The following is a 143280-nucleotide window of genomic DNA, read 5'->3' as shown; positions in this document are numbered from 1 at the left end:
AAAAAAAAAAAAAAAAAAAAAAAAAGACAATCAGGCAGAGGATTTTGAAGATTGTTGTTTTTGTTTGTTTTTGAATAAAAGTTAAAGTAAAAATTTTTGGAATTGTTTACATTCATGTGCATGTAAGTATTGGGTTTAATTGAATTGGAATTATCTTTGAAACTTTGGTTTTGATTAAATCAGACGAAATGTGTTCCAATATTTAGAGTTTTTTGTATATGTTTTATTGTAGCTTAAACTTGGTATTTGAAGTGTTAATTCACAATTTCATTGTTCATCTATTAATTATGAGTAATAGTATTATTATTTGTGATCAATATGAACTTTCAAACCTACTCACAAGTGAATCGATTCACTTATGAGAAGGTTTGAAAGTTCATATTGGCTTAGTAAATAACCTCAACCATCACCAGACAGCGTTTTAATGTCGTTTGTACAAATTGGGAGAATCGAAGTTGCCTTGAAAGTTCAAATTGTTGCTTTTATAGTTGTGCATAAAATTATAAAAAGAAATCGAGCCCCATTTTTTCCCTTAATTTTTTTATAGATGAAGTTTTCATAGACTAGAGCTCACCCTCACCACTTTGATAGAAATAATAATATTTAAGGACAGTCATGGATCGGGTATGCCGAACTCAACCCGAAAATTTTATCTATTGATATTTGGATTTCAATACCCTTTAAGTATAGTAACCATCTCCTACTTGAAACTTTATCTACCGATACTCATACTCGACCCGAGCCCTATTTTATTGGGTAATTTGGATTTTTTTTTTTATTTAAAAAAAAAAGTTAAAAATGTGATTATAGATGAAATTCAACACATCCTGGCCCAGCAATAGACAACCTTCCGTGATAGATCTATCTTTCTCTCTCTCTCTTTTTGTTTTTTTGCCAAGCAAGTAATTCAATATGAACATTAATTTCTTCTTCTTCTTTTTTCCTTTCTATGTTCAAATAAGACGAATGATGCTACGTTGATGTTTGTTTGGCCATTAATTTTGTCAATTATAAACACTTATGCAGTTAAGAAATACTATTTTTTTGAGCACATCTATTTACTCAAAAAAAAAAAAAAATCTTAGAGAGGAAAGATTCCTTATTATAGAAAGCAGTCTTACACAATAAAGAAATATTTAGAGAGGAAGAAATAGAATTTGGGTTGCTTACAAAAAGCAATAGATACTTAATAAGAAGAAGAGGAAGAATTAAAATAAAATAAAATAAAAAGATAAAATTTGGATTTGACCAAGGAAATCTTGACGTTTGGAAATTGGGATCCAACTTGAATTAGTTTATTGAAAATAGCTACAGCCATTTATAACCAACAAAACAAACGTTCAAATGTTAAATTTAAGGAACATACTGGGAGTGGGATGTTGGACACGAGACTCCAATCTTATATACCATAGAGCATCACCATCAAGTGTGCCAAATGTCAAATATTTTAAGGAACATACTGGGAGTGGGATGTTGGACACGAGACTCCAATCTTATATACCATAGAGCATCACCATCAAGTGTGCCAAATGTCAAATATTTGGCATTTGGCACACCAAACACCAAAAATAGAGCATCATAAGGTGTGTTAAATATGTCAAAATTTTAAAACATGCTACAGTATCGTCTCAACTTTGGCACGGTACAGAACAAAATGGCATATGGTTTTATTATTATTTTTTTCTCTTTTCTCTCTCCTCTCTCACTACTTTATTCCTTTTTTTTTTTCCTCTCCTCTCTCATTCTACCTCAGACATTCGGACTGGACCTATCAACCCATCTCTTCTTTCACTCTTTTTTCTTCTCATTGTTGTTGTTTTTCTCTCTTTTGTTCAGCCTCGCTGCGCCACCTAATGCCGATCAGTGTTGCTGTGGGTTTTTTTTTTTTTTTTGCAGTAATTTGATGGGTGGGTTTGGCAGTGGGTGTGTTCAGATGGTGATGGGCAAATCGATTGGGTTCTAGGTGCGAATTAGGTGGTGGGTGGGCTGGCCTGTGGATGGGTTGACAGTGGGTGGGTGCAAATTTGGTTGTGTTTGTTGTTTTTGTTTTTGTTTTTCTGTGGTGGTGGTTTTGATGTTCTGTTGTGGTGGTTCTGGTGTGAGATGGTGGTGGGGTGGGATGTGGGGTGTTGATGGGTGGGTGGGTTGGCGGCGGGTGGGTTAGCGGCGGCAGTGGGTGGGTTGGCCTTGCTGTGGAGTTCAGCTCTTTTCTCTCATTTCTCTTTGTATATTGCCAGCTAATGGATTTTTGTTGGTGGTGGCGGGTTGTACCTATGGGTGGTGTTGGCGGGCTATGCTTGGGTATGGTGGTGGTGGCGGGCTATGCTGTGTATGGTAGTGGGTTTGTTATTGGTTGTGTTTATGTATGTAGGGGGTTTTTATTTTGTATTTTTATATTTATGGTTTTTTTAATGTTATTTTAATAGTGGTATATGTTATTTTAATGAATAGAATTGAAGAATAGAAGATGTAATAAATGGTGTGTTAAAATAATAAAGTAGGTTTTTGGTGTGTCAAAATAGTTTTTTTTTTTTTTTTAAACAGCTGATGGTGATGCTCTTATAAGAGCATCCACATTGGTGGAGCTATTTTTTTAGCTGTTTGGCACAACAAAAAGTTACTTTATCTATTTTACCTACTCACTTTACAAAAAATCCAGCATCAGTGGATCTATTTTAGCTTTCAACACAATAAAATAATATAAATATCACAATAAAATAATATATCTACTACAATAAATAACTATTACTAAAAATAAAATAAAAAAACACCACACAAGCCAATCAATGACACAAGCAACAACCACTGCCAACTAGGAACAACCACCCACAACCACTACCAAAAATCCAAATTAGCCAAAACCACCACACAAATCACCACCAACACAGCCACACCACCACTGACCCACGAAACCCAGCCACAACGAAACTAAAAAAAAACCCACCAAACCCAGCCAAATCACCACCAAACCCACTCTTCTTCTTCAAGCCACCAAACTCACTACCCCAAATCAATTACCACCACCATCATGGCACCACCAAACCACAACCACCATCACGGCAGCCTCAAGCTCAACCAAAAAACCAACAACCAACAGGGGGGAAAAAAAACCAGCAGAAAAAATCAACCCACGAATTGGAACAATGGTACAATTGAAACAATCTACAACCCAATCAACAACCCACCACCACCAACACCCACTGCCACCCACAAACCCCACCACCAACACAGCCACGCAGAGAATCCCACGTCAAGAAACCCATGCCGCCTTGTCGAGAAACCCACGCTGCTACACTGAGAAATCCACTCTAAGTTACCTAGCAACCCACGCCGGCATTGGGTAAGGGTAGGGGCTTGGGTCGGCAAGAGTGAGGAAGAGAGGAAAAAAAAAATGGAAATGGGAGAGGGTGAGACTGAATTGAAAGAGAGAGAGCAACGAGAAAAAAAAAAAAAAAAGAAGGCTGTGCACTGAAGCTAAGAAGCTAAATTTTTTAGCTATACCTCCACTATTGCAGCCTCACTTTTGTGATTGATGGTGCTAAAAATAATAATATAGCATTTTAGCACCTTCAATGCTAGTGCTCTAATATAGTAATGAAGTTTTCCCTGCTAGCTGAACCAGCTGAAGGCCTGAAACTTTTTCTATTTCTTTGTTTTTGTTTTTAAGCACAGGTCGGATTCACGCAAAATCCAATCCAATTATCTTCTACCCATGATGAACAAGGTAATACCTAGAACTTTCAGGTTTGGTTGAATATCCATTACTTAATGGGTTTGAACAATATCTTCTGAAAGGAAAAAAGATTTCAAAGAACCTTTTCTTGGATCCAAAAGAGAGTATTTAGGCTCAACCCGAACAAAGGAATCTCTTAGATATGTATTATATTCTAAATGGGCTAAATAAAATAAATAATACCATTTTGGGGACTCACAAAAATACCTCGGACTCAAATGATATTACAATCTTTTTTACGTACAATGCCTTGTGGAGGTAGAAAGCCTACGGGTTGTGAACTTCTTTATATGCATTATTCATTTAGGGTCTTGTTAACTAGTGCTTTTAGGACATTTATTAATAGATAATTTAAGGAAAATTTTGATATCACTGTCATTGGAAATATACAAAACTATAAAAAATAAAAATAAAAATAAAAGTCGATTACCTTTTTTCTTTTTTCATAAAAAAATTTTTAAAATATTCTTTAAATTAATGACTTGAGAACATCCGTTAACTTTTCTTATCCTTTTTACCAAATAGAAATTTAGGGGTTGACATTCTTAATTCATATTTGTCATTGTGCAAACCAATCATTTTGCCTCATAAATTTAATATGTAAACTGATTTGTCAAATGAGTGAGTATTGCAACTTGTGGTTCTCTATGCGTAAACATCTTAAGATATCAATCCGTCCGTCTAGTATAGTTATGTGGTGGAGGTTAAAGTTCATAAGAGAGCTTGGGGATTAAGGGTAAAATACTACCAACTAAAGACAATCTTCAACAAAGCTTGGGGATAGGTAAAATCAGGGGCGGTGCCACCTTTAGGCCTCCAAAACGCTTGGGCCAGCCCTGTGTGCGTGAGATATTGCTCTGTACTCTTCTCTTACTACCAGTCCTATAGAAAGATCATGGCCAATTGGTGGAGTCATGTTACAATGAATGGCTCATAACTACCTGTCCTATACAAAGATTAAGGGACCATTTTACTGATTATTTTTTTGACTTTATTTAACTGAACTAACTTTATACTATATATTGGTGAAGGAGTAGGTATTACATGTGCACGTTGTGGAATCCACTTGTCAATGAGATAAAGGTTTTATGCGTTTGTGGAATCTACTTGTCAGTGAGATAAAGGTTTTATGCATTCGACGTATACAAGAGTTTTGCATGAATGAAGAGAGACAAAACATAAAAAGTGGCCAGGGACGGTGAATTATCATGTGAAAGCTCAAATCACAATTTACAGTTTTGTTTTTTTTTACCGCAGAAAAAAAAAAATTTGTTTATATATTTTATAACGTGTATGGTTATGAGCCATAAATTGTGGGCTCTCGATGAAAAAATAAAAATAAAAAGTTGAAAAAGTGGGGATGGTGATTAATTGGTAAATTGCTTATATATTTTATGACGTGTATGATTATGAACTGAAGACACTTGCCTTTTTTATTTAAATTTTAAATGTTACTTTGCCTACCCATATACTGATATATATATAGTTGCGTTTTAATTTGAACTTCTTTTATGATTAGTCCTTTTTTTTCCCATTAATTTATAATTGTTCATGTAAGGATAGCCTATAAGCTTTTGGGAGGAGAGTTTGATTAGATTTTTTTTTTTTTTTCCAACTAAATTATAGGATTTTCTATATATATATATATATATATATATATATAAAACTTAAAAGATTTCATCTTTAAATTTTTTTCATTTATTTGTGAAAAAATAAAGAACCTTTTAACTAAGATTTGATTGGCGTTACATATATATGTTTAAATTTAGAGATCTAGTGCAATCAGCATTTGTTGTGAGATGCAAAAGTTAAATACGGCAAAAAAGTAAGATATTAGTTTTTTTTTTTTTTTTTTTTTTTTAACTTTTATAGCTTACAACTAAATGGTAATTGATGGTGCTTATTCAAAATATATGAATAAATAAATGGATGGGTTTACATACCTAGTCCTTGTTTAAAAAATAAACTTTATAACTTGCAAACAAGAGTTACCATACCTAAATGAGTAAATGACCAATATCAATTTTATTTAAAAACATTGACATGTTTAAAATTTTTATGAATTAGTAATTGAAACTTCTTGTTATAGTTTATTTTACAGGAATGTACATATCCTTTTTTTTTTTTTTTTAATTAAGTAGAAACAAGCTCAAAAAATTAGTTTTTTTAATTAACTAGAAACAAGCTCAAAAATTAGAAGTGTCTTGAATGTAAAAAGTTAACCGTCAAGGTTGATGGCTGAATGCATCAACAAATAATTCTAGTTATGTGGTGATCCTGGTAAAGGGAGATTGAGGACTCACAGATTAATAGTTGTTAAGCAGTAATGAAGCACGATATTGGCAGAGGAAGATTAACCCTCACCAGGCTCTGAAAAAACGAAACTTTGAGGATAATGAGTCTGTTTAGAAAACGTGCGTTAAAAGTAAGTGTATTTAAAAAAAAAAAAATAGCATTTTTAAAACGTGCGCTTTTAAAACACAAATTTTAAAACTACAAATAAGTATTTGATAAAAATATATAAAAAAAAGTGTGTTTTCTATTTTTAAAGTCACAATAAGTGTTTTGATAACGTTAATATAAAATATAGCTGTATTGGGTGTAAATTTCCAAAAATGACTTAACTATTCCTTCTCTGGTTATCATCTTTCAGTCTGTTCTTTTCAAGTCCCTGATGACGATGGCGCTACTCCATGTTGAAGTTTTGCTTCTTTCATTCCAATTTTTTACTGTGCCCACAACTTTTAGGTCATGAAAAAGGTGAGGATAGTGACAAGGAAACAACAAGCTAGAGAGGAGAGACGAAAACTAGAGAGAAGATAGACAACAACAAGGCATGGTGACAAGACAATTCAATTGTAAGAGAATATTTTAAGAATTTCACAGCTAAATGAAACTTTCATCTGGAAACGCAGTTTGGGTTTTACACCAGTGTTTTCTATGGAACTACTTGTTATTGCATTTTGAAACCGTGCCTTTTTGCCGTTTCAAAAACATGATTTTTAGTAAAACACAAAGCCAAACACATGGCTTCTAGTGTTTTCTTCCAATAACGCGCCTTTTAATTTAGAAAACAAGGGGCCAATTGAGAGTGAACAATTGCAAAAAAAAAAAAATCCAAAATCATGAGAGAAAAATGAGCTTTTATCTTTTTAAAATATGGGTAAACTTGTTTGACAAGCAAGTTAACCCTAAACCAAGCCACTTTTTAATGGTTGGATTATGACAAGTTAACATATTTGGGTCAATTTTTTCTAGTTGTACTAGTGATTCATTTACATTAATCCATAATGGATAGCCTTGTTGTAACTTGGTTGTCCAAGCTTTCTTTAACTTGCTATACCTTTGAAGTTTCCAAAAATTATCAGGATAATATGTCACATGTAGATGGTTTATCTCTTAGTTCGAACTATCCTTCTTAGTGTTTTTAATGGGGACGTCTTGTATTTGAATTCTCTCTCCACTTAAAACATATAAAAGGTCACTATGATGACATATAAAGATATCTTGAAATCTCCTGAAATATCTAAGCATTCAAATCCCTCTACTCTTAATTGTCATATTAATGTAAAATTTTTTTTAAATAATTATAAAAGAAAAACCGAAAAAGGGTCAAAGTTCTAGAAAAATTGGTGGCCACAAAGGCAAAACGCTCATTGAATGAAAGCCGTGAGTTGCACACCTACCCTTGGGAATTCATGGGACATTCACCTACTCGTGTGGTGCCCATCATATTTAATTTTATCTATGAAAAGCAAAGAAATTTTACCCTGAGACCCACTATTAATATCCTTTTTTTAATTTAAATAAAAGTTAAAATTATTACAAATTTTACTACATAAAAGGTTTATAAAATACAAATTGACATGACAATTAATGTAATTGGTAGATTTCAAAATATAATAAATGAACGTTTGAATTATTTTTTATGGTTAATGACACATTAATTGGTAATATTCCTAACATCATTGTATAAAGTACGGTTTTAAAAAAAAAAAAAAATTTATTTTAACTTAAAATATGAGAGATTTCTAATTTGTTATAGGGGCAAAAATTTTCTAATATAATAGAGCATTATGAGGTCCAACCAAAGTCTGTCTTTATAATCAAACGTAACACAGTACTTGTGTGTCTATATATATATATATATATATATATATTGAGAAATAATTACAACATGCTGCTAATCCTGCAGTTCGAACTTTTTCCCCACTAGACCCCCAAGCACTTTGTGCATGCGGAGGTTCCAATTCAGTTACAAGGCTCGGAGACACTACCCCACAAAGTGAGCCCTAACGAGGACGTTTGGGATTTAAGTGGGGGAAATTGTGATGCCCCAATTTGATTGATTGTGTGATGTGTGTGGGTGTGTGATGAGTTCCACATCGGGTATTTACTAGGTTGAACTGGGCTTTATTAAATACTGTAAGGAGCCTCAATTGTGACTAGTCCTTTTGAGGTATAGCGCAGATGTGACTAGCGCTTTTCCTTAGGTCGTTACATATGGCTCTGATACCATATGTAACGACCCAAGGAAAAGCGCTAGCCACATCTGCGCTATACCTCCAAAGTACTAGTCACAATTGAGGCTCCTTGCAGTATTTAATAAAACCCAATTCAACCCAGTAAATACTCGATGTGGGACTCATCACACATCCACACACATCATACAATCAATCAAATTGGGGCATCACAATACCAATCCCAAAAATCCCTTATTTTCAAATCTCCACACTTGGACCCAAATATAAAATCCCATTTTTTAATCTCCAAAGCCACAAATAAAATTTAAAAAAAAAAAGGAGGGACCTACCCAGTAAATACCCGATGTGGGACTCATCACACATCCACACACATCACACAATCAATCAAATTGGGGCATCACAATACCAATCCCAAAAATCCCTTATTTTCAAATCTCCACACTTGGACCCAAATATAAAATCCCATTTTTCAATCTACAAAGCCACAAATAAATAAATAAATAAATAAAAAAGGAGGGACCTTTGAGTAGAAAAAAAAGAGAGAAGAAAATAAGATAAGAAAAATAAAGAGAGACGAAGAGGTTGGAGCTTGTGTGGTAGCTTACTAGTGAAGACTAAGGGATGTGAAGACAGAAACCTAAGAAAAAATTTAGGAAGAAAATTACCTGAGAAAACACAAAATCCTTTCTCCACACGATCTGGAATTGAGGGAGAGACCGAATTCAATGTTTTCAATTTTGGGTAATTTTAGTCTTAGGGTTTTTTCGGACTAGCTCTGGGACTGAGGCTAGAAACTAATCTAGGACAGAGTAAGCGAGAGAAGGAAAGGAACAAAATATTATACATGAGGGGAGCAAGAAAGCTTCCAGCATAAGATGGTTTTGCTAGAAAAGGAAGATTTGGAGGTTTTCTGACGGTACAAAGGCCGGTCTCGTTGGAACTTGTAATGTTCGGCAGTGTTGTGCCGCCAAAGACACTGCAACTGTGAAGTGGCTATCAGGGTTTGGGGTTAAGAGAGAGCAGGGGCTATGGTGGCGTGGGGACTGGGAAGAGAGAGGGATTTGATTTTGAAAAGAAGAAAAGTAATTGGTTTTTGGTTTTGCAAAGAGAGTGAATGGTGGGTGTTTGAAATTTTTTTAGGGCCAATTTAGTCATTCTATTTTAAATACCTCAATACACTGTGTCTTTTTTAGGCTAGGTGTCAATTTCTTATTGGTCTTAGAAACACCACATGTGTGCTGAGTTAGAGTTTCTGAAACACTATATACTCTCTCTCTCTCTCTCTCTCTCTCTCTCCTCCTCCTCCATTCCTCCTCCACCATTGTTCCACCTCCACAGGTTGTCAGCAAAAAAAAAAAAAAATCTGTTTCTATTTTTGTGAGTACTCTGTTTAAAATTTAAAATTATTATTATGACCATATTAGTCTAATCTTGTATAGACGCCATTGTATTCATGTGCTCTTTTACCTAGTCTATTTGCAATCTTTGATTCTAACTTAGTCGGATTCATTTCTGACCTGAACTCTGTCTTCTCTTTTACCAATGTCTCTGTAGACTTGATTCTAACGTAGTATAGACGTCTAGAATTCATGTCTGACTTGAACTTGCCCTCTTTTATAAGGGTATTAGTAGTTTTTGTTTCTTGAGGGCTATAATTTCCTTCATGTTCATTCACCTGTTCTTGGCACTTGGTAACCAAAGAATCTGAATTTACTGAAATAATGAGTACTAGCCTGGAAAAATAATAATAATAATTAGAAGTAAGAAAATTTAGATTTATCCTTTTTTTCAACTGGTTTATTTTTTAGAAATAAAAAATAAAAAATAGAAGTTCTCCTCGATTTGGATGCATGATCCAAAGTTAACAAATATGGATCATTTTGTATGCATAGAAACAATGTTCAGCTTGGTTTTTTTTTTTTTTTTTTCCCTGCCGGCAACTTATGGAGGTGGAACAATGGTGGAGGAGCAATGGAGGAGGAGAGAGAGAGAGAGAGAGTCAGACGTCAAATTTATTGGGTTTAGAGATAGGTGTAGAATGTAATAAATGAGGGTAATTAATGAGATTCTAATAAAAATATTTGTAATAATAAGGGTCTTTATTTAACTGTTGGATCTACTTAAATCCAATAGTTTTAAAAAATGTGTAACTCTTTAGAGTTACACCAGGTATAACTCGAACTCATCTATATATATATATATATATATATGTGGGTTGGGTTCAAGTTATACTAGGTGTAACTTTAAGTAATGTTACACCACCCAATAACTTGTTATTGAATTCATATTTTGAAAATCCAACTGTTGAATTATACATTCTATATGTTCTTAACATGTGTACCAATTTACCATTTGATCCATAAACTTATATTTTATAGATTATTTTAAACTACAAAAACTTGAATTTAAACAATTGATTGATAAAACGGCTATTGATCTTTGATCATCTTTAAATTTTGTTAGCATTGAGAATATACGAAGAAAATGTAATCTAGTAGTGGATTTATCAAAATTCTCATCTAATTAAAAAAATATTAGGTGGTGTAACATTACTTAAAGTTACATTAGGTGTAACTTGAACCCAACTATATATATATATATATATATATATATCTAAAAGTTGAAGCGTAGCACTTATTGTTACTACGCTTTTATTGAGCAAAATCAGTGACCACGTCATTATTTCCATTAATAAAAAAATATTTTATTTTCATTATTTTTCTATTAGTGCTTTAAAAATTTCCACTTCCCATAACACACATGACTCTAAATCTCCACTGTTTTCAACTTCCCTTGTAACTTCTTTAATGTCTGAGACTCTCCATCTCCCCCTTTCTTGCCTCTTCCTCTCCTCATTGAACCCAACCAGTTTATACATGTTCAGTTGCCACTGTCCCTATAAAATTCCTCACAGATTAGTCTTGCAAGGAGCTCTGCAGTTAAAGCTCTTGAAAGGACAAAACTGCTATGCCTCAGGTAGTCCAAGATGGTCTAAATGATGGGCTTCACAAGTTCATGTCTTCACTGGAGAATCCAAAATTCAACCATTTCTTCTTCAAAAGAAATTTGCAAACAAATGCAATCAGTTACTCTTCCCATCTACATATGGATAGCAATGAATCACAACTGGTTGTAAGCAATTAGATTTGACCAACTCCTTTCTCATGAATATGTATCCTTCATTACTCATTACTTTAGGCTTCTATTGTTGTGGCAAGCTAGATGATATTGTCGGTGATCATGATAAAATTAGTTGGTGTTTGAAATTTCTATTAAGAAAAATAGGACTTATGAATTAATTAATGAATTAGCTTTTAATTTTTTTTTTTTTTTAAAAAGGATTATCTAGGTATAGTCTCTTTTCAAAATGTTGTTTGGCTTGGTTTATTTAAAAAGTCTCTTGTATTCTAAATGTCCTCAGAAAGTTACATTCTGACTTCAAATGTCAAATTGCTGCTGCTCGATTATCCCTAATTAGCCTGCCAATTTTTGTGTTGTTTTGTGAACCACTCATGTCGAATAGGACTGATTCTCCCTCTAGGCCATTTAGTCAGTTGCCTAATGCTCCAAGTGGATGGTCCCATGATTTTGCATTAGCTAGATAACTTCATGTCCAATCACATTACACCACCTAGCTAATAATATCCTACTTTCATTTCAATTTTACACCCTCTTATCTCTCGCTGAGGCTTAACTTTTATTTTATGGTGATCTATGGTTTTGAGGTTTTTAAGTTGTGACCTACAAAGGTAAACTTTTTCTTCTTGGTCTCTTTGGTGCTTTTTGGGTGGTTTTGTGAGGTTTTCTCATGTGGGTTTTTAGAATTAGGTTTATTTATAAGGTATGTGTATGTGGGTTTGTTTCAAAGTTGTGCTTTTTATTGTGATTTTGTGGCTGCGATCTCCTTTTGCACCATGTAATATTTGAAATTTTAAGGTTTTGTTATGTGGGTATTTGAACTTTGACCTCTACATGAGATATTTATAAATGGGTGCCCTTCAAAAACTTCAAGAGCTATTTTTTTTTTTATTCTAGATTGTTGGACTACTTTGGTTTTGAGGATTTTTTGTTCTCTAAAAAAGGAAATATCAAATGAATTGTTGTATATTGTAGTTGGTACATAACGAATGAATGGTTGTTCATTGTAAGATCATATGATTTCTGCCCAGTTCTTAAGAAGATATTAATTGTAGAGAAAATCAAATTTTCATGATATAATTTGAGAATTCAAACTTCTATTATACCTAAAAAATTTAAGTTGGTTAGACTCATTAGCGGAAGTCATCAAACATTTTTGTTTGATAAACCAAAAACGCATTGACCCCTTACGATAAATTAGTCAATTGATTTAGCCAAGTTAATTAATTAATTCAATTAACATCCAAAACGCGTGATAGCACAAACAAATCACCAACTATGTAAATATGCTGTGGAAATTAAAGTTGACACGGTGATTTATATACGAATGGAGAAAACCAACACTGCAAAAACCCCCACGGGTGATTTTAAGGTCACAATTCCTTAGAATTCACTATTATCACAACAAGTAGTTACAAGTAAAAGAATCTCAGTACCTTATACCAACCTACAGTTGAACCCTTACCCCAATACCCAATTAGACTTGTTCTGTAGTGAAAATCTTTCCTTTTAATGCACTGCTTACAATACATGACTAACCAATCAATGAGCGGATCCCAGTCAAGGAAGTCAATACCGTACCGGTTTGGTCAATGGTACAATATATTTCGGATACCGGTCAATATCGGTGTACCGTTTCAGATTTATCGCTATTTTATATATTTAATATATATTATTTGTATATTTATAAATTTAATTATTTGGTAAAAGTTAATTTGTTAAGTAGTTAAACTATTTAAGCTTATAAGTTTATTAAAAAAAATACGACTAAAAAATAGAAAATCAACAAAAAGGTTTGGATGAGATAAATAGATAATAAGTGGGATGGGTTTGGTAGAATCAAATAAAATAATTAGAAAAATTTGTTGGTGATAAAGCCAAAGAAGTCAGTGATAAAGACAAAGCCAAATTTGTTGGTGATAAAGCTAACGTGAGTTTTTATACTTTTCAGTTTTCACATTTTCCAAGTATCTTTTGTCAGTTTTTTACTCCACCACACACGTTAACTTCTGATCACTTCACTTCAACTTCTCATTTCATTTCACGCAGTCTAAACCTCTAGGCCTCTCTCTAGTCTCATACAGTTTTTCACTTTTTACTCCACCACATGTATCTGTTCCCATCAATCAACACACATTTTCAGATTTCATCTCTCTCTCCCTCTCTCGCAGATTAAGCATTCAACATGTTTTGCAGCCTCAATGAATCCTAGTGGTGCCGTTCATTACCAGCCAGCTTCGTTGTCACCACTGTGAGGCCAAGATGAAGATAACGTTGTCACTGCTAGCCAGCTTCTAGACCTCGCTCTCTAGTCTCACACACGAGAACGTTGATCGACAGCGTTTTTAGGTCACTATAGGCGTTAAGATCAACAGCTTTTTGTTCGGCCGATATCCATTTATCGGCCAAAACAGCCGAATTTCATCGGTACACGTCCGGTACGACCGGTATTTTTTCTGGTACGAAACAGAGGTGTACCTGTACCGGCGCACTGGTCGGTACGGTATATTCCGGTCATACCGGCCGGTACGGTACGGTATTGACATCCTTGATCCCAGTACGCGGCTTACTCACCAACTTGAGAAAGATGTTGAGTGCAAAGTTCTTCAGTTCATCATACGATGAAGATCACAAAACTCCTTGATTACAAAACCCTACAGTGTACAAACACAGCAGCTTCTTCAAGAGAAAAATGAACTAGGACAAATTCTGTCTCCAATCACAATTTGCATAAACAAAACTTTACTTCACACTCATGCAACCTTTTACAGCCCTTAAAATAATTTTTATATATATTTAGAGTTGTGAGAAAAGAAAGCCCAAATATATACACATGGATTGGATAAAAATCAGAGTTGAAAATATGTTTTTCATAAACCTCGATAGATAACTTATCTATCAAGATAGCTGTTGAGCATCAGGCTATTCAGCAGTTTTTAAACCTCGATAGATACTAACTGTCGAGATTTAAAATCTAGCACATCTTTACTTGTTTCTTGGATAGACTTGCATGGCTTTAACACTTTAACTTAAACCTTATTTCTTGAAGTATTAAATACATCCTAGATCTACTCAAATATAAGTAAAGTGCGTTTTATCAAAGAATTAACTAATTACATAAAATATTGACATAAGTTCCTAACATGATTCACATATGTCCTAACATTGTTGATACATTGTTTGCAGTACTTATGTAGGAGACTACTTATAAATAAGTACAATTGAAAGGAACTATGATGATGATGATCCTTGTTGTTGCGTGGTTCTACTCATTTGCTGTTTGGTTTTGTGTGGTAGCAGTTTTGAATATGTGTGTGACCATTTAGTTTCTTAGAACGTCTAAGGGAATAGGAAGAAATTCAGTATATTTCCTTTAGTTTTATTATAACTTAGAAGTGGAGAGGAGGAAAACAAATCAATTTGCATATTGGTTTTTTTGAAACTTGGGTTTTGGAAATCAATGCGTTATAGAAACTTAGGTTTAGAATATGTTTTGCCTTCGCTAAGTTCTCTGAAGTATCTTATGTGAAATAGGAAAAATGTCTTGTATAGAAAATATTGTTAATGTTCAATTCAATTTTTTCCCATTCTTGGTGCATTGTTTCCAACAATTCAGGTGTGTTCTTTTTGTAATTATCTGCGCTTACTACTCTTTTGCAAAATTTATAGTAGCATATTTATTTTCATTATCCACATCATATTTGAATAAAATATCTAAATATTTTTTACTCTAATGCTTTATAATAATAATAATAATAATAATAATAATAATAATAATAATAATAATAATCAAAGTCTTTTCTAAAATGGTTCATTGAATATAGAAGTCATCGAACATTATAAAAATGACTATTTGTTTGCTTGGTTAATAATACAAATGTATGACCATTGCACACCCTTGGTGTGATAGTCACTCCATAAATATAAGTGTTCGTAAGGTGTGAGGGGTAAGGGTCCGGGTTCAAGTTTCCAGAAGGGAGATTCACACACATATACACTTAGATTATGCTAGAATAGAATTTCTATCTTGTATAAAAAAAAAAAAAAAAAAAAAAAAATACAAATGTATGACTATATGAGTATATTTGTGGGGCTCGAAATCTGAGGCTCCAGCCCACTTTATGTTAAAAGCCCAAAAGCCCAGGCCGAGGAGCCCTATTGCTAAGAACGCGCAATGAAAACTCCTTGAAGGTCCAAGGATGTGGCCGAGGACGACTTTATGCCCAAAAAGCCTGAGGAAAAGGACAAAATCAGTACAAGAGCAGTATAAGGGAGAAGGCTGCCGACACCTTAATGTGGAGCCCACTGCCTGACAAACCTATACTCATACCATGCTGTCCAACTTTTCCCAACCACTCTGATGTGAGGATTGACAAGACAAGTAATCACCCAGAACAAGGAGAAACAGACACGTAGGTGAAGAACGGGAAGGAAATACTAGTATAAAAGGGAAGCTTGCTGCATTAACAAAGAGAGGCCCAGAAGTGAGAGAAAAAGGGAGAAGAACGAACTCATAAAAAAGAAGGGTGGCTAGGACGAGACTCTCCTCAGACTAATTCCGAGGAGATAGATCTTCACGCCACACCCGTGTAAGGCTCAGTCATTCAGGCCAAATTCACCTTCGTATGGGCTCCCATGAAAAACCATGACTAAACCGCTGCCCGACGACCAAGGTCCAGCCTTTCTAAGCCCACTCTCTACAAATCGTATTGTTTGGACCCCTTTACATACGAGCCCATCCCTGGGTCGTTAGAAATTGTGTCCTTACAATTGGTGCTGTCTGTGGGAAGGCTTGCGCGTTGGCGCGGGTGGCGGTGGAGTCGACTCTCTAGCAAGCAGAGGTTCGTGAGGTTTCCTACGTCTCCGGCAACACACAGCTGTTGCTCCGACATAAACTTCTGCTAGGGGCTACGCCTTGCGGTGCCAACGGCGCGGGCAGCTCTAGGGGCTTTTGGCCATAAACCAGCTCTCCCCGCCCTGGTCTAGGGGCTTACATTCGAAACATAAACGGATGTAAAAAGAAAAAATCACAAGTTTTGGACAGAACCAAGGTCTTGCATGGTCCTCGGACTCAAGCCTATGGGGAAACCAAGTACAAAAAAGAAATATCACAAGTTTTGGACAGAACCAAGGCCTTGCATGGTCCTCGGACTCAAGCCTATGGAGAAACCAAGTACGAAAAAGAAATATCACAAGTTTTGGACAGAACCAAGGCCTTGTATGGTCCTCGAACTCAAGCCTATGGGGAAACCAAGTACAAAAAAGAAATATCACAAGTTTTGGACAGAACCAAGGCCTTGCATGGTCCTCGGACTCAAGCCTATGGGGAAACCAAGTACGAAAAAGAAATATCACAAGTTTTGGACAGAACCAAAGCCTTGCATGGTCCTCGGATTCAAGCCTATGGGGAAACCAAGTACAAAAAAGAAATATCACAAGTTTTGGACAAAACCAAGGCCTTGCATGGTCCTCGGACTCAAGCCTATGGGGAAACCAAGTATGAAAAAGAAATATCACAAGTTTTGGACAGAACCAAGGCCTTGCATGATCCTCGGACTCAAGCCTATGGGGAAACCAAGTACAAAAAAGAAATATCACAAGTTTTGGACAGAACCAAGGCCTTGCATGGTCCTCGGACTCAAGCCTATGGGGAAACTAAGTACAAAAAAGAAATATCACAAGTTTTGGACAGAACCAAGGCCTTGCATGGTCCTCGGACTCAAGCCTATGGGGAAACCAAGTACGAAAAAGAAATATCACAAGTTTTGGACAGAACCAAGGCCTTGCATGGTCCTCGGACTCAAGCCTATGGGGAAACCAAGTACAAAAAAGAAATATCACAAGTTTTGGACAGAAACAAGGCCTTGCATGGTCCTCGGACTCAAGCCTATGGGGAAACCAAGTACAAAAAAGAAATATCACAAGTTTTGAACAGAACCAAGGCCTTGCATGGTCCTCGGACTCAAGCCTATGGGGAAACCAAGTACGAAAAAGAAATATCACAAGTTTTGGACAGAACCAAGGCCTTGCATGGTCCTCGGACTCAAGCCTATGGGGAAACCAAGTACAAAATAAGTTTTGGACAGAACCAAGGCCTTGCATGGTCCTCGGACTCAAGCCTATGGGGAAACCAAGTACAAAATAAGTTTTGGACAGAACCAAGGCCTTGCATGGTCCTCGGACTCAAGCCTATGGGGAAACCAAGTACAAAATAAGTTTTGGACAGAACCAAGGCCTTGCATGGTCCTCGGACTCAAGCCTATGGGGAAACCAAGTACAAAATAAGTTTTGGACAGAACCAAGGTCTTGCATGGTCCTTGGACTCAAGCCTATGGGGAAACTAAGTAAAAAAAAAAGAAGAGAAAAATCACAAGTTTTGGACAGAACCAAGGCCTTGCATGGTCCTCGGACTCAAGCCTATGGGAAAACCAAGTACAAAAAAGAAATCTCACAAGTTTTGGACAGAACCAAGGCCTTGCATGGTCCTCGGATTCAAGCTCATGTGGAAATCAATTACTTAAAAGCAAAATTACGTTACATGAACCTTAGAATCTATCCGGGAACTACCCATTAACAATTGGGTAAATCCCCATACTGAATGGATTCCCCAGTCTACCCTCGGATCCTCAATACCAAAGGGATTGATGCAACATAGAGCAATATGCTACCAAAAACACGATTGAGGTCCCTCACTGCTCGACTATACTCTCGGATGAATTATTTAGAAGTTTATCGTTTTCGGACATTCGTCTAGCATGCATCGCACAGCGCTCGGCCATTATCCCGGTTAGTTCCAAGAGTTTAATTTATTGAGAATTACCATTGTTTAGTTTATTAAGAATTACCATTGTTATGCTTGATAATGTCAGTAAGTTTAAGCTAGTAGGAATTTGTTTTAAGGCATTTTTTCTGCTCCAAGTATCATTAAAGGCAAACGTGTATTCAACATTCAGTCACAAAGTTATTGCTGCTAAAAGGAAAAATATTTAGAAGGAAATAAACACATCTTTTATTAAGACAAAAGAACAGCACAGTGTACAATAAAAAGCTGAAACAAGCTTACATTAGAGTTAACTGCGTAAGTAAAAGAAAAGTACAAAAGAGTGAAGATAAAGCTGAGGAGATAGCTCAGAGGAGAGATTGGCTACTGTTCCAAGATGCCGTCTAAGGGAACTATTCCTCGACGCTTCTACATGCCCATAACTCAGGCAGCCAAAGAACCTGACCTCAGGCTAACACCATCTACAGAAAAGGTGCAGGGAGCCGGAAGTTGGGAAGCCCCCGCAAAAATTTGCCTGCTACAAGGCAGACGGCGCTGATGGCGGAAATTCCTTCTTCGGACATACCAAAAATCTGGCATGACCAGAACCTGTTTCGGATTTTGACTAAAAGAGGAAGGAACCCCATCTTCCTCCTGTCAAAACGGAGGACTGGCTCGAATCTGTGCCATCCTTGTCCAAACCGTATCACCTTGAGGATTCGGTGCCTCTGAAGCGCGCGGAGACCTTCCACCCCCATCCACGCCTCAAACATCTTGCTTTAAGGCAGTGGCACTAGAAAGAGAGATCGCGGATATGGAAGAAATATGGTTCCGAAGAGAACAGGAGAGTTCATGTGCAAGTGAAGTGATCCCCTATCCTATTTATACCCAGAAGTGAACCGGTGGCATTTAATTCATGCAAATTTCCAAGGAATGCTACGGACAAAGCAGACTCGGCTCAATTTCCAACCTCATCCTCAGCCATAGGATCTGAAGATCCTCGTGAAGGGGCGCCTCGAGTACCGAAATGTCAAAGGACCCCGCGTGAACGAAAGATAAAGGAGTGTCCCTTATTTTGACACGACTCCCATGTAAATGGAAAAACGTAAATAATAATAGAGTACAGGATGTGAGCAAGTCACGAGGTGGGCTCAGCATCACCAAAACCCTCCTTCCCAACTAAAAAGTCGGGAAGCAGGATTTTGAGGGGCTATTGTGGGGCCTGAAATTTGGAATCCCGGCCCGTTTCACATTAAGGGCCCAAAGCTCAAGCCGAGGAGCCCTATTGTCAGGGACACAGTAAAAGCTCCTTGAAGGCCCAAGGATGTGGCCGAGGACGACTTTACGCCCGACATCTCATAAAACGCCCCAGGAAAAGGACAGATTCGGTACAGGAACAACGCAAGGGAGAAGACTGCCAGCACCTTAATGTGGAGCCCATTGCCTGACAAACCCATACTCATATCATGCTATCCAGCTCTTCCCAACCACTCTGATGTGAGGATTGACAAGACAAGTAACCACCCCGACCAAGGAGAGACGGACACGTAGGTGAAGAATGGGAAGGAAATACTAGTATAAAAGGGAAGCTCGTGGCATTTACAAAGGGATTCATCCCACCTCCAAAAGAAAGAGAAACTACATGGGTGAGAACACCTCAACAACACCGGAGATCACAGAAAAAACCCATCGTCGGGTAACCGGGGTAAGACCTTAATGGTCCTCGGATCAAGTCCAAGGAGACCCATCCCATGGGATGCGACGCCGTAGGGCTTAAATGTTCAAGCCCAAATCCTTTTTCTACACGAATCCCTCCAAAACCAGGACCGGGCACCGCCCCGTGACCAACGGCTAGCTTTTCAAGCCCACTCTCTACAAATCATATTGTGAGGGATCTTTCATGCGCGAGCCCAACATCCTTCTTGGGCCGCCAGAGAATTGTGTCCTTACAGCTACTATTTCAAATTTGAACCCACCATTAAAATTGCGCATCAATAACAACTAGTAACAACTAACAACCTATTACTTAAATTTTGTTGTTAAAAATTTTATAAAAATATTGCTAGTGACCTTGTTAGGAATGCTATAAGCACATGGATAATAATTGTTCCATGGGGATTTAGTTAGTTAGTTATAATTCCAAGCATATTAATCACATTTAACACACGTTAGAATCATTAATGCACATGAGGAATAATAAGACCATTAGAAAATGCCTTATGAAGTTGTGGTGTGCCTTTATATTAGAACCTCTTTTCCTCTCCCTTGTGTGTATGTGTGTGTTCGTTTCTCAAAAAAGAAAGAAAAAAAGGATAAGGTCTTGTGGGCCAATAGAATATTTTTATGGTTTTGTAAATACTTACTTATAATCATGTTTCTATCATTGAAGAATAAACTAACTCATTACTTAATGCATTAGTACATTTCTTTCTTAATCTATTTATTTCTCTATGGAGAGTGACTACCTCAAATTAAGTAAATTTTCCTATAGTTCTCCTATAATTTCTAAATTTCTATCAACCCTCGTCAAGAACCACCAGTTTCGGGGTTCCTAATAAACCCAATACTAAAACCCTTTTATCTACCTGTTTCTCCAAAAAAAAAAAATTAAATAAATAAATAAAACCTTTTAATCATTGAAAACAAAAATTTAAAACCTGACCCCCACGGTCCCACCCAAAAAACAACCAAAAAACAAATTATATTGGACTGGAGCCACAAATGTTGGTCGAACTAGGAATCCAATGCGTTGAATGTGAAGTTGTGAACGCATCGTGCAACCTGAGTGTCCATTCTCCATTATTTGGAGGGTAAAAATGTGAAAGCATAGAAAATGAGGAAGTTATGAAAAATAGAGAGATATAAGATATTTTAGTTTTCTCTTATTTTGCTTAGTTAAAGGAGTAAAAAAATGGAGGAATAAAAAACTCACTTATTTAGTTGAAGAAAAAAAAAAAAAAAAAGATGGAAAATATAGTTTGTATGAATTTACTCTCATGCATCAATTACATAGTATATAAAAAAATAATTAGATACATTATTAAAGTGACACAATACAATAATTACTTTATTTTAACTTATTTTTTCTATTTATTTTTATATATTTTATTTAAAGAATGTGATTAGTTAAATTGGTTCAAATAAAATATTAAAAAATGAAGGGAAAAAAAATCCCAAATATTAAAAATGTCGGTATTGTTTCTCTAAAATAAAAATTAAAAAAACATTGGTATTTGCTCACGTAAATTTTGGATAAAGATAAAATCTCTCATTTCTTTTCCATTTAAACAATAAAAAAAAATCAAAAAAAAATTTTCCACCCTCCCTCAAATCACTCCAATTAAACGAGCTCTAAAGGAATTTTCTCCTTTTGGCACCCCATGACTGAGGGTATCTATCAAACCAACCAACCCAACAAAATTAACCCATACAAATTCAACTTGGCCAGCCTAAGCCAACTCAACACCTTGGGTTAGTGAATTAATTTGGATTGTAATTTTATTTTAAGGCTCAAGTTAAGCTAAGTTTGAATTGATCATTTTTCCAACCCATCTGACACAACCTAATCCACCATATATATTAGTTTCTTTTATTATCCTTAAATTAATTTTTTTTTAAAATTTATTTGGGTATTTTTTAGAATTAATTTTGATGAATTTGAAATATAATTTAGGCATGTCATGTAAGTTATTATGATTTGTTGAAAAACAAACACTTAAATAATTTATGAAAATCCAAAATTTATTATAATACATGAAAATTTTAACTACAAGTGCACAACCCATCGACCCAACCCTTAAGGTTGGATTCAGTTGATTTCTATACCTGTAATGAGTTGGATTGAGTTGAGTTAGGAATTTTTCAATCAAAGAAGGACGGATTGGGTTGAAAAACACCAACCCAACCCATGCACTCCCCTGCCCACAGTCCACCATCAAGTTAAGTGACTGTTCTCATCTGTTCTGCTTGGAATAATAATATTTATACTTGATGCAGACACGTTTTCTTCGCTTGGCCAGAAGTCCAAACATAATTGGAAATTTTTTTTTAAAAAGTCCAAACATTGTTTTTGCAATAACAATATAGCAGAGCGTTCTTATCTAAAATGGTCCTTGATTTTACTTATCCTTGGTTCGTCTAAAAAAAGATTTCAACACATCATGAACAATGTGTGAACACTAGATGCCTGAATGAAAGACTGCCATTGAAAACTGGATGTGCTCCGAGAAAAAAAAATCAAATATTCATGAGAACATAAAATCAAACTATTCTATCAACAACATTTAGATAGGCTAAAATGAGCTTACTTTACCTATTTAACAATACTTACAAGACAAACTGATACTTCTTCCACCATCACCCTTGACAAGAATGATCATAAGCACTCCCACAAGTAGTATGTTAAGTACGTTGACCAAAATTTTAACTTATGGAATTCAGGGTGAACACCTTTTGAATGAATTCCAAGAAGCACTGCGAGTAGAATGTAAAATTTTAACTTATGGAATTCGGGGGGAACACCTTTTGAATGAATTCCAGGAAGCGCTGCGAGTAGAATGTAGGGTCTACGGCAGAGATGGACAAGGAATCAAACTGAAGAGATTTATATGCATGTTCAATCTTCTTACTCATGTTGTAATCTTGCAAAATATCAATGATACCAAGGTACAGAACAACATCATATGCTTCATGAAACATTTGGGTTTCCTCTTTTCCTGGAATCAGCTCTGCCCTTGCTGGCATGTTCACACCAAGCTGGATTTGGAGCCTGTTGAAAAAGTTGGAAAGAAAATTAGAACTCCAATGCTTCAGACATACAGTAGTAGATTGTACAAAAAAGCCTTCTCTCATTCTCCTATGTACTTGAGATGCCTAAATCTTTAAATTAAAGACATTCTAAAATGGATCATCTTTCTTGTGATAGCATGGATCAAGCTTGCAAATATTATACAAAATCAACCGTCTAGAGCTCTAGGGCATTCCTAATTTTCTTCAAGGGTACGTTTTATATAACTTATATGAGTTCCTCTACAATACTGGCCAAACAGCAAAGAAAGATTTGCATATGACATATTGGTCACTTGCCCAAAAATAAAAGACCCATTGGCTGCGACGACAACATGCTTTAGGTGTTCCACGAAATCATACCTTGCTGTACCAGGTAAAAGAAGATCAACTTCCTCATCACCAGCAGCTGATGCTCGTAATCGGCTACCCCTGATGTGAGGCCCCACAACAACACTATTATCATCTGTTCCACGGGGGACCAAAACAAGGCTTTGTGGGTAATTGGAGATCTCATTCTCTAGAGGGTCTGAATTGAAACATAACCACCATATTAGTCTTCTGTATTAATGAACAGTGCAGCTATGCAAGTTATAGACGAGTGATGATGACCAGGTTAAATCAGAATTAGTGGGTGCTACAAGTCTAATGGGTGTGGTTCATGTAAAACGTGCAAAATATACAGTTCAAATCCTCACTGGAAAAAGACGTTAAAGTTAAATATACATCAAAAGAGAAAAAAAAAAACCATTATGTCAACACACACAAAAATAACCAAGAAGGACAAAAACCAATTCGCTGTCAATGTTAAATAAGGAGGGTCCTAAGTTTTCAAATTGGAACTTGGCCTATTTACTTGGGTGTTATGTAGCCTTCAACAAATAAACTGCCAATCCCATGAGAAATATGAAAAATGGGACTTCATAAAATACCACTATCACTGGATTACATGGACTAAATTAAGACCATAAAACAATACTCAAATGTGTTGGTTTATTTTCAGTTCAAAATAGCTCAAAGAAAACCTTTCTCATTACTTATTACTTAACTGCATATACATCACACTACTTACTAACTAACCCCAGACACCACTTACCAAAAAGGTTAACTGCTGACACTAGCTTCTGTCATAAATTTCCTACATACTCTCATGTTTTTACACATTTTGTTTCCAATTAATCTTCTAACCATAAAAAGACACCAGACAACTGAATCAATGTTCTTCCTAAAATTTCATGAACAGATTATGGTGGAGCACCAATTTTGAAAATAAGCCGCACCTTCTTCTGCAAGCATTTCCAATCCATCTGCCGTTATACCTTGGTAGAACATAAGAGAGCGCAGGTGTTGAGGGGCTCGATAATGCACACCTAACAAAAGGCTGTAATCCATAATGTGCTGTGCTTCCAAAAACTTACTGTCAATCTCAATCTGGCTGCATACAAAAAAAGTCACATAAATAGGAAAGTGCTGTCAATATCTGTTGGAACAATAAGAAATACAGCCAGCATGAGATGAATGCCACAATTCAAATCCTGTCATTTAAAACAACAAAATTAGGGGTAAAATCAGCAGTTGGATATGAACTTTACATTTGAAGCTTGATACTTGTGTGCCAGCTAAAACCAACTTTTACTTGTTATTAGGCAAGAGATTATACAATTTGGAACTTCAAAAATTTTCACACAATTATGGCATCCACACAAATTATTACAGTCAACTTGTTATGGATAAAGAAATTATTCACTTGGGAACTTCATATATTCATTAACCACATCGGGTAAAGATTACCAATTCACAACCTTTGATATGTTAACTCCCAAGTAGGAAAGGAAATTACATGGCAGCTATGAAAGTACAACTTACTTCAATAAAGCCTCTCGCCAAGAGGGTTCCAAATAATATTGATAGTTTAGATCCAAATCTTTGAGTATTGTGTTCTCATCAATTTCAACCTTGTCTGCTGAACGTCCAAGGGACGAACCTTTCAAATCATATCTTCGATGGATCCTCAACTCTGTGCAGAACATATTTCCCATTACTACAAAGCGAAACTGCAAGGTAGGAAATAAACTACAAATATTAGCTTCTTGTGAACAGAAGGCATCTCACATTCTTGCAGAAGGCTTAATGAACCAAAGCATGATACAAATCATAGCACCACCAGATCTAAAACACAGTACTATGGGCCCATGGCTCAGAAAATTTCAATGAAGTTCAAACCTGTATCATAAATATTAAGAAGTAACAAATAAATGGCTATGACAATGTAAAACGTTGAAAAATACCTCTAGAACAGATGAATGCTTCGTTGTGCTGCTTACCTTTTGACCACTAGAAGGTATGATTCTGTGAAGGCCAAAAAATTTTGTAATAAGCGTGTTTTCATATGTCCTCACATGATAATGATAATCTGGAAGCATTCTTAGAAGAACCTACACATCAAAGCTCCAGTCAGTAGAACTTAGAGGTATATGATGAGAAAGAGAACATATATAAAACTTCAATTATAGCAGACGTATCATGGTTCAGACTCTTCAGAACTACATTCCTGGTTGAGTATGGAGTTCTTTTACATGATTCACAAGCACACTAAAATAGGTCCTATAAGCACTTGAAATTTAAAGTTGTATTAATTACTCAAGCTTAGTCTTTTAGTATATTGGAACCATGTTAATCATTTTTTTTTTCTTTTTTTTGATAACGTATGGAAACTTTCTAAAGAAGAGACTTTTGGACTCGCCTCAAGCCCTTTGGAACCATGTCAATCATGTATTGGAAATATCAACCCGTGCTAATTTTTTCTAAGAACTGTTACAATAAAGTACAAAAGAGAAAATATATGTCCCAAGGTAACTTATTTATGTATGAATAACAAAGAAATACTAAAAATCCCAGAGGTTTCCTTTTCAGACATCTTTGTTATTCATACATAAATAAGCTTGGTTCCCCCCGCTCTTCTCAAATGATTAGTACGATTGTTGGAAAGCACTAAAGGTTGCACAATCCATCTACACAGGAAATACATACATATATATATAAAATAAAACTAGGAGGCAACTAGTGCTAACTCTTAACACTTCCAAAATAATAAAGAGACACAAGGTCAAACAAAAAAATGGAGCGACCATCCAAACAGCTAAAGAGACTAAAATGTAGAATTTATGAAGTGAATGGGCCATTCAGTCCCTCCAAAACTCAATTTTGATTTCATGCAAATCTATACTCCAGTAGCATCTGCAGCGTCACTGGTTACAATAAACCCACAACAAGGAGGGCTACAAAAGTGAATGATGGATGCCATGAAATTTGAGGGTTGCATTGCACTTCCTCCATCGAATATGATCCCTTGGTCCAGCACAAATAAATGCTGTGATTTGTAAGCTAATATATGAAATTCTGTAAATGAAAAGAATTTTAATGAAGCAAAATGATTGTCTTTGTAAAATGGTTAATAAGATCAAGTGACACATGTGAATGTTGAGTATTTCCAAAAAACTGTTAGGTTTATTTTGACTCATCAAAACATGATCATTTAGCAAATTTTCATCTACTGTGGAACATCAGGAGCAACATGTGCAAATGTGTTACCAATATAATTCAAATTGATGGAGCAATTTCATTAAAGGCATAAAAATTACTCCCATGTTCAAAATTTAGTCCTTGTAATCAATAAGCAAACCATTATTGACCACATCCATCAGCAGTTAAGGAAAAATGGCATAAATTGATGTCCTTTATGCTGATAAATAGAATCAAATTTCCTTAATTCATGCTCCTAAGTTTCACAGATATCCCTAAGCCTATGATATAGGTTTCTGATCAAAGACATTATATAAAAGAAAGAACTATGAATATTTTTGGTAAAAGAAGGAAACAATAATATGTTGGAAATGAAAGTTTATGGCAATCAAGATATCACAAATCATTTACCAAGAAATAAAATTCATATCTTACCAAGAAATATGCATCATAGATAAATGACTATCACGAAATCAAAAATCCAGAAATTGCAAAACAAGAAGTTAATTCCCTTAATGTTTTATCTGAGGAATGGACAAACCTTTACTTCAGATTTCCTCAAAGTCTTAATCATGAATCGATCATCTTGGGACAGGAAAAAAACACTCCCACTTTTCCCAGGAGAAGAAAGTTCCCTCAGAGCATCATTCCCACAAATGGACATCATGTAATCAGCAGCATCAATCTTGAACAATTCCCTTAAATTCCTACATTGAATTTTCAGAAGGACATGCATATCAACATCATTTTTTTTTTTCCTTTTCTTTTTCCACTGATGAATATCAACAGCATGAAAAGATAAAAAGAGGCTCCCCTGCTGGGGGGAGGCAGTTTAAGATCAACACAGACATCAAAAGGAATTAGTTACCAGCAATTATATTTACAAGGAAGGGGCTTTCCAATTTTTTATTTTATCCAAAGAATAAGGTCGCATGATAATGATCTGCATATACATTTTTACCAACTCATTGACTTAAAAAATCATAGGTAAATGTAGAGTAACCTCCAAAATAATGATGATAAGCACAGAGTCAAGAATTCAAATATTCCCAGATTAATAATGACAAAATTCGGATGTACAATCTGGATGGTGTGTCAGCATCCTATAAAAGTGCTCATAGAGTTGAAACAAAAGCATCATAGTTGCCTTCATGCTACAATTCATTCACGTTTGAGCCTTGGGACTTTCAAAAGAAAAAAGAAAAGTGTTGAGACTTGACACAAGGACAGTATCAACTTTAGCACATTAGGTCAGCCAGGATTTAGCAATTAGCATTCAGGGACACAGGTGTTTCAGAATATATTATATTAAGACTGAAGTCACATGGAGGCTTAAGTATTATGTTTCAGAATTGGCACTATGTATGTATAAGGAAAGAAATAGGACATACTATATAAATCAAGATTATCCATGTTTGAATGAAAAGAATTTGGATGACATAAGCACTCCACCTATACGAAACAACCATGCAATACAGCTTTATCAAAAAAAATAAGAGGAACACTGTATCAACAAATTTTCTAAATCATATACTTTAGCCTGGCTATGATCCTAATTGAAACATAGCAGCTTACCAAACACTAGGATTAACCATCACAAGCATGCCTCATAAACACATCATACAAAAAAATAAGCTGCATAGAAGATTAACCTAAGTAGCAATAACAGGAAGGCCAACTACCAACCTGAAAACCATTGGGCAATAATCTTTCCACTTGAAATCCTCTGATTGATGAGATGGTGTCAATTGGGACCCTTCTTTAGGAAAATTCATCCAAAAGCTAGCACGGGGACCAAAATCTGATGTCCGAACTTCTCGCCTCTGTATGGGAGTAATTTTCCCTACAGTATATCTGTCCATAATTGAATTCATGGTCAACATTAACCTCCTAACCACAATGTAATGGAATATGAGACAGAAAATTTTGGATTTCTGCAATAATAAGTGGACCATGCCTGTCCCAGGAAAGGCAATATTTACCTTCTGTCTAGACTGGGAAAACTCAAGACACACACATGTGAACCAAACTGAAGGAGAAACATGTTGAGACTCTTTGACCATTTTCATGAAGTCCTACATTTGTCTATATATCTGTTTGTAATGATTTTATTTTTTCATTACAAATTTACAATGCAAGTTTTATTGTCTATACATTGTACGAGAAAATTAAAGATCACTGCACTTAACAATCAGATATTGATTTTTTTTAAAAAGGAATAAAAGTTTAAAGAATAATCTCATCAAGAAACCGCGTAGAGTATTTCCAATTAAAAAATGAAAATGATAGAGATATGTAATGAAGAGTCATGATTTTAGCATCCTAAGTGAGGGTGTATGAGTCAGAAATTTGAAAGTACCTGATTCCAAGCTGTAAACTGAGCATTAGGTCATAACTCCTATGACCTTTAATGATTGCTTCACCAGGCCTCTTAACCTCTTTTGCAAGTTTCTTTTGCAGTCGTTTTGCTCTTTTGGATGATGGTGCAAATCCATTTGCTCTTCTTGATGATGATGCAAAACCATTGTTCAATACAAGTTCACTGATTAATACCCCTTGCATGTATTCTCGTTCCAGGATTGGAATGTTGAACTCATCATCCTTTTCACTACCTTCTTGCAAAAAGTCCGTTAACCCTAGTGATGAATCATGTCCAATCACTTTCTCAATAGATACCTCTAGACTCCAACGCCTTTCCAGGGAAACATTTCTGTTGCGAGACTGCTCTAAATTTAACAGGCTTCCCTTGGAAAGCTTTTGGTCAGATGAAGCACGACGAGATCTCTGGTTCCCACCAACCTTGACATTTCCCATATCCACAGAAGCAGCATGATGAATATGTGCAGGGTTCTGCTTTCTCAAATCAGGTAATAGCCCTCTTTTCCTCAAAGCATTGAGGTAAAATTCTTGTACAGCAGGGAGTCGGCTACCTTTTGGATAAAATGATCCTTTTCCATCCTTCAAACCCCGTGTCCAAGTTCCCACGTAGCAGCCTCCATCACTCCATGTATATGCTCCAAATCCATGCATCATGCCATTTAACCAGTTTCCTTCAAATGAGTCTCCATTCATCCAAGTAAGGGTTCCTTTTCCTGACATTTTCCCACCTTTCATATTCCCTACATAAACATTTCCATTAGCCCAGGTGTACTTACCTGGCCCTTCTGGTGAACCTTGAATCCATGAACCTTCAAAGATGTCTCCATTAGGATAATTTTGATATCCCAATCCATGTTTGACATTCAACCGCCATCGTCCCTTATATGTCAAATTATCCGATCCTATATATGTCCCTGTACCATGCATATAACCACCTGAAAACTCACCCTCATAAACTGCTCCAGAAGGCCATAGTTGTTTTCCCTTCCCGTGTTTCATCCCCCGTCTCCACTCACCCTCATATATGCAACCATCCAACCACACATACTTCCCCATACCCTCAGGGACGTCCCCGAGCAACGACCCGGAATATGATTCCCCATTGGCAAGTAAGAGCTCACCAACTCTAAAGCCAGCAGTTTCAGAACTATGACCAACTTCACCATTAGGTATTATGGGCGTGCAATCTTTATCGATAATGGCATCAAGAGATTTTGTTCTATCTGCACAAGAAAGTGCTCCTACCACGTTATCAACAATGGCCACAGGGCCAGACATGCATAATGCCCAGAAGGAAACAGTTCCTTACAATATTACAAGAATCTCAAAAGTTCTCATAAGCTACAAGACAAGATGTGGTGTCACAACAGGATCTTACTGTGGAACTGTATCTATACCCGCTCAAACTCCTTGTCCTTTGACCTATTAGCAAAATAAAGTTTTTTCAATAGCCTCAGATAGCATATTGGAGCAGCAATGGAAACACAGAATGGGAAAAGAATTCACACGAGACTCAAGAGTCCTGTTTCTTATTGAATTTTCACAACTACAATACGACCTTCAATAAGAAAAGACTTGGGAAAAAGAACATAGGATAAAAATAAAAAAAAAAAAAAAAAAAAAAAAAAAAAAAAAAAAAAAAAAACAGAAACAAGATGCATAGACATAAATGAAGTAATTCAGAATAACAAAGGAGGCAAATAATTACGAAATTTCATTAACTGAGAATACGAAAAGCATGACATACATTTAATTTTCTAAAATGCATTTTGCAAATTACTTTTTATCTACTTAGAAAACTTCTTTTGAAAATGTCTCCATCCAATTATTCCGAGAATATATATATCGAAAAGCTATTCATGAAAGCTTTATCAAAATGGATCATTCTGAAAGGGCACAAACAAAAAGATTTAAAAAAAAAAAAAAAAAAATCCAAATTCAGAGCCAAACTTGTTCCCACATTGACTTGCAACAAAACACAGCTCAGAATCAAATAATTATAAATAACTAATCTTTCAAAAATTCAGTCAACTAAACCCCTACAAATTTTCACATAGTTTGATATTGTTTCGCGATTATGCTTTCTTATTTATTTATTTTTATGTTTTTTCTTTACCATAGAGAAAAACTAAACTTTCTTAAAGAGTTGAAATTAATTTAAAAGTGATCAAGGAAATTTTCTTTTTTGATATTGTTTCGCAATTATGCTTTCTTATTTATTTATTTTTATGTTTTTTCTTTACCATAGAGAAAAGCTAAACTTTCTTAAAGCGTTGAAATTAATTTAAAAGTGATCAAGAAAATTTTCTTTTCAGCTCTTATACAAATCAGACCGATTTTTCGAAAAACTACTACAACAAAAACATAATAACAAAGCTAAGTCCTCTATCAAATACACAATATTATTCTTACTCTATGGCTAGAATCACATATTTCAGCTAATCTCTGCAACAAAAAAATGGTCCCAAATTTTTAGCAGAAAATAAAAGCAAAACAAGTCCATTCCAGTACATACTTCACCAACAACAAACATCACAAATGAGAATCTAAACAAAAAATAATTTAAAGAAAATATTACCTTCAAAGGAGATAGAGAGAGAGAGAGAGAGAGAGAGAGGTAGTTGAAGAAGTGTAGCAGTTAAAAGAAGGTGAATATTGGTGAAGAGGCGGTGGTGGTGGTTTGGTTATTTAAGACTTTCAAAACTTTGAGGATTTTTAATTTTCTGTGTTTGGATTTTGGATTCAATGTTTTCGATTGTAACCAAAAAAAACCAAAAATGGAATCAAAATCTCTAGCTAAGAGAGAGTTAGTAAGTACCGAGTAAGCTCTCTTGGCCAGACATAAACATAACAGCCCCGAAATTAAAAAAATATAAAACCAAAATCTTACATTAAAATATTAAAAATATCAATTGCTTTTTTTTTATATATGGCCTGGTGTATTGACTTCGGAAAAGACTATTACACCCTGGTACAGATCTATTCAGACAGTTCCGACCAAATAAAGAAAGAAAGATAAGTGAGTTTTAATTAGTTTAATTGGTAAATTTTTTATGGTTAAATAAGAGGTTTGGAGTTCAATTCTTGTTTATACAAAAAATCGATTGGTGTCTTAATTTGATGATAAAAAACTATTATAAAAAACGGACGTCATAAAATGTAAAACTCTCAAAAAAAAGAAAAACCCGTTTGGTAGAGTTGTTAAACAACTTATTTTCAGTTTTTAAACAATATTACATATGTTTCCATATAATTTTTTCACTCATACGTATTTTCAAAAATTAGAAATAACATTATTCAAACTTTTCTATCAAACGGGGCTAATAATTCAGAGTTCATGCAGTTTTTTTTTAGTCTAAATTATGTGACTATTGAGATCCATTCTATTCCGTAATTAGGTAAAGGTGCCCCACTTATCAAAATAGCTCCAGTGAAAAACCCGAAATCTGATTTGTTGATTACCTTATATGGTAATTTAAATAGTTACTGTTACACCTAAAAGTTAATTAAACTAAAATTTTTGGTCATCACCGACTCCAAAAGATCCTTTGATTTGACAATTTTTTTAGTTTTTTTTTGGAAAAATATATGTGAGGATTAGGATTAGCGTGCCGACAATTGTTATACACTTTGTTTATTTAATTAATTGAGTTCTTAATAAGAAAGAGATAAAAATGTCGCTGTGCGAGTCCTGGCCGTGACCCACGGACGACGCTCCCGGTTTTTAGAGCAGTGGGGTTGGAGATTTACCTGCCGTTGACGGAAAGATGGGGGCCACATTGTAGTAGTAATAACTTAAAAAGGTTATTATCTTTTAGCTGGCTTTTAAAAGGTGCTACCGCCAATTATTGTTTCTCTCGCATTCGAATGCTTTGCTTTGTTATGCGTTCGATGCCTTTTCTAACGCCTTTTTGTGTGCGTTTGAATTTAAAGTTTTCGGTAAATATAAATGACTTTTGACTCTTTCCTTCTTCATTGTCGGTTTGTTACCTTAAAAAAAAAAAATGCAGGTAATACTTGACTCTAAAAAAAAAAAAAGGCTTGCGGATAACACTTGTACCATATAGTTTCTAAGTTATTGTACCTTTGAATTCTTCAATTCAATTCATTCATATAGTTCCTTTTCAGTTTCTAAAAAATATATATATATATGTTCTTTTCAAAAAAAAAAAAAAATATATAGTTAAATTAACCAATAGGGCAAACCACTCTTTGTTAGGTGAAATGGTACCACTCCGTAATCAAGTTGCATGAGGCTCAAAGAGGAGGGGTTGGAACTGCATGGTCAACAACAATAAAATATTTCTAACTATTTAAACCAAAAAAAAATGAGGGAAGGTTCATGGTTTTGTAGTGTTTCTAACGTATACGTATAATGTTTTCATTTCTCAACAATTTAATTATCTAAATATATAATAAAGAAAAAAAATAAGATTTGAACTTTAGATATTTCCATTAGAAACATTAAAAGGGACTAATTGAACTGCAAGAATCTTGACAATGAACCACATAATTGAAATTGTTTGATCTAATTATTAATTTATCATTGGAAAATATAACATTAGTTTGTTGCATATTTATTTATTTATTTTTTTAAGGTGAAAGAACTAGAAGAGCAAATTTTGTTTCGCAATGAATCTTTATTTAAAAAATTTCTCTCAATCCTTCTCCCCCAACACAATCACAAATTCACACGCTCATCACAACAATCCAACCTCAAATTCATCAAAATAGATGAACTATCTTCGATTGTCCAATGCTAAGTGCTGACATCAATGACCCATTCAAGCTCTTGTGGGCGTTTTGGTCGATGTCCCTTGTAGATTCAACACGCTTTTGCTCCACCATCAATGAAAGTGAAGAGTGGGTTTTCCTCCTTGTGCCAAGAGATCAATGTTAATTTCTTTACGCTAGCCGCCCGCGTGTTTGCTGGGGTCATCCATCAGCTCATTGGAGAGAGAGAGATCGATCTGATTATTATTTGCACCGTGGCTTTACTTACAAATTACAAAACCCAATCTTGAAAACACCCAATAGATGTTTTTCAGTTGGAGTTTCCACAGTAAAAAAAAAAAAATGAATAACTATTTTTAAGCATGCCTCTTTTTCTTTTTTTTGAAAAAATCGGGCCAATCAAAATTTTTTAGCAAGGTACGTCACTTTTTATTTCTATAACATGAAACTTGTTTTAAAATATTCAACCAAAGAGCCTCTAAAGAACAATACTTAAAGAATGTACTTATTATTATTATTATTATTTTAAAGAAAAATAGTACTAAATTTTTTTTAGATAGTTTCAACCTATGGTGTCCGTTCCTAATAATGATAGTTTTTTATCATCATACTAAAACACCAATCAATTTTTAGTGTAGGTGAAGATTGAATCATGAGTTTCTTATTTAACTATTAGAAACTTTACCAGTTGAGCTAACTGAAACCCACTAGTACTTAAATTTTAGACGTTGGTTTGATTGAATGATCATCGTTTGAAAGCTCTTATTGAGTTATTGTTATAATAAATTTTTTTAATGGTCTGCGGCGTTACTTAACAAAGATTAGTTTAGGAAATAGATAATGGAATGATGGGATCTATAACATCTTGTCCGTCTATTTCATGGAAAATATTGATTTTTTTTTAATACAAATTTCACTATAAAAATATTTGCTTATATGTTGAAATGATAATAATTATTTTTGATAAAGTTCACTGCACATAAGTTTGCAATGTTTATGAAGTAAAATGTGTAATATCCATATAATATTTAATCATTTGAGAGAGATTAATAATGTTCACGGTCTGTTTTAAAAAAATAAAATAAAATCTTTTGCAAAAGACAGAGGATGATATTCATAGAACATTTATTGGCATGAATTTCAAAGAGAGAGAGAGAGAACATATCATTTATTTTTTATTTTGTTAAACTTGCTTTACAAAATATATATAAATACTAAATATACTCCCACGGCCCTACCTCCCGGGTCTCATTTGGCTGGAAATATCCTCTTAGATTACATTGTGGAGTTTTGTATTCGGTGATATACTAAAAAATTCTTACATTTGTACAGATGAGCATGATTAGCCATTGATTGGTTATGGCTTAACTAATTAAATTTTTTTAAAAGTTAACCCCAGGATTACAGATCCCACCAAAATTCAAAAGGAAGTCCAAGTCTATAAAAAGGTGGAATAGATTCAATAGACACTACCAACCTGGAAATTATGAGTACTGAGTAGGATAAGAAAAGAAGAAGCATGTGGACCTTAGAAAATACTCACTTTAACTAATGGAATTATTCTTTATCGATGGACATTAATGGAATCATCGAATCTGCTTCTTTTTCTTTTATTTTTTAAGTAACAATGGTTAGAGCCTTTTAGTTTAATATCATTAATTAATTTGCTATTTGAAAATACAGTTTTGGACAATTAAAAAGGGAACAATATGAGACAAATTGAAAGTAAAAAAAAAAAAATATATATATATATATATATATATATATATTTGTAAGGAAAACTAAACTAGGTTCCCATAAAGTGTAAAGTGTAAATTCCTAGAGGACAAATTTTTAGGTTGTTAAAGTCTAAGTTCATCATCGTCCTAAAAAAAAAAAGTCAAGCTCATTACTAGGTTCTACTTATGAAAATAAAAGAAGACCATATAACCTATAAGAGCATTCACATCCACTGGAACTATTCTATTTTATCATTTTAAAAGTTATTTTATCAATTCTACCATACTATTTTATAACATACCCAACATTCCGACTTTTATTTATCTCATCTATTCATTAAAATATTAATTTCACCAACTCTTTCTCTCCCTTCCTCTTCATAAAAAATAATTAAAAATACCCACCCACCACCATAAAATACAATATAAACCTTTTACAAGTTGCTACAATACCATCATAAAAATAGGATGCATGGCATTGTAGCATAATTGCAAATTTTTTTGCAATTGCAAGACTTTGCAAGACCGGGTAATGCGAGGTTTTAGGGCTCTAATGCTAAATATTACCAACATATGGCAATTATAAGACCCAATGTGAATGCTTTATTCCAATGCCATCACTTAATTACTCCAATTTTATACTCAGGGTGCATATGTAGTTAATTATGTACTTGTTTCTTAAAAACAAAAAAAGTGCATGCATGTATATATATATGGGCCAAATTGGCTGGTGTTTGGATTCCATTCTCTACACTATAGTAAAGAAAAAGGTGATACCATTTGCTCTTTAGTCTTTGCTGTCCAAATTGAAAGTACGTGTATTTTTAATGCTTTTTGCATGGCTACCTTGGCCTACGAATATCTTTTTGTGACCAAAAGAGGGGGAAAAAACATGGTTTAAAGGGAGATTTTAGATTTAGTTTTAAACAAAAGGCTTTATTATAAAACATGTTTATACGTTAACGTAACAATCATGTCATACTTTATATTAAAAAAAAAAAAACCATACTTAATTTTATCAGGGAAAATCTTCTAAAAAAGAAGGAACCTTTTATAAGAGGACCTTTATATTGGATAGGTTTTCAAAAAATTTGCTTATCGAATGTCGGGTAAAATCATAGAAATGTAATACTTTTACAAGAGTAAAAAAATTTCACCACAAAAAAAAGGTCCTCTAAAAACGCGGCTATATGTCAAAAAAACGTGACTATAGCCTATAGCCGCGTTTTTTTAGGCTGCGGTTTTTAATGTAGCCTAAAACCCGTGACTATAGGATTGACGGTCCTATGATTGCATTTTTTAACCGCAGCTCAAGCTCAGGTCCTATAACCCCGTTTAAAACGCGGCCTAAGGGTGCAGTCTTAAAACGCGGCCTAATGTTGTGGTCTTGGGCCGCGTTTTAAATGCAGCCCAAGGTTGAACCTTAGGCCACATTTAAAATGCGGCCCAAGGCCAAAACATTAGGCCACATTTAAAAAGTGCGGCCATACCTCCCTAGAGCCGCATTTTAAAAATGCGGCCACAGTTAAGGAAAAAAAAAAAAAAAAGAGTTTGCCAAAAAATTAAATACGGAGGTCCTTAGGCCGCATTTTTAGCTAAAAAAATGCAGGCTCAGGACCATTCTATGGCCCCGCTTAAAAACGCGACTTTAAGGTTTTTTTAAGCCGTATTTTAAAAATGCGGCCACAGTTAAGGAAAAAAAAAAAGAGTTTGACAAAAAATTAAATACGGAGGTCCTTAGGCCGTGTTTTTAGCTCAAAAAAACGCAGCCTCAGGACCATTCTATGGCCCCGCTTAAAAAATGTGACTTTAAGGTTTTTTTAAGCTGCATTTTAAAAATGCGGCCACAGTTAAGGAAAAAAAAAAAAAAAAAGAGTTTGCCAAAAAATTAAATTAAATACGGAGGTCCTTAGGCCACGTTTTTAGCTCAAAAAAACGCAGCCTCAGGACCATTCTATAGCCGTGCTTAAAAAACGCGACTTTAAGGTTTTTTTAAGTCCCGTTTATCATCAATCGAATCACTGTTCGAGACCCAGGATTCTATTTGATCATCAATCCAATCACCGTTCACGTTTTTTCTTTTTCTTATCAATGAATAAATCTCTTTACTTGTATGACTTAGATGTCTCGTATTTCTCGAAAAAGCGATTCGATTGATGGGATTTGGTATGATACTCATGAGATCGATGAGATTGATATTCAAATATTTCTTCTTAGAACGTATTGATTTGACCCCATAAGCGGGCCCACTGCCCCATAGCATGTTGCCGCTGGAAGCATAACCCCGTATTTCTTTTATAGAATCTCCTAATTATTCCAGAGCAACTAGAAAGAGATTCTTTAACCAGAAAGAATTCAGCTCAGATGTAGGATACCTATCTAGAAGTTTTCGCAACTCAATCATGTATGATGGAATCATCAAAGATTTGACCTTTTCGAATTCTGTCTGTAACTCACTATAGGCTCGAGAAACAAAGAGAAGCGTTTTTTATAGCCACGGCTTAAAAAACGCGGCCCAAGACCCCCGCGTTTTGTAGTGATATATATATATATATATATATATATATATAAACAACACCAAGATCACACATGTTGACTACAGCCATAATTTCCAATTCCTTTTTCTAGGTCTCCCACTTAATTCTCACAAGAGTGTACTAGATATCAGTCATATCACCTCCCACTTAATTTTCCAATATGAGGTCTAGATATTAACCTTTTTTTTTTCACCTTTTGGTATATTAGTAGGTTATATCCCTAAGACGTATTGTCGATTTTGATGTTGTTACTTTCACTATTGCACGCTACTTAGAAACAGGCGCATGGGAATACATATAACCAATAAAATTTGGGCGGTAGAACATGACTAGGACAGCTGAGATATCGACCAATCCTCCTTAGCTCATGCCACGCAGTTTTACGAGTCATTATCTATATTTACCTCTTGTGATTACGAATTATGATGTACATTGATACGAGAGAGAGAGAAAGGTTATACTATAGTTGTTGCATCTTGTCACTTTCGAATTTTCCAATCTCCGTTTCCAACTTGATCACGTACTCTGCCGGCTACCCACAACCGACCATTCCCACCTCCGCATTATAATTAGTTTTTCTTCTTTCATTTTATACTACTTCTTGTATTTTTCTTAGTTTTTCATATCATTCTCTCTTTCTCTCTCTCTCTCTCCTCAGAATGTGGACAGTGATATGTGCACTATTAATTAAGCAAGTTTAGAGGAAATTATTGCAGTGTCAAATGATGACGATGATGGTTTTTGTATTATTCTGAAGACAACGGTATCTGTCAATTGGCCCACGTTTACAAAGGTTCTCTAAGAAGTGCCTTTTTGTTTGTTTCTTTCTCAGACCATTCGTGGGCTACCAACTTATTCTCTGCTGCCTCTCTTTCTATATGAGAGAGACTAGTGATATGTCGACTGGGCTTACTTTGTAAAGATATTATTAAAGTGTTTTTTTTTTTTTTTAACAAGGGGAAAGGGAAGAGTAGATAAGATTTCATAGGTGATTATTCATTTTTTTCATTGATTCCTCTTCATTCACCTCGTCCGCAAAATTACCCTTGGAAAGTGTTTTCTCACTGTTTTTTTTTACTACCATTAATTGTACACCTCCTCTCTCATGGTGCTCACTGCTCAATATGTAAGCATCTCTCGCTATCCGCCGGCCTACATTCTGAAAACGTTTTTGCTTTGGATATGATCAGCATATATAACCAAAAAGCGAAGCAGATTTTCCCTATATATAATCTATAAACTAGCTAGCGATATAGGATATCATTGGGTGTGTCTCTTTCTTTCTTTTTCTTATATCATTTTTGGTAAGACATTCTCTTGAACATGATATATATATATAATCTCAACAAGAAAATGAAAGGAAAAAAAATTATTTTCATGTGAAATGGGAGGACTATTCAACCCGTACTAATTAAAGTAGAGACCGGTGGAGATTGATTTGGTTACTTTATTAAATGCAAATTATTTTTAAACCCCCCTCCCAAAGGAGAAAATACATTATATGTTTTCGGTGCATCTTCCCTTTCACATGAGGGTGAACCTCACGTGCACTCCCAACAAAAAAACAAGTTTTGTTTAAAATAGATTATCTACAAGAGGTGAGGGATGTTTATCGAAAATTTTAACAGGGTATAAACTAATTATTAAAAGTCCATTTGTTTTTATATTCTCAAAAAAAGAAGAAGTTAATTTGTTTATAATTTTGATTTCTCTAAACATATTCGAGAGTTATTTAAAGAAAAAATTGGATCAATCACTTACAACTTATGTTAAAGTATCCGAGAAATTAAAAGAAGGGTTTTGATTCTCACAGAATCGCACATGTACATACACTATTTCACATCCACTTTTACATGTTGAAAAATTGAAATGTGGACATTTCTAGATTAGTTGTAGATATATCATATATGTGTGACATAGTAGATGTAAACAAGTGTGAAAGAATATTTAACCTTAAAATAAAGACAGTTAAAAATAATAAGACAATCGTGTTAAGATCAAGGAATGATCGAAAATACATCATAACAAGTATCCTAAAGGCTATACGTGTCTTTTCAACGCCACAAGCATGAATAAGGCTTTCACTTGAGAGAAAAATACCTTCAATCGATGACACAAAATCCTTCTTGTTTTTCCTTTTAATATCCTCTGAAATTTGAATTTAACCTCTATTGTAGCCTTTTCATCACGTTAATGTAAGTAAGCTTATTTCCAGTACTTTAGTTCTCTACTAAATTTAGTCTTGACTATACTTTTATTTTCATTAATTCTATTATTTTAAATACGCATTTAGTACGTTACATATATAAATATATTTGACAATCAAATTATGGGTAATTCACTAATCTTAAATCAAGTCTAATTATATTTAATAATCAAGAATTGGCTTAAGTCCTCTTTGTTGAGGGCCTTGAGGCAATAACATGCCCTCAATGACACTTTGTCCATTAAATTCAAGTTAAACAACGATCTCCAGTCAAAAATTTTCCACCAATCCAACAAGAGTATTTTGAGAGTTTGTTTTATCGTTTGCCAGCCAACATGTTGAAATAGAGAGCTTCTATGGGCTCTAAATAGAAGAAAGGGAAAGGTTGCTCTGGTTTTTTTTTTGTTAAATTGGCTTGATTGTCACAACTATTTTATTTGGATTGATAGGGTTGCTACGATGCAGCTATCAAGGATGAAGATATTGTATATAAGCGTATTGTTTTGCATATATAATTGTTAGAGAAATGAAAGCTTTATTCAAGAATATTGAAGATTCTTCATTGAATTGATATTTTGAGTGGTGTCATTTTTTTTCCTTGTTAGCATATTTGATGTTAGCTGATTATTCTCTCTCTGTCTCTCTCTAAAGTTTTTGTTGTAATTGCTTATAGTCTGTAGTCTCTGAAGTTGCTTTGTTGTTGACTTGTCTCTTTTATGCAGCTTCTGCTACTTGTGGTTTGTATTAAATCATTGTATTTGGAGTACAAACCATGTTTATTGGCCCAACACGTAGTGTAAATAATCTCCTATAAGCAGCATGGAATGAGTTGCCACGATATGGGTATTATAAGGTGGAATAAAGGGGTAGCGTGCATGTGAATAGTTCTTGTGAGTTGTAATTAGTTGAAGGGACTTGAGTGGCATTGAAAAGGTGAGGCTTTATTAATTTGAGAAAAGATTTTTAAAGTAGTGTCGAGTAGAGCATAAACATATGTGATTAGCTTAAACATGGGTGTGACTGGGATAAGACGCCTATTGGCAGTGCAGATGCTCTATTATATTAGTAGAGTATAAAATTGCAATGGTCACTTTTCACATTATTTGCTTTTTGCTTCTTAGAAGTAATGTTCTTTTTTTCTCCAAAAGAAAAGAAAAGAAAAGGAAAAAAAAAGATATATATATATATATATATATGTGGGGTCCAAGAATTTGTGACCCTGACCCATTTTTGCATTGGGGCCCAAGGCTCGAGCCGAGGAAGAGTATAGTCGAGGATAGGTAATAAAAGTCCAAATAGTCTTAAGACACAGCCGAAAATGATTCTATCCTCGGCATATTCGAGGTCCCCTTGGAAGGAAGGGCAAAAAAAGATATAGGAACAGTTCGGGAAAAAATCTAAAATATCTGTGTCAATAAAGAAAGAGACACTGGATAGTATAACGACCAAGGACAAAAGGAAAGTTGCCATTACTGCCATTCAATACTCTTCACCTGACAGAACCATGCTCTTCAACTTTTACAACCAACCCCAACCACTTTGGGTATGGGCTGATGGGACAAATATCAGTCCTGGAAAGTCGAACCTACACGTGGACGCTGGATGAGGGATACAGGCTAGTATAAAAGGAAAAGTAAGCGATCCAGAGCAGTGGCTGGGAAAAATGGCCAAAAACTAGAGCCTCCCAACCCGCCTCCAGGAGAAAGACTCCTAGAGTGAACACGATTTAATTATGTATGAATACCACGAAAAACTATCGTCCGGTGACCAAGGCTTAGCCTTTCAAACCCACGCTCTACAAATGATATTATTTGGACCTTTTCACGTGCGAACCTAATATCATTTTGGGTCATTACAAATTATGTCCTTACAATATATATTTGAAATAGTTACAATATGTTACTAATTTTGCAACTCGAACTCTTTTCACTTAAAATTTTAAAGACTTTATGTATGAATATTGGATAAGTGTCAATTCAACTATAAGATCCGACGAAAAAGAAAAAGAAAAAGATGTTATGTTAATTTGTAAGACTTGTAAATATATATATTTACGGTAATCATTCTTTAACATGTTTCATTATTGAATACGCAGATGGACATAAAAAAGTTTAGCTGATCATTCTTATCCTCAGAATGTGTTTCCACTAAAAACCCATACGATTCTACCATTTGTCTTCCAGTCATTCAATGTAGCAATTGGTTTCAAATGAATGATTTATTATTATTATTATTATCATTCGAAAAAGACTTTAATTAATTAAACACAGAATAGAATACTTACTGAAAGCAATTAAATAACTAATTTAAGGCAGGCCGTCGATACAAAATGAAGCAAATGGGTAGATTAGATAGATCGCAACCACTACTACCATATTTTCCCCCCCAAACTACGTACGCTACTCATTTGATTGTACTGAGAAAGAGCCCTACATGATCCAGAGGGGAATTAAAAAAAAAAAAAAAATTATATATATATATATATATATATATATGGAGCTGGCCAAAGTGCTTGAAGTCTTTACAGTTGTCGATCACCAACCATTTAGATCCAGAGGGGGAACAAAATGCTTAACTATCATGACCTGATGACCAATAATCCACCAAATTAAAACTTCAAGGTTGACATAATTTCTGCCCATCCACGATGCATGGGCCATGTCCGACCAGAAAATCTACAAAGTAAGAACCACGTGTTAAAGTAATTTTCTATTCACCACAAGTTCAGTGTGGGATTTGTCATTGCAAGGATGTAATTTCGTTCTCTTATCGTTTTGCATGATATTTGATAAGAGTTAAGCGATTTAAGTAGTAGCGCTTCAATAAATGTGTTGTGCACATGATAATAGTCTTATCAAAATCCTAGTGGTCCATGTGGTATTACTGTTATCATGTGTCGTGGGTTACATCAAGAAAGTCAATCTCGTATTAGAGGCTGTACAGATTTTACCAGTGGAACGATATATGTTGGTATCGGTTAATACTGGTGTATCGTTTCTAATTTATCGTTATTTTTTATATTTATAAAGTGTGTGTATATATATATTATAATAAATATAAAAGTTTACCATAAAGCATTACCTCAATTTAGAACAAATAATTCATGGTTTTAGACTTTAGCATCAATTAAAAGAAAAAAAAAGAAAACTTAATTGTTTATTGCATATTAAGAAAACAAATAATACTAATAAATTAATATAAATAAGTTGCCATTTTGCCCTTATAAAGTGTGTGTATATATATATATTAAGAAAACAAATAATACTAATAAGTTTTTTTTTTTTTTTGGTGTACTGGTCGATATTGTCTGAAATTAGCTGGAATGGCGGGTACATGACCGATACAGCTGATATTTAAACCTTAATGAAACGTTAGTGGTTCAATATCAATATACATACTTATATGGTACATATTGGCCGGTACAGCCAGTACCAATACCGTATTGACTAGATTGGGTTACACCAGTACGGTATCCATGTTTCTTAAGCTAGAACTCTGGAACGAGTGAGGTTCTAGGACAGACCATGGCATGAGAAACAACTTTCATCATTTCAGACCAGAAAGCTGTGTCACAAACTCACATGCATAATATATGTTGTGCATTAAACGAATCATGATGAGTCCTTTTCTTAGAAAAAGATGTCTCTGGAAGCACTTCTTTTTGTTTTTGGTGCAGCGTGGAACACGTAATAAGGGCCTTAACATAAATAATACCTATAGGCCCAGTCGTATGATAGTTATCGTAAATAGGTTGGGTTAGCTGAATACTTTTCTTAATTGTGTGAAAATCACAAAGGGTTAGTGATAACAACACCAAATTAAATTAGTATTATCCTCGATAAAGACCCTGCTGGATATACGTACGTAAGATATTATATAAATTTAATTGTTAACCTAACTAGTTGCTGACTTCTCAAAAGATTATTTCTGTCATTTTCTATTGTCTGTACCTCCATTCTTTTTGCTGGGTTTTACTTGTGAGGCAATTCTTCAGGTGGAGAATTCAACATTGCCCATTGATTTAGTGGAGAACCTATCGGTTATCCAATGTATAATATAATATCAATATATTGGAACTTCAACTAGGCATAAATGATAAAGATGTTTAATTAGTAAAATCATATAACTATCTTCTCAATATATATATATATATATAAAACTAATTAAAACGTATCAATGAATTGAACATTGGTGGTATCAAATTAATTTGACCTGATAATAACAAATCGTCAATGAGTTAGGTAAAGAAGTAGGGCTCTCCTCCAGAAGTGGAGGAACATAGGTAGATGCGAACTATTAAATTAACTAGTGCGCTGCAAAAATTATAACCATTAAGATTAAGATATAAGCTTCGCACCAATGAGTTTTTAGTCAGTCATGTTGTTGAACTAAATGTAACACGAGTTGTAAGAGCATTAGCATAGGGGACCATTGGCACATGCCAAACACAAATAGGCCACCATATAGAGGGCCTTGGCACTCAAAGTGACGTACTGAGGCAATGTCAGTCACCCATTATATTCAGATAAGAAATAAAAATGAAAGGTTATATATGCTTATATTGCCACCAAAGTGTGATTTGAATTGGCTGTTCGAATGTAGCTATTTATACCAGCTATCAAGTATAGTTTATTTATTTTAGACTTTTGTTTTGTTTTAGAGGCAATCGGCCTATAGCTATAAAGAAGTAACCATCTTACTCTGTAAAGCAATCCTTTCCGATCCATTCCTAGCAAAAACACGATTTGATTCCTAACCTTTGTCATAATTAAAAAAAAAAAAAAAAAAAAAAAAAAAAACTCTTCTTCATGCTTGATCAAGATGATATGTCTCGGTTTAGTACAACTTATTTTTCAATTATTTGAAAATAAGGTTGTTTGAAATAGTTCTACTTAAGAAAATGTGAAGTTTGAAAAGATATATTGTACCTTTAGAATGTGTGGTTTGAAAAAGTTTTACCAAACATGCATGATAGTGACCTAAATTCACAAATATCTTTTTAAAAAATAGGGCATATATCAAGAATATGTTGCTCATATCTTTCCTTCACCAATTTTGTTCCATTTATATGCTTTTTTGGGATAATTTTTCTCCTTAATTCTTGTTATGGGTTTGGAATTCAAATTTTGATAATAAATTTGACTCCTTGGATGGCATTTGTGTTGTAAATTCCAAAGTCCCAAGTTTTATTCACCATACTATAAGTTCATGAAGTTTCTTAAGTATCTTACGGGGGTATGAAGTGGAATAGTCTAGTCAAAAGGTTGGGACACTACTTCCTTATATTTTCTCTCTCTCTCTCTCTCTCTCTCTCTCTCTCTCTCTCTCTCTCTCTCTATATATATATATATATATATATTTAAAAACACTGTACTCATAAATCCACTCAAGCAAACATTGATGAGCATGGTTTCTCAACCACAATGATGACATGTATGCTACTATGCTTGGCTAACCCAAGAGTACCTTGGGAAATAAGTGATTTGGCCTTGCAAGAATAACAACTTAGATGTGACTTTCAGGAAAGAATTCAAACCTCAATTAAGTATCAAGAACTAAATAACCAAATCATCTTTCAAATCAACCTACCACTCTGATGCCTAAAGTCATTATTTCGATTAAATTGGGAAAATGTGTTTAGATGTAAATTACTAAATTTAAATAAGTCAAGTAGCCTTTCGTTTCCTTTTTCATTTCTTTGATCCATCGAAATTGGGCTTCGTAAGAGTATATATATGTTATTGTTACCATTATTTATTAATTTCTACACCTTGACTTTGAATGAACTCTGTTTGGGCTGGGCTTTAGTGTACTCAATGATTCCTAATGGGCCTAAATGGACCCATAGACAGAGGGCCTAGTTGTAGTTGCACTTGACCTAGGTTCACCTTCTCCTTCAAACTCAAACAGTCAAACGGTTAAACCCTTAAAACAAAACCTCGCAGCTTCAAAAGCCGAAAAACCAAAGCAAAACCAAACCCGCCATAAACACAAAGAGCAAAAGAAGCAAGCAATGGTGAAGGCGTACCTTCGGTACGAGCCGGCGGCGGCCTTCGGAGTCATCGTCTCCGTCGAGTCCAACATCACCTACGACAGCTCCGGCAAGCACCTCCTAGCTCCGGCGCTCGAAAAAGTCGGCGTCTGGCACATCCGCCAAGGCGTCTGCACCAAAACCCTAGCCCCGTCGCCCGCCTCTCGTGGCCCCTCCCTCGCCGTCACCTCCATTGCCTCTTCCACTTCTTCTCTGGTAACATTTGTTTTTCGCTCTTTCGCATTTTGCTTCAGTTTTGTTTGGTTGCAAAGAAAATGAATGAAAAGAAACTAAAGCTCTTTCATATTAAGAGCGTTGAGAAAATTTGACTTAAGGGAAGTTGTAGTTTCACGTTGATTGGAGGTTTTAGTTTAGCAGGGTTTTATGTAGGGAAAGCTTGAAGTAGTTGGTAATTGTGAATGATTTTACTTTTGCCTCAGCATTTGTATTGATAATCATTTGAGCTTTTAACATATATTATAACGTATATTTGAATTGTGGTTTTGACTTTTGAGTTCATTGTTTTATGTTGTTTTGGTTTCTAGAGAATGAGAGATGGAATGTTTGTAAAAAAAGAAAGGAAGTGCTTATTTATTTTTATTATTTTTTGGCTTATTACATAATTGTAGAAACGTATTATGTGTGAGATTCAATTTTTGTTGCAGAACCAGTGTTTAAATTGTTTATTGTGTTTGTTGTTCTTAGAATAAAGTCCTTTTAAGAATATCTACAATTCTCTATTTATGATTCTATGTGCTTGTTGATGTATGAGGAAGAGTTTTGATTGCAGATTGCAAGTGGGTACGCAGATGGTAGTGTAAGAATTTGGGATAGCGAGAAAGGAACCTGTGAGACCACATTAAATGGACATAAAGGGGCTGTGACTGCACTTCGATACAATAAGCTTGGATCTTTGCTAGCATCTGGAAGCAAGGATAATGATATAATATTATGGGACGTGGTTGGTGAGACTGGCCTATATCGCCTTCGTGGGCATCGTGACCAGGTTTGTTATTACAGCTTGTTCATTAAACTTGTATATGAGATGGTTATAGAGCTTAGCTCTGCTTATCTGTTCTTGATTTCTTCATATATTTACGTATACTCTATTTAAGTTATGATTATTAATTTGCTTCATTTATTGTAGGTTACTGACCTTGTTTTCTTAGATTCTGGTAAAAAACTTGTTAGTTCCTCCAAAGACAAGTTCTTGAGAGTGTGGGATCTTGAAACCCAGCACTGTATGCAAATAGTTAGTGGTCATCATAGTGAAATATGGTCCATAGACATAGATCCAGAGGAAAGATTTCTGGTCAGTGGGTCTGCAGACGTGGAACTTCGATTTTACACAATTAAGCGTGGCTTGGTGGATGGACAACCTGTATCTACTATAAAGGGTGCTGAAAATGTGAATAATGGAGATTCAACCACTCAAAACAAATGGGAGGTTTTGAAGCATTTTGGTGAAATTCAGCGACAAAGCAAGGATAGAGTCTCAACTGTTGCATTTAACAAATCAGGGAATTTGCTTGCTTGCCAAGTTGCAGGAAAGACAGTAGAGATATTCCGCATATTGGATGAGGCTAAAGCAAAGCATAAAGCAAAACGTAGGCTTAATCGGAAGAAAGAAAAAAAATCTGCAAAAGGGGAAGCTGAGGTTATGGAAAATGGAGATACAAATCATGGTACTGGAGAGGAAGGAAATGCCCTCTTGGTTACAGCTCCTGATGTTTTTAAGCTTCTTCATACTGTTCGTGCAAGCAAAAAAATATGTTCTATTTCTTTCTGTCCAATTACTCCAAAGAATTTGCTGGCTACTTTAGCATTATCTTTGAACAACAATATGTTGGAATTTTATTCCATAGAAAACAGTGGCACCACAAAAACACTTGCTATTGAGCTCCAAGGACACCGTTCTGATGTCAGAAGCGTAACACTTAGTTCAGACAACTCTCTTTTGATGTCAACTAGTCACAATGCAGTAAAGATTTGGAACCCAAGCACTGGTTCTTGCCTTCGTACTATTGATTCTGGGTATGGACTGTGTGGTTTAATAATTCCTGATAACAAGTATGCACGTGTTGAAACTAAAGGTGGATATGCACTTGTTGGAACTAAAGATGGAACTCTGGAAATTATTGATATTGGGAGTGGCACTTGCCTTGAAGTAGTAGAAGCTCATGGTGGCTCTGTACGGTCAATTGCGGCCATTCCAAATGAAAATAGTTTTGTCACAGGAAGTGCAGATCATGATGTGAAGTTCTGGGAATACGAAGTTAAACAAAAATCTGGTCAAGTAGGTTCTGCATACCTTCTACTCTTGGCATTTCCAAGTTTTGTATTATAACTCTTTATTTATTATGTAGATATTATTGATGTAGTTCCACATTGAAACTCCTTTTTACAAACAATCTTACCTTCAACTTTCTATTCTAGGCATTTTATATTTGTAGTTCACAGAAAGCACTGATTATAATATGTAAACTTGAGTGATCTGCTCTGGATTTTTTAATTTTTGAGTCATTTCAACTGATCAGGGATTATAGCTCTAATGTGGCCAGTATTCAGATGTAATTGTAATGCCGCATTTGAAAGCGTAATTCTGTTGCAGGTTTTTTAGGTTTAAATCTCATGATTAAACATCTGGATTTTAAGAGGATTATTCATTTGACCATAATGGAATTTTCTGAAGGCGGACGTAATTGTGATTATATATATATTTTAAACTTTATATTCTATGTTTTTATGGCCTTTGACCTGTAATTATTGCAACCTGCTCTTTTTATTTATGTAATTATTTATTTTTAAATGTTAGAGAGATTTTATTGTCCTTTTTTTTTTTGGTAGGGAACTAAGTGCCTCACAGTTTCAAATGTGAGGACAATGAAGATGAATGATGATGTTCTTGTGGTTGCAGTAAGCCCTGATGCTAAATATATTGCAGTTGCACTGTTGGATTGTACAGTGAAGGTCTGATCAACTCAACCTTATACAGTTTGGTTTTGTTTCATTTTTTAGGCTTGATGGGTTCCATGTACAAGGTTCTTGCTAAGCTGATAATCTTTAGATCACTGTAGTTTAAAAATTTTCATTTCCTAAACATTTTGGACATTTTGAATTGTAATTTTCATCCAATGCCTTTTTTTTTTTTCATTTAGGACTTTTCTAAATGTACATTTTATACGTATATTAATGACCAACTTCTGGACATCTTTGAAAGTCATCGGAGTTATTGTATACTAAAGATTGAGGATTGGACATGGAGATGTTGGGACATACAAATACTCTTTATTCATTCAACGTAGGAAATGAGAAATCATGAGGGTGGCGTCATTCTCATTTTTTCCCCCCTTAATCAGATGGTGTTAAATTGCTAATTTAGTTAATTTGGCTTCTTCTCATTTGTCCCTAAGAAGCTTAAGAAAGATATCTATCAACCTTTCAAATTGAGTGTGGGTTATGATAGACTAGACTAAAAACCATGAGGAGGGTCCTACAGAGTTTTTCTTGTTCAGTGAAATATGCAATTAAACTTTCCCAACTCTACGTCTGTGTTGAATTCCTGGGATACCAATCAGGGCAGATAGAGTCATTAAAATGTTGGGAAATGAAGCAGGTTCTGTATTGTGACTTGCTCTTTTCAAATTTAACAGTGAACAACTTGCTTCACATGCATGTACCACTTGCCAAGCATATCTTGTAGAAAATGTAAGAAAATGATTAGAGTGCTGATATGGGCTTGTACAAGTTCAAGTGATTGAACAAGGGAGTAAATCCAAACAGGTGAATTAATAAAATCTGTAGAAAGGGATATCTGGTTCTCCTGCTCTAATCAAAATATGCAGCTTTAGAGTGTTGAATCAGTGGAGAAGCATTGCTATTTAAGAACAAAGACAATAAGAAGAAAGAATTTTGGACTATCTTATTGATGGATTAAGGTCGTTTTAATTATGCTAAAACGAAAATTGGGGATTCGAGTAAAATTTTTTGGAAGAAATTATAGGGTTTAGAGAATATATGTTTTATCCTTGAAATTTATTTTAAAACATAATATCTTATTTCTGTAAATACTTTAGGTGGAACTTCATATTTGCTTTGGTGTCAGTTACATTGTTCTGACACAGTCATATATGGCATTTGCAGGTTTTCTTTGCAGATTCACTCAAATTTTTTCTTTCCTTATATGGTCACAAGTTACCTGTGCTATGTATGGCTATTTCATCTGATGGAGATCTTATTGTTACTGGCTCTGCGGACAAAAATTTGAAGATTTGGGGTTTAGATTTTGGTGACTGTCATAAATCTATTTTTGCTCATGCTGATAGGTGTGGTACATACATAAACTTAATTGTGAAAATTACTTTAGAGTTCACACAAGTCTCACTAAGCAATTCTGATGAGCTATTTCTATGGCAGTGTTATGGCAGTGCAATTTGTGCACAATACTCATTACATGTTTAGTGTTGGGAAAGATCGCCTAGTAAAATACTGGGATGCTGATAAATTTGAGTTGCTTTTAACTCTTGAGGGACATCATGCGGATGTTTGGTGTCTTGCAATCAGCAACCGTGGTGATTTCATTGTCACAGGTTCTCATGATCGATCCATACGTCGTTGGGATCGTACCGAAGAACCATTTTTCATTGAGGTATTTACTTCTTCTTTACTATCTTGTAAAAGTTATTTTATTTACTTTTAACAGGAATAATAGAAACCCCTCGTTCAGATATGTGGGGTTCGTTTGTGATTAATGTTTTACCCAAGTAAAATATGCTGTTTAAATTTGCAGGAAGAGAAGGAAAAGAGGTTGGAAGAGATGTTCGAGTCTGACCTTGACAATGCATTTGAAAACAGATATGTACCCAAGGAAGAAGTCCCGGAGGAGGGAGCTGTGGCCTTAGCAGGGAAGAAGACTCAGGAAACTGTTACAGCAACCGACTTAATTATTGATGCACTAGATATAGCAGAGGTAGAACTAAATCGTATTGCTGAACATCAGGTAAATTGTGTTTTTCACTATTGTTCCATTTTGGTCTAACTGATGTATCTACATACCTGATTGTTTCTGTTTCTTGGTAAGAAAAAACCATTTTGGGGTGGAGGTCAACCAGTAATGAACCTTTGCTAACCTGAACAAAGCCATTTTGGGGCTTGTTTATTTGACTAAAATCACTTTTTGCTGAAGTCCCAATTCGGTGCTTTTTCCAAAATTGGTTTTCTGGGGTGATTTTAAATTATGCAGGAAGTTGTAACAAAAGGAGCTTATGGACATGTAACCCACGGGATATTCTTATACCCAGAAACATGTACCCCCCCCCTCCAAAAAAAAAAAAAAGAAAAAAGAAAAAGAAAAAAAGGAAGAAAACGAAAGTGGAGTATTTATTTACCGCATACTATATGTTTGTCAAACCAAGATTGACATTGAATTGAGCAGTTGCTTTCAGATCTCAGCAGACATAATGCAGAATATATCTGGTCTTTGTTGGAAATGTTTTGGTTTAAACTTTTCTTGTAGGCCGATGATAAAGCATGTGTTTTCCACAATGACTTGATCATTTGGACCGGGGTACACAATTTGGCTGTGGTGTTTTCTTGTTTGTTGTCAACATGATAAAATTTGTTTAAATTTATTAATTAACTTATCCTATTCTCTAAAGTCTAACTTCTCAAACATGCAATTTTCCTTATTTGTTAATGCTTTCTACTTAGCCTGTTACCATGGAAATATAGACTTCTGATGTCTCAAATTGATAGTGGTCATTCTAGAAATGATTATTGCAAAAATATGTTAAAATTGACTAGATGAAGTGTTCAAAGATAGGGAGTGTTATAATGCTTTGGTCTTAGAACAGTTAAACTAAGGGTACGTTTGGTACATTGAATGTGGATTACAACATGAATGGTAATCTTTATTACCAGGAATAAAACATGTTGTAATGGAATAACTAAACTTATTCATTAGTTTGGTTGTGAGTTGTAATATTAGAATAAAACTTATGATCTATTTTAGGAAATATCTCATTCATATAATTATATTTCTTAGAAAATAATATATTTTAAATTGTAGAGAGATGAGTTATTTTTTAATGATTTTTTATTTCTATAATTGTTAGGTGGATATGGAAAGTTTATTAATTTGGAAATATATTAGTGTTGGAAATATTATTACATCTACTAAGAAATAGCTATTACAACTCTTTTAGAGAGGAATAATTATTCTTCATTTTAAAGAATAGCTATTCATAAGGAATAACTATTCCTTGTAATAAAAATATAACCAAACTATTGAATAGTTAAACCATAGGAATAACTATTACATTACAGTGCCTATTATAATCTACCAAATATGCTCTAAATATTAAATTTTATTGGTGACTTTAAGATTTGTAGATATCTGTAATTTGATCTCGGATTCATTTATATTGCTGGATTTGATTAGCTTTGTCACTTTCAGGAGGAGAAAACCAGGGGAAAAGCTGCTGAGTTCCAACCAAATGCTATTATGCTTGGGCTCTCACCGTCTGATTATGTTCTCCGTGCACTTTCTAATGTTAACACTAATGATCTGGAGCAGACATTACTGGTACGTGAGCAGTGTTCATTATACTGTCGTTCTAACCTGGGGACATTGGGAACTAAGTAGTAAATACATTTATATCAGCTGTATTTAAAGCATCTCCCATTCTGTGTGAAAGAGATCTATCATTCTTAAATTTAAAAGAAATTGCACTGGATGAGCAGTGAGCACTCATCTAAATAAATTAGTGGAAGACACTGATTGACCTTAAATATTTGATAGCTGCATTCCTTAAGTTGGTATTCCCTAATATCATTTATGGTCCATCTTAGTGCTTTACTGTCATTATCATCTCAATCCAATGAGCATGTGATGCATGTTGGTCCAATCTAGTTTTTTCCCATCTATCTGGTTGGACAAAAGCAGCTAGAATCATTCTAACTTATCTTGACCTGTTTATTTGTTTTAGGAGTTGGTCATTAAAACTTTGCATCTGGAACACATCTGATCCATTCTGTTTCCACCATCCCATATTGTATTGTTCTTACTAATGCTTCAGCCTGAGGAAGCTAGTAGATTTATGTAATTTTTTTTTAAAAAGTACCCTTCAAAACTGATGTCAAAAAAGAATTCCAGTGCACCTATTATCGTCTATAGATCAATTGGTTTTAGATCTATTTTTATGCAACAAGGTTAAATTTTAAAATATAAAGAACTTTGGACCTTGCTTTTGAAAGTTAGATGACTCTTTAGTGGGCAGAAAAATCTTTATTTTCTTGGTGCCACTAGATACTATTGTATTGTTATGCTTGGGTTGGGTAGGACTTCCCATTGTCTGTCTAGGTCATTTACATCAAACGATTAACTGCAATTGACTTCCTGTGCAGGCTTTACCATTCCCCGATGCCTTAAAGATTATGTCTTACTTGAAGGATTGGACTTCAAATCCTGATAAGGTAGGTTGATCTACCTTATAAAGTTGCAGAAACATTGGAATGCTTGGAGGTTTTAATTATTGTATGATTAGTATTCTATATTGTCTATTGTCAAATTTCTGTTGTCCCCTAGGCATGAGGATAAACTGCTAGATTACCCAGTAACTAGTTCTAGTGGGTGGGGTCAGTTGCCTGTAAGAGTTTGTTTAACAATGAGGATTATTGTAGTATGCTCTGTGACGTACAACTAATCTAAGTGAAGTTCTCAACTTCTTCTATGTCATCCGAAAAAAAAAAAGTTCTCCTGTTTATTTTTTTGTGTTTTTACTTTGCATGGGTGTGCTTGTGTGTGTGTGTCTATATATATATATATTATAAATGTTGCACCATTTTTGTGCCACTGCAAGCATTTTTCTCTGCCCTGTCGTCTTTCTCTGCTCGGGAATTAGTATCTATAGGGTAAAGGAAAGAGGGATCATACCTGTTTTTCCAGGCCTGTTTGGACATACAGTACCTATGGAAGGGCTGTCTGGGGACAGGTTTAGGCAGGGCCTACTTCTCAATCTATAGACGTTCAATTGATCCCTCTGAACTCATGCGCTTGAATCTGCTGCTGTAGTCTGTACCCATAGGTACAGGAGCAACCACTCCTGATGCTATAGCAAGGAATCGGACCTTCTGCTGCTGTAGTCTGTACCCATAGGTACAAGAGCAATCACTCCCGACGCTATACCAAGAGATCGGACCTTTGCTTAATTAGAAATTTGACCCGGACCTTCTTTCTTCTCCTGTAGAGGCCTGAGAAAGTCATCGGAGAAGCATGTCTTGAAGGAGTAAAGAGCCACCTAATGGTGGTTCTGCATCAAGTGTGATCAATTGCCCTTACTTTATAAATTGGACTACCGTAACTCTACTCAACCAACAAAATTTGGTCATTTGATCTTCTATTTTGCCGGAATTAGTTAATTGCTCAGTACAAATTTACAATGGAAAAACTCTTTCATTGTAAGATCACTGAAGGAAAGGTTGTATGTCAAAAAGTGGGATACCTGATACCTTGCCGCCTGTAAGATCCAGGTTTGGGGTGACCCATCTGGTTAGTTTAGCTATCACACTTCTGGTACTGGTAGGGGCAATTACCATGTTACTGATTGACGTTTAACTTTCCTGTGCATTCCAGAATACAGTATAGCGAGCTTTGGTCCCAGCCTGCTTGCTGTCTCCTGGAATGGCCTGACAGACAAGACAACAGTGGTTGTTCCAAATAGCCCAAAGAGGCAACTGTGGGAGGTGTATTGGAAGTTGAACAGGACATCATGAGAGCATTGTATGCAGAGGCTTGGGGTAGGCTAGAGGCTAGACCTGATTCGGTCTTTGTGGAAAGTTTATGATATGGTAGCTTGATTAGGGTTATCTTTTAGACCACCAATTCTGGAAGATACCTCCCAGTCAGAGCGATCTGGATGGTGGCTATTGGGTGGTATTTCAGGTACATATCTCTTGGTTGTGTTCCGGGACCTTATCCAACCTTGGGCATAGCGTGGTGTCATCACTCCTGGACATGAATTTTGGCTATACTGAGTTGTGGCTCACCTGCTCTTAACAAATTGTAATAGGCGGGCACCTCTCCTTAGTAGGAGATTGCTTCACACCTCATGGTGCTGCTCGCGCAAGAGGAAGAAACCTAAAGATGGAGTGTCTTCTCTTAGGTCCTTTGACCTTCCTCTAACTTTTTTTTTGATAACTGGCCTTCCTCCAACTTAAAATTGTCGTACTGCTCTCCTGATAGAGATAGATTTCTTGATTCTCTAAGCTTGCTAAACGCCTTATGTTGAGTAAGGCTGCATGAGTGTTAGATCTTTCAATCTGGAATATTTTAGAATGAGCTAAAGAGGGTCAATTCATCATTTTTGAAAGTGAGGGGAAGGGATCTCTTTTCTGCAATGGAAAATAAGGGAGTTTGAAAAAAGTTGTGAAGCTAGAAAGGATGGAGTGACTTATCCTATCTACCTATTGCAATACCTGCTAGGTGCTTTCTGAAGTATTAACTATTGGCTAGCGCTCATCTCCAGCTCGATCCCCCATCTAGGATTGGAAGAAGTTCTATATGAGGATTTCAAGATCAAATAGAATATGTTTCTTTCCATTCCTTGTGAGCCACATTTCCTTGGACCATGTAAGAATTCGTGGTCCATTTGAATCTTATTGTTCCTGGATGCTCCATAGAAACCCATTGCTATTCCTTTCTTCCACCGAGAAAGGTTCATTCAAAATCACAAGAGCAATTTCTCTTTTTATAATTTGGTAGTCATTCTTGTGGATTAGCTTAGATAAAACTCCTTATGTATATAAAATAAAATTCCAAAAAGCAAGGAGTGATTAACTAGCCATTAGTAGAATTTCTATTTTAAAGATTGGAAGGCATACTTCTGTAAGAGTGTCCCTTGGTAGAATGTCCGTACAGTTGGCAGTTAAGTGGTGGATGTGGAAAATTTTTTATTGTCATTGTGGTTTTCTTTTGTTTATATGAGAAGTCCCTTTCACTATATTACAAAATGTCTGACCAAATGTCTACTAGTACCATATCCTGTTAAATATTTTTTTTTGAAGATAAAGTAGTAATTTCATTAAGAAATACAGATAGGATACAAGAGGATCTCCAAACGTTACAATTGGAAATTAAGGAGATCAATGAGATCTAAAAAAGAGCACTGAGTGTGCTGTACTATACCCTGTTAAAATGTTCATGGAGGAGATTGTGTTATTGTGTTTAGTCTTTTAATCTAGGTTTTTAGAATAGCATATGCTCTAATTGCAAACTAGGCATTCAAATTTTATTAGTTTTTGTTTTCATATTATTTTTACTATGTTTGCAGGTTGAGCTTGTTTGCAGGATTGCTACAGTGCTATTACAGACGCATCATCATCAGTTGGTTACTACCCCAGCTGCCAGGCCCATGTTGACAGTTCTTAAGGACATTCTTTATGCAAGAATAAAGGTAATCGTAGGCTTTCAATCTGTGTTGACGTAAAACTTCCATTGAGGAACAGGGCTGTACTAACTTAGCACAAGTAAAAAGGACATGAGAAATATGTGTTTTATCTGATGCATTATGCGTAGACTGAGCCAAATTGGAAATCTATTGACCATAAACACACGATCAATTAAAAAAAGAAAAGAAAAGAGATGATAGCCATGTTGCATTGAGTCTATTGACTGACCAAATTTACTCCTAACCTGTTATGTAACTGGGCACCTAGCCAAAACAAGGCAAAAAAGAGATGTTAGGCATTTAAAATCTGTACAGCAAGAACACAGAACTGGTGTACCATCTGTCATGGTTTTGAAGTGTTTGACATGATTACTTTCAAGAGTAATATGCCTTAAATGTGGGGATGGGAGGTGATGTTTGAAATTGTAAACTAGCTACATTATGACTGCCACTGTAGAGTTTTCAAATTATTAGGCCATCTAGTAGGTCGTAAGTTCTAACATTGCATGTCATTTATCTTTCTAGTTCTTTAGAATGGCTACATTGGTTGAACTGATGATTTCTTGGACATGCAATTGTATAATGATCTTTGAGAAGATTACTATCATGATCTTTGAGATTACTAACATGGTATCTGTGGTCAGTTATTGAAACAAACTCCTGTAGCATTATTATTACAGGAGTAAATATATGAATGTTTAACCATGGGTGTCATCATGACAATGTTTGTAATGTGCTGGCCTTTGTTAAATTTGATCTGATCAAATGTGTCTATCAAATGGTATATAGACATGTGGATTGTTGAATCAGTCCTGCAATATTATGCTAGATCTTGGATCTTGCTTGCCCTTTTAATGTTTTAGTATATATTGGTATCATTATCTATGATTAGGAAATAGGAGAGAACCTTAAATTCTACATTGACAAGATGGTGGTTGAATGTGTCAGGCATGCAAAGATACACTTGGTTTCAACCTTGCAGCTATGGATCATCTCAAGGTGCGTATATTAATTTATAATTTTGAGTCTTGTCTATTTTTTTTTTTTTTTGAAAGATAATCACTTGGCTATTGTATTCAAAATAAGCTGCATAAAATAAACTAGTAAATAAATAAATGATATAAGCTGATTTTTGTTGTTGTGATGTTTCAGCAACTGATGGCTTCAAGGTCCGATGCATTGTTTCGAGATGCAAAGTCAAAGTTATTAGAGATCCGTGCACAACATTCAAAACGTTTAGATGCAAGGTTGGAGACAAGAGAAGAAAAAAGAAAAAAGAAGAAACAAAAGAAATCAAGTGATGGACATGCTTGGACATGATTTTGGGTCAACACATTGTTCCAGATACTTTTAGAGCGGAATATCATCCTTAAGGGAAACTATGACTTTGTCAAAGCAGCATGGAATCGAAGGTTTTCTTGATCTGCATTTTATACGACAAATGGGGAAAGAAAACTTTACCAGGCATGTCTGAGTTCAAGCAAAACTGTAAGTTTCCAATAGCAAAGCTGCATTGTTTTACAGCGCGATAAGCTATATCGACAACAAATGTAAGAGGTCTGAAATGAAAAAAAAATAAAATAAAAAGAAAAAAGAAAAAGATCAAAGCTAGAGGATGTAACCTGTAATTTTTTTTAAAAAACAAAAAAGTATGTGTCATATTGATATGCGCATGCCGCTGAAAATGTAAACATATGATGTGGGTTTTATATTTAACTTTCCAAAATTTTGAAAAATTATGTTGTGTGATCAAGCTTGAAAAAAGTATTGAAGCTGTGATATTGGATTGGAACAATGCCACCCTTGTACTGTCATTTTTGAGGAATGCAGGCCACGATAAATTGAAATGTTCAAGCGGACCATCTCCATTTAAGGATGGCAATGGGGCGGGCCGAGTCCGAAGGATGGGGTTTTAACTCCCGTCTCACCTAGTTTTGTCTTATAATCTTATTTCATCCCTGCCCCGCCTCGCATGATAAGGAAAATTTTTTAGTCTATCCTGTAAAACTTTACTTCTTGTTAATTTGCCTACAACTATTACTTTGCTTACAACTATTACAATTGTTTTTAATAAAACCAGTTTTGTTAATTAAAATATTCTTGAAATTACAAATAAATTTATCTCATCAAATTAAATTAATTTTTAGCAAAAATTGAATAATATTATTAACGTGTTTAATAAGATAATATCACAACAAAAACAAAAATCTCATAATACAAAATCAATGATTCAATAGTATATAAATTTGTTTATAATAAAGACAAAAGAAAAAAAAAATGTTAAAATTGGTACCTTATTTCCAACCTTCTTAAAGAAAAATAAAAGAGGCGGAAAGTCTTATTTGGTAGAATAAAATAAGCTGTTGCTATATTTGTTTAAATAGTAGGGTTTTAAGATATGCAAATTTTACAATTTAACATATATCAATGTTGGGTGGGGTGAGGCGGGTTGGGTCTAAAAAGTCTAAACATATCCCTGCCCCACCCTGTGGTATGGGGCTAAAATCTTGCCTCATCCTTGCACCATCACCTTTGTGAGGCGGGGAAAACCTATGTGGGGCGAAGCGGGGAAGGGAGGGTCAAGCGGGGCGAGATGGGGCAAAATTGCCATCCCTACTCCATTGTCTCTTACTACGTGGTAGTTTGGTGGGCAGAGATTGGTCATCGTAAAAAAAGAGAGATGGTTGCCCGAGCTTGCACCATTTATTGGAGTTTACCCATCTGATTTTTTAACATGCACAAGTTTGCCCATTGTTGAACAAAACATTGTTCATTGCCGCAAAACTATTGAGGCCATAGCCTTCTCTCACTATATCTTCGTAACCACAATCTTCCCATATAATAATTTTTTTTTCCTAGAGTAATAATCAAAAATAATTTAATTGCAAACTTGTTAGAATGTCAAGCAATTGTGAAGCAATGCTTTTCTTTTTGAACAAATCAAGAGTAGTTAGAAGTATAAGAGGAGAAAACAACATTGGTTGTACCTGTGTTGAAGACCCGACCACTTTCTTTTCCTCATATTCCGATTTGCTCAATTTAACATAGTCAACTCATGTTTTTAAAAATATATTTTTGCCAAATTTATATTTAAGTAAAATAATTTTTTTTATAAGTTCATCTAAAAACACCTTTGGTTTGACTCTAAGTCCTCACACCAAAGTTGATTACTTATTTACATTTTTAAATGTGGATAAATGCCCATATTCCATAAGAGTAAACAAAGAGGAAGAAGTTTTCTACCAAAAAAGAAAAGAGAGAGAGAGAGAGAGAATGAAGCTGAAAAATGAGAGTTGTATTATTTCTGTTATTTTATTTTGAAAAAAAAAAAAAATCCCATGACAAGTAAGACAACTTTGGAAAACATTGTTAATTCTTATTAATAGTACGAAGTGACATTTTTTTTTTCTCCAAAAAGTTGTATATTAAGCAATAAGCAAAATTGTACTTAACCCATCTATGGTTTGGCGCCCACCTATGGTTTAAAATTACCACTTAACCCACCTGAGGTGCCTTCCGTTAGACACCCGTTACCTACCATTGCCATTTCCGTTAGAAAATCCACTTTACTATATAAGCCAAAATTAGAACCTAAATAGAACCCCCAAAAAGAAGAATGAGCTCTCTCCGTCTCTCTACCTTAGAATCCCTAAAAATCCCCAAATCCATTATCCCTTTCTCTCTTTACTTCGATTGCCAAAGTGAATTTTGAACATGTCTTCTTCAAGTTATTACTCGGGTTCCAGTAACCATTCATGTTTTGTTGACCGTTGTTAGCGACGGACTACTTTGATCTTGAACAATTTTGGGAGAAGGTTTTATGGGTGTTACTATTATGATGTGGTGAATAACAATTAGTTTTCAGATTTTTTATTTTTTTTTATTTTCTAGTTTTGTTGGTTTTGTTGGCTTTATGAAAACCCTAATTTGATTTTGTTTGTAGGATGATGAACCTATTTGTAAATACTTTAGGTGGTTGGATGGCAAAATATGTAAGCGTGGGTCTGAAGTTGCACCCATTGTCCTTGCAAGAATCAATATGTACAAGAATCAGGCAAGAGTTGCACAAGAAAAGGAAAAGGAGGCTAGTGATAGGGAAAAAGTAGCTACTGAGAGGAAAATGATGGCTCGTGCAATGGAAGAAGAATCAAGAGGAAGGGAAAAAGTAGCCAAGCGAAGGGAAGAAAAAGCTAGGGTGAGAGAGAGGATAGCTAATGAGAAGTTACACAACTACAAATTTGCACTTGCTGTGTCATGGGTTTTTTTTGCTATTTTTTTTTTTTTTTGTGTTTTTTGGTAGGATGAGAGAATTTAGAACAAAGCCATTGAGTCTGCCTTGAAGGCAAGTTGTTGTAATTATAGTATAATTTTGGTTACTACCACTTTTGGCAATGTGTTGTATTGATATCACTTTTGGCAATGTGATGTGTTGATGTCACTGTTGGGAAGTGTATTCCATGAATAGAGTATGGTTTTTACCATTGTTGCCAATGCCTAACTAATATGTAATGTGTTCTTGTTATGTACCTCACAAGATTTTGTTTATATCAAATTCTGAAGCATAAAGAAGTATGTTCTAGAGCAAGAGTACCATTCCATACATATATAATAACATATACAAAACATTGTTTAAAAAAAGTGGATAACACCTAATATTAATGGCTAAACAATGCCAAAGTACAAAAATAATAGGTGTTTGTTTCCCTACTAAGACAATCACAAAACAACTTTATGGTAGAAAGTGGTGACATGCCACTATTAGACATGCACAATAACAAAAAAGTAATACAACTGGAAACATATTCTCCAATCTTTATTTTCCAAATACCTTGCCCTTGCCCTTGCCCCTACAATTGCCCTTATCCTTATCCTTGCCATGCATACTGTCTCTTATTGAGAATATTGCACCAAACATTTGAGCTCTTAATCCACCTCTTTTAGATGGGAATGAATGACTTCTCCCAAGTACCCTTGGTGGTACCAATCCCCTTGGAGGCTGCAAAATATATAGTAACTCCATGTCAAGATAACCCTAATCGAGTGTTTTACATAAGTATAAAGGGTGGTGTTAGTGTATATACCTGAGATAGAAGTTTTCTTGTGTCCCGTGATTCCTTAGGAGTATGGGAGATGGGTTGGCTATATGAGAACCATATAAGTTTTCACTACATATTCCCTTAAGGCAGCCCTAAAGACCTTTTCATTTGGAAACTTCATACCCTTACATAGGGGTGTGTATGGGTCGGGTTGAGGAGATTTTTTGACCCAACCCACAATGGTGGGTAACAAAAAATTCAACCCAACCCAACCCAACCCATCACATAAGTCCAACCCAACTCAACCCAACCCACATGGGTTAGGTTGAACCCATAGGTTGGACAATTTTTTTTATTACTATTATTATTAAATTGAGCAAAAAAATATATCACCCTTGCCACCTGAGTTAATAAATAAAATATACATTAATATATAAACTAATATTCCAACTTAGTTGTAAACAAAATATGTTTAAGTATATAACTGAGTTGATAAACAAAATATACATGAGTTCCTAACTCAGTTATAAACAAAATATATCTAATTTTTTTATTATTAATTATATAATATATTTAAATATATATTAAAAGAACTAATAAGATTTTATATTATATATGATAGTAGGAACTGAGGAAGTGCTCTACAACTGGTTTTTTTTTTTTTAATTTATTAAATATAAAATATATTTTAAACATATATTAAAATATGGGTAGGTCAAATCAATTTGGCAGGTTTGTAATTTTATGACCCAAACCCAACTCGACCCGCTATAAAAAAAAAATTGGCGTAAATGCATTTTTAGTTTTCAGGTTTTGGTTTCATTTCTATTTTGATCCCTACATTTCCATTTCACCGTATTTAGTCCCTATTTCAATTAGCGCGTCTCATTTTAGTCCTTTTCGTCACCACACTAACGGAAAAGGATGATGTGGTTGACAAACTGAATAAAAAATAATATAATATTTACTTTTGTCCATCGCAGTGAAGCCAAAACCTGAGGACTAAAAGTGCATTTATACCAAAAAAATTTGTAGCCCAACCAAACCCACCGAGCCCTAAAAACCGACCCAACCCGGCAAGTTGGGTTGGGTCGGGTCGGGTTTGGAGGGTTGGTAGGTTTTCTGCACACCCCTACCCTTGCATAACTGAGGGTTACTCATACCAGTCTTCTCATTAAATTTTAGCCATCTTACCCTTTCATCCTCATCCTTAGAATTGTTAATGATCCTAGTGCCATCATCATCAAAAGCCTTTTTAGCCCAGTCATCATCATCAAGAGCTTGATCACTGGCAGCAACTTTTTGTTTCTTCCCTTTATTTGTAACTTGCTCCTTCAAATGCTCTCCGTCATTTACCTTTTCAGTCTCTCTTTGATGCTCTCTCATATTGGACACCTCATTGTTCTGAACACATGGTTCATCAAATATGTCATCAAGATAATCTAGTTCTTCATACCCTTCATCTAGCCAATCAGGTTCATCCATATGAACATCTTCACTACCAATAGTTTGTCCATAGGTAGCATTGTCATCTGTATTCTGTCCAACACTACCATCTACATGCACTTCTTCACAACCAACAGGTTGTCCACCCCTAGCATTGTCATCCACATTCTACCTAACACTACCATCCACATGCACTTCTCCATAACCAATAGGTTGTCGACCCCCAATATTGTCACCTATAGCCCCACCAAAACTACCATCCCCTAAACCCTTAACAGGTTCTTCACTAACATCATTTTGCTCAACCACAAATGTTGTCACTGAAAGAATATTGTTACTACCCCCAGTGTGTTCACCCATTATTGGAGCCACCTCCTCATAATTAGTACCATCATCTTCATCATTCATTTTCCATGCCTTTTCTGTTACAATTGATTGATCTAGTTCAACTGTAGGTTCTTTAATAGCAATTGGTTGAACTTCAGGTTTTACATAAAATGTGATTTCTTTTGTTGGCCATTCAACATGTAGTTCACACATGTAAGTCACATCATAATCTGAAGCAATTAACCTTAACCCTTCCTCTAAGTTACCACTAGGTATTAAATAATAAACCCTACTATTAATGGGTCCCCCAGCATCAACACAAATGTCTTGTACCTTAAAATGACTTAGTAGATCTGGATCAACATTACCCATTGCAGATACCTCACCACTTACATACTCTAAACTAGGGTTCCACTCAAAATACCCACTATGGTGAATAGTAAAATCAAAACGAATTTCATCAGCCATATCTACAGGAATTAAAACACATTCACAAACAATAGTAATTAAATACAGAACCAACACATGCACAAAGAACACCAATCATTGACAAAAGCAAAATAATTTCATACAACATAAAATACCATTTAACGTGGGGTTAGGGGAGACAAGAAACACAACCACCTAAACAATTTGTCTCCATGGGACCACAGACAACCTAAAGATGCATTTATCCAAAATATTCCCAGGGATCACAGTCATCAATGTCATCTATAAAAGCAAGAAATCATTTAACAGAAAACCACTAATTTTATGACAGAAAACCTTTAATCAAAATCACCTTTATCAATCGTTACACATTGAAAAAGAACAAACACAACAATGGTAAATCCTACAAAGTCATTACATACCTGATATAGAGGAAAACCCAAGTTTCAGTACACCTCTTTGCTCGCAATTAGCAGAGTAAATCTTCAAATTTCACTTTGCAATCGAAGTAAAGAGAGAAAGGGATAATGGGTATGGGAATTTTTAGGGATTCTGAGGTAAAGAGAGGGAGAAAACTCGTTCTTCTTTTTGGGGATTCTATTTGGGTTCTAATTTTGGCTTATATAGTAAAGGAGACTTTCTAAGAAAGGGCAAAGGTGGGTAACGGGTGTCTAACGGAGGGCACCTCAGGTGGGTTAACTAATAAGTTTTAAACTAGAGGTGGACTTTGTTAAAAACGGGTCAAACCACAGATGGGTTAAGTGCAATTTCCCCTAAGCAATATGAAACTCTTATGATAATAAATTGTATTTTGAAGCAGTCCTAATTACTATATAAAAATTAGAGGTGACATTTTTGTATTTATTTGCAAAACATTTTCATATAGGTATATTTTGATTTGGTAGATATTTATGAATGTATTAGGTATAGGCTATTTTTCTTCAATAAAAAAAAAAAAAAAGTATAGGCTATTTAGAGTATTATGGGTCTAAGAAAATCCTCCCTTGTATTTAGCCTAATAGAACACATTTCTATCCTGGGTATATGCATTCGTGAATGAGGGCAATTAAATTTTGATCTAAGTATAGATTTTTTTTTTTTTTGAAGTCTATGGTTTATCTCATATTTAGCTTGATAGATCACATTTCTACCATGAGGGGAGGCAATTAAATTTTGATTTAAGTATAGTTTTGTTTATTTTTGGATTGATGCATTTATAGTTTTTTTTTTTTTTTTCTAGTGTCTATTGTTTATCATTAGTTATAAATTAATTCTCAATGTTGATACCTCCTCTATGTGCAATGAAAACTCACCTACATTTTGCTTTATTTCAAATGCACCACATACAATTTATAACCTATCCAAAAGTTGAGTTTGCCATCAAAGACGGACCTAAGGGGAGTTTAGAAGGGCTGGCCCTTAACTATAAGAAAAACAAAATACTAGTATATTCTTTTCATTTTTATAGTTACCCCCAAACCTTATCCCCTCCCCTCTAAGATTATTAGCCTAGCTAATCGAACCCAAAAACTAATTACAAACCAAATTTAGAAAAAAAAAAGAAAAAAAAAAAAGAGTTAGAGTCATGACTTGAGAGAGACCAAGAGAGTGAGACAGTTTTAGAAAATTTGAAATTTGTCCCACAATATATATTATTGGCCCCCTTCCTTTAACAAAATTTACAAATTGACCCAATCCTTTTGCTTGTTGTCCCAAGAATAATAAGAAAACCTTTGGATCAACTAAAAATACCCACAAACAAATCACAAATCTAATCTAAACAAATCTAATTGTGCCAAAAATAACAAGAACAACCTTTAGACAAACCAAAATTATCAACTAATAAAGCAAAAAATCCAATCTAAACAAAAAAAAGATAAACAAAACAATCGCAAATCCTCAATTTTTACCTGCTTCGATTTCTATTGCCCTCTTAACTCTCATTCTTCCTCTACTCCACCAAGTCCTCGTCGTTGATCGCTTTGGTCTCTCTCATTGCTGTTCTTAGATTGCTTTTTTATTTTTATTTTTTTATTATAAATATATATATATATATATATATAATTTGGAAAAATTACACTTTACCACTCTAAACTATACCTCATATTATCCTTTGCAGCCTAAACTTTTTGAATGCATGTTTTTCACCCTAAACAATAACTCTTGTTACACTTTGCACTCCGACGTTAAGTTTGTTGTTAACTTGGATGGAAATTCAAAGTTTAGGGTGCAAAGTATAATTAGGAGTATAGTTTAGAGTGGTAAAGTGTAATTTATCTTTTGTTTTTAAAGGATTGAGAACATGAGTAATTAGGACTTTTCACGTGGTGTCATATTTTTCCATTTAAATTAATGACAAACTTGATGTCGGGGTGTAAAATGTAATAAAGATTGTAGTCTATGGTGCAAAACATACATTCGAAAAGTTTAGGGTGCAAAGTGTAATCAAAAGTATAATTTAAGATGGTAAAATATAATTTCCCTAAGGTGCTAAGGTGAAATTAATAAATTAGTTGTGTATAATTTCCCTAGTTGTGTTCAAAGTTGGGGCCTTGTGTTAATAAATTAGTGCTAAGGTGAATGAGTGGAGTGTATATTACTGTGAAACTAGGGAACTTAATCAACATAATATAACAATTTTATTAACATTACATATATCCTAGCTTGGCCCCTTGAGTTTAAATCCTGGTTCTGTTCCTAGCGGCCATATATGAGCATACAATTCTTTGGAATCCATGATTTGGACCTGAGGTGGACGTCGTTGGTTTTAATTTTAAGATTTTCTAACCATTCCTTGCAACCAACACAGTCATACTCATACCAATTTGTTCCACCACCACCCACGCCCCCCCCCCACAAAAAAAAAAAAAAAGAAACACAGTTATACCTATCATATATTATACGATAGTTCTAAGACTAATAAAATTTTGATTCCTTGGATAAATATGTATATAATAAAATTCTGAACCCTTTTTTCTTTTCCCTTTAAGATAAGGTTGGCTAGCAAAGATTACAGAGTAATAGTTCAACCTAAAATTTAAGCAATCAGGCAAGAGGTGGAGAGAAAAAATGACTGAGAACCAAACAAGCAAACATATCCATTAATTTTTTTTTTAAAATAAGCCATGCCGCTAGTGTTTCTACCACCTTTAAATCAAACCCATTATTTAGGGATGAGCTGAATACAGGTGATAGTACACATAAATCATAATACGGTGTAAGCCACACTCATATTGGCTCTATCACTCGCATAATCATCTATATTTATAGTTTTTCTTTTCTTACCTTTGTGGTAAGTCTAACAACAGAATACAATATAATAGAATGCCTCAAATGTACCATGAGGCACAACCTTTTCATAGCCAGCAAATATAAGAGACGCACCAAACTTTAAGCAATCAAGCAAGAAGATGTGGGGTTTTTGTATATTCTACTTGAAGTTCTTCCCTTCGAAAGTCTGACCAAACTGCCAGTTCTTGGGGGCAATGTGCCATGAGGTTGAGTATCTACCATCACTTGCTCTAACTCGGAAAGTCAGTGATTCTCCAACTAACATTGCATTTGTTTCCCACTTCTGACCCCAGCTTCGCTTCATTGGTGTCCATTTCAGTTTTTTGTTTCCCTTAACTTGCAAGCTTTCCACATCTCCAGCTCCACCAACATTCCATACTAAGACTTGGTTGAAATAAGGATTTCCAGTTATGGTGAATCGAATTCCTCCTTGCTTTTGGCATGGAACCCTGCCATAAATATTATATAACTCATCACACGTTTAGAAACCACTAAGCCAATCCTTTGGGGTTCAAGGTGAATCATATTAACATTACTAAATTACAAACTATAATTATATTTTCATTTTTTGTCCCTATAATTTCAATTTTTTCATTTCACTCCTTTAATTTACATAACTTTTCAATCTAGTCATTCCATTTAATCCATCCAAACAAATGTAAGTTATAGGTCTGAAATGAAAAAAATTGGTATTAGGTGAACAAAAAGTTCTTTGTCAAATTGATATGCACATGCCATTGAAAACGTTGACATATCTGTTAATCATGATGTGGGTTTTATATTTCACTTCACAAAATTTTTACAAGTGTGATAAAGCATGAGAAAAGAATCGAACCTGCGGTATTGGACTGGAACTATGCCACCTTTGTACGCAGCAATCTTAAGGAATGCAGGCTCGGCTAAATCGAAATGTTCACGTGGTTCATTGCACCATCCTCCATTGTCACTTGATTCGTAGTAATTTGGTGGGCACTGATTGGTCGCTGTAACAAAAAGAGATTGCTGCCCTGGTTTGCACCATTGAGGGGAGTTGATACATTGGATTTCATAACATGCACCACAAGCCTGCCCAGTGTTGAACAAAACATTGCTCACTGCTGCAGTACCATCGAGCCCATAGCCATCTTTCACTACATCATCGTAACCACAAGCTCCCCCTATATAATCAATTTTTTTTTTCAAAAATGTCAGTTGCAAAAATACATGAAAACAAATTTAAATGCAAGTTTGTTAACATGTTGAGCAATTTTGAAGCAATGCTTTTCTTTTTGAAAAAATCAAGAGTCGTGAGATCCATTTTTTGGAAAAATGTTGAGCTTTTCTTTTTGAAAAAATCAAGAGTCGTGAGATCCATTTTTTGGAAAAATGTTGAGCAATTTTGAAGCAATGCTTTTCTAAGAATCTGTTTGGATACAACTTATTTTGCTGAAAACTGAAAACTGAAAACATTGTAGCAAAATAATTTTTAAATGTGTGAATAGTGTCGTAGAACTCATTTTTAATGAAAAAGTACCTGAAAAGTAACGTTTGTGGGTCTGGTGAACAATACACAAGACCCACTGGTGTGCACTGTTCATCGCTTATTTTGCTGGTGTGAATAGTGCATTGATAGAAAAATAAAAAATCACGGCTCAAAAAAAAAAAAAAACGTAGACACAAAACGCATTGCTTTTCATCCGTATCCAAACCCAGCTTTAATAAGACAACAACAAACTAGTGGACTCATTCAAATTTTCTATGGAGCTTCAACATCTATTTGAGTGGATTAAATAAACTATTGGTTTTCTTACATTTTTTATCCACTAAAAATCTTATCCATTTTGAAAAGAAAATTTTTGATGAAATTCCAGAACAAATAATTGACTAGTTTCTCATTAGTTTCCTTTCTTTTCATGTAAACACAAAAGAAAAAGCAAGCAATGGCAATTTTCTTAACATAAAACAAACAAGCATTCATATATAATTCATACCGAAGGATCCTGGGCCGCCTTCATAGAAGGTTGCATGGGCCTGCTTCCACGGGCCAGGCTTGAACTTTGGCCTATGGTGCTTGGGCATAACTATACGATTATGGGCTCGTGATCCAACTGCATGGTGCACACCATGGTGAACAGTGGCATAGATATCAGGCACTGCAATGAGCAGCAACAATGAAACCAAGAGGACTTGCAATGGCAGTGCCATGGGGTCAAAGAGAGGTAATTTGCTGGCTTTTTTTTTTTTTTTGATTTCTCTTCTGTAGTTTTTTTTTTTTTTTTTTTTGTAAGAAAACTTTTTTTGTTTTTTTTTTTAACTTAGATACTCACCAGGAACCGGGTATATATGGTATTAAATTTAGTTAATGTTTGTTACCCCAAATTTGGCTAAACGATAATTTTGGTAGGATGGTATTTTTTCTTTTGAGAAAATGGTAGGATGGTATTTAACAGGGCAGTTTTAATAGTAAATGATGTTTATGCTGCGCCATTCCTCATGAACAGAAATAACAACGCGCTCTATTTTTGTAACAACTTTCTCCTCAAAATAGTGGTCTGTTCCTCGATTTTTTTTTTTTTTTTTTTTTTTCCGGTAAATACATGATTGGTTCTACATAGTTTTTGTTTTTCTCTAACATCTTGATTCATGTTAAACCAAGAAAAGTAGGATGGAAGTTGTACCATATATGCCTCATTCTCCTTCAGCTGGGACCCACGCGCACGCGAGCTGCTGCTGAGAAACGCAAGTTTTCTCCTACACGCACCGTTTCATTTATCCAAACACACTGTTCATGGACATCACCGTTTCATTTATCTCTACGCACCGTTTCATTTATTAATCTCTACGCACCGTTTCAATGCAAGAGCTGAAACAATCAACGCATTGCCACTTGCGCGTACTGTTCATGGCTCAAAGTGCTGAGAAGAACGGTGCACAAGAAGAAGCTATCAAAACAGAGCATATCAACGGTACGCAGTCCATTCTCAAGGCTTTTGCTTTTTCTCTCAACTACCAGTGGCATAATGCTTTCAATCCCCTTCAATGCTCCGTCCGATTCCTCTTCACTGTCGTTCACCTACCCACCAACCAGAAAGATATCAAAACAGAGCACAGCAGTTGATGAAAGCAAACCCAGTAGGCAGAACCAAAAGAAAAGATCCCCTCTGTTCAACAAACGCTCGAGCTCACCTTCTCTCCACTTGGGTCATCGTCGCCGCCACTCCCCATCTCTGCATTCACCGGTAAGTTGTTTTCCATGAAGCTTCATCAATTTGTGGTTTTTTGGGTTTAACCGTTTGTGTGTGGTTCTCTGTTGTGTTTTCCATGACACTAGTGTGGGTTTATTGATCCTTTGTCTAATACCATTATTTCTCTTAGTACCTCTGTTGTATTTGGATATACCATTGTTTACTTTGCATTTTTCATGTGAGTTTACTTTGCATTTGGATATACCATTTCTCTTACTTTGCCTAACTGATTGTAAAATGCACCCGAACTGTTTGTTTAAATGCCTCAATGAGTATAGAAGGAAGTTGTAGGAAAAATGGTTAAGCAGAAGAAATTGATGGACGGTGGTAGTAATGATGAAAGAGCTGACTGGAAAGACTGTGGTTAGTTTTGATCAGTGCATAATTGTGAAAAACTTTAGTGTCTAAAACTATATTCTTGTGTTCTAACTACTGGTTGTTCACATGTAGGCATGTCCCGATGCAAAAACCTTTAAAACGCATGGTTTGCCGAATCGTGAGCTCCTAAACATCATGTTTGGAGGCACGGTTGCAACGGGAAAAAATGCATTCTGCACGAGTGGTCCAATACCAACGGAAACCACCGAAGGGTCTGGGGACTCCGCTAATAGTATAGAATTTGTTGACCCCCAATGTGAACCCGTTGTGAATATTGATGCAATGGAGGTTGAAGTTCCATCATCGTCGAGGGCAGGACCAGCAGTGAATAAGGGGAAAAGCCTGGCAACTAGTGTCCACATTTTCAAGCCAATTTGCAAGAAACCAAAAAAAAAACGTTCAGCTGCGCAAGAGATGTCGGACTCTTTGAAGAGTATCTCAAATGTTATTGTTGAAAGATCTAATCTAAGTGCCTGTACACCATCTGCTCCCACAGCAACGGCTCAGGTTAAAGAAATTTTGGACATGGTGTTGAGTCTTCCCGGGGTGTACTCGGGTCATTACCTTCATTTGTTTAGCACCATCTACTTCATGGAAAAAGAGCCAGGTAGACACATGTTTGCAGCACTTTCCGATAACAAAGACATCCAGCTGAAGTGGCTAGAAAAAGAGTACCAAAGGCACCCTGATTATCATTTTTCGTGAAGGAACAATAGATTGTCTCGATAGGGTTGTGTAGGTTTGGTGTAGTAATCAAACTTTCAGTATTGTACCTATTGCACTATTATCTTTTTTTTTATTGGTAGAAACTAATGCTTGTTATGAGTGTGTATGTAAGACAATGCTCATCATTCCTATGTGTTTGAGCTATATTTATATATGTTTGTCCAATGCTTCTTTTATCTGAATTTTGCATTTAATATTTTAGAATTCAACCCTTCTCTTGCTGGTAACTGGAGTTTGGTGATGGATGGTTGAGTTTGCTAGACACAAGTTAGGAATTAAATTATCATATTTACTATGTTCTGTAGAACTTTGAACATATGATAAATTCTTCCGTTCAGTTTGTATGGTTTAATATATACTAGCTCTACCATGTGTAAGATGTTCATTTGAAGCATGGATTGACTATTGTACTTGGAGAATAGTAGAAGGTTCTCACTGTTTGTATTTACTGTGCAGAGGTCATGCAATTTTTAAATCACATAGGTGGGGGACCTCTGGTTTTAACTTAATAAAATCACATACTCAATCAAGTTCTTAAATAAAGTTGAAGCAAATAATGTGCTCTGCTCAAGCATATTACACGCATACGTAGAAAGAGTGAGTGACCTAAGCTTGCTGTTGTGGAACAAAGCATGCCCCTTCTTTGTACAATGGATTGCTATCATATTCCTTATCTAAATTAACAAAGATAAATGATTGTTTTTAGCTGCCAATGTTCTCATTTAAAGGCAAAACAGTATATAATTGATTTCCAAAACCTTTTGGTGTAAAGGCATATCTCATGTCCAGGACAACTTCACTTTACCGAGCCATGTGTAAATATATAACATTAATGGAGAAAATGAGACATTTTGTTTTGAACTCAAAAGGATTATAATACTTTCTTTTGGCTCTATCCAGACTTCATGTATTTTGATCTACATTGGAATATTCTATAGTATGATCTGCTTTTGTTTCCAGATTTATTTTTTTGATTTTATATGAATGTGTATATATGTTGTAATTTTAGTTGGGTTATAAGAGAGAGCTTAACTTCAAGCACATTGTTAAGTTAATTTATTGTTGCTTACAGGTCTTCTTTTTGTTGTAATTTGCATCTTCCTGGTGCAGTCATGAATGCTTGCAGGAAGGATGCGGCTTTTGTTTCTCTTTAATAATATTCTCAAGCTTACCACACATTGTCACCCAGAATGTTTGACAAATTAGGACCTAAGGGGTGACTATTGTTATTAGCACATATAAAACTCCTGCACTAAAATGGTTTTGCCTAATTGCTGCCACTCCATGTGCATCGATTGCTACCATGACTGGTATTTATAACCTTATCAAATTCATCCTTCCATTCCCAATTTAGCCCACTGTTGATTTGTGATAATGGAGAGAAGCCTTAATTTTTAACAGTTACAAATTCCATTTCTTTTCTACATGTTATAGGAGCACAAGGTCAGAATCTTGCCCATTTTGCCAGGGAAGTTTGAAGAGGGTGAAATCAGGGGACTTGTGGGTTCTGACATGCAGTAGCGATGGGTTGAGAATGCATAAGATGTTGAGGCTATATGTGTTGTGATTTCTCACATTACAAATAGAAGCTTATTGGCGTTGGCAAAAGACACAGACACACACGCTAGTTAACTTCTTGTTGAATAGGTAATGACCAAATGACACTCATGAACTACTTTTCCTTCTTACTATTTATTTTTCCTTGAAGTGACTCTTTGCTCTCTAATATTGCAAGTAACCATGGTTTAGCACAGTACAAGCAACAGCCAGCTTGTGAAAATATGAAACTGTTTCGGCATGTACTGGTTCTCATATTTTTGAGTGCCTTGCACGAATCAAAAAAGATCATAGTTATTAGTTATACTTGTAATCACAAGAAAATTGACAAATGAAGCAAGTAATTATAGATAAGCATCATAAAAGCTAATATTTTACATTTTCCCTTTTTGGATGAGCTCATGTGTAACGGAGAAAAGTTTTGATTTCTTTTGATCATGATTCATTATATTCTCCAATACAAGTTTCAAGTCCATTTCCTACTAATGATTTTTGTGCAACCACAGCCACTTGATTCTGTATTAAGGGAGGTCAAATATATTAGTTTGGTACTTATATATCTTGATCCTTTTTCTTTGACATCCCTCATCTGGCTTGCTTGAGGTGTGTCAATATTTTATTTGGATGTTTTGTCTTACCGTTCTTCTTATTTGAACATGGCACTGCCATCATGAATCTAGGTTGGTTTAATAAGAGCTGCCCTGTGTGATTTCGTAAATCTGTACTCAAAGACATTTGTTTTACAATACAACCATGTATTGTTTTTAGTTCTATGACATAATCTAAGATTGGTTCTTGATTTGCCTGAACGGTGGGAGTTCTGTATTGCTGGTCCTTAACAGTTTGCTTAGCAATATGGATAAATTAAAATAACTTGCATCAAAATGTATTTTTGTTGGAGTTTATTTCATTGCTCTTATGATTCGTTTTCATGCAACTTGATGCAAAGATCTATTCTGGTGTTTATTAGTGATTTTTGTAACTTGTATTTTGTTGAAATTTCTATGTATAATGCCAATAATCAAACATGCTTCCAGAGTTGGAGGAAAGAAAATCCTAGCTATTACCATATCTTCATTTTATTTATTTATTGACACTGTATGTGTAGCCTCTTTCTAGAGTTAGCCTTATAAACTAAAGTTTTCTTTCATGTTGTGTGTCATTCAGGGTGGATCCACAAAATATCATCTAAGTTCCAGATGGTTGCAAGGTTTTAAGAGTGATCGGGATCGCTGTGATCTTGTGAGTGACTTAAGCCTTTTATTTAGTAGTCTAAAGCCTCCACATGTGTCATATTTTCCAAATTCAACTGAGTATCCTCTAACCATAAATTTATTTCTTTGTTGATTTTGACATGTAGAAAAAACCATTAGACAGAAATAATATGCTTTGTTTAATCTCTTTTTGTGACAGTCATAACTAATAATCTTAATGCCCTGTGCAAGTTTTGTTTAGTGTTCTGGATATCACAGGATATTGGCACAACAATTTGTATTTGTATTTTTGGGTTTGCCGAAAGAGAAATGTACCATGTGTAATATAATAAATCTGAAAAATTTTCCAGTTCAGAGTTCTCAACATGTTTTATGTTCATTTCCATTTTATAGATATTTTTGTGCTAATATTTTATCAATGATTGTATCATGCAAGGTCATCATATCAAAGCTTCTATGATGCTTATCTATAATTTGGTGAAATTTGGTGAAACAAAGGGAAATAAATAATATTTTTGTGTACACATGAGATTATCATGCAAGGGCATCATAATATTTTTGTGCTAACATTTTCCCTTTGTTGGGTCTTTTGAAAGGAAGCTTCAGCTTTTAAAAAGAGGAAGCTGCCTGCATATATATATATATATATATATATATATATATTTTTTTTTTTTTTTAAATCAAAGATTATTTATTTCACCAAATTTGTGGAGTGGCTTTTGAGATTAACATTTCTTGGTCTTCTATGTGTCTTGGTTCTTTCTGTCATGTTGCTTGCACTTTTTTGGATTCTACAGATCCTGATTTTCAAAATGTGGTTCATAAGCCACGCAAGCCCTTTAATTGGCTGGTTGTGTAATCACTTTTGTTGGTGCTGTAGATTCAACTGGTTGAGGTGAATTTTTTTTTATGTTGAATTTGTATATATGGATATGGAAGCTCATTTCCACTACTAGTAGTTTTAGAGAGAGGCATTTGGGTTTTTTTATGGGACTCATTGTAAAGTTCTCCTAGACAGTGGAATGCATGGTTAACCATAATTTAAATCTGCTAATATATAGGAAATTGGAATGCTTTACCATGACTCTTGTGTTCATTTATGTCTATAGCTGTTTTAGATGCTTAGTGTTCTCCAATACCCAGCTCAAATTTGTGAGTAATTCTAAATTGTTTCAATTAGCCAAGGAAAGTAGGGAAACGGACCCAATACTTGCTTAACTATCAAAGAAACCAAATAGAGAATTTTTTGAGCCGGCACTATAGAAAAGGAAAGTTTGGGCCTTTTATATATATATTGATGTCTACCCTGAATGTTTTATTGTTATTGCTTAGACTATTTTCTGATCATTATTTTTTATTGGTTGTGTAGCATTAGATATCATCCGTATTTCAAGGCTCTGAATTTTAAGCTCGATATCTTTTGGATCATTGTTCAATAGCTATAAAGCAGTCTCAAGGTATACAAAAAGGATGGATTTGCAAAACGACTCATCTGATTCTCAGCACCAGTGAGTTTCTATACTTTCCCCTGTAGATGTGAATCTATAATTTTGAGAAATATTGGATGAAATCATGAAAGCATATGCTTAGGATTGTTAATTTATTGGTACGACCATAGTTTGAGCCTAGTACCAGTTTGAGTTCCAATAAAATTTAACAACTTGTTTTTAGCCTACATATTATAGTATCACCCTTGAGATTTCGAAGCTAAAAGCATAGCATATATCGAGCAAATTCACATTGATGTCCAAGAAAAACCATTAGGAAAACCATAAGACAAAGCACCAATTTCCTACACCTATTTGAACACCTGATTAACTAATTTATGCACATGGGCTAAGTAAGTAACTGACGACAAGCTTTGCTCATCTCAATAAAATTCAAGCCCATACTCTTCAATCAGCAACACCCCAATGAATGTGTGCAAGTAACATTGTTGGATGGGCTTTGATAAGACTGCATAACCAACAACATAGCCACAGATACAAAGCACATAATAACAAACTACTTATCAAATAACTAGTAAATTAAAAATATATGCTTTAAATACTGGGTCACTTATTAGTTTTTCACAGACCAGCAACAATCATTGGGTACTAACAAAACTACACAAAACCCAATGATGCCACAATGAGACTAAGTGCAACACTTACACTTATTCTATATTCTTCTAAGAATCTTTTTCTCTCCCATGTGAGAGGATATATAGACCAAACCCTTGCTTATCAAAAAACCCTTTAAAAGCTGAGTGTGTCTTTTTTTATAAAGAAAATAGTTTGGGGTTTCTTAAATCTTACCCATAAAAGAATATAGCTCCTACAAAAAATAAGTTCTGAAATCTTATATGATATATATATATGTATATATAGACCATCCTAAGGGTTTTAAAATTTCATTTTGGTTCCTCAAAGTTCAAGGGGTCTCTAATGTAAGATCACTCTGACCTATACTTCAGAGAGTTTTTTGTATTTTTGTTTTCCCCTATTTATTACTGAAACAAGCAAAGGATAGAAGAAAGGCTTCAGCAGCATGCATTTCATTACCATTATTATAGAGATGCAACATGAAATAGCAATCAGTGAAGTGTCCCATTTTTACATTAACGCTTCATAAACTTCGATGAAGACCTCACAGTACAATATTGAAGATGTCCAATTGTTAGTCAGAAAACAATAAAACATAGAAATATTATAAGTTTCCACATTGAAAAACAGAACTAGAAATTTAACAAGATATACCATCTACAGACTCTGCCCCAGACAGTGTGGTTTGATATTTCTGCAATACAAATGCAAAAGAAATTTGAAAGAATAAAATTTTCAGATATATATTTGCAAAAGCATTATACAAACTCGGTTTCAAAATGACATCAAGTTCTTAAAGAACTAACTTAATACCTGTAAATGACTTTTCACATGAAATATGGTCAATAAATTTGTTTCCATCAGCTTCAGGATAGCTTTTGGTGTTGCCTCTGTGATTATGTATAAACAAAAATCAATATATCATAGGTCTTTTTCTTTTCTTTCGTACTTATTATTTTTTTTAATCAACAAAGCTTTATCCAATTACTTACTCTCAGGACCACCAAGGCGCTCAACACACTTCACGAATTGATTGTGAAGGTCTGGAGTCCATCTGATTCGTTTTTTAAGTGTTGGAGCTAGCCTTGATGATGCACTGTGGCAAACCTGTTTGGAAATAACAAAGAAAAAATCAATAAAATTTCATGTATATATCTATGTGTGTGTGTGTGTGTGTGTTTGAGAGAGTTGAAATTTTAGAATGGAGCACAAGAGATTACTTTGAGACCCTGATTTGCATATGAAGAAAGCGAAAATTGCCTCCTGACAAAGGCAGCACTGTCAACAGGAAGATGAAAAGGGGTGTTGTATCTAACTCATTTTTGTCATCTTCAATACAACATCAATGTCCCTTTTCTAAAATCCCCCTTCGTAGATCAAAAACTAAGAGAAGCTTAAGATTGTGAAACCAAATAAGAAAACCTAGTACCACCATAACCAACACCACAACATCCACTTCGTCAGTACCCAATATCCCAAAACGGCAACTACCCAAAAAAAAAAAAACAAAAAAAGCCCAAGATTGTTCTACCTCTCCAAGAGGGTGAAATGGGTTTCTGGAAGGAAGAGAAGACGCTGGCGTCGGACTGGGGTTGTCTTCCAAAAGATGGATTTCTCACCTGGGCTCTTCGCCGGCGTCGGACCGATGTAGGTCTTCCTTCATCAATCTCTGGTGGGCGTGGAACTCTTCGAAGGCAGGCTCAGCTAGGGTACGGTGAGGAGTGGAAAAAAGAAATTAGAGTAAAATTTTGGTATTTATTTGCTACAGTACATTCAGCTGAGCTACAGTATTTTCAGCCAAATAAATCACCCACGTTTTTTTACTTATTTGTTACAGTGTTTTCAGTTTTCAATTTCAGCAAAAATAAGCTTAATTCAAACGGACCCTAGACTATAGCTGTAAAATTGGTTCATGAAAATGACCAAAACATGTGCACGTACACATACTAAAAGGACACTGTAGTGTCATTATCCAAGAACAAAGAAGATGAATTTGTCCACTATACTTTGAAAGGCTTCATGTGACAAAGTTGATTCTTGTTAACATGACAATATTATTACACATGCACCAACTGATCAACAATAAGGTGAGGGATATGTAGAGCGAAGCACTTATTGTTCCAAACATGGTGTTTCCCCACATAACCTGGTAAGCATCAACATGATCAATTAGTGGAATAGAGAGTTCAAAAATAAGAGTATCAATGAGATCTTCACAATTAATGGCTAACCTCAGCAGAAGCAGAACATAATCAGCTTAATATCGGTATATAAGTTGCTTGTATGCATCCCTATTCTTTGAGTAATAATCAATCTCTGCCTGCAAACAAGAGATCACATTGTTATAATTTGAATTCATTCCAATATGATTCTACAACAGCCTCTATATAACTCATTCTGCAATTAAATTCTGTGACCGGTGAGAGTATGTAACAATAATCCTAGTATAGCCATTTGAATTAGATTAGTTAATATGAAAAATAAAAAGCATTTGCATTGCTCTGTTCTTGGCAGTGAATTTGTCAAAACTTGATATCTTGAAGTCAAGTGAGCTTGTTATTTTGCAATCAAGAACAGTGCACAGAAATATTTAGACTTATATACAACAGTCAATATGTTACTAGACATCTGATAAAATTGGAAAAATTCAGATAAGTTACTTAGAACAAGTCGGTATCAAGTAATTAATTAAATGAATGTTTTATGCTAAGTTCTTATTAAGCCACATCAATGTAGCATTTCAGTCCAGTTCGGTCTATTTAGGTCCATTTCATTCCATGGCGGTCCATTTAGTTCACTTCGATTCATTTGGTCCACTTCTGTCCATTTTCTTCTTAGCGGATGAACCATTTATAAGGAGCACTAAAAATAAATTTTAACTACACATTACATTATTTACATAATATCTCGTCTTATATAATAATTAAATGCAAAATGCATTATGTCTTCTTGGAAAAAAATTTTAAAAATTTAAATATTTAACACACTTTCAAATAACATATATAGATAGCTTTAGAAAATCTAATATATTGTATCAACTATACTTTGTTAGAAAATAATCACATCATTTTAACGGTTTGAGACTACTACTTATAAATCTCATCTATTATTTTCATTTTTAACAAAGAAACAAATTGTCAAATTTATTTGCGCATCGCATAGGTTTTTGCAACTAGTCTACTTTAATTCCTATGGGGGTTTCTCTCCACTTTAACAAACATACATATAGAGAGCTCAAGCAGTAACAAAGTCCGGAAGCAACAGCCAATGTATGAATGCAAGTCTTAGCTTTACATTCCTGCCAGATACAACTCATGAAAGGGCATTTGAGAGTCTCAAGTTGGGCATTGAAACACACAGAGAAAACAATATACAGGTGCAAAAGGACATACTGACCTGACAAATCCCAGAAAATATGACATGGCAGAGCATGATGACAGGAAAAATGGTATCCATTAATATCACAAAGTTATAAAAAAATAAATAAAAAATTAATAAAAGAGGAGGAAGAGATTGCAGAAATTTTTCCATAAAGGGATGATTGAACACTTAGGGTTTTGCTGGTTTTCTAGCTACTTGACAAACACTCTTTCCCTAACAGCTTATTTATACCAGTGGAGTAGGGCCCATAGCCTCCTAGATTGAATGTTGGAACAATTTTATTGGCTGTCAGACCCAAGATTGTCAGACTCAAAATTTACGAGAGACTCGTAAATTTTGAAGTAACGAAGTGAGGTAGGGTATGTCATAATTCATGCGTCTCTTGGAGAATTAAACTTCTTGCCATCAGCCAAATGTTCTCTCATCATAGATTAATAAATGGAAGAAAGATTCTGTTTTTACTTAAATAGTAGAATAAAGATAATATTGAAAGCAATAACTTAAAATATTAATCTGAGTATATTAATTTTAAATATATAATTTTATTACTCAAAATAATTTGAAAGTTTTATACCACCTCATTATCTTGATTTCTTTTAGAAAAATTATGTAAAATTCAACTTTTTTTTCCCTGTTCTTCTAATTACTTAAAATAGACAAATCTAACAACAACATAAATGTTAAACATTGGATGTTTACCCTCTCATACCACATTACCCTCTAACTAAAATGTATAATCTTATAATACAAACAGACATCGCAATGGTAGGACACGTCCATCCAATTAATATGAGACAAGTCTGATAAAAAAAGAGAGGAAGTGTGGATAAAGAAATTAATGACAAGAATCTATTGGAAAATCAGTTTGGAAAAGATGATGGAAGCAAGAGTTCAACGCAAACATGACTCTTCCATAGAATTTTCCATGCAACACAAATGAAGGGACAATCTTTCTCAAGAACCACAAAAGGGATGCTCAAAATTTTTTATATACAAGCTCACCAGTCAGAAAGCTTATTTGGCACATACCTTGCGAATTCCTTTTATGGCAACCAAAAGCTTTTCACTAAATAGATCTGTCAAGACACTATCTTTCTGGAGAGCTTCTAATGATTCAGAAAGTGATGCTGGCAATCTATGAGGTTTATCAGCAAGGCTATGTGGGTTTGTATCTGTTCCATAGAGAAATGGCATCATGAATATACTAATTACAACATATGTTTAACTTGCCATCTCATATCATCAAATATTACAAGATCTTACCAACAGGTTCAGGGAGAGAAAGATGCCTCCGAAGTCCATCAATGCCAGCAGCAACTATAGCAGCCAATCCTAAGTATGGATTTGCACACCCATCAAATGATTTAATTTCAAAGTTGCTGACCAAACCATCGGGAATTCCAGGTGGGCATGCAGTTCTCAATGCAGCTTCTCTGTTTTCTTTTCCCCAGCACTGGTATGCTCCACTCCATGTATTTGGTACTATTCGATCATAACTGCAGACCAGTAACAGTTAAACAGGAAACTAAGAAAATATAGTCTGTAGAAAGTAAATTTTCAAAAAATCTATCTAATATAAAGAGAGAAAAATGGTCTCTACTCTCTACAATACTCTTTCCTACCTAGGTTTTACATCTAACATAAAGTTCTATAACCGAAATATCTATATTACGCACTTCTTCCACTAGAATGCAAAAAATTTTATGACTAGAAAATTTGAAACTTCAATTCTGGTGAAGACATTGAGCCCCTAAAATGCTAAAATCCTAATGAGGCTATGGGAAACTATATAAAGAGGGAAAAAAGAAAATAAATCAAGGGAATAAAATTAGTTGATTAGGTATAAGAAAAGAAATTAATATGCTCTTAGAATGCAAAATTTTACGAGTAGAAAATTTGAAACTTCAATTCTGGTGAAGACATTGAATCCTCAAAATGCTAAATATTTACCAAGGCTTTGGTAAACTACATAATGAAGGGGGGAAAAAAAGCAAGGGGAAAAATTAAGCATTGATTAGGTATAAGAAAATAAATTAGTATGCTCTTAAGAAATTAGTATGCTTAAGTGTTAAAAACACAGACACATGTGGACTTGCATGTGCACCCACACCACGTGCAAATGCATGCGAAGGCATTTAAAACACAAAGATCCTATGACAACAAGAAGAAATTTTAAGTTATTCCATTTGTTTTGAATTGCTAGTACAGTGTACTAATTAAAAATTAAAAAAGGCTCATAAATAAGAACTGCATGTAAATCAAACTTATGAACTTTGAAAACTAACATGGAAATTTGACAGGATTTATATAATTACTACTGTTAGATTAAATGATTAAATTCACTATTTTCTAATGGCTTAAGCTTTTGGAATAATTGATAATTTATAACGGTATCAAAGTAGATCTTAAGTTCAATCCATTGTCTTGACCTTAACTCTCATTTAAAAAATTTCAATTGTCGGGCCCCACTTGATAAAGGCAACTTAGGTGGCCTACTCATGAAGGGAAGTGTTAGATAAAATGATTTAATTCACTATTTTCTAATAGTTTAAGCTTTTAGGATAATCTTTATCAACTACAATGGAAGTCATTTTGTGAAACAAATAATATAGTGGCTTCAAAGAATAACAACTAAATGATAAGATTTTTCCTTCCCATCATAGCAAGTGAAAAAGATCAATTTTAAGTACAAAAGACAAGGCATTTTGACAGAGAAACTATTCATATCAAATTTATATTCTGCAACTGAAATTTCAGAAAGGAATTTATGAAACCAACATGTTTTAAGATGTTTTAGAAATGCTCGGTTCGATAGCTATATACTCATAACACAGACTGTAATAATAAATATCCTCAAACAGAATGTTAGAAACAATAATAAGACTGATATTGAACTGTACAATATTTTATGAAAAAGAAGATACCTATTTGGGACAGGTGCTGTAAATGCCATACTTGCTGGAAGATGATGTAAAACCCCTGCCATGAACTCTTCCCCAACAGTGGACATTCCATACCGAGAAGTTTCATCAGATGCCTTAAAAACATTTTCTCCATTCTGATCCAAACTAATATGCACGTGAGATCCTGAACCAATGTCATCTAAAGCATACCTAGCCATCAAGGAGAACTTAGTGTAGTAAACATAATTCCATACTCAATCTCATAGATACATATAGGATTCTGTGGAAAGGTGTTATATTATGGATCATTACAAAGAAAATTTTACAGACATAAAGCCATTAAACAGATTCTTCACATGTATTGAGAATTAATGGTCCGTTTGGATTGAGGGAGAGTAGAGGAAAGTAAAGTAGAGTTGTCCCAAAATTAGCCTATTTTCAGCCAACTCTACGCTACTCCCCTCCACTCCCCTTCCCTCCCCTCTCAATCCAAACGGGCCATAAATGTCTTAGAATAAAAATGTTCCTCTTAGCTCCTCCCATGGTTGGAGGTGGAGTCATCATTGGCTTTGCCCAAGATTTCAAAGATCAAAAAACATTTAAAATTCTCTATCTCCTTATAAGCAAAAGAAAAAATATCAATGGCACCTACTTTGACATGAAAGTTGCAAGTAATCCGTGTTTCCTTGCAACAGCCCTAAGAACTTCACGGGTGAAAATCAAGTTGTCAGCAGCATAAGTACAAACAGTATACCCCATAGCCATCTCAAATTGACCTTTCCCAGCCTCTGCATGCAACTAAGAAAGATGCAAAAAGAGTGAACAAAGTCTTGGCTGGCACATAATAATTTAATTTAAGCACACACAGAGAGAGAGAGAGAGAGAGAGAGAGAGATGCCTTTAGATTAGCATTTTTCAGCTAACTTAAATTCTTATGTATTGCTTTTTAAAACCTCACTTCTTTTAGGTAGAACTATACTTTTGCCAACTTTCAGCAAATAAGCTTTTCAAATTTCAGTAAAATGCTAATCCAAACTCACCTTTACAACTAAAAAATTGATCATTCAGTAAAGTGTCAAGGCCATTTCTATTAAATATTAAGTGAATTGACCTGGTACAAAACCAAAACTAATGCAACACCGACACCAAAGATTATAAAAATAAAGATAACCTAGGAATCAACATCAAGCAAGAAAAAACAAAATCTGGAGATTAGCAGCTAGGGTTGCCTGGAATTAGTACCAAACTACTGAAAGAAAATCTCCAACAATAAATTTTACCATTGAAGCAAAACTTTTTTCCATAGGAGTACATAATAACTTAATAATGTGCTTAAACAGACTACTATGACTTAATCCTAATTCTAATTGACTTGGGAACATGTAATTATTGAATTACAGAAATACCCTAAATCCAGGAAATTAAATAAAACACTAATAACCTAATTAACTAATAAGACCTAGAATAAAATCCAACATGCTGATAGTGAAAAATACAATTTACTTCTAAAATATGCTTACGTTTTCATTATCAGAGAAATAAATCATTTAAATCATTCAACTCGACCACACAGATGCATTAAACAAATATGCTTATGTTTTCATTCCTGCTACAAGCCTGCAGCCAGCTTTTATGGACAAAGGCCGAAATCTGGGCAGGTTGAGCCAGTTTGGTTTGTTAGATCAATTTGGAATAGGCTGAGATTATCATACTGTCATACAAGATTTATTTATTCTTTATGCTTCCACTGAAATGTCCATCGATCAAATACATCACTAAGGAAGGTTTAATAAACCAAAGTTCAACAGAAGATGACTTGACTACTCTAGACCAGCAACATGTAGAAAGTAATCTTAGTTCACCAATCTCCACAGTAACTTAGGTACGTAAAAGGCATTCTTCAGATGTACCAACGATAGACAAAATTGACATAAAAAAATGAAATTTAGTACCCAACTGATTGGCAATTTGACATGCATATGCGTTGCCCTGGATTTCACATAAAACTAGAGTGCCTTTGGAAATTTTCTTCCAAATTCATTCATAGGAGAGAGGATTTTAGTGTCAACAGAGCTAAAGCAAAAAGTAATGCCAAATCTTTCATCCACACCAAGTGAGGTCACTTAGAAAATTGGCATAAATATAAAGAGCACATGGACACACCGATCACAAAAACTATGTCAAATATAAGTAACTCCAACATAAAATTTCCTTCCATGAATAAGAATAAATAATGTTGAGTTTCATTTCTACCTGTTCCACTGTAAGATTCAAGGAATTGAGAGCGGCAACAACTTCATGAAGTAAGGTGGAAGTAGCATCAAATGCTGATGTAGAACCGTAAGGTGCTGAGTCTATTGGCATCCATTCTTCTTTCTCTTCTCTGCACATTAAATTTAATAATAGTTTTGAAAATGCTAACAGCATAGAAAATAGCTGAAGGCCATGGTATGCCTTACCTTAGTACACTCTTCAAGCGAAAAATCTCATTCTCAAATCCTGCATTCATTTCCTGCACACAGAATTTAAAAATTAAAATCAAACTATCTAGCCAGAAATGCACATGAATTATCGTACGTACCAAGTCAAATTCATCTTTCAGAATTTTTGAAACCCTTCGCAGGGCCTCTCGTGGGCAATATTCCCATGCCTCACCAGGTTAAGTTGCATGTCAGCCAAAACCATTTCCTCCTGAGTTTTCCTGTTGAAGAAGAGAGTGGTTTGCTGCATCAATTATGGTGGAAATAAATACAGGTTTAAATAAATAAAAAATTCTACCTGCCCAATATTATCTCTAAGAAGAAGCACTAAACTACAAACATTGCTCTCAGAACCTATATAACCCATATGAGACTCTGGATAATCAATTGTGGGTTCAGCAGTAGGTATATCTTCAGATGGCCCAATTACTGACTAAAAGTGACAGGAAAAAAATAAATAAGAAAAGGGCCAAAAACTACTTATGCAACAGAAAAAAGTAACAAATATGCATCAAAATAGTAGCACTACGGCTGAAGCCAAAATAAAAAGAAGAAGAATGAAAATAAAAGAAACAGTATTGAAGCAGATATTAGATAATGGTCAACAAAGAAAGTAATGTTTTCCATAACCTTTAATGAAAAAAAAAAAAAAAATCAAAGATGATAAATTATTAAGGATTTGTTTTTTGAGTTAAGGTTTGTTAACTAATGAATCTGTTCTGTAGTTTCTCTCAACTCCCAGCCCCTTCTATCACAAAGCAAACCACGGTTCCATAAAGAATGAAAGTTACATATGTTTACTTAAAAACTTGACCGTGCATAAAAAGAAGTAGCATAATCAGCAATGTTTTTTTTTTTTTTTTTTTAATAATTTGTTACCTCATTTTTCCCTTGTACTTAAAAAAATATTGGATTGAAGCCTCATTACTTCAGGAGATTCTAAGGAAAGGCAAAGGCTAGCATAACAAGCCCTAAATAAATAGGAAATCCCAGATACCAAGCTCCTATGATTAATAACTATGTTCCCTAATTTACCAGGAAATTTGTGACCTTCAAAAGATAATTATTTGTTAACGAAACCTCAGGAGGCTGGGGAAACAAGTCCACTCCAAATTCTTGTACAGCTTATAAAGTTCCAATAGAAGGATAAAAGAATGGCAGCATGGCACATTGCTGTCCCTATTCCTTCTTTTTGGCTGTCACAAACTTCATCAAGTGCTATCATGCAGTCTAAACTATACATCTTAATTGTGTAGGGGATAATACATGTAGGGGATTTATAAATTCTAGTTTCATTCTTCAACATTTGATGGAAAGAAGAGGAATCTAGCAAACACAATTAATATATCATGACAAATGGCAATTTCAAAGTGGACAAACATACACACTGAAGTGAAATAAACCAGCAGAATGCCTCTCAAAGATATTTAGTACCATGGTATCCTGCACTTGGTCGATAAATCAGGAGTTAGCCTGATCTCACCAACTCCAGCTAGATTGGTCTCATCAGGTGGAGCATCGGCAAAAGAAGTCGCTCCCATACATGCAAATGTCAAACCAACACCATTCTTCTTAGTAACATTGTTGAAGCGCTTCCCTGGAACAACCTGAAAGAATGATAGACAACAAATTGGGAAAAAGAAAGAAGAAAAATCATAGATAGTCTTGATTGACATTATGCAAATCAAAACAGTTATATTAAAACTCCTTATCAAATGGAAGGTTTTAAACCTCAATCATTCACCCCTGGTTCAGAGACCTGTTCTGTATTTATGTTTAAACTTCTATACATATTCTTACACTTGTTTTAAAGAATAATGATGATGACAGGCCCAAACTACATTAAAGAGGAAGAAAGTTACTTACACGACATCTGTGCTGTCCTGAACCATCAACCCAGATGATGCAAACAAGTGAGACATCATTATGAGATGCACTAGTGTTCATCTTCATAGAGTTAGGAGTTACTGTGTGCTTTGAATCAAGAGATAAATTAATCTTGTAAAACTGAATTGCATTCTGAGCAAAGATGTCTTTAGTAGCTTCAATAGCTTCAGGAATTGAGAGATCACCATCAATGCATGCATCACGTAAAACAGAAAAGACAACTTCACGTGCTTGCTTTGCACCTGTAAATATGAAAATTGGTTGGTGTAATATAGTAAGTTCATGTTCGAGAGATAGTTTGCCCTAACTGTTATAAACCTCCATAGAAACTAACATTCTGATTAAGACCAAGTAAAATAGAGACAAATATTAATATTTACAAACCTTAGTAGAAAGTTTCAGGAAATGCATAACCATCAGTGCTGAACATCACCTGAAAATTCATTTACATTTAGCATCAAATGTTATGAGTACAAACCAAAGAAAAAGAGTACAAAAAGGGAAAAGCACTGCCATTGTTCCATGCATCAAGATTCTTCTTCTTCAGAAAAGGAGGATCAAGATTTTTCATCCAGAAACTTATATGTATTATAGCCAACAGTGAATTCATAAACAATTTTAAATGATGGTGACAGTCAGGTAGTTGGCAAGAAAATGGTGACATATCCTAGGTTTTTTGTATACTAAACTTCCCCATAGGTATTATATAAATTGTTTAAGGTATAACCTTCTTTATTGGAGCAAGCTCCAAAAGCTCTTTGACTGAAGATATCATCCCATGGAAACTAAGCTTTGGAACTGCCAATCCAAAGTCAAGGTACACCTGAAAATGAAAGCATTACATTATTTGCAAGGGAATTCAGTACCTGTTAAAAATTGTGATTCACTTGGGACTAATTTTGACCCGGGGATAAACAGAGGCCAGATATGATGCTTCCTTTGAAAACGGGTAAGATGCATGTAAAAGTACTATACTTCATTTAGAAAATCTCTTGTCCTCAAGAAGTGTCCGGAGATGAAGGGGATTGGACAGCCTCATATCCAAATCTTTGTCTCCAAAACTAGTTGTACAAAAAAAAGGGAACAATTTTATATGTAGATAAAGTAACAATGTAACAACATATAGATTGCTCTAATGCTCTTTCTGATTGCTGAGTAAAGGACAAGGAAAAAAAAAAAAAAAATCTTAGGAGCTGCTTGTTATTCATAGAATGCACCAGAATGGGGCTGCCTACCTCACATTAATTTTATTTTAGGAACACAAACATTAAGATAAATTCAAGTTCAGTGTGTTTGAGGTGCATTTTGAAATTGACTTGAACATCCTTACATGAAAAAGCCCCAACCAAACTCTAGAAAATTTAAAAGCAGTCAACTTTCTTCAGCTGTAAGCTGATTGCATATATAGAATTCCCAAACAGCCACCCATAATCCAAGTTTTATTTCTTTCTCTATATTTTCTCAGCTTTTATTCATAGCATAATGTGAAACAAATATCAGCTTGAATGTTTTACCCTGTGTATCTGCACCGGCAAGTCAAAGCATAGAGCAACCTCCAAACTACAAGTGAAAACATAGTCGATAAAGGTTTTATTCATAATGCAGGCAGGCTTTCCAGCTGGAAAAATAAATTGGTCAGCATATCATGCAGTGTATGCTGAGAAATCCCGACTTACGTGCTACACTCACCACTTAAAATTTCAGAAAGACCCTCCTCAGCATCTTTTCTAGTGGCATTAGTATTTATCTCTAATCCACTGCGGTATGCAGCAATGCTTTTTAAGCCAAAAATCTGATTAGCAACTGTAACACAGATATAAGGAAATCAACTAAAGCAAGCTTCATTTATAATACAATAAGGACAAGATAACAGAAAGAAATCAGTGACAAGCTGAAAGGATATGACTTCAACTTTCCCAGATAAGTTTCAGTGAAAGTATCCAATGTCCAAGCACCTCCATCTGGAAACTCCTAAAAGGAAATCAAAAACGAAAAAATAAAATACAAACTATAAATAAATTAAATTCAATGTTTAAGCACCTGTTGCTTAAAAATTAACCGGTTTATAATAGCAGAGAGTAAAGGATGCTGAATTAATAATAACAAAATAATAGTAAAAGAAAAAAGCAAACAGCAAACAGCAAACAGTTGATGAATGAAGAACGTATATAACTACATGAAACTCAACTTAATATATTTGAAGATTTTATCAGAGACTTGGTCTAAAGAAATAAAAAAATATTGGGTCATTGCTAGATACTACATCAAGATTGAAATAAAGTAAATGCAGATCTTCAATGTCTCATCGACATAGGCATAGAGGTATAATCTACCATGCACAAGATATAGAATATAGTAGCTAGAGAGAAAGGTATATAAAAATTATTGGGACAACTGACTGTAATGGAAAGATAGAAGTGTAACTCAAATAACATATTACAAAAGGTATAATATACAAATCGTTTCTGATTCAATCATTTTACAATGATCAAGAAAAGAAGTTGTAGAAATAACAAACAGTGAGATCACTACACAAGTAACTGTCAAAAAAGTCCTCAACTCTTTTATTGTCAAAAAGGAAAAATGTAAGCATAATATGCTGTATTCCTTTTGGGATGGAGTTGGACATTGAGATGAAACTTATGACCAAATGAACAATGAGACAAAGTCCAATGAGTCAAAGAAAAACTTTAAACCATTCATTTAATCATTCACTAAAACAGAACATCATATACATGCATTTACAATTTTTAAAATGCTCAAAATGATTGAATCAAAAGCTATATAAGTATATTACTTCATCAAGAATCTTCTCAGCCAGACGTTCAATTCTCAATATTCTACCAACGACTGGGGCCAAACGTTTATGCCACTCTATGTCATGCTTCTTGACAAACTCTATCCCATCGTCAATGAGTATGGCAGAGATTTTTGCAGCTTCGAAGCATGTTGAGCTAATGGACTGTAATCCAGAGAGTCTACGGTATTCTTCAACCCCATGCAAGGATAACTCAGATCCATACAGTTCAGCTACATGCCTTAAATTTCTCTGCCAAGCACAAATCTAGTTAGAATAGAAGCTGTTTAACCAAAATATTTAGTTTTCAAGTATCATATAGTCACAACTCACAAGTAATAGCATTATATATGTGTGAGCGTGCATGCGGGATAGTTTATTTTTATAGGTTTATTGTGCTTAAAAATAAAAAGGGTAAAAGTACAATTGTATCTAGGGGTGTCCACGGGTCGGGTTGGGTCGGGTTTGTGCCCAACCCGGAACCGACCCGAATGATTCGGGTGGAGGAAAATGTGGCCCGAAACCGACCCAGAGAGGAGGCCGGATTTTTCGGTTCGGGTCTCGTTGGTTTCGGGTTTCGTCGGGTCGGTATTGGGTTTATCACCAGGGACAAAATCTGGTCAGATCTGGCCGAAAAATGGCCAGATTCGTCGAGATCTGGCCTAGATTTCGTCGGATAACGGCGAGATCTTGCCGATCTGGTCGGGAAATCGTAATAATTCGCCGGAAAGATAAAGGATTCGATTCGGGTCGGGTGTCACGGGTTTGGAAACCAAAAACCGACAACCGACCCGCGTGGGGTCGGGTTAGCTTCGTCGGAACCCGCGTCCGACCGCTGGAGTCGTCGGATCTGGTGGCAGCGGGTCGGACGCGGGTGGGTTGGCCGGGTTGAGCGGGTCTCCAGGTTTGATGGACAATCCTAATTGTATCTAGAAAAAAATGAGGTTTAAAAAAAATTAGAACATAAGCTTCTTATAAGATATACCAAACATGCTTATTATATAAATGCATTATCGCATAGTTGTGGCAATAAAAGATAATGCAGTGCTTGGCACCGCGGACATTAAACGTACCTTTGGACTAGGGATTAAAAAAAGTGATACGTCTACAACATTTTTACAACAAATTATAGGTGGTAAGTTACTATTGGTTATAATTTGAATCCATAACTTAAATTACTTTTTTGTCCACCCATAACAACCAATAACAACCTATCACTTAGGATTTGTTGTGAAAATATCGCGGACATAGCATTTCTTTTGGACTAATAATCTCCCAAGACATGGCACATAAAACAGCCTACTTTAGAACATCCAAAGCACCTCCAAGTACTGTGCATTTATTGTTGACAATGAATTTGATTAGCAACTCCAATTTGAACAAATTTAGCTGAATGTTTGTAAGTGCAAATCTTACAAAATACTTTCATTTCGTGTCTATTTACCAACATTTTCTTCATTCACTTTTATAGCTTATTTGCTTATTACTTCTTTTTGAAGCCTCACTTTTTCTAGTTATCCATACTTTAACCAACTCCTATCAAAAAGCAAAAAGCCAAATAATTGTACCATACCCCACCTGTTATTTACACAAACATGTGATACACAATAGGAGTACTACCACAAAAATCATAAACCAATTTCTTTCTAAGCTTACAAACTAAGTAACACAGATTGAAACAGAGAGAGCAAAGGACGTAATAATAATTGACGGCAATTAAAAAAAAATTACAAAAGAATTATTGCTAAAATGACCTAGTACTTGCCTATTACATGTAGTTGCCACTTGCTAGAGACAGGAGATTATCATGTTATCCTCTACTCACAACACTATTAGTTACTTATTAGTTATTACTTAAATGAGTCATGGCTATATCTTTTTGGTTTTGGTTTGTTTGATTTCCTTTGTATAGATAACTCATTAGATTGTTTGCATATATAAAATTGGAGTCAATTTTATTGATCGAAGAGAGAATAATTACACGATACATGAACCTTGTATATATATATATATATATATATTTTTTTTTTTTTGAGAAGGAAAATTTTTATTTTACATTGCGATACAATGTAAATTTATATTGTAAACACATAAAAAATGATAAATATTGTATACACTTGCAAAAATGGGTAAATATTGTACACTTTTTGTATATATGTACAATATTTACCACTTTTTACATTACAACTTACAAGTACAATGTAAACCTGGAGAAAATTGGCATTTGTCCCTAATTTACAAACTATGCAGCAAAATGCTCATGTTTTGAAACTATTTAGCAAAATGCCCTTGTTTTTTTTAACTCGATATCCTCAAAATCGAGTTATATGTGTATTTTTAAGTGGAACTCGACATTAGTAATGTCGAGTGAAAAAGTTATTTCGATAAGTTTTGGGGTTAAAATATAATTTTGAGAAAGTTTGGGAGTCAAATTGTAATTTCAGAGAATATGATGGCATTTTCGTTATTTTGGGGAAGTCTAACGAAACCCGATGGGCTTTCTGCTTGAATGTAAATTTTGGGTTGGTTTTGCATGGCCCTTTTCTTTTTTACAGTGTGATTTTCAGATTGGGCTTTTTGGTCTTTATTGGGTTTAAAGTGTTTCGGAAAAAACAGAGGTTAGAAGGGCTCTTCTGCTTGGGCCTAGACTTATAGGGAGTTTGGATTTTTTTTTTTTTTTATAAATGAAAAAGCTTTGTTAAGTGACTCAACGTGGAACACGAATCATGCGACTCGATTATAAATACTACAAACAAAGTCAAACCAACCGAGTTGCGAGTAAAAGTAACCTTAAACTAAAATAAAAAGCCAAAAATAATAATAGTAGTAATATACTAGAAGAGTGAGCGTGTTAGTGTTTGTTTATGGTACCTTGAAGGAGAGGGAGTGAGGCGCTTAAGATAACGCTTCACCTTCAGCTTCAGAGAAACAACGGATGAAAGGAAAGGTGGAATCCAAAGCGACGATGTTGTGAGCGCGTGGGTGGCCGTCCACTAGTTCTACTTCTTCTATGGCTTCTCTTAGCTCTTTGAAATCCATTTCTCTCTCTCTCTCTCTGATTTCTAGTACTTGTTCTGAACTACTTATTAGCGTGAGAGAACGGGATGAATTGATTTCTACTAAATATATAAAAAGAGGCAATGCCCCTACAGTGCCACTTTTGGTTTATTGTGTTCTTTTTTTTTTTTCCAAGAACAGTTGCTACAGTGCCACTTGAACAAAGTGGCACTGTAGCTACAGCTATAACAGCTACAGCGTTTTTTTTTTTCTTGTTTTTTTCAATCTTCCGTTTGTACGTTTTTTTTATTTAATATTTATAAAAATATGCTTATATATTGTTATAATGACATAACAAATTTTATAATATTTTTACAATTATTAAGGTGTCAATTTCTTATAAATCAAAATAAAATAATAAAATATGAAACTATGACCAACCACAACTTGAAAATAAATGTTTTTGTGAAAATGTTGTGACACTTGTTAGGTAAATGTATAAAAACTATCGTGCATTTGGTTTGTTCAATATGTACTGTTCATCACTTTTAAAAAAAAAAATTATTTTAGTCATCAATTTGTGTTCTTTTTTCTATATATAAAAAGAGTGAATATGCTCATGAATAGTGTTATTAACGGTATTTTTGGTTTAGTAACTTGCATTTTTCCCCCTTTTTTTTTCTTCAAGTTCACCAATTTCGTTTAAGTTCTTTTTAAATTTTTTGTTTTTTTTTTTTAAAGGATCTTTATATGTTTACTTTGTACTTGTGATGTAAACTTATATTGTATATACACAAAAAGTAATAAATATTATATACATTTAATAAGCTTATGAACAATGTTATGACCAGTATTTTTGATTTAGTGAGTTGCCTCTTTCTCTTTTTTATTTATTTATTTTTTATTTCTTCAAGTTCACCAACTTGGTTTGAGCTTTTTTTTTTTTTTTTTCCTTTTAAAGGATCTTTATATATTTACTTTCTACTTGTAATATAAGCTAACATTGTTTGCACACAAAAAGTAGTAAATATTATATACATTTGCACAAAAAAAAAAATTGTACAAATTTCGCAAATGTGTACAACATTTGCCAATTTTTACGTGTTTACAATATAAATTTACATTATAAGTGCAATGTATATTTCTCTCTCTCTCTCTCTCTCTCTCTCTCTCTCTCTCTCTATATATATATATATGTATATATAAAAAGAGTGAATAGAAAAAATTACAGTAATTTTGCTACAGTAGTTTTGGTTTGTTCAACTTTTACTGTTTTGTTGGCCCTTTTTTTTTTTTTTTTTTTTTTTGAATGCATAAAGTTGTAGTATATTTGCTATATTATTTTTGGTTTGTCCAATTCACGCTGTTTCACATTATAATAAAATATTAACATCACAAATTGGCACAATATTTTCACAATTGTTGAGGTGTTAATTCATTATAGGTCAAAATAAAATAATAAAATATCATACTACAACCAGTTACAACTAAAAATAAAAGTATTGTGAAAAAGAAGTGCTATATCCACAATAATTTTCACAACACTTTCATAACAAATCAAATATGGTAAATTGTTATTGGTTATTGTAAGGACTCAATTTGTAACAATCCCAAATTCGTATTGGGTTCGAACGTTGAAGACCCAAACAATAAATTTGTAGAGCGTGGATGTCAAAGAACTAGGTGAACACCAAAAGAAAAACGATTAAACTTAACGTTTATAGATGAATTAACACTAATATCACGATTAATTTCTTCTTGAAACAAGTTCAGTTCTTTATTTCATAAAGTTTTCTTCTATGCACTACTCGTTTAGAAGTCCCGATCTCTTTTCTCAATGCATTCTTCTATGTTATATACTGCCCTTTTGGTGTCATTTTCACCACACACGTGTAGGTTGGGTTCGGGGGATCCCTTCCTGTCCCATCCAACACCTTCTGGAACCTCCAACCAGCAGTTGTAAGGCTGCCTCATCACTGTTCAGGCATCACCTCCACATTAATGCGACCAGAGAGTTGGTTGAGAGGTAATTAATGCGGAGACAGCTGTTATTAAAGATATTTGTTTACCTTTTCTTTCTTACCCTTGGTCTCATGTCCCACCTTCAGTGGTAATGTAGCTCTGAAGTGTGTTTGCAACAATGTGGCGTTCAGGTTGTCCTCGGATTCATACTGCCGAGAAGGATTTTGTCCTCGGACGAATACTGAACTCACCTCATGTGATATCTACTCTCCTTTTCATTTGGTTACCCTTATAACTTGATATGGGCCTCCTCAGACAGTTTTACATCCTCGGATGGGCCACAGGCCCAGTTAACACGATTTTGATAGTTTATTGATTAACCGGCCCCCACAATTCTAATTTAAACTTACCAAAGAAACTATTTTTTTTCCCACCAATAACAAATTGTAGTAACCTATTACTTATGATTTGTTGTGAAAATATCATGGACAACAAAACATTTTTTTGTGTGAAAAATGTTAAGACATCTTGATGTTGTCACAATATTTTCAAAACTGCTGAGCTGTCAATTCTTTACAAGTTAAAATAAAATATAACAAAATTATAAAAGTATTATGAAAATGTTGTGTCATTCTGTTGTGTTTTCAAAAATTTTTTGTTGGTTTAATCAACTTTGTTGAGCCAAAATTCTTTATTCCACATACAATTTTCTTGGGTTAACTTTTGTATTTTTTTTTACACATTATTTTAAGTAAAAACACATAGTTTTACACACAAAAATAAAAACAAAAACTTAGGAAAAAACATTTTTCATCCTTTATGTTTGGGGTAGTTTACAATTCTTCCTTAAACTTTAAAATCAAGCAATTTTTCCTTTAATATTTTGGAAAAGAGCAAATATGTCATATTGTTGTTCTTTTAGTTAAACCTTAATGAAAGCTTATGATTTTTAAAATATTTTATTATATAATGTTTAAATTACTCCTGCTAAATTTTAACATTCTAAAAATTTTCTTTACGTATTTTGAGTTTTAAATGATAAATTTTTTTAGAAAGTTAGAATGATGATATTAGGTGTTTTATTTGTTATCTAAAGAACATTGATTTTTTAGATTTAAATTGTCAAAACTTATAATTTGTCTAATGAAAAATTCGATGACACATGCCTTGTTATCTTTTTATTTTAAATTTCTTAGCAAAACTCAGTTGTTTATTGTTGGAAGATGATGATATTCGTTATCATTTTTAGAAGTTTTTGAGAGTAGATATATTGTCTTTAGCAAGTAGGTGCTAAAAAACTATTATAGTTAAATAAATATTTATATGTTAAATAGCTATCCTAACTTTGTGGTTGATCAAAATTCTTAAGCGAATGAGATTAACTTTTTACGACATAATTATCAAAATTCTTAAAATTAATGTCTCTTTTGATTAATGTAAATCTCTATAAACTTTAAAAATCAAATGATTCATATCTTTGTTTTGTGATACAAATAAAATCTAGACTTGACCTTAATTACTACTTTTTTTTCCATAGCAAGCACGTACCTTGCACGTGCTGTCCTCACTAGTTTAGTATAAAAAAAAATACGTGAATGGGCGGCTCTACATTCAGATGGGGTCATCAAATACTTGGTTAAAAAAATATATTTATATATAATTCTTTTTAAAGTTAGTTTTGATCCTCTAAAATAAAGGGCTTATTTGAACAATAGTTTTCGTTGGGTAAACAACATAACACGAATTTTCATAATACTTTTTCACTTATATGTATTTCTACAATACTTCAATAACGTTACTAGAAATCTCTTACCAAACGGGCTCAAAAGTTTGAATACTTTAACCTTAAGCTTGAATATAATTATTTTAATGCTACTTTCACAATAAAGATTAAGTGATAGGTTGTAACTGGTTTTTATTTGGACCTACAATTAACATCATTTTTTGACCTACAGTTAACAACTTATCTCCTAGATTTTGTTGTAAAATTTTTGTGAAGGTGTTATATCAATAGCCCTACTTTCCACGTATTTAATTTTATAAGAAAGAAAAAAAAAGTTTCACATATTTGCTCCTTTGCTAAAAGGAAATAAATAAATAAGTGGGGACTCTAACTTACTTTAGCGATAACAAGGGATGAAGTTGTTTTCTCTGCACTTTTCTTGTTCATCAAAAAAAAATTACACCTCTAATACAACCAACTAATTTGTATCTACATTTGTGATTCCTTTCTCATTCTCTCTATTTCTCTTTCTTCTCTCATTTCTATGTTTTCTTAGTTTTTCTCTTTGTCTGATCAAGTAGTTTGATAAGTGCTCTATAGATTTTCAATTCCAATAAGTCTTTTACTGCTTGCTCCAATTAAGTAATAGGTGTCATATGACACTTGTTTAGAAGCATTTATTATGTGAAATTTATCAAGTAAAGTTACATTTTTGGAGAGAAGAAAAATGTGTTTCTGAAAGTTTTTTTTTTTTTTTTTTTTATTAAGGGAAATGTTAAGGTGCAAAAAAAAAAAAAAAAAAAAAAAAATGATAGAAAAAAAGTCAGAAGGACACCAAGCGGTACTCATAAAACTGAAAAAATGAGATAAAACTGTAAATAAGACAAAAAAATTGTTAGAAAAATTTGAAAAAAGTTATTGTTAACCGGCATCGCAACACAACTCTTTTATTAATTAGACAAATTTTCCCTTCACTCATTTCTCTCTAACCCAACTAGTTTACCCCAAAAAGTTTTACTTCTACCAACTCTCACAAGAACAACAAAAAATCACAAACTCTCACTCATCAGAACAAAATCACAACACACGAGTATAGCTTTATTTATTTATAGTGAATTTTCATGTCTTTATTCCAAAAAAAAAAAAAAAAAAATCACATCTCAAAACTATCATTTATAGAGAAATGCAATGTCCATAATATTTTCATAAAATCTTCGCAAGAAATCTTAAGTGACAAGTTATTACTGATTGTTATTGGTCATATAAGTGGTGGATATAAATTAAAATCAATAACAACTTATCACATAAAATTTGCTGTAAAAATATTGTGGACTTACCGATTTAGCACTTCTCTATAAGATAAATTGCTACTTTCATCACTTTTATAGTTTTTTGAGGCACATTCGAAGAATCTCGAATGGGGCTGCACATATATTAGCACGCCAGGGATTGTCTGTAGAAAATGAGTTAGTTTGGCTAGATGAAATACCCGAATGTATCGCCAATATAGTTCAATCAGACTTATCTTTAATAAAATGATGACTACCTTTCTATCATAAATTTACTATTAATATATGGGTGGGACTCCATGGATGGGATTATCAGATGTGTTAAGCTTAAGCAGTTGACAAACTATTTCAATTTTTCAATAACTAAATGGTGCAGGATAGTTAAAAAAGGATAATTATGCTTCTTCTTTTTTCCAACGTTTAAGCCTAGCAGAATTAACTTCAAGAATTCATGCCCAAAAAGTTACCAAACGCCTCCATTGCTCAAGATTGATCCATGCTAAGTCAAGGCCATATGAGATCCATTACAACGAGGTGATGATGTTTGTCCCTTGCCATTGCTACATAATTTTTGTTTCTTAACACTAGTTTCATGTTAAAGTTAAACCAGGAAATGTATGATGGTAGTTGTACTATGTCCATATACCTCATCCTCCTTCATAAGGGCTGTAATATAATAATAATACACACTACATAGTTAGATGGGAAAAATGTCCTTTATTTCCTGCCATTAGATCTTATAGTTGTAAGATTGATACATAAAAATGACCCAAACATGTACACACACAGACACTTGTATTGAAGAGTCATATTCAAGAACAAAGAAAATAAATTTGTCCACTGCTTTGAAAGGCTACATGCCAATGTTTTGCGCCACCATCGGGTTAAGACTGATTCCAATTATACATGCACCAACTGATCAACAATGAGGTGAGGGATAGAAGCACTACTTGTTCCAAACTTGGTGCTTTCCTTCTAAGTTGAAAATGAGCAATTAGTAGAATAGAGAGTTCACAAATAAGAGTATCCTCGAAATCTTCATAATTAATGACCAACCTAAGCCGAACCAGAACATAATCAGCTTAATATCGGTATATAAGTTGCTTGTATGCATCCTTATTCTTTGAGTAATAATCAATCTCTGCCTGCAAACAAGAGATCACACAGTTATAATTTGCATTCACAAGTAAAAGAAAACTCCTCCAAAATGTTTCTACAGCAAGCTCTATATAATTCATTCAGCAATTAAATTCTGTGAGAAAGAGAGTAAAGCACTCGAAGGTGCTTATATCTTTGACACACTTAACTATGTAAGAAAAGTCCTGGTATAGCCATTTGAAGTGGCTTATAGCTGGGCCTAGAACTTGACATTCCCTAGGTCATACTTCATTAATAAATATGTAAAGTAAAAGGTAATTTTCAAACCTCAATGATTAGTGATCTAGCTATTTGACAATCAGGAAAAGGCACAGAAATATGTAAGACTGATTTATGACAGTCAATAAATTACTTAGACATCTGAAAATTTGAAAAAACTCACAAGTTTATTAGAAAAAGTTGTATCTGGGTTATTGGTTTAAGGAAGGCTTTATGATATTCAACAAAAGTGGGAGTTTTGTCCAATAGGTACGACCTTTTTGTAATATTCCACAAAAAAAAAAATCTATTTTAATTCCTATGGCGGTTTTTCTTCACTTAGCCAAACAAATATAGGAGATCAAGCAGTAACAAAGTCAGGCAGCAACAGCCAACGAATGAATGCAAGTCTTGGCTTTACAAGTCTTAGCAACAGCCAGGTACAACACATGAAAGTGCATTTGAGTCTCATGTTGGGCTGTGAAACATGGAGGAGAAAACAAGGTAAAGGTACAAAAGGGCGTACTGACCTGGAAAATCCCAGAAAAAATTACATGGCAGAGCATGAATATAGATGACTATAAAACAGACATATCTAACAACAAAATAAAATGATACTGGATCGTTATCCACTCATACCATATTATACAGCTGAGTGTTACAATGAAGAAAATTACATATGCCAACATTAACCTTGTTCAAAGGAATGTTGGTGGAGCATCTAGACTCAAGGGAACTAACTAAAATGTATAATCTTGTAATACAGACAGGCATCACAATTGTTGGACACATGTCCCTCCAATTAGTATGAGACAAGTGCCAGTGTATGACGAGTCTCCAACGCAGACATGACTCATCCATAGAATTTTCCATGCAACATAGATGAGAGGTTAATCTTTCTCAAGAAGCACAAAAGGCTTAAATCTTTTTGCTTAAATCTTTAATCTACAAGCTCACCATTCAGAAAGCTTATTTAGTTATTTCAAACATACCTTGCGAATTCCTTTTATGGCAACCAAAAGATTTTCACCAATTAGATCTGTCAAGACACTATCATTCCGGAGAGCCTTTAAAGATTCAGAAAGTGATGCTGGCAATCTACGAAGTTTATCAGCAAGGCTATCTGGGTTTGTATCTGTTCCATAGAGGAATGGCATCATGAATTTACCAATTATAACATATGCTTTACTTGTCATCTCATATTATCAAAGATTACAAGATCTTACCAACAGGTTCAGGGAGAGAAAGATGCCTCTGAAGCCCATCAATGCCAGCAGCAACTATAGCAGCCAATCCTAAGTACGGATTTGCACACCCATCAAATGATTTAATTTCAAAGTTGCTGACCAATCCATCTGGAATTCCAGGTGGGCATGCAGTTCTCAATGGAGCTTCTCTGTTTTCTTTTCCCCAGCACTGGTATGCTCCACTCCATGTATTTGGTACTATTCGATCATAACTGCACACACATAACAGTTAAAACATGAAGATAAGAGAAAATAGTCCGTATGAAGTAATTTTTCAAAATATCTATCTAATATAATGAAATAAAATGGTCTCTACAATGTTATCTCCTACTAAGTTTTACATCAAACATAAAACTCTATTAATCAACTCATACGGGCTAGGATTAGATGGGAAAACAATGTCGGAGTTAGGTAGGTGTCATTGAAGGATTGAAGGAAAATGACATTGTTCTTGGTCTAGGTGTATTTAAGATGAAATGGAATGAAGGGCTACAAGCAAGTGTATATAAAGGGGTAGAAGTGCAAGAGGTGAAAGGGTGAATGGAAATGCAAAGAGTTTTGTAAGTGTGTGAGAGAGAATTTTTTTGAAACATTGAATCTAAGGAAACAAAGAGTCCTTATTTTTTAATTGGAAAAGTCTTGAAATATTGAACCAAATGAAAGAAAGAGTCATTATTTTTTAGTTGGAAATCAAAGGAAACAAAGAGTCCTCATCTGCTCACATTGTAACTTTCTAAACTTGATGAAAACAATTGTAAAATTTCTAAATATTTTCTGACAAAATATGCAATTAATTATGATTGTACAAAACAATTTTTCGTTCTTAAAAAGATTCAAAGAAGGAAGAAATGAAGTATGCTATTGAACTGTGCAGTATCTGATTAAAAAGAATATACCTATTTGGAACAGGTGCTGTAAATGCCAATATTGCAGGAAGATGATGTAAAACCCCTGCCATGAACTCCTCCCCAACGGTGGACATTCCATACTGAGAAGTTCCACCAGATGCCTTAAAAACATTTTCTCCATTCTGATACAAACTGATATGCACATGGGACCCTGAACCAATGTCATCTAAAGCATACCTACCCATCAAGAAGAGACAACTATGTAATGTAGTATAATGTGTTATATTATGAAGCAATTTTTCAGACATAAATCCATGAAATAGATTCTACACATGCATTGTTGATTAATTGTCACAGAATGAAAATGTTCCCCATAATTCCTCTCATAGTTGGACATGGGAGTAATCATTGAGTAGCTTTGCCCAAAATTTTAAAAATCAAGAAACATTTAAAATTCTGTGACTCATTGTAAGCAAGACAACAAATATCATTGGCACCTACTTTGGCATGAAAGTTGCCAGTAATCCATGTTTCCTTGCAACAGCCCTAATAACCTCACGGGTGAAAACCAACTTGTCAGCAGCATTAGTACAAGCAGTATAACCCAGTGCCATCTCAAATTGACCTTTCCCAGCCTCTGCATGCAACTATGAAAAATGCTAAAATGAGTTAACAAAGTCTTGGCACATAATATTTGAATTACAGCGCGTGCGCGCGCACACACACACACACACACATATATATATATATATAGAGAGAGAGAGAGATGTCTTGGATTAGCTTTTTTCTGTTAGTTTATTTGCTTATGTACAGCTTGTTAAAACCTCTTTTTTTTATGTACAACTATATTTTTGTCAAGGTTACTCACGTTTACAATTGAACAATGGAACATACAGTAAAAAGTGTCATTGTCATTTCTATAAAAATTAAGTAAGACATTGACATGGAACAAAACCAAAACTAATGGAACACCGAAATTGAAGAACAGAAAAATAAAAATAACCCAGGAATTAACACTAAGCAAGAGGAAACAAAATCTAGGAATTACCACCTAGAGTTGCCTAGAATTAGTACCAAGTCATTGAAGGAAAATTTCAATAAATTTACTACTGAAGCGAAAATTTTATCCATTGGAGTATAGAATAGTGGGATTACATACACTACTATGACTTAACCCTAACTCTAATTGACTTAGGAAATGCCAAATGTTGAATAAGAAAAATACCGTTGACTCTAGGAAATTAAAGAAATTACTAATAACATAATTAACTAATAAAAGCTAAATGAAAATCCAACAAACTGATGGTAAAAAGAAACAATTGACTTCTATAATTAACAAAAACAATCAAGCCTTAGTCACAAGATTGTTAGTGTTTGCTATGGATCCACAACAAACTAGTCAAGGTCGGCCAAATGTATTCTAACTTCTAGAATAAAACAAAACTATATTAAAATAAATTTGTTTTTGCACTAATTGCATCATAAATATTCTTGGAATTTATATAATATTAAATGGAAAGCTGCAAGTCCTTAAGGAAATTTTTGATTGCCTCAAAAGTAACTGCAGATTTATTTTGCTGAGGAATAGATACTAAGACTTCATTTAATGAATCAAACAAAAGGAAAGGAATGGGCAATCAAATTCAACATTATAGAAATTCAATAAAAAAAATTTGGTGAAGGCCCACAGATGGAAGGCACGCTAGCCTCTACAAACAAAATTGGCACAAAGCATGAAATTTTAGTGCCCAGCTGATTGGCGATTTCGATTTGGCATGCATTTTTGTTACACTGGATTTCACATGAAACTAGATTCCTTCAGAAATTCTCTTTCAGATTCATTCATTGGATAGGGATAATTTTAGTGTCAGCAGAGCTAAAGCAGGAAGTAAATGCCAATCTTTCATACACACTCTACCTAGTTAAGTCGCTAAGCATATATAAAGAGCAAATGGACACAGATTACAAAAACTAAGCCAAACATAGGTAACTCCAATAGAAATTGCCTCCCCTGAATAAGAATAAATAATGTTGAGTTTCATTTGTACCTGTTCCACTGTGACATTCAAGGAATCAAGAGCCGCAACAACTTCTTGAAGTAAGGGGGACATAGCATCAAATGCTGATGTAGAGCAGTAAGGTGTTGAGTCTACTGGCATCCATTCTTCTTTCCCTTCCCTGCACCACTTTGTAAATTACATTAATAATAGTTGCGAAAATGCTAACAGCAAAGAAAATAGCTAAAGACCTTGGTATGCCATACCTTAGTACACTCTTCAAGAGGAAAAACTCATTCTCAAATCCTGCATTCGTTTCCTGGACACGGCATTTGAAAATTAAACATCAAACTATCTTGCCAGCAATTCACATGAATTATCCTACATACCAAGTTAAATTCGTCTTTCAGAATTTTTGTAACCCTTCGCAAGGCCTCTCTTGGGCAATACTCCCATGCTTCACCAGGTTTAAGATGCATGTCAGCCAAAACCATTTCCTCCTGTTTTTTCCTGTTGAAGAAGAGAGTGGTTTGCCACATCCATTATGATAGACATAAATTCAGAGTTCAAAATAAATAATTCTGCCTGCCTCAGATGATCTCTAAGAAGCACTAAACTACAAACGTTGCTCTTTGAAGCTATATAACCCATATGAGACTCTTAGGATAAGAATGTGTTCAGCAGTAGGTCTTTTATTACATAGCCCAAATACTGACTAGAAATGACAGAAAAAAATTTATAGTTAAATAAAGAAGAAAGGTCCATGAACTACATATGCAATTGAAACATATTAACAAATGTGCATCAAATTAGTGACAGTATGGCTAAAGCGAAAATAAATAAATAAAAAAGAAAAGAAAAAAAATACTGAAGCAAGATACTATATACTGGTCAACAAAGAAAGAAATATTTTCCAGAACCTGTAATGACATAGAAAAAAATAAAATATGATAAATAATTAAGGATTTGTATTTTGAGTAAAGATATGTTAACTATTGAATCCGTTTTGTAGCTTCTCTTAATTCCCAACCCCTTCTATCACATAGCAAACCACAATACTAAAAAGTGCAAAAGTTACATGAGTTTACTTTAAAACTTGACCAAGCATAAAAAGAAGTAGCATCACTAGCAATGCCATTTATTTTGTTACCTTATTTTCCCTTGTATTCTAAAAATATTGGATTGAAGACTAATTAATTAGGGAGATTCTAAGAAAAGGAAGGCTAGCATAACAAGGCCAACATAAATATGAAATTCTAGATACTAAGCTTGTATGATTAATAACCATGTTCTTTAATTTGCTGGGGCCCAGAATTCCAGTACAGCTTAAAAGTTCCAACAGAAGAATAAAAGAGTGGCAACATGGCACGTTGCTGGCCCTATTCGATTTTATCGGATGTCACAAACTTCATCAAGAGCTGACGTGAAGTCTAAATTATTGACATCCTAATTGTGTAGGGGACAATACATGTAGAGGATTTATAAATTTTAGTTTCACTCTTCAATAGTTGATGGAAAGAAGAGGAATCTGGAAAACTTAATTAATATATCACGACAAATGGAAATTTCAAAGTGGACAAATTAGTACCATGGTATTCTGAACTTGGTTGACAAATCAGGAATTAGTCTGATCTCACCCGTTCCAGTTAGATTGGTCTCATCAGCTGGACCATCGGCAAAAGAAGTCATTCCCATACTTGCAAATGTCAAACCAACACCATTCTTCTTAATAACATTGCTGAAGCGCATCGATGGAACAACCTGAAACAAAGACATCATAGCCTTCACTACAGTACTATTGACATTAACTCCCCACTGGCTGCATCAAAAAAGAATCTTGTACTGCATAAGCATGGAATTGATTTTTTTTTTTTTTAATTGGTAAGTTACACATGGAGTCATGGACTGTTGAATCTTAGAACCCAAAACCTCACACTTGCTCTTATGAGGAAAGGAGATTCCATTTGAGCTAGAGCTCGTTAGCAACATGGAAGAGGAAATTCCAGATACTTTTCTTGTTCTAGGTCAATGATTCAGCCCTACTAATTCCTAATAGTGATACTAATATGATGACCTCCATATTACTTTGCTGACTGAGAAATTACACATGGAAATCATCTAAAATGAAATAATCATGATTTAATTTCAATAACTTGATACTCTACAGATGCACATTAATTGAGAGGGGTAAAATCACTTCTATTAAGGCATGGCAAAATGAATCTATGTGAAGACATTACCATATTACCCATGAAACTTTAGAAATTGAATGACTATACAGGCTTACAGTCATCTGCTGAAGGGTTATGTAGATGAGCAACAATTACTTTTGTTTAGGTATTTATCACTTGCATTCTAGAGAATCTTATACAATATCCCATATTACAAAAATCTTAATGAACTTGTTACACTATGCTCTATATATAGCCAATTTGAATTGTTGTAGAAACAGTACTAATCTATTCTTATCATCAGATTCTGTGAATCTTCAGTCTGATGATAATCATCAAGTAAGAAATAAGCAATGTTGGGCAACTTCACATTCAGATTGCTAAGTTGACGGGAATAAGGGATGCACCTTATTCTACCAAGCAATCAGTCCATAAATTATTCACTAGTATGGCAGTAATGAATTCGAAAGGAACAGAGTACAAAATGATTTTAGGAAAACAGTCAGATGACACATTGGACTACTTTAACCTGTTTGATGCCTACAGGAATAATTTTGAGGCAGGAAAACCAAAACTGATGAAACACCAAAATTGAAGAATGGAAAAATGAAAATATCCTAGAAATCAACACCAAGCTATTGAAGGAAAAACTTCAACAATAAATTATATTCATTAAGCAAACTGTCTAAAACTAAAAGGCTCCATTGGAGTACAATAGTGTGCTTACATACACAACTATGACTTAAACCTACTGTAATTGACTTAGGAAAGCACAATCACTGAACTACAAAGATACCCATAACTCTAGGAATATCAATAAAATACTAGTTAACTAATAAGACCTAAAATAAAATCCAATAGACACATAGTAAAAATACAATTGCCTTCCAAAATTAAATAGAACTAAACTAAATAAAAATTGTCTTTACGCTTCCCGCATCAAACTTACTGTCAGCAATCTGATCATTTTCACTTAGGATCTTTATGAATCTTACTTATGACATTTTGATGCAGCACTAATAGGAGCTTTTCCAATCCTTAGTACTTATATACTATTATAAGCAATCATTGCAGCAACATAGGTTCGATAACTAGTTCACAATGGTTTGCTATGGAATTATCAAAAACAACTACATAGAATGAGGGGATGCTTGCTGCAGCTAGAATTATAAGAACGATGACTTCTTTCCCTTTTTTGTTTTTGTTTTTTCTATCCCAACATTATTTATTTAAAAAAGAAAAAAAATAGGCACTCTGCTTCATTCTGAAGAAGGCTGTTTCTTGTCAACAAAGTCTGACTACTTTCACTCTTAAACATAATTAGTTGCGAGAACCTGGGATAATTTCCCCTTTTCTACATCTCAAATGGCAGGCAAACAGAACCTCAGTCATTCTCTCCTAGTTCAGAGATCTGTTCTATATTTTTGTTTCAACTCTTATTCATGTTCTTACACTTGTCTTAAATGACAGGCCCAAACTACATTTACGAGGGAAAAAAAAGTACTCACACGACATCTGTGCTGTCCTGAACCATCTACCCAGATAATGCGAACAAGCGAGACATCATTATGTGATGCACTGGTCTTAATTTTCAGAGAGTTAGGAGTTACTGCATGCTTTGAACCAAGAGATAAATTAATCTTGTAAAACTGAATTGCATTCTGGGCAAAGATATCTTTAGAAGCTTCAATAGCTTCAGCAATTGAGAGATCACCATCAACGCATGCATCACGTAAAACAGAAAAGACAACTTCACGTGCTTGCTTTGCACCTGTAAAAATGAAAATCGGTTGGTGTGAGGAGATCATCTTTAGTAGCTGATATGGCATGTTCAAGACAGAGAGTCTGCCTTAACTGTTATGAACTTCCATAGAAACAAACATAGATTAAGACTTGGTAAAATAGTAACAAATATCAACTTTAACAAACCTAAGTAGAAAGTTTCAGGAAACGCATAACCATCAGTGCTGAACATCACCTGCAAATTCATTCATGTTTAGCATCAAATTTTATAAGTACAAACTAGACATAAAAGAGTACATAAAAGGAGAAGCACTGCCAGAAACATTTTTCTTCCAGAAACACGTGTATTATGGTATCAACATTTTTCTTCCAGAAACATATATGCATTATAGCCAAAAGTAAATGCATAAAAATTTTTTAAAGATGGCTACAGTCAGTTAGTTGACAAAAATTTTGTAACAGGAAAAAAATGAGGGGGTGGGGGGTGGGAAGGAGGAGGCTAGGAGATGGAGTATGGATAAGCTGTTCTCATGGCACATGTGGAGTTTAGAAAATGGTGACATATCCTAGGTCTTTTGTATACTAAAACCCTCCATCAGTATTATATAAACCGCTTATGGTATAACCTTCTTTATTGGGGCCAGCTCTAAAAGCTCTTTGACTGAAGATATCATCCCATGGACACTAAGCTTAGGAACTGCCAACCCAAAGTCGAGGTACACCTGAAAGTGAAAGCATTACATTATTTACAAGGAAAACTTCCAAGTATATCAATATTACATGTTAAAAGATGTGATTCACTTGGGACTAAATTTGACCTGGGAATAAACAGAGGCCAGATATGATGCTTCCTTTGAAAATGGGTAGGATGCATGTAAAAGTACTATACGACATTTAGAAAATCTCTTGTCCTCAAGAAGCATCCGGAGATGAAGGGGATTGGACAGCCGCATATCCAAGTCTTTGTCCCCAAAACTAGTTGTAAAAAAAAAAAAAAAAAATGAAACATACAGATTTAGTATATAAAGTAACAATGTAAGAACATACAGATTTCTCTAATGCTCTTTCTGATAGCTGAGAAAAGAACAAGAAATACAACAAAATAAAAATCTTAGGAGCTGCTTGATTATTCACAGAAGTGGACCAGAATGGGCCACATCTCTAAAATTAGTTTTATTATTAGGGACACAACCATTAAGATAAATTCAAGTTCAGTGTGTTTCAGGTGCATTTTGAAATTGACTTGAACATCCTTACATGAAAAAGCCACAAACTATCTCTAGAAAATTTAAAAGCAGTCAACTTTCTTCAGCTTTTAGCTGATTGGGTATATAGAATTCCCAAACAACCATCCATATTCTGAGTTTTATTTTTCTCTATATCTTATTAGCCATCATTCAGAGCATAATGTGAAACAAATATCAGCCTCAAAATTGTGTTACCCTGTGTGTATCTGCATCGGCAAGTCAAAGCATAGAGCAACCTCCAAACTACAAGTGAAGACATAGTCGATAAAGCTTTTATTCATAATGCGAGTAGGCTTCCCAGCTGGAAAGATAAATTGGTCAGTATATCATGCAGTGTATGCTGAGAAACCCCAATCCACATGCTACACTCACCACTTAAAATTTCAGAAAGACCTTCCTCAGCATCTTTTCTAGTGACATTTGTATTTATCTCTAATCCACTGCGGTATGCAGCAATGCTTTTTAAGCCAAAAATCTGATTAGCCACTGTAACGCAGATATAAGGAAACCAACTAAACAGGCTTCGTTTATAACTTTATAATACTAAGAAGGACAAGGTACAAGGAAAAAAAAAATCTATTATAAGCTGAAAGGATATGACTTCAACTTTTCCAGATAAGTTTCAGTGAACGTATCCAATGTCCAAGCACCTCCATTTGGCAACTCCTAAAAGGAACAAAAGAAATGAAGAAATAAATTAAAAGGTATAAATAAATTAGATTCAATGTCCAAGCACCTCTTGCTCAAAAATCAACCAGTTTATAATAGCAGAGAGTAAGAGATGTTGAATCAATAATACAAAACTAATAAAATAAAGAAAACAACTGATGAATGAATAACATATATAAGCACATGACACTCAACTTAATAGATTTGAAAATTTTATCAGAAACTTAGCCCATAGAAAATAAAAATATTGGGTCATTGCTAAAGACTGTATCAAGATAAAAAGTAAAAACAAACTATGCAGATCATTGACATCTCATTGACATAGGCATGGAGGTACAATGCACAAGATATAGAAGATAGTAGCCAGAGAGAAGGGTACATAAAAATTATTGGGACAATTGACTACAATGAAAAGATAGATTTCTAACTCAAACAACATACTTCAGAAGGTATAATCTACAAAATGTTTCTGATTAAATCATTTTAAAATGGCCCTAGAAAAGAAGTTGCAGAAATAACAACCAGAAAGATCTCTAGTTCCAGCAACCTTATTAATTTACAAAATACAAATACAAATGCAGGACTGAAATGCAACAATATCTCCTGATAGTTATAGGAGCATCAAGAGCATAAAACTTAACAATAAAAAATAACAATAGATACTGTTTTGGGCTACTCGTGCCCAAATAAATTGTTCCCCAAAACAGATCAACTATACAAGTAACTGTCCATAAAGTCCTCAGCTCTTGTAATGTCAAACGAAACATGTAAGCATAATATGCTGTATTCCTTTTGGGATGGAGTTGGACATCGAGATGAAACACATGACCAAGTGAACAATGAGACAAAGTCCAAGAGTCGAAGAATATCTTTAAAGCATTCAATTAATCATTTCACGAAAACAGAAAATATAATACAAAGGACAGCATATACATGCATTTACAATTTATGAAATGCTCAAAAGGATAAAATCAAAAGGTATATTACTTGATCAAGAATTTTCTCAGCCAAATGTTCAATTCTCAATATTCTACCAACAACTGGTGCAAAACTTTTATGCCACTCTATGTCATGCTTTTTGTCAAATTCAATCCCATCGTCAACAAGAATGGCAGATATTCTTGCAGCTCTGAAGCATATTGAGCTAATGGATTGTAATCCAGAGAGTCTACGGTATTCTTCAACCCCTTGCAAGGATAACTCAGATCCATACAGTTCAGCAATATGCCTTAAATTTCTCTGCCATGTACAAAGCAATGCAGTCAGAACGGAAGAACTAAAACCAAAATTTTTTTTTCATAGTTCTCAAGTACTATGCAGTTACAAGTCATAGCATCATATGTGTGTGTCTTTGGGATAGCTTATTTTCATTGGTTTAATTTGCTTTAATTAAAAGTACAATTCTACTTAGAAAAAGTGAGGTTTTAAAACATTGTACATAAGCTAACTAAACGAGCCAACTTGTAAGCTATACCGACTAGGCTTATAAATATAAGCTAGTGAATGAAAGAAAGATTATGCAGTACTGTGCTTGGCAACAGGAATATTAAAAGTTCCTCTAGATTAATGAAACTGCCAACTTCAGAACATGGCGAAATGTACTTTTAACCCAACACTTATGCTAGTTGCACTCAGGACATTGAATAGAGACCTCCAATTTGAACAAATTTACAAAGTAAACTTATGTTACTTTACGAAATACATTCATTTCATTTCGTGTGCATTTGGCAACTGCTTAAAAAAAGCTAGCTTTCAATTTAAATTATCTACTATTTGCGAGTCTCAAATTACTTTTTGTCTCGTCTTTATTTTAAATAATCTAACTTTCAACCTATTTTCATCAGCTTTTTCGCATAGCCACTTGTGGTTTACACAAACATGTGATAAGCAATTGAAGTACTTCCACAAAAATCACAAACCCCCTTTTTTTTTTTGAGAGAGAGAGTTTCAACCGTCCATTTCTTTCTAAAGCTTAAGAAACACCGACTGTTCATAAAAAAAAAAAAAAAAAAAAAAAAAGGAGAAGAAGAAATATGGACTGAAACAGAGTACAGCTGGACATGCCGTAATAATAATTGATCATAAAAAAAAAAAAACACATATTTCAAAAGAATTTATTGCATTGACCGTAGTACATGGCTATTTAAGGTAGTTGCTGGAGACAAGTCATTATCACATTGCCCTCAGACTGACAACATCATATTACTACATACATCTTCCTCCATTTTTTTTTTTTTTTTGGTTTGTTTGATTTCCTTTGCATAGAATAGATTATGAAAAAAAAAAAAAAATCAAAACATAAATATGGGATTGATTAGCTTGTACCTTGAAGGAGAGGGAGTGAGGCGCGTAGGATAACGCGTCGCCTTCGGCTTCAGAGAAGGCACGGATGAAAGGGAAGGTGGAATCGAGAGCGACGATGTTGTGAGCGTGGCCGTCAACTAGCTCCACTTCCTCTATGGCTTCTCTCAGCTCTGTGAAATCCATCTCTCTCTCTCTCTCTCTCTGTGTTAAAAAATCACTCGGTCTCACAATTGCTATTGACTATGCAGAGGAAGCTTAAGAACTGAGTTTTTTGTCAACGCCGCGACCTTTTTATAGCTCCATGTGTAGTACAATTTTGAATTTTTTACTCAACCAACGTTATTTTTTTATTATTCCGTTGAAAACTGAGAACCACAATTTTTTTTTTCGGTGGAATAGAACCACAGTTTTTTTGCTTTTGTAAAAATATTTTCACAACCATTTAATTTAAGTGCGAATTTATAAATATTAGAAAATAAATAATGGATATATCTTGGTTAAACAATTACTACAACTCTTGATATCTTTTTATCATGCATGAATTTTGACAAATTCATTATTAGATTAGATTTTTTTTTTCATACTTGTAAAATTTTCAGAAAATTAAACATTAATAGTTATGTCGGTAAAGAGGGAAAATTTTCGACCTATCACAAACTGACACATCATACAACTAAGTCTACAAAGTATGGCCAATTGTAAAGCACCATGTACTGTTACTAAGTTTTGGTATCACTATTTAGAAACTAATAGAAATTTGCCAAGTGTTGTTGAAATAGAAACAAAAAAAAAAAAAAAAAACAAAAAAAAAACCAATTACACATTGACGCGTGTAAGCAATGACATAAGCAGTCTGGTGCGTGTAAGTAATGACACAGACAGTCCAATCGAATGTTAACATGTGTCACCTTGAAAATCAAAACATTTCGACCAATCAAAAGATGCCACGTTTCTTGGAGAAAAAGTCTTAAAGCTACTTCAATCAGATTGTGACACATGTCACCAATCAAACTTCACCACGTGTCACTCACCCACCCCTAAACTCCTATAAATAAAAGTCTTCCTAAGGCATTTGGAGACACCAAGGCATCCAGAGCACAAGCAGCATCAAAGAAGATTCAGAAGCACTTAGAAGTACAGAAGTTTTGCAGGAATAAAGTCTCAAAACTTTCAAGAACTTCAACCTCAAAATCGAAGAACATTCGAAGTAAAACCATCCAAACTACCTTCCTAGATCTTAAAATTTGCTGGAATCAAGCTCAAAAGCCTCCAGAAAACTTCAAGAAACTGCAAATCAGTGAAGCTCTACAGATTCAAGCCTCAAAAGCCTCGAAGAACTTCTACCACAAAATCTTTGAAAACAAAGAACACGCGAAGAACACGAAGAACATATGAACAACACGAATAACAAATAATTTCTAACAAGCTCATAACCAGAGATTCATTGTAATTCTATTTCAAGGGTCTTCGATCCATCCTTCAGCCAAATTGAAGGATATTTGGTGTTCAAGTCAAAATCACATTATTACAATTCCAATCAACACGTCTTTCAAGGAAATTGAATCAGAGGATCACTCTTTTGTAATTTTAAAGAATTGTACCACATATTCATCAATACAAATTCGTATTTGTGAAACTATTTTACTTGTTTGATTATTTCAAACTAGAAATTTAGTCGTCCATAAATTCTGGCACATTCGGTGGGACATCTCTGCTTCTCATCTCATTCTCCTTCAAAGAAAGAAATCCTCATCATCTTGCTACCAGCTTAAATGGCCTTTAGCAAGAATATCCAAGTTTCAACAATAGCTACTTTAGTTAGACTTGGTACGACTACCACCAACAACTGCATTAGTGCAATCAATTGTAGCCAACCTAAAGTTCACAATCAACTTCAATCTCAATCAACCAAGGAATCCAAGGTCCTGAAAATCATCTCCTTAGACCCTCTTGCAAGAAACAAGGTCCTCAACAAGGACATCTCTACCTTGGAACACCTCAAGTATGGGGGGAAATCTCCTTCTTTCTTCACAAGTAGTTGGTTACATGATTTCTCTCACACCGTAAGGAACTCAAAAGATGAGATTTCACGTGCTCGCTTCAATTCACTTTCTTCTCCACCATTTTGGGAAGTTGTGTCAGTCATGATGACTCACACTTCTACCATGGAAGAAAAGATGGCTGAAATGGAATAAAGGATCATCCTTCTCACAAAAGCACTTGAAGATAAGGACCTCCAAATTGCAACTCTAATGAATAAACTTGAAATACAAGATCTTAGTGAATCAAGCCAGGTCCTAAGTTCCCATTTGGCTTCACTTCTACAAAGGATGACAAAGGGAAAGAAAATTAAGACGCTCTTCGATGGGGACAATCTATTTCGATTGTTTCGTTATCAATTCAACAATTGCAAGACATGATAACAAATACTATCCGAGCACAATATGGAGGTTCTTCTACAAGTTCTCTCACATATTTAAAACTCTACATGAATCGCATTGACAACATGAGAATGCCAAATGGGTATCAACCTCCTAAGTTCTTACAATTTAACGGGAAGCGCAATCCAAAACAACACGTTGCTCACTTTGTAGAGATTTGTGAGAATGCAGGGACTCAAGGAGGCCTCCTTGTAAAGCAGTTTGTTTGTTCATTCAAAGGGAATGCCTTTGATTGGTATACAGACTTAGAACCCGAGTCAATTGACAATTGGGAATAACTACAAAGAGAGTTTCTTGACCGATTCTATAGCACGCGTCGCATAGTGAGTATGATGGAGCTTACTAATACTAAACAATAGGAAAATGAGCCAATGGTCAATTATATCAACTGATGGCGTTCTTTGAGTTTGGATTGCAAAGATAGACTTTTTAAAATATCTGCTGTAGAGATGTGCATCTAAGGCATGCATTGGGGACTTCTTTACATCCTTCAAGTGATAAAGCCCCGAACATTTGAAGAGTTAGCAACTCGTGCGCACGACATGGAGCTGAGCATTGCTAGCCACGGAAATACCAAACCTCCCATACCTGAGGAAAGGAAAGAAAGGAAGGAAGTAAGGAAGAATGACAGAAATACAAAAGTTAATCTCAAAGACCCAATGGCTGTTAACACTGCCGTAGTTAAGGTTCCAAGAAGTGGAGCAAAAGCAAATGAAAAATGACTTGAAGGATGGTAAAAGAACAAGGTGCATCATCTGGCTTTTAAGGAACGTGAGCAAAAAGTATATCCATTCCTTGATGAAGATGTGCCAAACATTTTAGAACAACTACTACAAATGAAGTTAATTGAACTGTCAAAATGCAAGCGACCAGAAGGCATGGGGAAAGTTGATGACCTTAACTACTGCAAATATCATCGCATCATTGGCCATCCAATCCAAAAGTTCTTTGTCTTCAAAGAACAAATCATGAAGCTTTCTAAAGAAAACAAGATTGATCTAGACTTTGATGAAGTTGTTAGGTCAAACCATGTGACCGTTGCTTGTGATGTACTTCCAACTTTCAAGCAGGGGGAAAACACCATTGGAGCTTACATGTTGATTGACAATAATGATGCAAGGATCAACTCCATCAATGGGAAGTTCCTCAAACGCTTCTATGCTTGAAAATCGAGAATTGCTCATCGGTAAGAGCTTAAACTGCCTACTGCAATGCTGCATGATGTCTTCTCATTACCTTTGAAAGTGTACGGATAAAGAGAAATTAAGCCCACTCTATGTCACCATTTGCAAGTGTGGCGTAGTGGTTGGATGCCTTTGTCACCCTTGAGGCCAAGGTCTTAGGTTCGATTAGTGGTGATACCCATTATTGCGCAATTGGTGCCCATGAGACACTGTGGGTCGTAGGGCGAGGATTACACACATGAGCCCTCATTTTCTTTTGTTAAAAAAAAAAAATCATAAAAAAAAAAAAATCTATTGAACTATGTAATAATTTGATCCCTCTTCGGGGTACGTAGATAGCTTAGTACTTTTCACTAAGTTCAGTCACATGAAAAAGAAAAAGGATTACCGGTCTAGATTGAAGAGTTTCTCCATAGGCCATCAACGTGCTTTCAAGAACCCTTTATTTGGCAAGGCCTCGCTTAAGACCAGTCAATTGCTCACTATATGATGCTCAAAGATCATTGTGGTAGAAAATGTTAGTTGCAAAGAATTGGTGTTACTCAGCTTTCCTTGAAATAATGATAAACATAAGTTGATTCTTGGTTGTGGAGTAAAATAAAATCTTTAACCTCTTTTGCAAGGAATGAAGTTTGCATGGCATTGCCCATCTTCTGTGGACATCCTCCCACATCTTTGAAGTGTGTTTTGCATCACCTATCTCTTGTGAACATCTTTTTGTACCTTTCAAGTCTAGGCTACATTGTCTCTCTTCTAGGTTGTGCCACTTCACAATTTTGAAATTTGAACCACATCATCTCCCTTCGAAGTGGTGTCGTTCCACATCATGTCTCTCAAATTTGGACAACGTCACCCTCCTCCAGAATGATAATAGATCATGTATCTAAAGTTGGTGTTGCATTATCTCTCTTCTAAGGGCATGTTCGTGCAATGTCAAATTCTTGGTGGCATACTCTGGCATCTTCAAAGTATTGGCGTCATTTTTCTCGCATCTTCAAAGTCTTGTTGGCATCCTCAAAGTTTGGGCAACGTCACCTTCTATCTTTGAAATCTGAACCACGTCTTACTTGCTCACTTCCAAGTGCAAAAGATCGTAGCAATATAATTTTCGGAGTACCGAGGTCGAATCACAAAAAGCAAGATAAATTCAAAGACAATATAATTAAACAACAATTTGGGTGAAGAAGAAAAGTACTTTTGCTTGGTGATTGTTAACAAGAATAATAATAAAAACTGATTTAAATCAATAATGTAAATACCAGGGCATCGAGGTGTTTCCCTATATCAATATGAAATTCTTTGTGATCTAAGAAATTATATATTTTATAATTGATTGTTCTTATACAATTAAATACTTATGATTTGGTTGAACTGAGACAATCCAAGAACTCATGATAACCTAGAATAATAATGCGGTTAGGAAAGTTTTCAGAAAAACCCATTCACTTTAAAACCTGATTTTTATTTGAAACTATTAGAAATTCATCTTAACAATAAGAAAAACGTGATTAAACTTATTGAAAGTATGGAAAAACTAATTCATCAAAAGAAATCTAATTGAATAATCAAATATGTTATTGATAAAATTCTAGAAAGAATCACATTGAATATTTATACCGTATAGAAGAAATATAACCCCTAGCCCTAGCAAAGAGTTTAGGCTACCATTAGAGAAAGGAAAATACAAGGTTTTCTTTCCAAAATTCGTTCTACACAGTCTCCCTTCAAAACCCTAACGTCCAAAGTGTCTAAAGATAATAAAACTTTTACTATTTTAATTTCCGTCTAAGTTTACAACAGTAATTTGTGAGTTAATTTTGGCCTTCAAAAAGTGAGAATTTCAAAAAACTCGAAACTGAAAAGTTGTAGATATTTAAGTCACGGTTCCAACCCATCTAGCTTTGTGTCAATTGGATTTTCAAATTCTGCCTCTTTGATTTCTTTCCTTATTTGAAGCTTCCAATCATGGTAGATGATCTAAGCACTCGAGCTGCACCTCCTTAGACATTTAAGCGTGGTCCTTTAGCTCCACTTTAGTTCTAGTTTGACCTCCATTCTCTCACAAATTCCTGTATACTCATCTTTCTTACATGATTTCCTGAAAGCAGAAAATTACACAATAAATAGCATCTTATTCAATAAATTATGTAAAGATAAATAATAGGAACTAATTCAAATCATGACTTAATTATACAAATTAAGCATAGTAACAAGGAGATAACGCCTACATAAATATAAACAAGTATACATTTTAAGGCGTTATCACGTCTCTTTTGGTGGAATTATTGCATCTCTATATTCTGGCTACATCACTCTACGCCTTTGGTGTTTGAACCATATTTCCTCTCAAAATGGGTGTTAGTGCAACTCCATCACAAAAAAGGGTGTTGGTGTATAAACAACTGTTGATGCGGTTTTATGGCAAAGATAAGTGGTGACACAACTTCGATGCAAAAGAAAAATATGGATTCAACTTCATTGCGAAGGCAAGTGTTAATATGGCTTTAGTACAAGGACAAATGCTGGCGCGGCTTCATGGTAAAGACTCTTGATGTGGCTATGTTGCAAAGACTCTTGATGTGGTTGCGTTGCAAAGACAAGTGTTGGTGCAACTTAATTGCCAAGACAAAGGCCAGTACAATTTCAAAGTCAAGTACGAGCAATAGCATCATTGTATCATGAACACTAGTGATAACATTATTGTCTAGACGGCTTCCGCTATAAGAACATCAAGGATGGATATCGTTAAGAGATTGTTGTTGCAAGGCAAGGGTGTTGGTGTATAAACAAGTATACATTTTAAGGCGTTATCACGTCTCTTTTGGTGGAATTATTGCATCTCTATATTCTGGCTACATCACTCTACGCCTTTGGTGTTTGAACCATATTTCCTCTCAAAATGGGTGTTAGTGCAACTCCATCACAAAAAAGGGTGTTGGTGTATAGACAACTGTTGATGCGGTTTTATGGCAAAGATAAGTGGTGACACAACTTTGATGAAAAAGAAAAATATGGATTCAACTTCATTGCGAAGGCAAGTGTTAATATGGCTTTAGTACAAGGAAAAATGCTGGCGCGACTTCATGGTAAAGACTCTTGATGTGGCTATGTTGTAAAGACTCTTGATGTGGCTGCGTTGCAAAGATAAGTGTTGGTGCAACTTAATTGCCAAGACAAAGGCCAGTACAACTTCAAAGTCAAGTATTAGTAATAGCATCATTGTATCATGAACACCAGTGATAACATTATTGTTTAGACGGCTTCCGCTATAAGAACATCAAGGATGGATATCGCTAAGAGATTGTTGTTGCAAGGCAAGAATGTGATAATATGGAGACAAACATCACTGTAAGAACGTTGTGTTCAATGGAATGTAAAGCCTCCAAATAAAGATGGACATCAGGCTAAGAACGTTGATGTAAAGCTTGATGTTAAAGCCCAAAGAATATGGAAAGCATGCTGCAACACAAAAACAAGCAACAACAAAGAACTTGTCAGAAGAAAATCTCATGGCACATTTAAACAGAAAAAAAAAAAAAGAAAAAAAAAGAAAAAGAAGAAGAAGAATCATCAAAGAGAGAGAGCTTCAATGTAATTCGACATTGAAAATGTTGAATTAAACCTGCTAAAAAATGAAGTTGTTGCTCAATTGTTCTTTCATGATCGAATTCTTGCTTGTTCAAAAATCTCCCAATGCCCTTATATTTTAAAGCTAAGTGTGAGAGGTTCTGCTTCCTCATTTCTGCACTTAAACACACCAAAATATAATAATCTCAATAGAATCCCACAAAATCTGTATGAATTCATTTCGTTGTCTTATTAGTTTTTTTTTTAATACCTTTCTTTAGACAATCTCACATTTACCAAAATGTAGCAATCTCAATAGAATCCCACCAAATTTGTATGAATTCATTTCGTTGTCCTATTAGTTTTCATTTTATGTACCTATTTTCTCTTTCTCAAATCTTGTACTCATTTTCTATTTCCAATTTATTTTATGTTTGGTACAAATTTTTTTGTCTAATTTTTTTTTCCTGTTTTCACTTTTTAATTTTAAATTTAACACAAATTTTGAGATTTTTTTTTTATTACAAAAATATCACTGTATTCATTTTCAATGAAAATGAAAACGGCAAAAAAATGTATTTATTTTTTTTTGTATTCAAACTCTCTTTTTTAATATTGAAAATGAAAACTGAGTACAAATAAGTGAATTAGAAAGCCAAACCGATTTTTTTTTTTTTTTTTTTTTTTTTTTTTTTGTGGTGGATCCCACTGAAAATGAAAACAAAATACATCACTTTTTTTCGTTTAACCATTTTCCAACTTCTCCCTTTTCCTTCTTATTTCTAGATTTAAAAAGCCAAAATCACCTCTTGGTTTAGAAAACTAATGCCGAATTATATATATTTCCTCATTCCTCTAAATAGCTTCAAACATGCCATATAGGATAACAATGATTCCTCATAACAATATTCCATTAAATGTCCTCTATTGTTTTTTTTTTTTTTTTTGTTTTGTTTTTTGTTTTTTATAAATAGAATAGAATTTCATTCATTCTCTAGCATCCACTCGGTCTGCTACATAATAATTAATCCCCTAAAAAAAAAGTTAAGGCATCAATTAGTTTTTGATGTAACTTATGTTTCAACTTCTAAATCTTTTTTTTTTTTTTTTTGAGAAAGAAGACTGCTTATTTTATTCCCAAAAAGGGGTTAAATCAACCTGAACAATAGGAAAAATTGACCGTGGAACATTCCCCATCCATACAATAATATCTAGCAAATTAGCTGCTATTCTTGTCAAACAATGTGTAACTTTGTTACCCTCTCTCTTAATATGAGAGTAGGATAATTTAGAAAAATTTCTCTCTAAAACTCTCATGTCTTCAATGAGTAAACCATACGATGCCAAACCTGGATGTTTTGCCTTCAATGCCTTCGTTACTATAGTTGAGTCCCCTTCAACCATAATTCTGTCCACACCAATCTCTCCAGCAAATTCTAAAGCTCGAATTGCCGCCATAGCTTCAACTTCAATAGCTTTATAAGCTTGGCTGAGGCGTTGTGCTAGAGAGGTGATTACCAACCCTTTTCTATTCCGAATAACAACTCCAATACCTGAGTTGTTAGAGTTTGAGAAAACTGCCACATCATAATTAATTTTGAAGGCATTTGACAGAGGTGGCTTCTACATGACTCGTCTAGGTGCTGCTGCACAAGGGATAGCAGCTGGCTGGACTGCTTTGTACTCCTCGAGCCAATCTGTTGCAACCCGAGCCAACTTCTCAGTGGTATGGTGGTTTTGCTGAGTTCGAATCTGTTTTCTCTGCTGCCATATGCACCAAGTTGTTATGGAGAAAAAATCTGCCTGCTTGCCGTTCTCAAAGATCCATGCCAGCAACTCCCCAAAATTCTGGGCAGTAACCCAAGACCGAAAGTCCCAGTCCATTGCATCCCACACCCGGTCCAGTTTCGAGCAGCTCCAAAGAGCATGAAGAGGACTTTTTGCTGATCTTGAGCACCTATCATAGAGATGATCCGATATAATTAACATGGCGGCGGACTAGATTACGCTTTGTTGGAAGTGAGTTTTTGCAAGCTCTACAGGTAAAGTGTTTTACTTTATTTGGAACATCAAGCGACCAGATTTTTTTCCTCAATTTTTGTTCATAAATGGGTGGTTCATTAATGGAAAAACCAGCTTCCTCCTTTAGAAATTGATAACCCGATTAACGTGAATACTGACCGTTCTATACTAGTGGTCAAAAAACCAAGTCAGCAACTGCATTTTTTGATAAAGGAATTTTTTTGATCAAGTCCGCTTCTAGTGGAATGAAAATTCCATCAATCATTTCATGATTCCAACTTCTAGTATCCGGATTTATTAAACAATCTACCGTGGCCTCTTCCATTGATTCCAAAATAGGTGAAGTAATTTTTGGGGGATGTTTTATAGGCAACCATCAGTGTTGCCAAATCTTGATGGACCTTCCATCTCCAACCCGCCAGAAAGCACCATCAAGAATAACATCTCTCCCTTTGAGAATACTTTTCCATGCATATTAACATGCAGCTGATTCCTTTGCATCCAAAATAGAGCAGTGTGAGAAAAACTTTGCCTTAAAGACTCTATAGAAAAGAGATTTAGTAATATTAGTGAGAAGTCACTAGGTCTGTTTAGCAAGCAGAGCATCATTGAAAATGATGAAGCCTTTGAAACCCATCCCACCAATCAACTTATATTTTGTTAACTCCTCCCAACGGATCTAGTGTATTTTCCTTCTGTCCCCATGTTGTCCCGTCCAAAATTTTTTCACCATGGCTTCAATTTCATGACACAACCTATAGGTAATTTGAAGTAGCCCATAGCAAAGGTTGGGATAGCTTGGATAATTGACTTGATAAGCACCTCTCTCCCTACCCGCGAAAGTAATTTTCCTCTCCACCCTTGTAATTTCCGCCATACTCTCTCTTTGATGTAATTGAAGCTTGCTCTCTTGTCCCTTCCAACTAAAGACGGAAGCTCCAAATACTTCTCGTAAAATTTAATCTCTTGCATCCCAAGTAGGCTCATGATGATATTTTTGGTAGCCAATAGAGTTGCCTTGTTGAAAAAAAAGAGTTGTTTTTTCCTTGTTAATTTTCTTCCGGGAGGATTCATGCATAGCCAGCAAGTTTAGGATTTTTCCACATTCTGAAGAATTAATTGGCTATGCAAAACAACAAACTATCATATACAAAAAACAGATGGGTTAATTTAGGGCCTTGTCTGTAAATAGAGAAACCCTTCAGGTCTCCATCAGTTGCTGCTTTTGTGATAAGCCCATGCAATCCCTATGTACATAAGAGAAAAGGAAAAGGAGACAATGAGTCACCTTGCCTAATCCCTCTAGTTGGGTGGATAAGGCCTTGAGGATCACCATTCACCAAAATTGAGTACATAATAGTTTTGACACAAACCATAATTAGATTAATCCATTTGTCACAAAAAACCATCCTCCTCATAAGATTTTCCAAATACACCCACTCAACCCTATCATAGGCTTTACTCATGTCTAATTTTAGCGCCATAAAACCATCTCCCCTAGATTGGAAGTTTTTCATGCAATGTGAGGTCTCAAAAGCAATTAGGATATTATCAGAAATAAGCCTATCTTTTCCAAAGGCCGATTGATTTTCAGTAATAGGGGATGGTAAATTTTTTTTCAACCGGTTTGTTAGAACTTTTAAGAAAATCTTATACGAAACATTGCATAAACTAATAGGGCAAAACTCAATTACTAATCCAAATCTCTTATTTGATAACAAAACATATCAATTAATAGTAGAATTGACTCACCATCAAATGAATCCTTACACACTGTATTACACTAAATTTTATGATATAAATGAATATCTAAATTAAATTTTTTTTATAATTTGCGATACATCAATTTCTAAAATTATATAGTAATTTTTTTAAGTGTCTTTAACATTTCTTCTTCTCTTGACAAGTAGTAAATCCCCAACCAACAATCGCAAGAGGTAAAAAGGATAGAGAAAAGCATCAACCAACAATATATCAAGGGAGAATTGCTATTCCCAACCAAAATGACGGGAAAGAACCAACTATTTATAGTACAACCATTATAATTAAATATTTAGGGAAAATGTTTTTCTCCAAACGAGTTTAAAAAGAAACCCTTCAAACTTTTCTTATATATTTTTATTAGATGTGAATTTTGAAAATCTAATCATTGTATTGCTCTTATTTTATTATATCCTCCATACTTGAAAATTTTCAAAAAGATAAAAAAATCAATAGCTATGTCATCAATGATATATTTAAATTTCAAGTTTTTGTGATAAAATTATGTATAAAAAATTAGTTTATTAGTTGACTAGTAAATAATACCCAATTTGAAATTTGACATGCATGTGAAGAACACAAAGAATATGCAATCTAAAGGTCTAATTTGGAGAGAAATCTTATCTAATATTTAGCCGAAACAACTTATTATTTTCATTTTTATAATTACAGGGATATGCATGATAGTGTGAGTTATTCTATATGTTAACATTCCAAAACTATTATGCCTAGAGAGGAGCCATGTTTTACATAATCTAATAAAAGATTTTCACATTAGTTTTTATTATTTAAAACTCAATACATCCTACCATATATTGAGTTGGATTTTCAAATGGGCATTAAAATTGATTGGTTGCCTATTTATCAATATGTAATACGATAATGTGACATGTTGTGATTAAAGGGTATAAAATTTAAGTTTTACACATCTTTGTAGAATTTAATCTTTTAATATTAGTATAAGGCAAGGGAAAAATTCAAAAAAGAGAAAGGAAAAGAAAAATCAAGCCAGAGGAGTTTTTTATTATTATTTATTTTAAGAAACAAATGAATATATGGGGAAGCGGTATTCACAGCCATATATGAATATATGATTGGGCGCACCATGCCATCATTTTCAAGATTTTTTTTTTAGAATACTAAGTATTTTAGCATACACACAGTAAGAGAGGAGAAGATTTTAAAGAAATTGATAGTAATGTATGTCCAAAATGACTTAATTAACTCTTGGATACACAACACAGACTTTAAACCTCTTTAACAATACTCCAAGAATTCAAACATTATTTTTATTCCTATATATATATATATATATTAAGCCAGGATAAGCATAAAAAAAAAAATCAACTACAAATTATATTCACATGAAGAAATTAATCAAATTATTCATTCTAAGGTTCCAACTTTTTTTGTTGTTTGTTGTTGTTTGGTTGAGAAACAGTTTCCAACTATTATCATTATGACCGGGTATTTGGCATCTTCTTCCTTATTTTATGTAGAGCAGTCAGTCAAGTAAGGAAAAGAAAAGGTTTAAATTATTTTTACACACGCGTCCGAATAATCCGTATTGTTTTTGTTACCGTCCATTTTGTTGGTGTTCTCACTTGCCAAAATTTAGTAAGAAGGTATTTAGAAGATTTCGATTTGATATAAATTCACCCGTTTGGCCCTTAATTTCAAAGCCTTAAGTTCATTACACACCAAATATCATCTTCGAAGAAAATGGAAAGCCAATTACTCCTCGGCCTTGCCTTGGCTTTCCTCTTCTTTTCTGGTAAGCATCCTCGCTTCCTTTCTCTCCTTTTGGTTTAATTTCCTTCTTTGCTTCCTTATTACTAGCATTAGTTTACACATTTTCCCTCATATGCAATGCCGTTTTCTTTCATTTTTTGTTTGTTATTAATAAATAAGGGTCTCTAAACCTCTTCGAGTATCTAACTATTCCCTTGAGCATATGTAATCTCCTTGTCCCATACACAATGAGTTATTATAAGGAAAAATCCAATGGGAGTGGCCCTAAGATGCTAGCAAGAGATTTCAAACTTAGATTTTATAGATATCATGAAACCTTAGGAATCACTAAGTTAACCCCGAGGGTTTTTTTTTTTTTTTTGGAAGTATTAATGTATGGGTCCGGATACAACATTTGCTAATGGACTATTTTAGGAAATTTTTGATACTATTTTTATAGAAAATATTAAAAATTGTATAAAAGTTTTTTCATAAAAAGTTTCAAAAAATATTTTTTCTAAACCAATTTTTTATGCTCTGTTTGTATCGACAATAATGTTTTCTAGAAAATGAGTTATTTTCCAAAAAGTATTTTCTATAAAGCTATCTCATTTTCCTATATTTTGTAGTAATCTTAAATGACTTGAAAAACAATCACCTACTTTTTCTTATTTAGCTTGTTGTGAGATATAGTTGTTTTCCAAAAAAAATTTGTGAAAAAAAATTTCTAAAAATTAGCCATGCTTTTTATGTTAACTAAAAACAATTTTCATTTGACTCATTTTTTTGATGCTACTAAATATTGGAAAGAACAAAGTTTAATTACAAAATTGGTTGTATCTTAAGGCTATAACCTTACTCAATATCTTGTTATTGGAGGTGAATTTTGATAAATCCATAATTGGATTGAATCTTTTTCTTATAACCTTCATGCTTGCAAAATTTCTAAAAAATTAAAGATCAATAGTTATGTCATCAATAAATTGTTTAAATTGCAAGTTTTTGTAGTTTAAAATTATGCATAAAATATAAGTTTATAGATCATATAGTAAATAATATCCAATTGATACAAAATTTGACATGTGTATTAAGAGAGTAAAGAAAATAAAATTATTCATCGGTTAGATTTTTAAATATGTAGTAATTTTTATTTTATTGAGTAGGGTTGTAGTCTAAGGTTACAACTAATTTTGTAGCTAAACTTTATTTTACTAAAAAATACAAAAAATTATCTTTACATAAGATTTTCTATTATAAAAAATAAAGCTGATATCAGTTAACTTTTCCTTTATTATATTAATAATGGTTTATTCTTGCAAAAAGTATTATAATTCAATTGGCGCCTCTCAATTTTCACCCAAAGAAAAAAAATGACATCTTCTTGTATTTCCAATTCAAATTATCCCAGGTTCAAATCTTGTTCCCTAATTATCGAAGTATTAAAAAAAATTGTTACTGTAATTAACCTCCGTAAAAAATGATTAAATTATAAAATTATTTGTTTTTGTTGATATATGGCTTGTTGTGATTAATGTAGTGGTGTTTGTAGTAATTGCAGATGAACACGACATTTCTAATGCGCATTCGTTTTACATAAATTCTTTCACTCAATATCTATAATAGTGTGTGCTGATATATCATTTTAAAAGACGAAAAGATGATGCCATGTCTAAAATATAAAAAAGTGAACGTGAAAATTAAGTGGACATGAAATAATGAATACAGGAGAATCATAAAAATTATAGTATTCTAATCTTGCTCACATAAGTCTCTCACCCAACTAATATAAAACTCTACTTATATGCACAGGAGCGTACTCAACCACATTCACAATCAAAAACAGGTGCCGCCACACAATATGGCCAGCAACCCTAACAGGCGCCGGGCCTCAATTATCATCAACTGGTTTTGAGCTAGCTTCGGGGGCTTCAAAAACCCTTAACATTCCTTCTGGGTGGTCAGGCCGAGTATGGGCTCGATCCCGTTGCCACATTGTTAAGGGCAAGTTCATTTGTGGCACAGCCGACTGTGCCTCTGGCCAGGTCTCATGCAATGGTGCTGGTGCAATTCCACCAGCTTCATTAGTAGAGTTTACCTTATCAGGTTATAATGGACAAGACTTCTACGATGTTAGCCTCGTTGACGGGTTCAACTTGCCTGTATCGATAACCCCACTAGGCGGTTCAGCCAGTTGTAAAAGAACGAGCTGCAGAGGCAATATAAACCGGGTCTGCCCTCCGGCGATGGCGGTGAGAGGACATCGTGGGAAAGTGATTGCTTGCAAGAGCCCGTGTCTGGCTTTCAATCAGCCACAATATTGTTGCACTGGTAATTATGGTACCCCAGATAAATGTCCTCCTACTAACTATTCTAAGATTTTCAAGCATCAGTGCCCTCAAGCATACAGCTATGCCTATGATGACAAAACTAGCACATTTACTTGCACTGGTGGAGCTAATTATCTTATTACATTCTGTGCATAAGCTACAGACTAAAGCTTCTTCCAATTACGTAGAGACCCAAAGATCTAGCTTTTTGCTTCTATTTACAGTACACTCTACTATTGTTTTGACCGTTTAGGTATATGGTTTATTTTACATAATTGAAGAGTGTCCATTTTTTCTCCTCCCCAATGTATAAACTACAAAGTGATATCAATACGTTATCAATTAAAAAAAAAAAACTATAGAATTTAATATCAATACGCTTCCTTTTTTCCCCTTGGAAAAAAAAAAAACAAAAAAAGTTAATATGTTGAACTACAATACAATATTTTTATGGTTAATTTTATGCTAATTAAACTTTTATTTCTTAAATCTAACGTTCCAAACAACATTAAGTCATTTAAATTCTATTTTTATTGATTAGCATGTAACCCAGGAGTCCAGGACGTAATTTTTTTTTTTTTTTTGATACATATATATATATATATATGTCCAATTTTGCTTGATTCTTTCTTAAAACCCATTTCCTTATACTAGAATGATTTTTCATTTTTATAGAACTCAATTTGGCACTTCATCTCCTCACTTATTAATTTACTCCAACTTCTCTTGCTATTGCATTTTCTCTTTCCAATCAATTTTATTAGACATTTATACACAATTTCATAGATCTATCAAAAATATCATATATTACCTCGTATCTTTGAATCTAATTTTATTCCATATCAATAATGAATAGGCTATATGCTCATTGTGTGGGTGTAAAACGATTGATGAATACACAATTAATTTATATTAATCTGAGGAATCCACAATGGGAAACCCGAAGGGAATAAATTCAGATTAATACAAAGCCAAGACAACTTAGATACACACGGTTACAATGGTACCGAGCCTTAGCACTCTCTCCTCTCTTTTTGGTTTTCTTTTTTTGGTGAAAGACGATAACATTAAGAAAGCTAAAAAACAAAAGAAGAGTCAGGACAAATCCTAACGGAATACATCCCAACGAGGTCTCCCTCAAAAACATCTAAAATGTCCACAGGCGGACTATCATATCTAAGGAAATCAACAGACATCCTTAAGCTTTTCTTGGCTAGACCATCAACACATTGATTTACTTGCCGGAAACAATGCTTAAAATGGATACGTTGGAATTTGCTTATCAAAAGTCTGCAATCATCCAAGATAGGGGAGATAATGTTATTCACATAATCTGAATTCCCTACAACATCAACAATGGCCTTGGCATCCATCTCAACTTCAAGACAACTAATATTTAAGTTGCAACAAAGCTGAAGGCTTCACGCAATCCCCACAGCTTAGCGGCAAAACTGGAAGTGATCCCAATCCGCTTACTGAAACCAATAACCCACAGCCCATTTGCACTCCTAACCAAGCCCCCACAACCAACCAGCCCATGAAGCCCCATGCAAGCCCCATCCGTGCTCAATTTCTTCCAACCTTGCTCCGGTCTCTCCCACTGAATATATCTAGTGATTCTCCTTATTCCTAGCCTAGGCGTTGCCACACAATGAAAATACTCTTTAGCTTGGTACACAATCTCCACAACCAGCTTTGGATTCCTAGCTTTCCCACTAAAGATGAATGCATTCCTACTCTTCCATATGTTCCAAATAGTAAAGAGAAAAACCACTTTCCAAGGCAAACCCGACTCATGCAGATTAATATTGGATCTAACAATAAGAGACAACCAATCTATCAAATTGAAGTGCCAAAAGTCAAAGTTAGAAGCATTTACCCCAAGTTGATTCCACACTTGCTTCAGGTGAGTGCAGTCTCTCAAGGCATGAAGGATGGTTTTAACACCATTGCAGCAAAAAGGACAAACCTCATCTTGGACCGCTCCTCTTTTCCTTAAACAATGTTTGACACCAATATTATTATGGGCACACAACCACAAAAAAATTTTAATTTTTGGAGGCAAATCTGCCTTCCAAATCCAACTAGCTGAAAAAGTACTAGTATTAGTATTAGAAAACTCCATAACAATCCCATAGCACTTTTTACATCAAAAACCCCTTTAGGAGATCCGGCCCAAGTCAATTTATCTGAGCCACCACCTAAGATCGAGATAGGAATTGCACTTATCATCCCTTTGATTTCATCAGTTAATTCAAACGTAAGTTTCTCCCAATCCCAGCCCATATCAAGCATAATGTCTTTAACTTCCAAACCATTGGCTTCTTGGGAAATAGGACCTTGGATCAGCTTTCTAAGGGGGCCCCCATTCGTCCAATTGCTATGCCAAATATTTAGGTTGCTGTTTTTTGTCACCAACCATCTACTTCCCTTATTAAAGGTGTCCACCCCTTTCTTCATAGCTACCCAAGTTGAAGAACAAGGGAGTGTATCCGCATTTGCAGCTTCTCTTCTTCTTTGGCTGTAATACTTCATCTTCAAAACTCTCACCCACGGAGCCTCCCCTTCCGTATGAAACCTCCAATTAAGCTTGGCTAAAAGAGCCACATTCCTTCCTTTGGCTATTTGCATCCCCAAACCCCCTTCCTCCTTAGACTTTGTCACCTTCTCCTTACCAACCCAATGGATCTTCTTAGCTGAATCTGTAGACCCTCAAAGGAAATTTCTATTAACTCTATCTAACCCATCCAATACCTTTCCCGGAAGGTAAGAGCACTGCATGATGTACGAAGGGATAGCAGCCAAAGATGATTGAATAAGCACCCTACAGCCAGCCAAGGATAAACAATTTGCCTTCCACCTAGCTAATTTTTGCTTCACTCGATCCAAAATAAAGTCATAATCATGAGAAGAAGAACCTAGTTGCTTAAGCAGAAAACCCAAGTACTTCCCAAGAAAAGGCGTTGAAGCAAAACCCAAGATATCACAAAGAGATTCTCTAGTATCCCTATCCACATTTGGAGAAAAATACACCCTCGACTTAGCTTTACTCACTGTTTGACAAAAAATACTACAGAAAGAATCCAAAACATCTCTAATGGCTGCACTATTCACCCCATCTACTTTGGCAAAGAGAATCAAATCATCAGCAAAGAACAAATGCGAGAAAACAGGTCCGCTTTGAGAAGCCTTCACTGGATGCCAAAGATTCCCACTACATTTCTCTTCAATAAGCTGCCCAAAATAGTCCATACAAAGGATGAACAAATACGGAGAGATCGGATCCCCTTGCCTTATACCTCTAGAGGGGAAAATCGGATCAAGGGTTTCTCCATTAAATAAAATAGAAGTAGACACAGTTGACACACAACTCATAATGAGATCAATAATATCCAGAGGGAGATTAACCCGAATAAGCATATCTCTAATGAAACTCTATTCTAGCTTATCGTAAGCTTTCTCCAAATCTATCTTAAGAGCCATATAGCCAGTCCTACCCTTCTTTTTCCCAAGACCATGAATGATTTCCTGAGCAATAATAATATTATCAATCCCTTTCCTTCCTGGAACAAAAACCGTTTGCATTGGAGAAATGAGTTTATCCAAGTAAGGCCTCAACCTCGCCACAATAATCTTAGTAATCACCTTATACACCGTGTTACACAAACTAATAGGTCTATAATTATCCAAGGTTTCAAGACCCTGAATTTTTGGAATCAAGGCAATGTGGGTACAATTTAAAACCTCCGGCACTCTTCTATCTGCAAAAATCTTTTGAACCTCTTCAATCATGGAATTCCCTACAGTGTGCCAAAACTTTTGGAAAAAACCCGCATGAAGCCCATCCGGCCCCGGGGCTTTAAAAGCCTTTAAAGACCAAAGGGCTGCCTTAATTTCTACTTCAGAAGCCCCCCCACTGATACTCTCCTTCTCTGAATCCGAGAGCCTAGACTGCCACTGAGATATAGTAGGATCCACTATAGGCACACAAGAAAGAGAAGATAGGAAGACCCATTCAAAACCACTCCTAATAAAATCCTTAATCTCCCCTTCCTCATGAATCCAATCTCCCACTGCATTTTTTATAGCCATAATCTGATTCATTTTCCTTCTAACCAAAGTCGAAACATGAAAAAAATTTGTATTACGGTCACCTTGAATCATCCAATTCACCCTAGACTTCAAAGCCCACAACTCCTCCTCCTGCTTCAGCACAATGTCTAGCTCCTTTAGAAGCTTATTTTCCAAATCCACAAGAAACTCCAAAGACCTAAGAGCAAGAACTCTTTGAATACCATTCAGCCTAGACATCAAATTCTTTTTCCTGTTAAAAATATTTCCAAACTGGTTTTTATTCCTCTCCTTGGCTTCCTGAGTAAAACAATTAATAGCATCAACCAGCCTACTATTCCTCTCCCACGCTTGATGCACAGTAGGAAAAAAAGAGGGATCCAACAACCAACCAGTTTGAAAACGAAAAGGTCTAATCCTCCTATCTTGGGCTCTCAGCTGCATCTCCAAAAGCACTGGACAATGGTTCGAGTGACACCGAGTCAAATGAGTTACTCTCGCATCAGGAAAAATCACACACCAACTCGGATTCACAAAATATCTATCAATTCTCTCTTGAATCAAAGCTTGAACCTCCTTTTTGTTAGTCCAAGTGAAACAGGGTCCCGCAAACCCAATATCTATCATATTAAACCTATCCAAACACTTTTTAAAAAGTAAGGATCTATTGACACTCATCGACTTATCCCCAAATTTATCCTCGCTAAGGAGAGGTTCATTAAAATCTCCTGCTATCACCCAAGGCAAATTATACAGTTCAACAACACTCATCAGATTTTTCCATAAAACTTGCCTTTCGGCACATCTAGGACTAGCATACACAACAGATAATAACCAGCTATCGTTTGTAAAACGTACCTTTACCTCGGCATGAATTTCCTGCTCAGTACTTGAGAGCAAGGCCAAATCCACCTTGTTCACATTCCACAAAACCTATAGGTCCCCTGCATAACCAATAGTTTCGGTATGGAAAGCTCCATCAAAAGGCAACGAATCTGTGATCTCTCTGGCTCTATCTCCCCCAACACGGGTTTCCATAACAACCAATATAGCTGGATTATGACTCTGCACCAGCTCACCAACACGAATCTTAAAGGAGGGCTTTAAAGCACCTCTGCAATTCCAAATAATAACATTCATCAGATGATTATTGAGAAAAGGAGAGACATTTAACACTAAGGATCCTCAAGGGCGCCTCTCACTTCAAGCTCCATCCCCTCTGTTTCACAACCTTCCTTAGCTGCACACTGCATAGCAAAAGTACTTGAGGAATTTGAGGTAGAAACTTCCCCAGCCGCATGCATGCCTTCAATTGCGACAGAATCACCGCCAGGAGAAAACCCTCTATAATCAACGCCTTTACCCACATTGGTCTACTCACTCTCCATGCTTCCTTGATTAGAGGACTAAAGAAAACCACCACACGGATCCATCTCACTTGAAACTTCGCTAGGACGAAAACCCAGTTCACCCGGACCACTCTTCGATGACCCCGTGTCGGTAGTGAATGTAATCCCATCACTACCGAATCGCCCCTGCCCATCACAGATGATGCGATGACCATCAGTTCCAGCCCGATCAGAACCCACTTGAGACTGATTCAGGCCGATGCGGTTTGAGCTTGGCAACCCTTGATCTCCATTGAAGTTCCTGCTACGAGCTGCCCCTTTCTTCCCTTTAACCGAAGAAAGCCTCAGATTATTTTGAGCTGGCCTGGGCCTTGGATCACTACTTCCCAACTTAAGAGTTGGGCTTGGTTGGGCCGGATCCTTACTCCCTTGCCTAAAGCTTTGGACCACTGAGGAGATTTGGGCCTTGTCTAGAAACTTTGGCGGAGCCAACTTATGCCTTACCCCATCCAACACAGCAGTTCGGTCCATGCTCCCCTTAACCATATATTCAGAATTTCTGCTGCCAATCCCATTTCTTCAGTTTCTCTCTTATAACCTTTCCTCTCTCTATTTTTGTGTCCCCTTTGAAGGAGGGGGAGGGGGTATTTATACTTGCTCCTCTCCTCCTTTCATGGGATCAATTGGACTGCAAGGGGGCTCTTTGTCCATTCGCTATCTTTTTAGGGACTAAGTATGTTTGTTGTGAAACTTTTACTATTTAGGCAATTAATGCGGAGATGATGGTTGTTCCCTTTGTACGCATGGCTCATCCTTTAGCTTGACCATGCCATTTTTGGTTGGTGTATGTCTCAATCTCCATTGTTTTGCTCTCCTCTGAATTCCCTAGGGAGCCTTGCTCCCTCAAGAGTTCCGTGTTGCCATTCCTCATCTAGAACTAGGTGGGGTTCCCATCTGGTCCCATAGGTTCTTTTCATGTATTGGACCCTCTCATGGGCTTTGGCTTGACTAACTTTCCTTTTGATTGGGTCCTCTTGCTCGGCTTGGGCCTTGCTTCTCTCTCACTCTCAATACATATTTTTTTTTTTTTTTTTTTTTTTTTTTTTTTTTTTTTTTTTTTTTTAAACAAGATCTCAATACACAGTTAGTAAAGCCAAAAGATAATAGTCATAATACCTTATAGGCAATTTACTGCAGAAAAAATTTCATTAAAAAAAATACAATGTATACAAAAATATAGAACAGCAAGATATCTTAAAAAAAAAAAAAAACAATTGGTACTGGCATTGAATTAAGTTCAAGACTTGTAAAGGTTTAATTGAGAGTCCAGTGGTAATGACATTATTTGGTGTCCTATGTTAGTAGTCCAAACGCCCCTTATCGATATCTACCTATCTAAAACAAGTTCAATACTTGCAATAACATTCTAAACGAACAAAGTATTTATACTTCAAAAAATGATGCTATCTATATATACTTCACGTGTTAAAAAGATATCACAAATTTTTTTTTTTTGGAATTTAAAAATTTGAAGGCTTAAAAAAAATCATAACATCTTAGCAAAGATATTAAATTATAAATATGATACTCTAACAACCCATATTTTAGTTTTATTTGATTTATTTGAAAACAACACAAAGGGATGGACGGTATTATTACAAAACATAAAATCTCATGTAATTAAGAACCTAAGCGAGTGCATAGTGTTGTTTTTAAAAAGGAATAAGTCGACGAATAGGTTTTTATTTTTATTTTTATTTTTTATACAAGATAGAAATTCTACTCTAGTCTAATCTAAGTGTATATGTGTGTGAAGCTCTTTCCCGGAGACTTGAATCCCGACCCTTGCACCCTCCACCCCACAAGTACTTATACTTGCGGAGTGACCATTGTACCAAGAGTGTGCGGTGGTGAAGAATAGTTGATATAGTATATTCGCTTCGGTTGCTTTTTTTATTAAAATGATATTAATTCTAACATATTCTTTATTGTACATTTTCATATATACACATCACCCAAATCATGTTTTATATGTGAAAATAAAAAAATAAAAAAAATGTTTACCCAAAAAAAATCAATAAAAAAATATAGACATTGCTTGTGAAATTATGGACGTTAAGTATACAAATTGTATACTAATGAATGTTTGAAAACAATTGTCTATGTTAATTAAAAACTTTTTTTAAGCAGAATATCTAGCAACAATGGTAAAATCAGAGCATCCAATGTGCCAATTCATTTATCAAATAATTTTTTGGCTATAAAAATTAAATAGCCGTCTTTTTAACAAGTTGAAATGTTCTTTTTAATTAAATATTAGGCTGGGATAGGTTTATATATATATATATATATATATATATATATATATATATATATATATATACACACACACACACACACAACAAAAACAAAATGGTCGGATTTAAAAAGGTTACTAGGGCCCAGCCCATCTACTTCATTTGAGGTCACAATCCAACCATAGATTGAAGAGATGGATTTGGGCCCATGATCAACATCAAGAGCTGCCCAAGTAACTAACCCATGGGCTACATTGAGAGCAACGTGTGATGTTTTCATTTTATGATTCTATAAAATGTTTTCCATTCTTATGATGTTTCATATTGTATTAGACATGTGAGGACATGTTTGGTATGCATGATTAGATCCAGGAATGGAATAAGTATTCATTTGAAATCATAATTCAGTTTTATAGTAGTTCTTTGAAGTCAATGAATCAGTTATTGTATAATGAAATATGTTTGACGAACTAGATAAAATAACGTTTGAATTTGACAAATGTTACCTTCGCATTAAATGGATGTCTCCCACTTGACAAGATTGCATTTATTATCAAATGACTGGTAATGAACAAAATGATACATTACTAGAACACGTACTATTCTAGACACTAAATGTATTTGCAAGTCTTTTATCTCCGATGGCTCGGTTTCCCTCTTTGAATTATGACAAGATCTTTTTGGTTAAAAAGAAAGAAAAGGAACCTAGCAGATGCTAGGATTGGATGCCTTACAAATTGGTTCACTCCAAATTCAACTGCCGCACTCTCGTAAATATCTCCAGCTACGGAGCTACCTCGTTTCCAAACCATACATTGTACAGGGTCTCATGTTGAATAACTTATGTGAGTTCGCATAGGGTTGTATTCAATTTCCCTAGTGAAAAATCCATGGAAATAACCTTTAGTCATAATGAACTAGACTAGTTGCTTCGTCTAAAAGTCAAACGTTAAATTGAATGCATAAGTCGATGGAGCATAATAGTCGCACCACTAATGGTATTACATTTAACAACCCACTTGTAAAATACAAAGTCCCTCTACTTTACCCTACCCAATATTGACAATTTGACACAGTTGCAGAGCACCGACTTGAAGCCGAATTAAAGACTTACGCTAGGCCAATAAATATTCGTAATGAAAAGTCCAAGCCTAATGCACTGTACCACCTTGAAATCCGCGTATAAGGCTTTATTTATACCAAACCAAGTTCTTCGGATTAGCACCACCATACCACGTTCAATTTCATCATACTTGTTAGTTTTTACCACAAATTTAAAGCAATTGTATCATCCAATAATGAAAACTCTGGTACTCTGCGGCCTTACCTTGGCCTTCTTTTTTCTATCTGGTATGCCTTACTATCTACTTCTAAAATATGCATGCATCACTGCATCAGCACATTGCAGTGTCACTAGCCCTTTTTCATATTAGTCTATGGATCTCCAATGAACAGGGAATCAATCGAGGGCTAGAATTAGATTTCAAGCACATTCTTTTCATCTTGATTTTAATTTATATATTTTTAGATAAAATAAAAATAATACAGTGGTTCCAAATTGCAACCCGTTGATTAAAACCGTTATCATGATAATACATGTTAAAATGGTGCTCTCTAGCTTATTTTCCCTGCTTACAAGATAGGGTTTGTTTTTCATGTTCAAAACGGTGACAAGGAGTTTGTTATATACATGTTGCATGCAGGTACTCACGCTGCTAGTATAACTTTCACAAACAACTGTCCATATACCGTCTGGCCAGGAACCTTAACTGCTGATCAAAAACCTCAATTATCAACTACTGGGTTTGAGTTAGCATCTACAGCATCCATGGCAATAGATGTCCAAGCTCCATGGAAAGGCCGGTTTTGGGCCCGAACCCTATGCTCCACAGACAGCTCGGGAAGGTTCAGTTGCGCTACTGCAGAATGCAGCTCTGGTCAGGTTTCATGCAATGGTAACGGTGCAGTTCCGCCAGCTTCTTTGGTAGAAATCAACATAGCTGACAATGGTGGAATGGACTATTACGATGTTAGCAATGTAGATGGGTTCAACTTGCCTATTTCAGTAGCCACACAAGGCGGAACTGGCGAATGCATGGCCTCAAGTTGTCCAGCCAACGTGAACGCGGCTTGCCCAGCAGAGCTGCAAGTGAAAGGGTCTGATGGGAACGTTATTGCTTGCAAGAGTGCATGTACCGCTTTCAATGAACCACAGTATTGTTGCACTGGCGATTATGACAAGCCTGAAACATGTCCACCCACAAGCTACTCTCAGTTCTTTGAGCAGCAATGTCCTCAAGCTTATAGCTATGCTTATGATGACCAGAACAGCACATTTACTTGCTCTGGTGCACCTAACTACGTTATCACTTTTTGTCCATGAATTAAGGATAGGAATTATGTGTTCCCTTCCCTCTAAATAGTGATAAGATGCTGATTATAAGTTTCATATACTAAGGCACATGTATGTATTTGTCAACCAAATAATTATTTAAATAAAACGCATCAAATGAATACTGCAAAAAAAAAAAAAAAATACTATCTCAAGTATAAAAGGGGAAAAAACAGATATTCTCATTACTCATTCGTATTCACGTGTCTGATTCCTACCTATATTTGATATCTAATTTTATTCAAATATTTCAATTATCTTTTTTTTTTAAAAATATAAAATTACTTCTGTGGGGGAGACAAACCAGAGAGCCTATACCAATGTATATGTTGGGCTAGGGACCTAGCCTAAAGAAGAACTCCTCCTCGGCCAGGCAAGGCCAAGGATAAAGGGGACGGTCTGTCATTAAGAATGACATTCCAGAACACTCCATGGAAGAGGATAAGTATTAAGAAAGAAAAGGACAAAGGGAGGCCTAAAAATATCTAAGGAAAAACTGCTACTACTACATTAAGTGCTTTGCAACTAGCTGAACCCTACTTTTTAGCATTTACAACCACTCCCAACGACTCTGGGATGGGGTTGATGGGACAAATATCATCACCATCAGCCTAAATCTACATGTGGACGGTGGAAAGGGGGAGAAGACAATATAAATAGAGGGGGGGGGGTGGATGGATGAAATGGGGGTCTCCTCGGATACAATTTGAGGGCATTTCTTCTCAGTAAATCTATGTCATCTTTTTTTCTTTATCATCCAGACCTATTGGTTGATTGTCTGATTCGCTAAGGTTCAAGTTTCTAACCCATTCTCTACAAATTCATTGTATTGAGCTCGTTAAACCAAGACTCCATATAATTTGGGTTTGGGCTCCGAAATTGAGACCCTACAACTTCTTCTTCTTAAAAAAAAAAAAAAACATAGAAATTTTGGAATAAGAATGAGTATTTTTTTTTTTTAATTTTTTAATTTTTTTATTTTTATAAAAAAATTCTTTAAAACATTCCAAAATTTTTGTTGTCTAAATTCTATATAGTTATCGCAAATCTCCATCCTTCTACACTAACATGTATCATACTTCTTTTGTTTAAATTCAAATTTTTTTACTTATCACAATTCTTATTCTAATCAATAAATTCAAATGTCCCATTGCATTTTAACTTCTTATGTTTCTCTATCTAATTTTCAAACATTATTCCACATTATCTTACCTTTTTTTTTTTTTTTTTTTTTTTTTTTTTATAAATAAGCACAATTATTTATATACGACTTTTAAACATTATAACACTAAACTAAAAAAACAAAAACAAAAATAAAAAAGAGCATTATTGCACGCGAAAAGTGCGTGTAATGAGTTTAGTAAAGATAATAATCTGATTAGTAAGTAGCTAAAAAGTGGCTTTTAAACTTGTAATTATCCTTAAAAAAAAAAATCAGAAAATCAAGCTAAGATTGCGCAAACAACAAAATTGGAGATTTCCTAGGACACTAGTGTCGAATCTGTCGATTGTGTCTAGCATCCTATCAAATTCGAATTTTGGCAACTCTTACCAACTCAAAAACTCTGTAACGCGCATGAGGATTAAAAAACAAGTCAAAAAAACTTCTAGAGGGATGAAAAGGAGGGAAATTTAAACCATACAACCCATTGACCCACCCCTATAAATAGCGCCTCTTTGAATGATAGTGGCTTTTAGTAAAAAAAAATAATAATAATTTGTATTGTAATATAATGTCTAATTTTTTGTTCTAAATTTCTTTTAAGATAATTTATTCTCCCTAAAAATTAAACAATTTCTACTCAATCTAATTAAGTGCACTCCGGTCCAATTTGGTGCACTTGGTCAATTTCGATCCCCGTCAATCCATTTTCAAGTTTGGCTTAAAAATTCATTTTTTTCCCTTAATTTTTGGGTTGAAAAGTATGAAATTTTATTATATCTAAACTCCTTAGTTTTTAGTTAAAAAATACAAATAAAATAGCTATTAAAAATTAGAAATATGAGCCTTAAAAATGCTATAAAAATAATAAATATTCAAAATTCTTATGCGATCCACATAGGTTTTATTTGGTCCACTCTGTCCACTAAAATTATATTCGATCAATTTAGTTTTATCCAGTCCACTTTGGTCCTATTTCATCCATTCAATCCGTATTGGCCCTATTCGGTCCACATTGGTCCTATTTTGTCCACTTCGGTCCTACTTGGTCCATTTTGATCCTATTCGATTCATTCTTTCCATTTTGGTTCACCTCAGTCCTATTCTGTCCATTCTATTCACTTCGGCCTTTTCATTTTACATTGGTCCTATTTAGTCCATTATGTCCACTTTGGTCCTAATTTGTTCATTCATTCTAATTCAGTCTTCTTTAGTCCTATTCGACGTCCTATTTGGTCCCCTTCAATCCTATTCGGTTCACTTTGTTCCATTTGGTCCAATTTGGTACATTTTGATCCGCTTCGATCCTCTCTTTGTGCACTTACATAATGAGAAAATATATGTTTGGGTTGAAAGCACTTATTCTAAATCCAAATTTATTAATTGCAACATGGGAAAATATATTTTTGTAAGCATCATTTGATCATATTTATTGTTGGCAGATTTCATGCCAAAGTTTCTAATTGCAACAAATTTTCATGTATTCGTGCCGAACAGTCACTCCAATTCCAACACTTCCACCAATAGATGCTAAGGGCCATCTCACTCTTGAACGAAAGGCTATCTTGCAGCAAAGGCCATGTCAACTAAGAAGATACAAGGTTGCTAATGATGTTTTGGTTCATTGGGAAGGCTTATCTCCAGCTAATGCAACTTAGGAATTTCTTCATGTATTGCAGAATCAATACCCTCACTTTGTGGGCAATGTGCTTTAAAGGAGGGGGCAATGTTAGGACTTTGATTGGGGTGCATTGCTATATGGTACAACTGTGGCTAGGTAGTGCAGTGATGTGTGCTTGTGTAGTGCAGGGAAGTGTATTATTTGTGCTATTGTAGGCAAGGTAGTGGAAGGCTTGTACATACAGAGAGGTAGAGAAGTAAAGGATGCTTGTACAAAGTTAGTTACAAGTAGTTGGATATTTGTTGATGCATTAAGAGTTGTAGTTAGTTAGTTAGTTAGTTAAGGCTGAAATGTGTTGTACCTTGTTAGTTAGTAAGTAGAATATAAGGTTCAATTCAGATTGTAAAAGGATTTTGATTGATGAATAATACAATTGAATAGTTATTCTTGAAATGCTATTGGAGGTTGATTCCCTCGAAGAATCCATGGAGGCCTAGTTCCCTCGAAGAACTACAAGATTGAGAGTAACAGAACTAAATTCAATTGAGTCCTATCATTATATAACTCAGCTTTCACCCAATCCAAACACCATCTTGATTATGTAATCTTAATCAAAATCTCTCTTGAAAAGTACAGCCGAGTTTGGTAATTGACTAGCTTACAAAGAATCATTAGATATTTTAAGAGTATTATGATGCGATACTCTATCTTTTCACATGAATGGTAAATCAATAGGAATTTAATTAATGGAACTCACTTTTGTGTGAGATGAAGAAGTATCACTTTACTATTCTCTCAAAATACTTAAACTTGAGTCAGGTGAACTTGAAATCTATTGGTCTGATGCATTTGCTAGGTCTAGGTTAATTTACCCCAAGTGGAAAAGAATTTTCAAATTACATAAAGATAAAAATTGTTATACAAACCTTGTTACATGTACACATTGTTTGAACTAAAATTCTGAGTTGAAAACACGATTTCAATTCAAAAAATGAGTTTATAACAATGTGTGTAACAAACATTACTTATTACGTTATGAGACTTGATTCATGTGTTGGAAGTATAGTTTGAAAATTGTCAAGGTTGTTAACAAAGTTACAAAGCAATATTAATAATATATCAGTAAAACAAGATATGCTCAAATTAACTTATAAGCAAAATAGACAAGTGCAAAAGCGTATAAAATTAAGGATTAAGTAAAACTTATCATCGAGGCACGAAACTAAATTTGCTATTCTTAACAAGCGATTTTGCCCCCATTGGAATGAATCCGTTAGTGCAGATGGCGCAAGCAATCGCTTTTCAGGATACAATGACAACTTTGTTATTGTGCACTCATAAATAGAGTTTCGAACTCGTCACAAATTCCCAAGAGAATTTTTTCAGTAAAAGACAGAGGAGCAAAAGTATCAAAGTAATATCTGTTTTTATTGTTTTCAACTAATCTCATATCTGCAGAATTTGATAGTCTCAGGGCTCTTAAAAAGGAATTAGTTAAAGATGATTTAGTGTGAAAAGGGAAAGGTAAAAATAAAGGAATTTTCCTTTCCCATTGATGTGCAAGTTGCTGTGTATTTTCTGCAAAAGAGGGGAAGGTGCAGCTGACTAGTTTTCTAAGAAAATATGAAATGATTGAGGGTTTTGTTTGCTACCAAAAGTTCCCACGCCAGCCAAGGAAAATTTTAGAGCATGGGCTTGGGCTTTACAACAAAATATTATGGGTTTAAGCTTTGAAAATACCCAATTAGTTTTAAAACATAACCAACATGATGTTCCCATTTATACGGGCCAAATAGTTCTATCAGTGTACTTCTTTAGAGTTTCAATCAAAAACTTTTGTAGAGTCACAGAGTGAGAATCAGACCATCTGCCCAAATTGCAGTGAGAGGTCTTCTGGACTTGGAGAGAGGGTTTGTTAGGCAACCTAGGAGAAAATTAAAGCCAAGCGATATCATTCTATAATTCTAGCCCAACATGATCGGGCCAGTACGAGTTGGTTTATAAAAAAATTGGTGCTGATGCTGGAGATGATATAGTTTATAGCTAGGCACTCAATATTTGGCTTGTATACTGTAATCCATGGTGGACTATCGAGGATTGTTTCAAAATAAGATTTTCTCTACTAGACAATTCTTATGATCATTTCCTTTCAATCTCAATTAGAAGAAGCCCTCAAACCCAGACCTCTTCCTTCCAGGGACTGGAATGGAGTTAATAGAAATGGTGTTTTTTTTTTTGTTGACATTAGACTAATAGAGTGGGAGTCATGAGAATCATAGTTACAATTAACCACCATATATATATATATATATATATATATATATATATGTGTAAACTCATTCCAGGATCAGCCTTCAACGTTTACAATGTTCTTCATTAAAGACTCTTTATTGAGTTCAACATTAAAGACTGAAAAAGTCTCGATTCTAACAATGTATAGGCCCTATAGGGTATTATGTCATTTAAAATTTAAAATTACATTATCAATTTATGGATATTCAATATATGAACAACAAAAATGTTTTACTGTTTTACTTCCAAATAAAAAAAGTTTTACTGTTGAAATTATCTGCAGAGCTCTCATAAACATTTCCAGCCGCCCCGGGTTCAAAGTTCAAACTGTGCACAGAAAGTCATGTTGAAATCAGACAAATTAATAATGGCATAACTTAAGTTACAAGTCGCATATGGGGTTGTCTTCAATTTCCCTAGTAAATAATCTATGCACGTAACCTTTAGTCATGGGAGAACTGGACTACCATTAGTTCGTCTCAACCTTACACGTTGTTAAATTGAATACAAAACAAAAGTCTATTGAACATAACACTATTAGGCTATTAGCCATTCTAGACAACCCGCTGTTGTAAAATATACCAAGTTCCTCAGCTACATGCTTCTCCTACACGTAACAAATAATGATACAGTCGCAATGAAAAGTCCAAGCTTGCTCTCAACAAAAAAACAAATAATAATAATAATAATAAAGAAGAAGAAGAAGAAAAGTCCAAGTCTAGTTTCTCCGCATGGACCGCCTTGAAATCCGCAACCGCGTATAAGCCTCTATATATATATATAGCCAACCAAGCTCTTCGGATTATCACCATTCACCACCATACCACGTACACACAAGTTCATCATACTTGTTAGTTCTTATATAACACCAATATAAAGCAACGATATCATACAATGATGAAAACTCTGGCACTTTACGGCCTCACCTTGGCCTTCTTTTTCCTATCTGGTATGCCTCCTCACTAATCACTATTTACAGCATCACACCCTCTCTCTCTCTCTCTCTAGAAGTGCTTAATATACAGCCAAAAGAATCACAAAATTCTAGGTTGCTACAAGTCATTCATCACACTGGCAGTTTTGATTTGCCCCTTTCTTCATCATATGGGAACTTACACAATAAACTCATGAAACCTCACTAATATGGCATAGAGTTCACGCATATTCTTCTTATCACGGCTCATATTTATTTACTTTTGATAGTTAAAAGAATAATATGGTAGTTCCTATAATTGCAGCCCGTTGAATTATAACCATGCATCATCATGATACGTGTGATCTACACGCTAAAATTAACGTTGCACCTCCTACTTATATTTGCTGCTTACAATACAGGTTTTATTTTCATGTTCAAAATAGTGACGATGATTTTGGTTATATACATTCCGTGCAGGTGCTCACTCAGCTAGAATAACTTTCACAAACAACTGTCCATATACCGTTTGGCCGGGAACCTTAACTTCAGATCAAAAACCTCAATTATCAACTACTGGGTTTGAGTTAGCGTCTACAGCATCCTCAGCAATAGATGTCCAAGCTCCATGGAAAGGCCGATTCTGGGCCCGAACCCTATGCTCCACAGATAGCTCGGGAAGGTTCAGTTGCGCTACTGCAGAATGTAGCTCTGGTCAAGTTTCATGCAATGGTAACGGTGCAGTTCCGCCAGCTTCTTTGGTAGAAATCAACATAGCCGCCGATGGTGGAATGGACTTCTATGATGTTAGCCTTGTAGATGGATTCAACTTGCCTGTTTCAGTAGCCACACAAGGCGGAACTGGCGAATGCAAGGCCTCAAGCTGTCCAGCCAACGTGAACGCGGCTTGCCCAGCAGAGTTGCAAGTGAAAGGGTCTGATGGGAGCGTTATTGCTTGCAAGAGT

General features: G+C 34.7%; 8 protein-coding genes and 1 pseudogene across 13 annotated transcripts in view; 5 read left to right on the top strand and 4 right to left on the bottom strand.

Annotated features, from left to right (window-relative positions):
- Positions 1–22263: 22263 nt before the first annotated feature.
- On the bottom strand, positions 22264–31678 carry LOC115952804 (phosphatidylinositol 4-phosphate 5-kinase 9). Of its 3 annotated transcripts, none has more exons than XM_031070082.1 (9): positions 31380–31678; positions 28782–30223; positions 28109–28276; positions 26964–27129; positions 25189–25335; positions 24767–24954; positions 24181–24335; positions 23264–23429; positions 22264–22883 (listed from the first exon to the last, which is right to left on the bottom strand). In XM_031070082.1, exons 2-9 carry the CDS (start codon positions 30077–30079, stop codon positions 22610–22612), a joined length of 2562 nt encoding a protein of 853 aa, XP_030925942.1. In that variant the 5' UTR covers positions 30080–30223; positions 31380–31678; the 3' UTR covers positions 22264–22609. The 3 variants fall into 3 exon arrangements, with proteins under 3 accessions (XP_030925942.1, XP_030925943.1, XP_030925944.1); XM_031070083.1 differs by having other exon boundaries at positions 31620–31675; XM_031070084.1 differs by having other exon boundaries at positions 22344–22883; positions 25225–25335.
- A 14234-nt stretch (positions 31679–45912) lies between these two features.
- On the top strand, positions 45913–58251 carry LOC115952799 (WD repeat-containing protein 3). Its single transcript, XM_031070072.1, has 12 exons — positions 45913–46243; positions 46818–47033; positions 47175–48323; positions 48875–48997; positions 50171–50352; positions 50444–50675; positions 50817–51026; positions 52482–52610; positions 53432–53500; positions 56356–56478; positions 57421–57471; positions 57625–58251. Exons 1-12 carry the CDS (start codon positions 46010–46012, stop codon positions 57790–57792), a joined length of 2886 nt encoding a protein of 961 aa, XP_030925932.1. The 5' UTR covers positions 45913–46009; the 3' UTR covers positions 57793–58251.
- An 8533-nt stretch (positions 58252–66784) lies between these two features.
- LOC115953618 (expansin-A16-like) lies at positions 66785–69221 on the bottom strand. The gene is made up of 3 exons (XM_031071354.1): positions 68972–69221; positions 67837–68158; positions 66785–67450 (listed from the first exon to the last, which is right to left on the bottom strand). The coding sequence occupies exons 1-3, from the start codon at positions 69183–69185 to the stop codon at positions 67141–67143; spliced, it is 846 nt and encodes a 281-aa protein (XP_030927214.1). The 5' UTR covers positions 69186–69221; the 3' UTR covers positions 66785–67140.
- Positions 69222–69875: 654 nt separating this feature from the next.
- Positions 69876–71511, top strand: LOC115951216. Its single transcript, XM_031068406.1, has 2 exons — positions 69876–70219; positions 70676–71511. The coding sequence occupies exons 1-2, from the start codon at positions 70001–70003 to the stop codon at positions 71306–71308; spliced, it is 852 nt and encodes a 283-aa protein (XP_030924266.1). The 5' UTR covers positions 69876–70000; the 3' UTR covers positions 71309–71511.
- A 4993-nt stretch (positions 71512–76504) lies between these two features.
- LOC115951215 lies at positions 76505–92671 on the bottom strand (annotated as a pseudogene).
- A 5629-nt stretch (positions 92672–98300) lies between these two features.
- Positions 98301–111509, bottom strand: LOC115951214 (protein fluG). 4 transcript variants are annotated; one of them, XM_031068402.1, is made up of 19 exons: positions 111207–111507; positions 109869–110120; positions 108811–108878; positions 108585–108700; positions 108408–108513; positions 107784–107940; positions 107592–107687; positions 107152–107200; positions 106731–106993; positions 104640–104812; positions 103441–103561; positions 103318–103370; positions 103103–103232; positions 101556–101701; positions 101103–101291; positions 100186–100418; positions 99952–100094; positions 98660–98748; positions 98301–98578 (listed from the first exon to the last, which is right to left on the bottom strand). In XM_031068402.1, exons 1-18 carry the CDS (start codon positions 111366–111368, stop codon positions 98686–98688), a joined length of 2520 nt encoding a protein of 839 aa, XP_030924262.1. In that variant the 5' UTR covers positions 111369–111507; the 3' UTR covers positions 98301–98578; positions 98660–98685. The 4 variants fall into 4 exon arrangements, with proteins under 4 accessions (XP_030924262.1, XP_030924263.1, XP_030924261.1 ...); XM_031068403.1 differs by having other exon boundaries at positions 98301–98748; positions 109869–110044; positions 110077–110120; positions 111207–111296; XM_031068401.1 differs by having other exon boundaries at positions 98301–98748.
- A 12326-nt stretch (positions 111510–123835) lies between these two features.
- LOC115953800 (thaumatin-like protein 1) lies at positions 123836–126585 on the top strand. The gene is made up of 2 exons (XM_031071598.1): positions 123836–123934; positions 125701–126585. Exons 1-2 carry the CDS (start codon positions 123883–123885, stop codon positions 126372–126374), a joined length of 726 nt encoding a protein of 241 aa, XP_030927458.1. The 5' UTR covers positions 123836–123882; the 3' UTR covers positions 126375–126585.
- Positions 126586–135165: 8580 nt separating this feature from the next.
- On the top strand, positions 135166–136471 carry LOC115954225 (thaumatin-like protein 1). Its single transcript, XM_031072135.1, has 2 exons — positions 135166–135285; positions 135639–136471. Exons 1-2 carry the CDS (start codon positions 135234–135236, stop codon positions 136316–136318), a joined length of 732 nt encoding a protein of 243 aa, XP_030927995.1. The 5' UTR covers positions 135166–135233; the 3' UTR covers positions 136319–136471.
- Positions 136472–142217: 5746 nt separating this feature from the next.
- Positions 142218–143280, top strand: part of LOC115954224 (thaumatin-like protein 1) — a 1413-nt gene continuing 350 nt past the window's right edge. Inside the window, exons 1-2 of the mRNA XM_031072134.1 lie at positions 142218–142351; positions 142796–143280. The exon at positions 142796–143280 is cut by the window's right edge and continues 350 nt beyond it. Coding sequence (XP_030927994.1) covers positions 142297–142351; positions 142796–143280 — 540 coding nt within the window. The 5' untranslated portion in view covers positions 142218–142296. The remainder of the gene's footprint in view (positions 142352–142795) is intronic.

The sequence above is a fragment of the Quercus lobata genome, chromosome 7 (genome assembly GCF_001633185.2).
Source record: "Quercus lobata isolate SW786 chromosome 7, ValleyOak3.0 Primary Assembly, whole genome shotgun sequence".
NCBI lineage: Eukaryota > Viridiplantae > Streptophyta > Magnoliopsida > Fagales > Fagaceae > Quercus > Quercus lobata.
The sequence above is the reverse complement of the archived record's forward strand: the minus strand, read 5'-3'. Positions and strand labels throughout refer to the sequence as shown.

Coding starts and splice junctions, on each gene's coding strand:
- LOC115952804 (XM_031070082.1), bottom strand. CDS start 30,079: ATGTCTGGCCCTGTGGCCATTGTTGATAACGTGGTAGGAGCACTTTCT. Junction 28,277..28,781: donor AGTTTACAGCTTGGAATCAG/GTACTTTCAAAT, acceptor AATTATGGACAG/ATATACTGTAGGGAAAATTA. Junction 24,336..24,766: donor TGGCGAGAGGCTTTATTGAA/GTAAGTTGTACT, acceptor TTTTGTATGCAG/CCAGATTGAGATTGACAGTA.
- LOC115952799 (XM_031070072.1), top strand. CDS start 46,010: ATGGTGAAGGCGTACCTTCGGTACGAGCCGGCGGCGGCCTTCGGAGTC. Junction 50,676..50,816: donor AAGAACCATTTTTCATTGAG/GTATTTACTTCT, acceptor TTAAATTTGCAG/GAAGAGAAGGAAAAGAGGTT. Junction 57,472..57,624: donor CAGCTATGGATCATCTCAAG/GTGCGTATATTA, acceptor GTGATGTTTCAG/CAACTGATGGCTTCAAGGTC.
- LOC115953618 (XM_031071354.1), bottom strand. CDS start 69,185: ATGGCACTGCCATTGCAAGTCCTCTTGGTTTCATTGTTGCTGCTCATT. Junction 68,159..68,971: donor AGGCGGCCCAGGATCCTTCG/GTATGAATTATA, acceptor TTGATTATATAG/GGGGAGCTTGTGGTTACGAT. Junction 67,451..67,836: donor GTTCCAGTCCAATACCGCAG/GTTCGATTCTTT, acceptor TATTTATGGCAG/GGTTCCATGCCAAAAGCAAG.
- LOC115951216 (XM_031068406.1), top strand. CDS start 70,001: ATGCTTTCAATCCCCTTCAATGCTCCGTCCGATTCCTCTTCACTGTCG. Junction 70,220..70,675: donor CCCCATCTCTGCATTCACCG/GTAAGTTGTTTT, acceptor GTTCACATGTAG/GCATGTCCCGATGCAAAAAC.
- LOC115951214 (XM_031068401.1), bottom strand. CDS start 111,368: ATGGATTTCACAGAGCTGAGAGAAGCCATAGAGGAAGTGGAGCTAGTT. Junction 108,514..108,584: donor TCTTTCTGAAATTTTAAGTG/GTGAGTGTAGCA, acceptor TTATCTTTCCAG/CTGGGAAGCCTACTCGCATT. Junction 101,702..103,102: donor TGAATGTCACAGTGGAACAG/GTACAAATGAAA, acceptor CATTTTTCATAG/TTGCATGCAGAGGCTGGGAA.
- LOC115953800 (XM_031071598.1), top strand. CDS start 123,883: ATGGAAAGCCAATTACTCCTCGGCCTTGCCTTGGCTTTCCTCTTCTTT. Junction 123,935..125,700: donor GGCTTTCCTCTTCTTTTCTG/GTAAGCATCCTC, acceptor TTATATGCACAG/GAGCGTACTCAACCACATTC.
- LOC115954225 (XM_031072135.1), top strand. CDS start 135,234: ATGAAAACTCTGGTACTCTGCGGCCTTACCTTGGCCTTCTTTTTTCTA. Junction 135,286..135,638: donor GGCCTTCTTTTTTCTATCTG/GTATGCCTTACT, acceptor TGTTGCATGCAG/GTACTCACGCTGCTAGTATA.